Source organism: Cryptotermes secundus, unplaced genomic scaffold (assembly GCF_002891405.2).
Source record: "Cryptotermes secundus unplaced genomic scaffold, Csec_1.0 scaffold1734, whole genome shotgun sequence".
In the NCBI taxonomy this organism is placed as follows: domain Eukaryota; kingdom Metazoa; phylum Arthropoda; class Insecta; order Blattodea; family Kalotermitidae; genus Cryptotermes; species Cryptotermes secundus.
Window position 1 is genome coordinate 14,769 of NW_019727433.1, and position 124,519 is coordinate 139,287.

Sequence of the window (124,519 nt, forward strand, 5' to 3'; positions counted from 1 at the left end):
TGGCCCACTTTGTTTTTTGTTGTTCGTCGTCATGTGTCTTTGATTTTTGTTTTTGTTTTGTCTGATTTGATCTTTTGATTACGTTTGTGGCGTATCCATTACGTACATTATTAGTAATACTAATATTTGTATATTACAGATAACACCTATACAATACTAGAAACAAGAAGAAGCCGCTGCAGCACTATAGACATAGGGCGAGTAACCCTGACATTTTTAAATTTTAAAATTTAGAGAAAAAAATTTTAAAGGCTTTAAAATTAGAACCGAAGATTTTATAAGTGCTAATCAGGAAGACATATGTTTTTAAATTTTAAATGTTATAAATAAGTGCAGTGTAACAGATACGTGAGTGTATATACCTGATAATGGCCGTTTGGGACCAAAACATGTAGTGTATAAAGAAAAAGACCTATAAATATAGTTTGCACTTAGGATGGAGTTATATCATATATCGTATAAAGTGCAACAGGATGCTTAAATATAATATTCTAAAAGGAGCTTCATAATTAGTACTCTGGACTAGATATTGTTAGGGTGATCAAGTTGAGGAGGAAGACATGGGGATGGCTTAGAGTATGCATGGGAGAGAAATATCGGCTAGAGACTGGCTATCCTGAGAGGTTTCTGTGATTTTTCTCAATCCTTAAAAGCAAGTTCCAGAATAGTACTTCAATATTCATGACTACTTCCTTACATATTCTTTGCACTTCATTATTGACTGCTAATCATACCATTTAACAATATGTAACATCACACTCGGGATGAATGGGTTTTTGGACTTTGTCTGGTATTCAGAAAAACATTAAAGAACACAAAGTTTCAAAAACTGGACCTGTTTCCTTCCTCAGATGGGGGGATGGGAGACACCTACTCTTTTGGATATGTTAGAAAAAGCTAATGTCAATCACATGTCACTATAACTACACACACACGCGCGCACACAAATACCTGAGCTCAGGCTTTGTCAACAGGATATAGCAGGAAACTGTACAATAAAATGTGTGGTAATGCATGTATAGACCATATACCATTATCAAAATCTACCAATGTGTAATTTGGGCTACAAAGCAAACAGAAAAAAACTCCATGGCCTGTAGTCTGCAAGCGAACTATACCGACCGAGCGACTGCCGCTTGTTGGCAAAGTTAGTGCCAAATTAGACCATGCCATAGGTGAAGCAGTTAGTTGCTGGCTTCCCACCGTGGTGGCCCGGGTTTGATCCTGGGTCTGGTCAAGTGGGATTTGTGGTGGACAAAGTGGCGCTGCGGTGGGTTTTCTCCGAGTACTTCGGTTTCCCCTGCCAATCTTCATTCCACCAAATTCTCCATCATCATAATCACCTGGGGCAGGCTACAATAGGCCAATCAGTGGCCGCCGTGCCGAGTGGACCCAGTTGGACTCCACCCCTCCCCCCCCCACTAAGCAAATTTAAAAAAAAATTTTAGTGCCAACTTTTCCAGATAGAAGGTGTTGTGTGGTCAGTGCAATGCACACAGATTTCTAGACCGGAGCAGCTACATTTCCATTCAAGTAGTTCCTCAGTTATCCTCATGAGGCTGAGTGGACCCTGTTCCAGACCCACTACTTCTCAGAAAATCTGGTAGTGCCAGGAATCGAACCCAGACCTCTTGATCTGTAGGCAGGAACTCTGACCACTAGACCACAGAAGCTACTGACAGCATAATTAAATGTATGCTCTGGCCACTGCAACTCCTCAGGAGGCCAACTTATTGTGTACAAGACTGTGTGCAGCAGTTCTGGCAAATGTGTCTCAGAAGTTTGTTGTGCTTTCAGATGGTATTCTTACCAGAGGCATGTGATTTTATTGGTGAAAAAAGGTCACAATTTGTGGACAATGCTGAGCCTGTAAATGGAGAGACTGTCCATTCCTTTTGCCAGATGGCAGAACAAAATAAGGTCTGGTTGTCTTTGGGAGGAATACTTGAAAAGGTAGGCCTGTAATAGAACTACTGTTCTGTATATTCTTCTGCAACTTCTGAGCAGCCTTTCTTTAAACCCTTAAATTTATTTGTATTTTAAAACCCTTGAAGAATTCTTTAAATGACATCCTGCCTGGCCTTAAACTGCACTTAAAAGGCAGCAAATCCCTCCTGTTGCAGTGTTATCCTAGTTTTACATCTTCTGTTCTGTATATCAATAAATAAAATTCTGTGGTTTAAGAGAGACATAGAAGTACATAAGGTTGTCATCTGTTGATAACAAGGGAAACTGTTAGTGGACTTTATAAGCATTTTTCAAAATGTCTCAGACATCTAAGGTTGTTTGGACAGGTGGACAACCATGTCTAGTGTTAGTGGACAGTGGGTTAACATAAGGTACTGATAGCTAGAGGACAAGTGACTGAGTATGTGAACGAATGTAGCACTTGGGAAATGCAAAGACTCACAATTCTTGTGTTGTTTGGTCCCCAACATGTGGAGGACTTTCATGTTTGTAGCAGTCATGGATGGGACAGACAAGCAACAGTGGGAGAAGTAAATACCTGTGCTTTACCCAGCATTGCAGTCTCAGCCCTTGCCAAAAATAAATTTATGTTTAGGTAGCATGCACATGCTTGTGTGTGTTCATACGTGCACGTGTGCCTGCACAGGCACGCAACAGAAGACAAAACACACACAGCAAAACTGCAATTTAATGTGTAGGAAATTGGATTAATGGAAGGTTATATGTAGAACTTGTAGCTAGACCTGAAAATTGCTTATTTTGAAGGTTCTGACCATGTGCTGCATTTGAGAGCATTCATATGACTGTGTTAATTCAGTGGAAGATTAAAAAGTATACATGGGAAGCAATGGAGTGTTTGGAGCTACTGTGGACATAATATGTGTCAATCAAATGTATGAAATGCCCATCAATCTTTACTCTGTGTCTGAGGGTTGACTCACTCATCCATTGACTGTTGTATCTGGCCAGGTTGTGACTCAGTGAAATGTCTCTCTTTTCTTTAATGATGAACTAGAAAGCAGCCATTGTAATGGTTTCTTGCCAGTTGAAGAAAGCAAGATATTAGGTATTTCTGACAAAGATTGTATTTATACAAAACCTTTGTAAAAAATATTTCCCATAAATGATGGCACCAGTTAGTGCATGCTGTTATTTTGGTACTCTAGTGTAAATGTGGCTGCCCTTTCCAAACTTTCAGGTTACTCTAGTTAGGTATATTTGATGAAGATTGTTTCTGAGAGTTTTGTGTTATAATATCAGCAGACATTATGCTAGCCTGTACATAGAGCATCATGGAACCACTGGATTTAGAACACTATCATTGTCACAGAGCTTTGTTCCAGGCGGACAGTGAGAAAGTTAGAAACTCCCATATTGTCATCAACAGTGAAGGAGACATTGTTTCTGTGTATCACAAGATTCACATGTTTGATGTTGACATACCAGAGAAAAACACTAGGATCATGGAATCAGATTATGTTCTTCCTGGTGAGAGAATTGTTGCACCAGCGGAGACACCTGTTGGGAAAGTGGGTCTTGCAATTGTATCCTTTAGTTGCAGGGTCATCACATTTGTAGAATTGTCATGTGTGTTTTATGCAAACCTCCATTTTTTAAAGTTGTGTTTATGTTTATAAGATTTAAATACTTACTGAGTTTGGCGTTTGTGGTGGTCCAGTGTTCATCTTGAGTGTGCTCTTGGGTCTTTGGACCATGCAGATTGGCAGTGTTGCCAACATTTTAGCAGTACATGCTTCCTCTTTCTGCAGGGTGGAATATGTCGATTTGGTCCAGCAGACCCATGGAGGAAAGGTGGGAGCTGGTGACCGAAACCTATATATATACACAATCACTGACTCAGCTGCTCACTTTGACCTAAATAAGGAGGCAGCGTATACCTCCAAAACATCACAATGCTGCCCACATTTGCACGATACAAAGACCCAACAGTAGAATCAGTATCAATATATAAGTACCATAGGTTATTTCAAAAGTCATGGCAATTAATTTTTTTGGGGGGAAACACATTGCAGTGAAGAAAGTTCAGAATATACTTATGAAAGGGCACGATATACCCCTCCGATTGGCTTAGTCAGATCAGGTAGATGTGAAGGGGTGTAGGTATAGTAGGCAAGAAAAATTGTACATTATGGAATGACTGTTTTTTTCTTCATTATTTAATTCTCGAAGAATTCAGTTGTGATTAAGAAATAAAAAATTCAATGTTTCATGTTTCATTGATGGAAATTATCCGATTCAAGAACTTGTCTCCTTCAATTTCATATCGTGTCAGGTTCACACAACTTTCTTCATAACATGTCCACTTTTGAACCTCGTTTAATTCGTGTGGCACCCACTTCGCTTCAATCTTGCGCATGTGTAGGTCTTTTCATAAAATTCGATGCACAGTTGCCTGGTCAATCCCTGTATGTATAAGTCCTTCAGAGACCAGTGCCTATCTTCCTCCATGCACTGGGTGACCACGGCATGAGAAACCTAGGTACGAACAAACACAGGGCGTCCACTACATTGCAAGTTGGCACTTGCTTCCCTTACACGTTGGAATTCTTCTGTCCACTTGCAACAGTTCTGTATGGTAGAGCACAATCACCCAGAGCTTCCACAAGCTCTGAGTGACATTCAGTCGCATTTCTGCCATGAAACACTGCTATTATCACGTAACAACGCTGTTGCAGCCAGCTAATGTTCATTCTCAACAAAGGTTATGATCACACTGACTTCGCGCTGGACTTGCTTCATTATCCTTGGACTTCCGCATCAACTAGCGGCATCATTAGAAATCAGACATTGCTGTCTCTCAGTGGCAAATTTGGAAATTCTGGTTGGAGCTTTCAAAATTTTGGAAAAATTATGTTGCCATGTCTTTGAAGTAACCCATGTATATACACAATCACTGACTCAGCTGCTCACTTTGACCCTAAATAAGGAGGCAGCATATACTTCCAAAACATCACAATGCTGCCCACATTTGCACAGTAGAATCAGTATCAAGATCTAAGTACCGTACTTGCCTGTCCCTTGTCCTGCTCTGCATGAACGTTTTCTTGTGCTAAACCACTGAACGTGGGTGGATGATGCAGTCTGCATATCTGAGGCTCAGAACATCTCATAAACCTTCGTGTTAATGTATTCCAGATACAGTTCCCTTAGATTCAGTCATGAATTCACAATATTGAATTGAGATTTGATGTTCTGGCAGTGGAGAATACTAAGACTTTGGTCTCTGGAATGTGGTGCCATGTTGTCTGGTTCATGGTTACAAATGATCTGAAGGAATATGCCTGCCCATTTTTAACCCTGAAGATGGGGGCAGTATTTTCCTCCAGAATATTGGTATCCATATGCCATTATTATTATTATTATTATTATTATTATTATTATTGGAGGGGGTGGGTTTCCCCATGCACCACGACCAGTGGTCTATTGTACGTCCCCCTGTGATATTCTACCCGTCTCTATACCCTACTGATACTGGTGCATGCCATCAGTCCCGACTCAGCCAGCGAGTTCGGCCTCTACTGGCTCAGCGGTATCTAGATGCTTCCCCCATCTACCAGAGGCGTTAGAGACTATTGTTGGGTGGGAAATGTCCTTAATAATTTGGCTCAGAGGCCTCCTTGAGGCATGAGGTTCTTTTACGTGCTGTAAAGCTACGACACGGGACCCACGGCTTAAAGTCCCTCCCAGAGGACTTGTTCCCTGAAATTTTCCGCCCTTAAAATTCCACGACCCCCGCTGGGTTTGAACCTGCGTACCTTGAGTCATGAGATGGGAACGTTACCCCTATACTACGGAGGCCGCTATCCATATGCCATACTACATGACATCATGAAAGACAGATGGTTAAGCAGTAATGCCTTAAGACTCATTCTGGAGGTCTTAAGTTCAAATCCAAGCTGGAACACTGACTTTTCTGACTGAGGATTTCATGGTTTTCCTGAGTCTTTGCAGGTAAATGCTGTAGCACCTCAGATAGGCCATAGCTGCTTCCTTCCAATTCGTTTCCAATTTGTCAATATTCATCAATCATTCTAGCATTCCATGCTTAAGTTCTATGTCTGTGAGGGTGTATCAATATCAAATAATGACACAGATCGTTATATCATTAGTGAATTACTTCATTACATTTTCAAACCAGAACACCAGAGATCTTGTTGAATACATATGACATTTCTTCTATAATGTAGCCAACTCAAGTTATGATGGACCCTCAAATATGTTTTAAAGAAAGTTTAGTCCAGATGTTGAGACTATTGTAAAATAAACCAGGCAAATAACTTATATAGTAAGGGTTATATTGGACTGATGTGCACCATAGAATTTACTTCAGAACTTGTAATCTGGACCCTCTGTTACCAAATTCCACACTTTGTTAACAGTTTGAGGACCGGTCGCATGATACCACGATTTTAGGACACGTTAGGTTGTAACACACTATACCTTGCTCTGGCGCCACCCAAGTTGCACGCAGCTGCGTAATAAAACTCTGGAATGTTTGCTTACTTGTCAGTAACTTGACCTCGCTGTTTTCTTAACCCACTATAAAGGAAAATGCTTTGCCTTTGTATGTATCAGCCAGTAGTTAGTGGTGGCATATGAATCAAGGACAAATTCTTATCCGATGAGCTAGCTGACTTGCCTTGTGAGACGTGTAGTCATGGTGATTCAGAGCATGCCAGTAACAGGGGAGAACAAAGAATTGTGGCCACAGATGGTAAAAATGACAGTGGCGCCGACAATAATGCGGGTAATAACATTGTGGGGACAGTAAAAAATCTATAAAAATCACAAAAATCTAAACCCTGATTCAAAATTGAAATACAAAGCATTTCTGGTGAATGTGGCAAAGGCCTGGGCTACAGACCAGATGATGGTGGCAGAACCAGAGTCAGACACAGACTTAGTGCAAACAGGCCTATCAACTCCTGCCCCACACAGGCCTCATGTGGATCCCCCAGGGTGACTCTTGGGTGATATGCGGAAATATACCCTTGTGAAAATTGTGAAGAGTGAACATTCCAAGGGGAAGCATCCTTCTAGGTAATGCCATGTTTGCACAGTTCACAAAAAAGGAGTATGTCTACATTTGCAAGTTCTGTGTAATGCCACTTCACAAAGGGGAATATTTCCAGAAATATCACACCCTCAAGCACAACTATGAGCATTGGTAAGTGTTCTCCAAAAATTTTAGTTCATAAAATTAATTAGGAGATTTTATATTAATTTTTAAAGTGAACAGTGCACAAGTTAGGATAGTATGTTTAATAATGGCGGCCCCAGGGTGATTTAAATATTTAAATCCCTGGTCTGCAATGAGTTAAGTAGTCTTGGTAAGTATGCATGTGGATGAGTAAACAAATATAAAATTGTTCTTGCTCGTGTCATGTGTGACTTATTCTTTAACCCTGAAGATGAAGGTGACATTTTCCTCTGAAATATCAGTTGACTTTCAACAGACTACATATAATTGTACCTCAGAAGATAGAACCCTTCATAACCATCACTGTGAGAACCTCAAATCCTAAATGTGAAATCCTTGTGCATTCTTGTTTTGCAAAGAATGGGTGTGATTCACACATATTTTGACAAGCTGTATGTGGTTGGTTATTTAAAGATGCTATCACTATTGAGAGTATGTAGATTCTCAAATAAAATGTTTCATGAATGTTGAATATTTGGTGCCATGAGAATTGAGAGAGGAAACTGAATGACTTAGAGAAAACCTGCTCTAGTCCCACTTTATCCACCAGAAATCCCACATGACCTAACTTCAGATATTTGAGTGTGTATATTTTCCCACTGGCTTTGTGAATAAAATTATTTCTGCATTTTCTTTGACTCACTAATTAGTGCTATGATATGCGATTCCCAGAGTTGAGCCTCACTCTAGCCAAGATGGGTGCTGACATATTGACGTTCCCATCAGCTTTCACATTCGCAACTGGAGCAGTGCACTGGGAAACACTGCTCCGAGCTCGTGCCATAGAGAGCCAGTGTTATGTCATTGCAGCAGCTCAGACTGGTACCCACAACAGTAAGCGGTCTTCATGGGGACATGCAATGGTTGGTAATGGTCAGTCTGAACTTACAGAAAATTTTTAATGGTGATGGCAGAATATCTGTTATGGGTTTTAAACAGTCTACCATATGTGTGTGTATTTAAGCATCTGAAGTTCTAATTTGGACTCAGTGTCGCTTTGAAATTTTCTGTTGCTGTCCTAACAAGGACTCTGATCACCTTTTGAATTTCCTTTTTCAGTCCTAATCTTAAGGAGATAAGGTCTTGGTGTTTCCCATTCTGATCCTAATGTAGACACAATCCAGAAATACATAGGCAGTTGTTTCTTGATTAATTAAAAATACAGTGGTGCCATAACCTTTTTGCAAAAATAATGATCTGAAGGAACCACTTGGGACAAAATACTGGACATGGTTAATAAGAATGGAAAATAACTAAATAAGCAAATTAATTTTCTGGACATAGAATCATATAAAGTTCATGACCACTGGTACAAAATCATGCCTCTACTATGGCTGATTAGGCGCAAGTTAAGTCCTATTTACAACATCACAATCTGTTTCACAAATATAAATTTTATTATCATCATTCCATCTTCTTATGCTCCCAAATGGTCACTTTCCAAGAAGTATCAGGCAGGTTGTAATGTAACACTTTATGTATATCTGTGGGGTATTGTATTTTAATCTCAAGTAGGTTAGTTGCAGTCCTGATATTTTCATGGTTTTCCTCATTCTCACCAGCCAAAGGCCAGGGCAATGCCTTGAAAGAGGTATGACTCTTCTTTGTTACTAATGAGCTCATATTTTTTGACACTGCATTACAATGGCAGTTGATACAGAAAAGTTAAATATATAAAGAATTGAAAATCCAACAGGTATATTTCTTTTATCCTTGGTAATGTCCATATCACTGTATCTTCAGTTGAATGAATTACTGTAGCAATCCTAGAATCATAAATATCACAACATTTTTTATTTTCTCTCATCTCCAAAAAATTAATTTTTATAATAAACTTGTGATTGTTACATAATATTGAGTGCTGTCTAAGGTGTTATAAATTGAAAATTTGAAGATGTAAACATGGATGTGAGGATAATATTAAAATGGCTCTTAAAAGTAATTGAATAGAAAGTTGTGGACTGGATTCACCTGACTGAGGACAGAGTCCAGTGGCTCCTGTGAATGCGGTGATGAACCTTAGGGTGCCCTGGAAAACAGGAAATTTCTTTAGTAACTGAGAGAAAGAGTACTTTGCTTCTTGAAGTCAGTTATTTAGGGACTTTTAAAGCAAATTCTCATAACATTGTGTATTGTTTGTGGAATTCAGGTTGTGGATCCATGGGGAACTGTCATAGCTCAATGTTCTGAAGGCACCAATGTTGCCATAGCCGAAATAGACTTATCATATGTGCAGAAAGTGCGATCATCAATGCCAGTGTGGCAACACCGACGAAGTGATTTGTATGCAGATATGTCACCGTTGAAAACAGCTGTGAAGTCAGATGAAATTGATGACAGTGCTGTATACAGATTTGGTTCAACAACAGTGCATGGAAGCACTGTATTCTATAAAACAAACAAAACTCTGGCTTTCACAAACAAGAGGTGTGCAGTTCCTGGGCGTATCCTTTCTTTAGCATGATGATTCTTTTTTAGACTATTAGTAAACAGATTTTATATTCAGTTCAGTTGACATGCTAATTGCGAAGGGCTGGTCTTCTTATTTCTCTTTTTTTTTAACATTTCATTTTATACTTGTTGATGGAGAGAAAGTTTCCAATGTCTTCTGTCTTCCTCTTCCATTTCTTGCCGTCTCTTTTCTCTCCTCTTAATGTCGTCCAGTTTCTGCCACAGTTGTACTTTTTTGTGGTTTATTTTATGGCACTGTAGGTATCTCAGACTATGGCCCTGAATGGTATGATTAATAAATTAGAAAGGATGTGGAAGGAGATGGTCATCGCCTAATTGAGGTGTTTTCCTGGCATTTGCCTCAGTCACAGTAAGCAGTGTCCTAACCAAGATTTGAACTGTGTGCCTCCAGATACAAGTTTAGGGCATTACCGCTAGATTGATCTTGGTCAAAACCGTTTTGTTCTGCATGCCATCCTACCTCTAACTAGGCCATGACTGCTTCCTTACATTTCCTTTTCAACTTGCTATTCATTTATCAAAGAACAATTTGACACTATGGCCCAAGCTACTGCGTGAGTTGTTGAGTATACCATAAATTACTAATAAAGGAAGAGATGCTGGCTCTTAGGCAGACTGTACAGTTGTTTTCCTACTACCAGTAATTTGTTAGTTGTCCAGTCTGTACCCATAATCAATTGATAAAGCATGTGTTCTGGTATTTGAATTTCTTTTAACAGATGCATTTCCTTCATTTTTCTGAATAAAACCATAGAACATATAGTATATTCCATAACACAAATTCCAGATGTGCTGGTGATGCCAATCCGCTGTGTACAAACACTGAAAGATTTGGAAAATGATGAAAAGGAGGACCTTTTCATGGTTCTGAAGAAAGTGAACGAAGTGGTCCGAACTGTTAGTAAGTCATCAGGTGTTACCACTGGTATTCAAACTGGAACATCTGCTGGCCAGACTGTTAAGGTAAGGGAATGCATGGAGTCTATGTTTTTATCAAGGAAATGGACAGAAAGAATTTGTAAGACATCTCAAATCTTAATCCCATAAGTATGAAATCTTACCCAGCAATATGAAGTTTTAAAATGTTATGCTGATTTATTCTCTTATCAGACTTGCTTCTTGTAATTAGCTAGCTACACAGAGAAGGTCAATTATAAGAAGTAACATTGATAATATGCACCACAGACATGAGTCCAGTCAATATCTGTTCCCTTACAATTAGTGAATGTCCTGACAAAAGAATTCATAAACAAGAAAGAAGTACATAAAAGAAACAAGGCACAAACAATAACTCGTAATAACTATTATATACTGATGTCATTTATTTAAAATTAATATTTTATCTTCTACCAGAAAGCTGCTTGAAGTTTCAATGAAAACATGTCAAAAACAAGCTTAATTAGCAATGCTTAATCTCAGTGACTTGAAGTGTCCTGTAAAGACAGCTGTTGTTACACGAATATACTAGATGAAATAACAGTATGCATTAAGATGTTCTGCTGTCTGTAAATGTTTCAACGAAGGTTGCCAATGGAAAACAAATTTCCTAAATAAATACCACCCATTCTTCTGCAACCTGTAATACAGCATGATAATTTCCGTCCATGACACAACAGAGTCATGGTTCTTTTGGTTATAACTTGATGAGTTACGACAGCCAGTGTTTGAGTGATTTGGCCCTTAGATACAAACTGAATACTAACAGACACTTTACAATTGCATTTGCTTCCATATTACCATCATACCCCATTTTCTTATCATGTACATTTTGCAACTCATTATGTGACCACACTTTATTCTGGATGATCTCAAATGCAACAAATTCATGGAACATTGAAAACAGAAAAAGAAAAAAAATTAGGGGAGAAACAGACACACAGATAGCAAGGTGATAAAACCACCTAACCAAAGTTAAGGGAGATACACAGACAGGAAGGTGATGTGATAAACCTAAAAAGTTAGGGGGGCACACACCAACAGATGGACAAACACAGATGGTTAGACATACAGCAAGGTGATCTCATAAGTGTCCTTTTATTTTTTTCAAAATAAGGAAAGCAGACTAAAAAAAACAAATCCCATCTCTAGCTATGGTATCCACAGAAAACCCTTTCACTGGATACACTCATGTATATTAATCCATGCTGCCACTGGAATGCATAAAAAGCAACAAAAAACAAACTCCATGGCTTGTAGTTTGCAAGCGAACTATACCAACTGAGCGACTGCCGCTTGTTGGCGAAGTTAGTGCCAACTTTAATCAGCAATGGAAATATGTTTTTAGCAATGCCAACCAAAATGTAGGCACTCACTCCCTTACAGAAACAACTGAAGGGCAAGCCTGAGTCTTTTATTATACAGTGAAACCTCACTGATCCAGGATTATTATTAGGATAACGTTTTCTTTTGCACATTATGAACTTGATAACATTGCCTAGATCACCAAGTGTAATAAAATAACAATGCAGAAGGGGAACACAAACCGAAATAATTAAATTTTTTTAAACATGATAACAATAATAATAAGTATGTAGTCTACATAAAATGTTTTTAAGACTGATTTCAAAACTTTTTACATTTTATGGCAAGTAAACTTATTCTATGATATGCAATCTAAGTTTAAAAATAAAGGTGTATTCCTGGAAACAGCTTCTTACAGTGGAGATTCTTCAGTTTCATGCTCTCATGCATGAACTATCAACTCCCAAGTTCAAGTCCAAGTCACATTGCGACTGACGGTCAGTCAGTCAGTCAGTAAGGGCTCATGACGAGATATTTATTACCTTTAACAGTTACAATCTTGTTTTTGTGGGGCGCCCTCTCTGACAAGATGACGGGTCTGCCTTTTGTACGTGCTGCTGGCCCTTGCCAGTGCAGTCTTTCTAGGGCCTGAGTCCCTTGGGACTCGAGACCATATTTTACTGTCTCAGATTTGAGACTTCCCTTTTCATCGCCTCTTACGACTCGCAGGGTCATGGTGGAGGTGCACCCTCCAGGGGGTGTATCCTACGCCAGCTAGCTGGGAGACGGGTGTTCTCTCTTGTCTATAGTTTGAACTCCCTACTAAGTTACAAGGAATTCCACAGGAAGTAACAGAAACTGATTGAACATTTATTAAATAAGAAACAACTCAGAAAAAAAAGCAAACAATGAATGAGCACAGGAGACTAGAATATTTCAGATTACCAAGAAACGGCTTGTCAAACTCAATCTAGAAAATCAGCACAGATAATTACCTTTACATTGCAACGGGACAGCCATGTTACGGCACAACTTAAAAACGCTGCTCAGAAAATCCATATGAACAATTACTTCTACAGTTGCATAAAGAATAAACAATAAACCACACACGTGGCTTGGATATCTCTGATTACACATGAACAGCCATATCATGGAACATACTCGTAATTCAACTAGGAAAATCAGTTCAGACAATTACATTACATTTCCAGAAGGGAACACGTAAGGTTCAACTCAAACAAAAATCAGTCACGCTAATACCAATACTTCTCCACACTGGGAACAGGCAGCAATGCAATACCATGATAATTCCACCTTCAGTATTTCAAGAAACTTACAATGCTTACACTGGCTTACCTGGAGAAGGCCCTCCCTGCCTGGAGTCTACCGGCCAAACCATCCCAAATAATTTATTACAGTGCTGACCGAAAGGGAATTTAGTTGCGGAAGAACACGTCCACACTCAGCGACGTCCAGGCAGGAAGAGAGCGACTTCAGTCGAACGGGCAAGGACATAGGGTGCAGGGATGACGTAGGCACGCCACGGATTACCGAGCAAAAAAAAAATGAAGAAGAGTGGGCGGAGAACAGTGCAAGCCGCTGCTGCCATCATTCGAAGAGGGCACCTCTTGCAGTGAGCCGAAGAGATCGGCTCAGAGGTATTTGGCCCCGCCTCCACATGGGGTTCGAATTGTCAACTGACCTTATCCCTTGCTTATAACATCTCAGCATGGACCACATAGTAAACACCTGTTCTATTGTTGCGTGTATATTGCAGGCATTACCTAGCAACGGCCACTATTGAGTCACCACTTAGCAATGGGAATGTGTTTACTGAGCTGTTGTCTGGAAATGGGTATGGTATATCTGCCTGTCTTGCAGTCATTGCATAGCAATGGCCCTACATGCCACAATATATTTGTATCCATGAACAGTTTTTGAAATCTAACAAAATTTAATACAGGTGCTTTAAGAAAATGTAGCTGTGGCTAGCGAAATATTTTGTGAAATTTTTGTTGACTATAGAGGAACATTGTATAGCTTATTGTAGATGCAGAGAGATTGTAAAGCTATTTAGGTTCCTGCTATCACTGTACACTCTGGTAGGGACTTGCATCAACCTGCAACACTCCACTTTTCATGACTGCTGTGAACATCTTATAGTGGACTGTAGGTGCAGAGAGGCTGTAAAACTGTCTTGTTCTTCTAAAGAGTTGTGACAATGGTGTATAACACTCAGAATCACTGGGTTTTCTTGTTTTCTAGTTTCTAGAATATCAGACAATGGATGAAGTCCAAAAATCCAGTGATTCTGAGTGTATTGTTCTTGTGAACACAGTATTGAACCCTTGGGTTTCATTAGAGGCAAGGAATTTCTTAACCAGCTGAGTGACTTAACTTCTCATAAAGTACTCTGTTCCATAAGCCAAGTACAGGGTGTTCAATCATCGAGGAAGCTGGGGGATCAGCGTGAGTCGGATACAGCATTTCTCAAAGATTGCTGTTGTAACTGCCGATAGTGAGTGAGTCATTAGCACTGATAAATGCGCTCTCTCTCTAGCGTAGAGTGGATGTATTGTTTCTCTGCAACTACTGTGCCCTTCCCCGCTAGCGAGAGTGCAGTCATGTCGCTGATTCCCTCACATCAGTTTCTGTACATGCACACATTCAAAGGAATACTGTAAAAAGATAACATACTGTGCTTTATAACAGGTGTTGGAAGTGACCCCCTTCTGCTTGCAAACATGCCTCGCATCACATAAATAAATTATGCTAGACTTTCTGAAGTTTGTCCATGGCAGTTAAACTAATTACGCGTGTAAAATCCTCACGCTATACAGCAAGTGCCATTACATAGTGAAAAGGTGGGGGTGTGGTGTGCTGTAAGTCTGCGGTGAATCATTGGCCCCATTATTTTTTCCACAAAACCATGAACTCTGACTGCTACATTAATGATATACTGAATCTGTTCTTGAAGCAGCTGAATGCTGAAGAAAGACAGTATGGGTATTTTCAGCAAGATAATGCTACAGCACATATGGCTAATGCAACCATGGTTGCAATATGGGAAGTGTTTGAGGACAGAATAATCAGCAGGGGACTGTGGCCTCCCAGATCTCAGTTTTTGCGATTTTTATCTTTGGGGAAACCTAAAGGGAAAAGTCTACAAGAATAATCCTTGCACCACTGAAGCTCTGCAGAATGAAATAACATGCATAATTACATCAATTGCTGTGGGCCAACTTCAGAAAGTGTCACAGAATTTATTTATGCGATGTGAGGCATGTTTGTAAGCAGAAGGGGTCACTTTCAGCACCTGATATAAAGCATGGTACATTTATGTTATCTTTTTACAGTATTCTTATAAATGTGTGCATGTACAAAAACTGATGTGAGGGAATCAGCGACATGACTGCACTCTTGCCAGCGGGGAAGGGCACAGTAGTCACGGAGAAACGATCCATCTGCTCTACACTAGTGAGAGTGCATTTATCAGTGCTGAGGACTCATTCTGCCATCGGCAGTTACAGAAGCAATCTGTGAGAAATGTTGTATCTGACCCACGCTGCTCCCCCAGTTTCCTTGATGGTCAAATGCACTGTATTATGTTTGTTGCAGCTGATCCATCACTTCTTTTGTTTTTGCAGCACCTCCATGTCCATGTGTTGCCTAGAAAGTCAGAAGTTGTGGGTGATGATAATGTCATGCTTGATGCTCTTCATGATAGGCAAGAGAGGTCACTAGCTGAAATGTCTGAAGAAGCTTCTATGTTGAGACCATTCTTTTAAGTGAGGTGAGTCAGATCTTGTTGAATGATACAAATGATTATCCCTTCACATTGAACACCACTGTGCTTAGTGAAGCATTCTTATCATTAAAAAAATTTGAGTCAAGTGACACTTATTTTAACATTGTAGGCAATGTTTTATGAATAGATTAGAAGTCAGTCAGTTAGTTGTGGGAGTGGGGTGAGACTGAGTCCCTTGAGGTACTGTGGCCTCAAATGGGACTACTGTAGCAGTCTCTGTTGAGTTAGTTGCAGGAATGGGGTGAGACAGTCCGTTGGTACTGTGGCCTCAAATGTAACTACTGTACTAGCCCCTGATGAGTTAGATGTAGGAGTGGGGGGAGACTGAGTCCCTTGAGGTACTGTGGCCTCAAATGGGACTACTGTAGCAGTCCCTGATGAGTTAGTTGCAGGAATGAGGTGAGACAGTCCATTGATACTGTGGCCTCAAATGGGACTATTGTATGAACTCCATATGATAGTGAGTAAGGAGCAATGATGGAATGATTACTGGCAGGGGAAAATCAGAGTGCTAAGACAGAAACTGCCACACTGCCACTTTGTCCATCATCACAAATTCCACATGAACTGCCCTCAGACTGAGTCCATGCCTTTATGGCGAGAAGCTTGCAACCAAGCACTGGAACTATGGCATGGCCAATAGATAAGTAAACAAATGTCTATGTGTAAAACATTTTAATTCAGATGTATGTCAACCATTGCAAGTACATCTCTGTTATGTGTTAAAAGACTCCAGAACTTTTTAGCATGCAGATTCACCAAGAGTACTGCATCACAATCCATTACACTCTAAAATGCGTTAAGAAAATACAGTGGAACCTCGCTTAATGAGCACCTCTCATAACGAGTAATTCGCATAACGAGCAAAACAAACTGTAAAAAAATGACTCGCTTAACGAGCGATGTTTCGCATAACGAGTGACGAGAGGGGAAGTCCCGGATTGTGCACTTGTTACATCAGTCTGTGTTTAGCACTTGTTCTGCTAGCATCTTAGTGTTGCTTGTGATCACACATTTTTCCAAACTTGTGTTCAGACATATTATTTGTGATTTTTTTTTGTGCAAAGTTTAATAACCCTTGCAAAAATGTCCCTGAAGAAAAAGCCGCAAAAAGACAGCCGTAAGAGAATAAAAATAACCGTAGAAATGAAAAGTAAAATCATTGAAAAGCGAGAACGAGGTGTGAGCGTGGCTGATCTAGCACGCACATACAATTGGTCTACATCAACGATTTGCAGGATTTGGAGTTGCATTGTGTTTCACAGCAAGAAGTTGTGGAGGATAGTTTGTCAGAGGAGGAGGAGGTAACAGCAAAGCAACAATCTTCTGGCGCAATAAGAGAAATGCTGAAAGCATGGGAAACTGTTGCATTGTACATTGAGAAGCATCACCCTAATAAGGCAGTGGCTATGTGCGCTACAAATTTATTTAATGATAATGCTGTGTCGCATTTTCACCAAATTTTGAAGCATCGGCAAAAACAAATGTCTCTAGACAGCTTTCTAGTAAAAAAGAATTAGATATGTATCATAAATAATAAATTAATTATTTCGATTTTTTTTTTTCGTTTTCTGCAAATCAAATTCGCATTCCAGGTTGGTTCATTCCGCATAGAAGAAAAGATGATTATGATTCACGCTCCTTAACAATGTATATATAATTTTCTTTGAATAAACGTTATACAAGGTGGTTCAAATATGACCGGGACTGATTTTTTTTTTGAAACCATAATTGCCAAACACTTACTTGAACATGTCAGTCTTCAACATACTCCTCTCCAGAGTCAACACATTTTTCCCAACGTTCTGGAAGCCTGGTTGTGGTTGGCGGCGTATCCACTCCCGAACAGTCTGGATGACGGTGGCATCGTCCACAAACCGCATGCCTTGCATTTCTGATTTGAGCCTTCCGAACAGGTAGAGATCACTTGGGGTCAAATTGGGACTGTATGGTGGATGTGTCAGAAGGTTCCATTTCAATTTCCTGAGGGTTTCCATTGTTGTTTTGGCTGTATGGGGATGTGCATTGTCTTGAAGGAAGGCTACCCGCTTTCCACCTGTCTTCCGCTTGGATCGGACCTTTTCCTTCACGTCTGTTGCCAGGGAGTGTGCCATCACTTTTCCTACCAACGGCTCCTCCGCACTCCTTGGGTTTGGGAGAACTGGTATGCCGCCACTCGCATGATGACTGCTGCAACTCAGGAATGAAGTAGTGCACCCATGTTTCATCGGTGGTCACTATAGACTTCAAAAATGCATCACCTTCATCTTCAAACTACTGTAGGAGACGACTGGCAGCTTGCATGCGCAACATTTTGTTCACGTCCATCAAAGTGCGTGGTACCCACCATTCATTCACCTTGCGATAGTGCAGGTGGTATTTCACGATGTCTTCTACACTACCAACACTGATGAGCAGCATTGCTCCAAGTTCCTTGATAGTGATGCACCTATTCTCATGAATAAGTGCGTCTGCATGATCAATGTTTGGCTTGGTGATGGATGTTCACAGCTGACGATAATGTGGTTCATTCTCCACGCGCTCTCAGCCGTCTCTGAAGCACTTACACCACTCAAACACATGGGTCCGTGAGAGACACTCTTCCCCATACTGTTGTTGGAGTGTGGTGAATTTCAGCGGATGGGACGTTTTCTCCAACGAGGAATTTCATCACAATGCATTGTTCCATGCTCCGCGGTACCTTCTGTTCACTCATCACTCTAGAAACTCCCAGACAGGACTGAACAGGTTCTAACCTGAACAGGAGGGAGGGTGGAGGTTGTGGCTTCACTCTCTCAAGGTCGCACAGCTGCTGTGCAGTGCGACTTGTTTACACACAGATCAGTCCCGGTCATATTTGAACCACCTTGTACATAAAATTTTTTGAGTATTTTTTCAGCATGGAACGCATTATCGTATTTTACATTAATTTATATGGGAAAAATTGTTTCGCTTAACGAGTGTTTCGCATTACAAGTAAGATTCTGGAACGAATTATGCTTGTTAAGCGAGGTTCCACTGTAAATTATTATATACTGAAATTTTGGTTACTTAGTGTTTTATGTAACAATGGATTAATACCTACTTACATTAACGATGTTATTTTGGCTTTGGAAGTTATATAGGTGTCCATAAAAACCTTTCTGTTTTGTTAGGAGATCCAGGCATGTGAACTTTTCTTTCAAACTCTTCTTTAATTTGTCACAGAATTTGATGTGATACAACTATCACACATTCTTGTACACTCATTACTAGTGGTGTCCTTAAAAGAATAAACGTTACTCCTGTGTAAATAAATTAGATAGGAACTTATGGACAATCTGTATAACACTGTGAGATATCTATGTCACGAGCCTCCAATAACAGTTTTTATACACAGAATATAGAATACTCTAATTTGTCCGTGGGAACAGAACAAAATCACATAAACCAACGACTGATTTGATGATGTAAAACATCAATCGAAGAATTTTATTCTTGAAGAAAGCAGTCTTCTGGGATGTGGCACCATGTAGATGTGGTGTTAACCGACATTTTGGAGGAACATATCGCCTCCATCTTCAGGGTAGAAGGAAAAATAAGAAATCTGCAAGCGAAGAGACTGTGAGAACCTCCCAGAAGACTGCTTTCTTCATAGTCACCGCTGTGAAAGCTTCAAATCTTACAATTTTATTCTTGTTTTATACTATAACTTTTGTTTTACATAATCCAATTTATTGTATTTTCATGTCAAGTATTCTAATATAATTAATATTATTGTATCCAATTTTATTAATACTGCAGTTCAGTGGTGTATATATGTTAGCCAACTATTTGCCTGATGATGGCTATTAATAGCTGAAACATGTAGCAGAGCCAAAACCAGGCAATGAACTTGATATAGTTGTGTTGTGACAGTCTTAGTAAAGGTAAGGGAATGTTTATGTCCAAGAATACGTTTTTTATTAAGTTTGATTTTGCTGAGGTGATGAAAAATAGACATTAGATGTGAGAAAACATTGTAAGAAGTTATGATATAATGAGGTTCTTGCTGTTGTGGGTAAGAAAAATGTTCTGCAAATTTATTCAGAGTTTCATGAATTTCTTTTGTTCTATCTGCACCCAGTTTCTGGTCGTGATGGAAAATCTGGAGCAGCAGCAGCAAAAGAAGAACAGAAGACTCTTTTGCTGTAGATATCTTGAAACAGTTGTGCTGTGAGATAACCTGCCTGTGGTAGTCAGATGTAAATTCTGATACAGTATGCTGTTCACAGGTCAGAAATGGTTCCTAGGTCATAAGAAGGGAGTGAAGATTAGCAGTTTAGTTACCATACCAGCTCATGAACAACATATGTGGGTCAGTAAAAAGAGTTAAAAAAAGAGACAAAACATGCATAGAATTTTATAAAGCTGGCCATCCCAATATTATTGCATAGCATGAAGTGTGGAGGTACCAGAGGAACAGCCACAAACAGCAAAGCCAAATTTTGTGATGCAGTGTTCATTAGAGGGTTGAATTATGAATACAAGGAACTGAACATATTTAGTTTAAATAATAAAATTGGGGAACAACAAGACGTTCTGGGAAGAACTAATTGCCTACTTTCCTTTGATACGACATGGACTGCATAGAAAATGACACTTCTAACAGTTCTTCATAGCCACGGGAATGTCTTTACTGAGTTGCCACCAAGCAATGGTAGGGGGATATACACACACACACACACTCCTCTGATAAAAGCATGTACTCCATAGGAAGTGACACATCAAACAATTCTTCTGTTGTGTGTATTCATTTCCATGGGAACTTGTTTACTGATCAATTGCCTAGGACTAAAAGGAGAGATACCAAGCTGTTGCCTTGCGACAATAGGGGGGAAACATATACAGACACACAGACTGATGGGAGGGATTTATAAAGTATTCCATTGAGGTGGGCTCAGGTAGCATGATGATATTGTGCCGCACACCTTGCAACCAAATTATTACTATAAATTCGGGGATGAGGCACCCAAATTTCTTATTCTTATCCCAATGCTGTCATCAGTTTTGTCATGGCACACAATTGTGACACCCAAATTCTTATTATATCCCATGCAGCCACCATCAAAGTTTAGAATATCCCACCTAATTGCTACCAGTTAAAACATCTGTGGATAGCTCCTACTCTGCCCAATGACGTAACTATTACGAATAGCCCAATAAACACTGAATATGGGAAAACAAGAACAAATATAATAAAATCAACAAGTACATATATACAACCATAAAATTTACACAACACACTATTACATTCTTGGTTATTACCTCTTAAATCCATTAACCAAATTGTTTTAAATGTACATAGTACAAACCAAATTTTCTATTCCAACATTCAGACAGTAAATCAACTTATATCTCATAACATTTACTTGCCAAACAAATTCTGTATCCTAATGACCAATTTAGAAGTAAAACCTTATATATTGTAACAAACATTTAATAAATCAAGTATTACATCCTAACAGTCAATCAGTGGATCAAATTTCATACTCTGCAACTAAAGTTCATATCCTGACAATTAATCATGTAACCAACTTTTATATTTCAACAAGTCATTAGCAAACCAAATGTTACATCCTAACACTTAATTACTGAACCAAATGTTTATATCTTAGCCATCAGTCCATAAATAAAAATTTATGTAATCCAATAATTAATCAGAATTTACATTTCAACAATTTATATGCTAAATTCTTTTGACAAATTTTACCCTAACAGTTAATTAAGAAACCAGAACTATATATTAACAAATAATCAGTGGACTGAACACAGGCAAGTACTCACGTTTACGAAAGAGGGTGAAAATGAAGACGTCTGACTCCATTGCATCTCCTTCCTACCACACGACTGTTCTGAGCGACTCCTAAAGTCAAAGTGCTAGCAGCTTCTCCTGTCTGAGCCCCTAAAATTCAACATCATGAAGATTCTGCTCACTCAAAATCCTAAAAGCGGCAGAGTCCTCCTGGCCTATAATCTGTTACATGAAGGCGAGAGTTGCCTCTGTGTCGTTCACCTGATTTGTCAGCAACTTCTGTAAACTATACAACTGAAGCCGGATGCTTAAGGAATGTGCTACGTCTAAAGGTGATCTCAACTCTGGTTTCTGGCTGGCCAACCTGTGGTTCACCTAACGTATTTCAATTTTTAAATTTTTAATAAATTTCTAGCAAACTAAACACAATATTACCCCTTCGTTAAATAAAATCATACCCATTAATAACCTGGGGCACAATGATATACATACCAAGTTTCATAAAGATTGTTTCAGGCATTCAAAAGTTGACAGGGGAGGATTGACAGACACAGACAGGATGGAGATCACATAAGCCTACTTTAGGAAAGTATGCAAATAAAAGTAACTGGACACTCCATGTGCCAATAATGGAACCTAACCACATAACCCAGAAAAATAATGAATTATTTACATAGAGGAACTACGAAGGGGTACCCAAAAGAAACCGAACTTATTTTTTTTTAAACTTATTTATTCAAATTTTAAGCACAAACCTTCAATCCTCTTCAAAGTACTCTCCACTTACACTAATACACTTGTCTAGTCTTTTATTCCATTTTTCAAAACATTGTCTAAATTCATCTTTTGAGATGCTTGACAGCACCTCCGTCGTTTTTTCTTTCACCCCAGCAACATCAGCAAAACACTTTCCTTTCATGTCTCTTTTCATTCGAGGAAACAAAAAAAAAGTTTTGATCATTTCGGGACTCTTCTTTCAAAGCACAGCATGCTTCCACGCAGCAGTCAGCAGTCGTGGCACGAATTTCGCAGCCACCCTTTTCATTCCCAAATCTCCTGTCAAAATTCACTGAACTGAGCTCCAAGTCACTCCCGACAGCTCCACAATTTCTTCAATGGTCCGTCGTCGATCTTCCTTGATGATTTCACGAATTTTTTCAACATTTTCATGTGTTCGGGCCATGGAAGGACGACCAGAACGAAGTTTGTCATCAATTGACATTTCACCATTTTTGAAACGGGAAAGCCACTCAAACACTTGAGTTTTCCCCATAGCATCATCCTTGTATGCCGTTTTTAACATTTCAAGAGTTTCTGTTCCACTTTTTCCGAGCAAAAAGCAGAATTTCACCGCCGCACGCTGTTCACGAAAATCAGTCATTGCAAAAACGACGATCACACAAAACAGTTGTCACTATAAACTCTTCCAAAACTAGTCCTTACCTTCTGAAGCAACAGTAGTCGGCTTATCGACTCAGGAATGTTAGCTCTATGCGCTCATAGCGGCAAAACATGGTACTACAAAAGCTCTGCCCACAAAAAAATTAGTTCGGTTTCTTTTGGGTACCCCATTGTATTCATTCACACATTACACTTCTGTCCATTATGCAATCCATTTATTATCGCCCTCTCTTTCCACTACCTGTTTCAGCCATATATGGCCATCATCAGGTGTTCCTATTTGCTGAAACTGTTTCACTGTGTAGTATTTGCAACTTCACCTGTCACATGTAAATGTTATATCTCCCACTTAAAATAAACATAATCTATTAAAAATCATTAACAATCAAATCAAGCCTAATAAAATCTCAGTATTTCTATTTGGGGCTGTCGTCCTTTGTCCAATTGTGTTTGGATTCATCTTGCAGCGGCATGGATGTGGTATATATGTAGTTTCCAGTCGTGTTGGTGCAGTTATCATCTGCAATATGTAAAGAATATATTATTATTGTTCATTTGTTATATTTTGTTTTTCCTTTTTTTCCTATGCTAGTTTATTTCTTTATACTCATGTATGCCCGTTTGACTGTGTTGTTCACCCTGTCTGTTAGTAGAGTTGTTTTTGTTTCATGTACACCTGTATAGGCCTTATGAATATTCAGTGTGTATTACGACACCTGAAGATGGCCATTTATGGCCAAAACATGTTGTGTTAAGCGTTAAATGGTGAATAAACAATTGTTGCATTATTGACGGACTCTGGATACATAGACGTTTAATTAAAGATTTGCAACAGGATGCTGAAATACAGAATGCCTAATCCTACTTTTATAACATGACTGGGGGTGTGTGCGCTGCTATCTTGTGTAAAGCTTGTGCTATATTTTGAATATGAGGTTATGTGTAATTCATATGTAGGTTGTCTTTACTGATTCTATAAATGGGATACCTTTCCAAGGTATTCAAATGTTTTCCCATCCTTCCCATTGTTATAACATCCATAGTCACACATGGTTCCATATATATGTCCAGTGGTCAGTATGTGATTCAAATATCAGAGTTACTGTTGTTGTTTCTGATATCATGGATATGTTCCTTAAGGAAATAACATGTTTAATTTAAATGATCATACTAGGAACAACAGAAATAAGTAGATGGATTCTTATTACATATGTAGGTAAATAATAAATTGTACACCTAAAGGATGAAAATTTATTGCACAGATGGAGGGATCAGTCTACAGGGTAGGAGGGCAGAGCAGACCTGAAGGTGCAAACCTTGGCAGAATTGGTGATCACACCTTAAAATTATGGTTTTCTGGGACAATACCGTATAGTCCAGTATAGTCTGTTAGAATTGTCTTGGCACTCTCAGTGTAACTCTATTCCTGCCCATTGCATCAAGACACCATAGTAGACTTCCCCACTTTCTCAGCCACTGCATCATGGCAGTGCCAGCAGACTGTAGATTGGTACCAGCATTTTGGATGAACTAGCTACCTCCATCTTCAGGATAGAAGAATTAAGATGAATGCTAAAAACATTACATGCAGAAGGGGGGAATTACATAAAATAGGGATAAGCAATGGAAAGGTGGGGAACAAAGGATATTCACTGCCATGAAGACGTATAGGGAGTGGAGATACAGCTTGACTGTTCTTGGCCTTGGCACTAGCTGGAGTGGAGTGGATAGCTTCACACCCTGGCTGCTTTACCAACAGGTACCCATTTGATAGGAAGCTGGATTCACTGTCATCAGGACCTCAAATCCTGTATGATCATGTCTCCTTTTACTAGGGGTAACACTAAATGTTTTTTCTTCACAGTAACCATTTATTGGAACAAAATACATACAGATTATATTAAAGGTATTCCCTGCCAACGGCTATACACCTTTGCCATCGTTCCAGCAGTTTCCGTATTTGCACAGCAAACCATTCTTTGGGGGTATGCTGGCGTCACTGCTGGACAACTGCCTGAAGCTCGTCATTGGAGGTGAACATCTTACCCTGCATGACGTCTTTCATTGCATCGAATAGAGTGTAGTTGCTAGGGGAAAGATCGGGGTACCCTAGAGCATCCAGGGTGGCAATAGTCTGCTGATTGCCATGTAGGAGAAGAACGCTGTACCTCCATTTTCCATGGCAGCACAGTGAATTGCAGTACTGATCATTGTCGATGGTCATATTGGGGGCCAGCCAATCCAACAGAAGGATTCCCTCCTGATCCCAGAACACAATCGCCATTTGATTCTGGACAAATAGTCCGGTCGTGACTTCCTGGGAGGAGGGCTCCCAGCGTGCTTCCACTCCATGGACTGGTGTTTCTTTTCTGGAGTCTTGTGCCAGAACCATGACTTGTCGACGGTGACTAGATGCTCAAAGAACTCCACTGGATCCGTGCTTTACAGCTGCAGCAACTGTTGGCATGTCTGCACATCCTGCTTCTGCACAATGGTGAGAGAATGGGGCACCCATTGAGCACAGACCTTTTTCATCTTCAAGTCCTGATGGGTGATGGTGTGCAGTGTTCTGTGTGACAACCCTGTTACGTTCTCTAGTTGATCGAAAGTGATGAGCCTGTTCTCCAGTATCAAGTCGGACACATGCTGGGTACTGTCTGGTGTGAATGCTGTTGCTGGACACCCACTGCTTTTGCCTTTTTCTGCACAGTCCTTGCCATCTTTGAACTCTGCTATCCAGCGAAACACGGTTCTGCAACTTGGTGATGCTTCCCCACATATGGCTGCTAACCTTATGTGAATATGTGAAGCAGCCACTCCTTCCCTCCAGAGAAACCACACAGTCCACTGTTGCCCATGATTGTCTGCTTCCATGTTGTCTGAGCATTGTCCACAACTGCACCTGCACACCGCCATGAATGACGCAGCACTGTTCGACCTGTGCACAGTAGCAACTTCATCTCAGGCCATAGGCGGCACTATAGTATGTCTTCCCACATACACCGGCTCGCATTTGACACTGCTACTTTTCCAAGTTACAGAGGGAGTGTCAATCATTTTTGAACGACCTAAATATTATGCACTTCTGATTGCATGCAGATTAGTAATATACTGTCATGTGATTGACTATAGACAGGCTTTGGATTGATAATTGGATTTTTTTTGATCATAATTATAAGTAACTATAGTGCTATCACTAATTCACATACACTTTACAGTTCACTACAGCATGCATTAAGTCTTGTCAGTCTGCTATTTTCACTGGTTTGTCTGGTAACGGCTTCCAACACCATAGCTTCCTTAGCTTCTGTTTTCACGTTCTTACTGGCCGGTGACTGTCTCAGAACTGTGTTCCTATATGAAGGGGGACCCAAAAATAACCGGAACCGACCTGTTGCGCGTGCATGCTTTGTAGTTATGAGTTGTGCTGCTAGGTGGTGTTAGCTGGGGGTCTCCCGCGACTGTTAGTGAGCTGGCATCAGTCTGAGTTAAGTGGTTTGTCTGTGGTGCTCTGTTGTGTGTGTTCCTGTTTCAACCCTTTGGCGATTAGTGAGATGGCCGACCAGAAGGAACAAAGAGTGCGTGAAATTTTGCTTTCTGTTAGGGGAAGCTGCAGCCGAGACTGTTGGGATGCTTCGGCAAGCCTTTAATGATGATGCTTTGGGGAAATCACAGGTCTACAAGTGGTTTTCCCGTTTCAAATCTGGCAACATATCAACAGAAGACATGCCACACCCCGGGCTTCCTTCGACAGGAAGAAATGACGAAAACATTGCCAAAATCAAACGTGCAATTGATGAAGATCGTCGAAAGACCATTGACCAACTTTCTGAGGAAACGAACATCTCATGGAGCACGGTCCAGCGAATTTTAACCGAAGGTTTGCACATGAGACGGGTGTCTGCAAAATTTGTTCCTCGCTTGCTCGGAGATGACCAAAGAGAAAACCGCATGAATGTTTGCCGCGACTTGAAGAGTGAAGTGCAGAACGATCCAGAATTTCTTAAAAGAATTGTGACTGGCGATGAGTCTTGGTGCTACGGGTACGATCCAGAATCAAAGCAATCATCAAGCCAGTGGAAAACTCCAACTTCACCACGACCGAAGAAAGCGCGTCAAGTGCGATCCAATGTGAAAACAATGTTGATTTGTTTTTTTGATGTGAATGGCATTGTCCACAAAGAGTTCGTTCCGCCAGGACAAACAGTGAACCAACATTTTTACCTGGATGTGTTACGAAGATTACGAGAGAGTGTGCGACGAAAACGGTCCGAAATGTGGAGAAATGGGAACTGGTTGCTTCACCACGACAATGCTCCAGCCCACACAGCTTTGACGGTCCAACAGTTTTTGACAAGCAACAACATGGTGATTGTGCTTCATCCACCTTACTCACCCAACCTGGCTCTGTCGGACTTTTTTTTTTGTTTCCATGGATGAAGAGAAGTCTGAAATGAAAGCGATTCCATGATGTGGATGAAGTCAAAGAAAACACGCTAATTGCCAATCACTAATCTCACTAATCGCCAAAGGGTTGAAACAGGAACGCACACAACAGAGCACCACAGACAAACCACTTAACTCAGACTGACGCCAGCTCACTAAAAGTTGCGGGAGACCCCCAGCTAACACCACCTAGCAGCACAACTCGTAACTACAAAGCATGCGCATGCAACAGGTCGGTTCCGGTTATTTTTGGGTCCCCCCTCGTACAGTGGCTTACAACAATGGGGACTCCTCTGCCACCCGTGCCTCCACCAGGGGAGACTGTATGACAACCTTAAACAGGTCTGTCTCCAACTGCTAACTGCAGACTCACCATTCTTGACTGACTGACTTGTCCCATTGGTAGTCATGATATAGCCTCTGGACAGACCCAACAGAAAACACTGCTTCCCACAATTCCTCTATTACTGCATGATGTAGCTATTGGCGTGGACCCACATAGAACAATGTTCCCAGCAGTACTTCATTGGCTACATGGTGTAGCATGACATATTCCATCACTGTGTTACTGTTTAGTGACATAACCTAGTAACAAACATCTGACTAAACTATTCTGGCTTTAGCGGACATGCCACAATACCTATATGACTAGCAGATGTTATCCACAGCAACACTGTGCAGTGTTTGAAGCCACATTCAGGTTGCGTTACAGAAACATGCTAGTGGTACTTCATTGGTTACGTGGTGTAGCATGACATATTCAATTGCTGTGTTACTGTTTACTATGCTATAACGTAGTAATGATCATCTGATTAAACCGTTCTGGCTTTAGCTGCCATGCCACAATACATATATGACAAGCAAATGTTATCCACAGCAACACCGTGCATTCTTTAGAGCCGTTTCATACCACATTCATCTTTCATTACCAAAATATCCTTCACTCTCTCTGATGTAGGCAACACTGTACCATGCAAATATCTGACTTCAATACTTGTTGCAGTTAATATCGGTCCTAACCAAGAATTTTTCTTAGCTCACTGTGTGAGACCCTGATAAGTAATGGTGATTTGTACTTGACAATATTATGTCTTGTCTGTAACAGTTCACAGTTAGTCCCTCAGATTTTATGTTCACATATCATTCACAGACAGTAGGGACATAGCCTTTCTGTACCCATCTAGCTAGCTTGTAGCAGGAAGGATATATATTCATATCAGAGTTCTTGAGCTGTCTCTGAGGTTTTTTTTAGGGAAAGTGGCTGCTGTGCACGTATACTGCTCTATGGTCTGAAAGAAAGCATGCCTTGGTAATGTCTGTAGAGAGAATACAGAGGTCAGAGTAAATATTTTCTAGTAGGTATGCCATGCTATACTGAGTTACTTGACAGATTGTGCCAAGTTTCTTCTGACAGCAGAGCCAGAGCTGTAGGGCTTGGGAGTGGAGAGAAGTTTCTCCTTTTGTTTCTGTCCTTTGATTGCTAAAAGAATGGCAGGTCAAAAGAGCCAAAGTGCAAGATTTAGCCCACTCTATGGGCAGCATCAGGTCATATAAATGCCCACACAAGTAGTTAAGGTTAGGTAACAAGCTTAAATGAAGAAATCTTGGGATTAATTTCTGGGAAGAAATAATCACCCACTTTCTATTGATATGGCATGGACAACATAGAAAACGAAAAAATTAGGGTGAACACACAAGCAGCAGGGTATCTCATAAGCCTGCTTGAAAGGACACATACCCCACAGAAAACAAACTAGAGGTAGACACAAAGACAGGCAGCAAGGTGATTTAATAATGTTACACAAATTCTGAGAAGAACTGTAGAATTTAGCTGCTCAGAATCATCATCCTCCTCTTGTCATAACATGAATCTCTTTGTTAGTGAGATGCTACCTCACTGCATAATCTCTTGGGAGGCACAGGTGGATTCTTTCTCTGTTGAGTTTTTAATTTGGAGTGAAGCCATAATAAGGGGCATAAATATGAGAAAGTATCTCAGGTTAGATTAGTGGGTTGGTACGAAGAAGATCACATTTATCTTTAGCAGCAAAAACAATCACTCTTAGTACAGTACAGGTATCTCCCAGTGTATGAAGTTAATTCATTCCATTGAAACTATTCTTAAGGTAAATATTTGTAACTCAAAAGCGATATTCCAATTGCTTTATGTGTAAAAGTTGCCAGCTCATTCACAAGTCCCAGAAAGAGGTCCCCCAATATTTTTGAACCTGTTTTAATAAGTAAATAGGCATTAAAATAAGGACAGTATGACTTGTTTATGATATTGTTGCAAATAAAACTATATTATTTTATTCACATTTATTTTCTCATAGCTGATGCAGTGCAACAATGCAGCTTTGTTATCACATGAACAAAGCCTTCCATTCGCACATCTTTGTGGCTATAAAAGAAATATACACTTCATGCTGGTGGCATGGTAGTGGCAGTACATGATATTAATTTACTGGTGGTTCTACCAGTTCTGCCTTTGCAAAAAAAAAAAAAACTTTTACAAATTTAAGTTGTTCCTTGTAGTGAAAACACATACAAATTATGCTTCTTTGTAGTGGAAAATGCATAAAATGAGGGCACATGTCCTGTCGTGATTCAGTGGTAGACCCACGTTTCAGGGTAATGTCAGTGAAGTTCTACTGATGGCATGGCACCACATTCTAGTATTCTTCATGGTCAGTGTTGTAGGAACTTCAGATTCAATAGTCATTCACCATAACCATGCATAAACTCAAATGGCAAATGGGCAACTGGAATATGTACCTCGTTTAAATGGGGTTTGGATTCATTACAGTAATATAGCAGTGCATTCCAACTAGCTACGAGAAGTTATTTAAATAATTCAAATGTCATAATTGTCATTTCACACTGTAAACTGAGGTCACAAGCAGATATAATAGGTTCCTCCAAAAACTTGGTACTTACCTATCAAAGTACGTCACATTCCGAAAACAGTGATTTTCATAGTCACCACTGTGAGCTCAAATCTCACACATTATATGCTGTTTCCACTTTAACTGGACTAGATAAAACTCTTTTGTGTTCTTAATTTATAGGCTCTTGTATTATGAATTGCCTTTATGAAATATGGTGAAAAGGAAAATACATAATTCACTTCTGTTAAGAAACCATTTCCATATAATTTGAACACAGAAATCTGACATACATGGACACATTACCAGTATCTACATGAAGTAATCTTTACAGTGTGTTAAAACTGGAAAAAAAAAAACACCCGAACAAAAATATTTAAAACAACAAAACCCACACAGAAATTCATGAAACAATGAGCCTTATACTCCCTGCAATATCCTATTGTCTTCAAAGCTCCCAAATAACATGACTATTAATAGTCTTCATTGCAAAACACAGGCATGGAAATTAAATAACATTTTATTTTTAACTGCTTCAAAAATGCACACACCCTAGAACATTATAAAGGTTGCTCAGTTTATGCAGTGAAAATGGCGCTGACACCAAACAAAAAGGCTTCCCCACATGCAGAATGTACCACAGCAGCGTACTTAAGATCACAAAAAATTCGGACTTTCATCTCAAGAGATTGTACTGTGATTCCAGTATATATCTTTTGAAGGACAGAGTGCAACAGAGTTTCTTGCCCCCAGGGACAGGTTTACTTCTTGGTCCCAGGGGGCGGAGCCGGTCTGCCCCGCTCCTTGCCACGTAGTTTTATTCCTGTGGAACAGAAATAGCAAACTACATTTCTTCAAATTATATTTATATGAAAACAGGTGATATTCCTGGACACTTACAAAGACAAAATGAAAAATCCAAGCAATAGGTTGAAGGTTTAGAGAAGTGAAAAGGTAAGGTAAAGCTATCCCTGTTAACAGGCTATGGAGCCCATAGGGTTATGAGATACCAAGGCTCCCACATTTTCTAGACAATCAGCTCACAGACGGTGGTGAGGTTGTCAGCATTATGTGCTGGCTGCCATTTACTCCCAGGCAGGTTCCTGGTATTTGTTTCTATGAGAGGCTGAGTCAACCCCAGTGCCATAGTGTGGCTGGCTGGATTAGTTAGGCCAATTGAAGTATCCAGTGACCTCATTAGGAATCGAACCTCCAACCTTCCAGTTTATAGTATAGTGCATCAACCATTTGAGGAAAACAAGAGATGGAATTAACAAACAAAATTTTTAGAGGTCTTCAGAATTCAAAATCTGTTAAGAAAGACAGAATAAAAAGATAAAGGCTTGGGCATATCAAGAGACAGACAAGGATACTCAGAAGGGCCACTTACCAATAACTTTTTCTATCTTCCCAATAACAACCTGATTGGGAATTCCCCGTCCAGCCTCATAATCATTGATGACCTGTGGTTTTTCGTTTACTTTCTGTGAATACATAAACACACTCTTGTTATTATGGAGATACTTCTTTTAAAACACTCCTAGAGACAGTTTTAACTTATAACACAAGTTTTCTACAAATCAAAATCATGCCCTACAGTTGCAAGCTCCTTCTGACTCCATCCTTTTGCTTGACGTCCCTGCTGAATCAACCTTCCAAGATCCAATGGAATTTTATCATGTTTCAGTTCTTCGGTCTCACGATCCAACTTGGCTGTGTTCTTTGTTGTCACATGCTGTTTGTTTGTGGCAGCTCCCCCTGGAAAATAATCTCATGTATTCCCTACTGTCAACATACTGCCATATACCTTGTTACTGACATACCTCCTTCATTTCAACTGCTATCCTGTGTCCAATATTTTGAAATAATACATGACCAGACTGCTCAAACCAGGTCATGTCAACTACCATAGTTCTAATTTTGGTGCTGTGCCCACTGTGGTTGGTGTATCTGTTCATTTGCCGGGCCTAAAATTGTTGCAAACCTATCAACATACATATTGGAAAGTTGTCTTCCTGGCCATAACACTGTGCAGTTCAGAGACACCCAACATTTCAGACAAACACACCACCTCCAAAGCGTAAGCCAAACAAGAAACCACAAAAAGCAGCAGCAAGACCAGCTTGCTGCTTTTTTGTGTGGCTTACTCTTTGACCCTGATGATGGGGGTGGGGAGGAAATGTCCTTCCGAACCTTTGGGATCTCTCTGAACTCATCATTACAACCCAGAGAACTATATTTTTCATAGTCAATACCATGAGAACATCAAACATATTTTGAAAGATGAATTATACATAAACTATGTTGTTGCTCTCTTGACTATGAGACCTCTTCTGACAAAAAAACATATTCACATTATGAGAACTATTACAGGTGTTTATCATTCTGTGTAGCTGTATCATAATACATAAACAATTAGCTTCTAATGCAAAACTGTCAACAGATTTAGATGTCAGATTGTAAACAAGCATTACTATAGACCTACAGCAATCTTGTAGTACATATTATAGTAAGACCTTACTAATTTGGACTCCCTGGGAGTGAACCCATGTCCAAATTATTAAACATCTGAATTAGAGAAGTGGTACCAAAAATATGTTCAGGGAAGTTACAAAATGGACTTCACATATCTTTTTAGGCAATATATCTTTATTTTGAAACTTAGATTGCACCTCATAAAATAAATTTACTTGTCATAAAATGTAAGTTTCGCCATCAGTCTTAAAAACGTTTTAGGTAGCAGCAATGTGATCATCAAGGTCTTAATGCACAAAAAAAAAAGTATGAATTATTTTAAATTTGAAATTAATGTGAGGTTTTGCTGTATTTGGATTACAACCTAATCAGTTGTAAAAGGACTGAACAAAAATAATTAAACTCAATGTGATCAAGTTCAAAGTTAAGTGGCATGCATATTGGGAAATGTCAACATGCTCAATGAAATGCTCAGATATTACAATGCAATTATATTTTTCATGAGATTACCTCTATAAAAAAACTGGCACTACCTGATTAAATATGATACATTGCCATTATTACATCACCCTCAGATGGTGACAAATGTTTGCAAAGTGTTACACAATGGCTGTGCAACAACAATTAAACATTGTGACACACAACTGAAGATTGCATTCAACTGCCATTGGTCTTAAGATGAATCCGCTTACATTTTGACTGAGTGTCCACCGCAACACCCTGCCGACGTGCTGCATTGATAGCCTGAAGTAAAATATGCAAAATGAGGTGAATGCACTGGCAATATTACAAATATATACACTTTCAAACTGTACTTTAAATAATTTAGGAGCTGGGACAGCTCAGTCAGTATAGCAACTGGCTAAAGGCTGGAGGAGTTGGAGTTGGAGTCCCAGTGAGGCAAGAATTTTCACTTCTCCATGTTGTCCAGTCCCACCCTGAGGTCCACCCAACCTCCTATACAATGGGTACCTGGGGCGTGAAACTGACCACTCTCCTCCAACTAGTGCCGGGGTCTATAAAATGTGGATCTATACATCCATTCCACATACAACTTCATAGCGTAATGCTTAATAAGTTAAGCACAGGGACAACTTTAACTTACCTCTTACTTTATATTTGTACAACTACTGCCAGATAACATATTTCGTTAACCACAAAATTCGGATTAACTCATGAAAAAATACTTTTCGGTGAATACTAAAATCGTGCCGAATCAGTAAAACCATGAACCATTCGCTCATAAATGTACTTCAATCACTGAACAACATTTCTAGGATGCTTTTGTATTTGTATGACTTGTTCCACATCCTACAGTCATTCTGACTTACTTTGAATCTACGGAATGTAATGTATGTATGTATGCAGCACATTACAGGTTAAGCCAGGCAACATACCTGTTCAGACTTCATCGCTGACGCCTTTGGAGCTTTCTTTCTAAGAATTGTTACAGTTTCCCAATCAGCCATTTCCAGCTTATTGATATGCTACGTAATAATTATTTATGCCTTAAATATTCAGTTTTCGCCAACACACCCATCCAAAATAAAGCACGACTACTTGCTTCTACGCGATGCGTTCAAAAAGCTCTATTGAGCGTCAATGGTCAATAGGGCATGAATACTCGGGTTCGCTCGGGTTCGCACAGGTTCTTCATCTACGCTACGAGAACGCAACTTGAGGTTTACAATCCCTGTCGTTTAGCCGCCTGGGTAAATATTGTTGTAGATTGTGTAGAACGTGTAGAACACAGTTTATCACATGACCGCAGATGGCGATATGACGATGTTCGTTCAAAGCGTACGCAGGGCGAACAGTACGGATTTGGAGAGACTTTTTGGCGTGTTACGAAAATAATGAAATCGTGAAGAACGTGAATGCAGAATGTTCCACTTGATTATTGCATCTCATTTGCCACGGTTCAGTCTGAAATTAGTCTTGCCGTTTGTAGAAAATTGAGCATGTATTGTGATCTACCAAAAGTTGAAGTGTGGCTGTATTTTGTGCTTTGGATTTCTGGAGTATTGTATTCAATGTATAATGTTTACTTGTCAGGTATTTGTAAGTAATGTTACCTTTAGATGGAGTGTGTATTTGCAATATATTAGTTAGATTTCTGGTACATAATAAAGGTGTACGATGTAGAGAATCTGCAAACAGTTGATGCGTTACTAACTAGTGTCGAGAACGCCGAGATTTCAGGTTCTAAATGAACGAATCATTCATTTTGCATTTCTCATATAAGTAGGCCTAAAGAGTAATGAACATATCTGAGAGACAAGGGGGTCATAGCACTACATGTCTTGCAAGTGACGTAAATCTCCCACAGAGCGGAATGGTGTGACAGTAATTCCTTAGACATAAACTCGAAAGTTCCCAGGCTGAAATCTCAAGCAGGTTACAGTCGTGACTTAACGGTTTTCATGGTTTCCCCCCTCCAAGTCTTGCCAGGAGAATGCCTGGAAATGATCATGATTACCCCTAAGTCTTTCCAGGAGAATGCCCAGAAATTATTGAGTTTCTTCCAGAACCTTACCTACCAATCCTTAATGACCATTACATTTTGTTTAACAGTTCTGCTTCTTGTATCTAGTATCTTCATTTTCATTTCCATAGATCCTTACTGGCTACCAGAGCCATATATAGAACATGTCACAATTTACATATATTAGTTCTGAGAACAGAAACTGTCCTCTTACAGCTATATTCATAAAAGGAACCATAATTATACAATTCAATAATTTAACCAAAATGTGCAGTTCATCAACTAGACATTAATACCGTATTAAGCTCATTTCTTAAAAATATATATACAAATATCAATTGAAGGTCTTTTATACAATATACCATATAAATGGCATTGTAAAAAATTTAGTTCAGCTTGTATTTAATATAGTTGTCCAATGTATAAAATGAATGGGAATACAATAAATTTTCCAAGTCCAATTTAAATTGTTTTGTATTACGGGACAGATCTTCTATTGGAACAGGTTAGCTGTTAAACACCTTAATCCCAGAATAATAAGTTCCCTTCTGAAAGACTGACAGATGAGATGATGGATAATGCAGATCAGATTTGGTCACAGTATTAATATTGTGTACCCCAGAATTTACTTTAAAATGGTGTCTGTTATTAATCACAAACAGCTAAAATGAATATATGTACTGAGATTTTAGTGGTAGTATTTTTTGTTCTCTAAAATATTTTCTGCATGAGTCTCTATACCTAATCCCCGTAATAATTCTAACTGAATTCTAATTTCATTGAATAACCAAATAATCATTAGTTGTTTGTGTGGACATACCCAGCATTTCAGTAAAACTTGAATTTCGTACTTCATAATGGTTTAATTAAAGTTAATGTTTCTTGTTAATTTAAAATGAAAGTTCCTACAAAAGTGTTTGAAACGTTAAGAAATCTTGCTCAATGTCTGTGACTCCGAATCATGAAAAAGCAATATGAATGACAAAATCTTCTCACTGGAAAGAGGTAGGTCACAGCTATTAGAGAAAAGTCAAGAGATTTTGGAAGGAAGTAGATTTTATTTCTGTGATTGCCTATTAAAGACATGAATTCCTGTAAGTAAGCTATTTTTGTCTTCTGCTGGGCTCAGAATGATGGTTCATGAATTAAATGCAGTCATATGTAAGACATAATTTGCAGTCAGAATTACTGGTTTTTTTTTTAGCATTTTTTCCATCTTCCAGTATTCTAGAGACTAGAAAACACTACATTTTTGAAACTGGATCTGTTTCCATCCTCAGGTGAGGGGTCCAGTGATCAAGGTTAGCTCTTTCTAAGGGACCCAACTGAGTAGGTGTCTTCCCCCTCACCTGAGGATGGAAACAGATCCACTTTCTGAAACGTGTTTTGTAGTCTCTAGAATACTGGGCGATGGAAAAAGTCCAAAAAACCTGTTAATTCTGAGTGTTATACACTGTTGTCAGAATCCTTTAAAATCTACAAGTTGCAGTGTCTTGCTAGTCCAGTTCATTGTTTATGTTGTCCCAAATGGGCTCCTCTCCCTCTCTGACTCCACATGTTGAGTAACTGCCTTCCTTGTCATCCTGCATATGTAGCATGGCAACATTCTTATCGTGATTGCTTTGAAGATGATGGACACGTGTGTCTGTGAAACAAAACTACAAGGTGCCAACACAGTCTTGGCATATATGAGATGTGTTATTCAGTTTCTGTTTCCAAAATATAGAAAATGATGAAATATGACCAAAAAAGAGAGGTCATCAGATTTTGGTCAGGGATTTCAGCGAAAATGGGATCAGTGGAGAGTGAACGGAAAATATAGGAAAACATGTCTTGATTGAAGCTGATACAGATGTTGCATATTTGATACTCTTTTTTTTGTCAATAAAAATTTAAGGCAATCATACATCTCATATTTAAATCTGTTCCATGTGTAATATGTTCATATGATATAAATTACTGACAAGTGACATATATTACTTTATTTAATACAATTTTGTACAAGACATCAGTTGATCCATAATTAGTTGTCCATATGTAATATGAGAGATGTATGGTTTGCTTCAAAATTACTAATAGCAGTACGTTCCAGAATGTCAGTTGAGTATGCTTCTCCAGTGCTTATATTGTTTATATCCCCACACTCCAATCAGCAACATGGTTTTATTAAGATTTGAGTCTTTCATGGCCGTGGCTATGAAGAATGCTGTCTTCTGGGCTGTGGCTCCATATAGCTCTTGTGTCAACTGACATTTTGGAGGAACGTAACGCCTCCCTCTTCAGGGTAGAAAAATCCACGAGCAAGGAACCAGCATGAGCAGGTGGCTGTGGTCTGCAGCCTCACTCGCTGATTTGTATTTAATAAATTTACATACCTCACATGTCAGTCATTTGTATTGTATTGCATTATTTCTCTGTCCGCCACATCGTTATTATTTCCAACTGTAGGAAACTGAAAATGATGAATTTTAGGTGGCTTCAGACGACATAATTTTCATTTCAAGTTTCATAAGTCCTGCCCAGCAGTTCTTGAACTGTAACATGTGGCTGGATGGTCAGGCAGATGTGATCGACCTGATATGGATTCTTGTAGACCGGATGACAATAAATGTTTCTCTTTTAACCCTATAAACACAAACACAGTGCTTGTTGGCTTTGCAGTGATATATATTTCTAGGTTATTCTATGACTGTATGCAGTGCAAATGCCATGTAGCATTGATTGCTGTGTAATCTTGTGTTGTTCTCCAGATTTTGATGGCAGCATTCATGGTGTCTTCACATCTGGATGGTCATTCATCAACCGCAAGAAGGATGTGTCAGACTTTGAATGGGCAATGTGGGTTCCATTTCTGTATGCATCAGCTCCATGGGTGTGTGCCCATCTTGTGGTTGCTGAGATTGTTCGGTATGCTTTCAAGGAGGTATGCTGTGAGAAAGATGGTCATACGTGAGGCACATCTTATCTGTCTCTGGATGTCACCCATTGGGATGTGTGACAGAAAAGTTGCTTCAAGGATTTGTGCAGGATTTTCCTGTTAGTGTGTTGTTTGTACCACAGTGTCTCACTGTATCATGTAATAGGTACTTTGGGATGTGTCCTAGTGAAAGGGCATAATATGATCATCAGGTTATTTATGGGCTGAGAGTTAATGTGCAGTAGAAAGTTAATATTAAACACTGTGCCATGAAGAGATGTGGGAAAGTGGAGGTGTAGCTCCACTCTTGCTGTAATTTTGCATCAGATGGAGGTGAGTGGTCAGCTCACCCTGGAGAAATGAAGAATCTTTGCACCTTCTGGGGATGCACCTCAGTTTTCTTCATTGTCTGCCTTGTAGCCTAGGACTGTTATACAGGGTGCCTCTCCTGGCTCCTGCTAATTCTGATTTCACGTTTGGGCCAGGGGATCTTAAGATTCACAGAACACTCACTGTTTAAGTTTTTTTAAAATTTACTTATATTCAGGGGTACCAAAAAGTAACACCACAGTTTATTAAACTTCAACTTTCCATTTTTCAAGGGCTCATTTAATGCTGTCAGTATCTTTATAGTGCCAAGTATGTGCATGTGTGACTATAGATGGAGTTTAGATTGGTGAATGGATATATTGACCACTTATACGCATGATGTAGAACTGCCAGTTCTTACAGCATCACTGCTGATCTCCACAGTTCACAAATCACGACAGCACAGTTAAGACTTTTCAGCCTTCTGTGTCTTCACTGGCAGTTCCTTGGCAACAGCTTCTAACAATGGAGATTCTTCAGCTTCATGCTTATGTTGTTGTTACTGTCTGGAACTTGATGATCTAGAGATGGGTTGGACATCGAGTGCTGTATAAATATGAGTGCAATGTGATTTTGACTTAGGAGTGAGTGTTGTCTGTTAGACCAGCGAAAGAGCGTGTAAGTATGTGGGATGTTCCCACACATGCATAACCATTGCCATGGGAATGTGTTCACTGAACCATTGGCTAGAAACTGGTCATGCTGCAGTGGTGTTGAATGGTAGGATGACGGATAATGATAAATTAGAAAAAATATGGATGGAAGAAGTTGTGACGTAATTAGGAAGCTACCCTGGAATTTGGCGAAGAGACTGAGCAAAACCTTGAAAAATCTCAGTCAAGATAGTTGATGTCCCAGCTGAGATTCAAATAATTCACCTCCATAGTACAAGCCTAGAGTGTTAGCACCACACTGATTTGCTTGGTAGATAGTGGGGTAAAATATAAAGTTGTCTCTTTGCTTAGCTAATTAAGCACTACATCATGAACGCATGTGGGAGTGGATGTATAGATCTACATATTCTTGACCTTGGCATTAGGTGGAGGTGAGTGGTCAGCTTCACACTCCAAATGCTTCATTCCCAGAGAGGGGGCCCACAGTACCCATTGGATATGAGGCTGGGTGGGCCCCAGAACCAATCTGAAAGACATGGAGGTGAGAAAAATTGTGCCTGTACTGGGACTGAAGCTCCAACTTCTCAGCCATCTTGCTCATGGCCATTGCTTGCACTCAACCTTTCATATGTATGGATTAATGGACAAGTGTATTGGCGGGTAAATACTGTCATGTGAGTGTCTTTACAGTTGCTGTGTCTGTGGTACCTGATGATATCAACGCTGTACCTCCTGCTACATGTTGGTTCAGTGGCGACTCTCTTCATGTTGATGGAGCCATGCCTTATGTACCTTCTGCTGCAGTTTCGAAGCCGCATCCTGATATACGCAGCAGGCGTGTTCCTCCTGGCCTTTCACAACATTGATTCCAGAATGGTGTGTGGCAGCATGTCATGTTAATCCATTCACTGCCAGTCTCACCAACATGTGCCAGTTCATTCCTGTCAAGTGATGGCTGTTACCGATGTGTATGTAGATGTCATTTTTCCCTACAGATGTCTGTCATATGCAGAGAAAGTTCACATATATCTTGTTGGAGGTTAAAGAAGTCAAAACATACAGCACTCATTGATTGTTACCACTTTACTGATTTTAGGGGTTTGTAGTGTTTCATTGTGGGGCACGTGGTAATGTGGTTGGTTGAGGCATTATGCTAAAGCTGGAAGGTCGTGGGTTCGATTACTGATGAGGTGATTGGATTTTTCAATTAAACTAATCCTTCCAGCCACACTATGGCCCTGAGGTCAACTCAGCCTCTAACAGAAATGAGTACCAAAATTCTTGGGGGTACAGGGTTGTCAGTGAGTAAAGCTTGACAATGCGACCACCAACTATGAGCCGATTGTCTAGAAAATGTGGGAGCCTCCTCGTCTCACAACCCTATGGGCCTCTTCAAACCCCCCCCCATTGCTGGTGTTGATTCTCCTCGTGGGTCTTTGCACTGTATGTATGTGAACAGTGCTGCCAACGTTTCGGAAGTGTAGATTGCCATCTTCAGGGTGGAAGTGAGTCAGTTGAATGAATATTAATGTGTATATAAGATTGTGGTCAAACAGAAATGTTTCTTTGTTCACTGTCCATAGGGACCTGGACTGGGCACCAACCCCCACCCTTCTCCCCATGGTTGTGTTGAACCAGTACCCTGTATATGCAGGAGCACTCACCTTCCTGAGTTCAACCTTGAAGATGCAGGTAGCATGTGCCTTCAAAATAGCACTGACACTGCACATATCCACTCAGTGAAAAGACCCATGAACAGACTCAAGATGTTTTTCATTTGTTGTCTTCCATTTCCATGTCAGAGGTAGCGAATTCAAAACCTGTTTCTTATAGAAAAATGGCTGGTCAAGGAGATATAATCGCAGTACAGGGGCATGGTAGTAAATGTGGTGAACATGTTGAGACAAGTGTGGTAACATCCATTATGCACTCTGTCACAGCAACAGAATCATGCCTCTAAGTGAGACAGTATTTAAGATGGAATAAAAATCAAGAGCATTCTTGTTGAGCTGTGCCAGTTTCATTAGTCTGTTCAAAAGGACCAATATCTGCACCCTATCCTGAGTCCCATGAATCCAGTCCACATAATCAAAACCCATTTCTTCAAGGTTAATTTTAATATTATCCTCCCTTTTATGTGATGACTCTCAAGTGCTTTAATCTCTTATGGCTTTTGTAGGAAAACTTTGTAAGCTTTTCTGTTTTCTTCCATGTATGTTACATGTCCAGATCCCTCATTACCTCCTTGATTTGATCATGTAAACATTTGGTGAAGAGTACAAATTATGGACTTCCTCATTATGCAAGTTTCATCAGTTCTCCTGTTACTTCCTCATACGTCATAGTACTCTTGTCAGCCTCTGCTCTCAAGTATGCTCACGATATGTTTTCCTCTTTAGATGAGAGACAGACATACCTTAACTACATGCAGTGAAGCATCATTTAGTGTTCCTCTTTTTAAGGCTTCCCTTCATTTAACGCCGAATTTCAGTGATCCCAAGTCAGTAATTTCAACTTAAGTGACCTCCGTTTAAGAATTTCATCAGTTTAGTGTTCACATACACAACTTTAAGAAGAAACCTTAACTGGTGGGGGGGGATTTCACCATGTCATGAAGCTGTTGCCTTTGTTGTAGGGAAGGTAGAGGTGTAGCAGTTGAAGCAGGAGGAAAGAAGCTACAAATGGAAGGAGAAAAAGATATAAAGTGATGAGTGAAAGAGTCTGATGAGTTACTTTATGATGCTGTATCATGGACTATACATGATAGTTGTCAAGTTTCAGCTGGACTTAATTTTTTTTGCTGAAGATGGGTCACCAGAAGAATAAAGTTCTTTTATGTACAGTTGGGGGCAACACTGCACACACACTGCCTGGCAGGTGGCCATTTGTCCCACTTCTATGCATGATGACGTCAGACCTTGTCACTTCTAGTGTAGAACAGCATTGTATCATAAAATTTCTAGTGAGAGGGGTGAGGGAGCAAGAAGGGGAGAGTGAGTGAGTGAGTGAGAGGGAGAGTAAAGTAAAGCTATCCCTGTATCAGGCCATGAAGGCCCATAGAGTTGTGAGATGTTGAGGGTCCCACATTATCTAGACAATCGGCACAGAGATGGCGGGAAGGTTGTCAACTGCGTTTTACTCCCCAGGAAAATTATTTAATTAATTCCTGGTCCTCATTTCTGTTAGAGGGTGAGTCAACCCCAGGGCCATAGTGCGGCTGGAAGGATTAGGTCAATTGAAAAAAAATCCAATGACCTCATCGGGACTTTTACCCATGACCTTCCAGCTTGTACCATAGCCCCTCAACCAACTACACTACTGTGAGTGAGAGGGAGAGACCAACAGAAATTCTGTGTTAGCCATGTGTATTATGGGGAGGAGACCCTGTCCTGCGAAAGTATCTGTGATTGGTACAGTAAGTTTTCTAGCTGTAAAGAAGTCTCAAATCTACTGCATGCTCACATTCAGCCAATAGATGTATGTGATAATTGTTTCAACACTTTTAACAGCCACTTTGCCATTCACTTGTTTCCCAAGATTGACTCTTTGACATGGCATATGTTCACATTGCGTAGCTCAGTACCCCTTGAATACAGATCTGCTGCCCTACTGCCACACCGTCCAACTTGATTATTGTTTCATATTTCTGAATAGCAAACTGGGTGGCGAGGGTAGATTTGCAGCAGTGGATTATCAACTGTTTTGAATTATTCATGGTGGTTCTCTCCATTATGGCAGAAAATTGGCAGGCTACTGTATTTCTAATGATGGTATGTATGTGGTGTTTACAGAACTTCTTGTCCATCCCTTATGAATACCAGTACATGCTGATGATATCCGCAGCATGGATCTACATGCGCGGACAGAGCTACTGTCTGGATAAGCTGGCAACTGTCAATACAGGCCCTAGTGTGTCAGACTTCGTAATGATGCTGGGGTACTGTTTTTACTTCCCGATGCTGTTCCTCGGCCCTTTGGTTCTTTACCAAGAGTTTGAAGCAGGGGTGCTGAAACCATATGCCCCATGGACGCTGAAACGTGTCAAGACATTTCTGCTGAATGTGGTGCGTTACTCTTGGTGGATGCTGTTCCTAGAACTGTTCTTACACTTCATTTATGTTGGTGCATTGCAGATGGATGTGTGGGTAAGTTTGAATAATACAGCTGATTCCAAACAGTTTGAAACGTTCTGAAATTTAAAATTATTGTATGCACTGTCACCTTGTGTTCTTTTAGGTTATATCACTGTTGGTAAGTGGGTACCAGTATTTTGGAGGCACATACTGCTTCCATCTTCAGGGCAGAATAAGAAGGCATTATGTTCCTCCAGTGTACTGATACTCACCTGCCTCAGTACAACATAGTGTATTGACTGGGTTAGCTTAGAGGTAAAACTCTGAGCTTGTATTCAGGAGGCGATGAGTTTGAATCTTGGCTGAGTTTTTTTTTCTTTGTCTTCCTCATTTCCTTCAGGCAAGTGCTGGGACAATACTACAATTAGGCTATGGCCTCTTCCTTCCAAATCAATTTGCTTTCCAATTCATCAAATCATTCAACACTGTACAGTCTAAACAGTATCACAATGCAGAAGACTAGACTCTGAACAATTACCACTGTGAAAATGTCAAATCTTATATATTGAAATAAAGTATTGCCATGTATTTGGGGGTGTGACTATACATGGTGTATGGATTGATGAATGTATTTATTGACCACTTGTACACACTACTCGGAACCACAAGTAATTATAGTGCCATTGCTAATCTCCACACTTTACAGTTCACTACAGTATCTACTAAGTCTTTCCCAGCCTGCTATCTTAACCAGCTGTTCCCTAGAAATGGCTTTTAACAGTGGAGATTGTTCATCTTCCTTGTCAGTTCGTTCTATCCCAGCTGACAACTGCCAGCTGTCCACTAACTATAGCATCATCCATTCTTTTGCTTTCTTGCCGAGCTTAGCTGAACTGCCAACCCTCAACTAATAACTCCAAAACTCAATTGACCTTACTTTTAACGTTTCGGCACAAACACATAGAAAACACCGTTTCCATTGTTGTAGTCCATCAATACCTCGACCGTTGCATGCATATCCATTGCCATGGGAAGCTGCTTTACCGAGCGAGAGGTTGCCTAGCAATAACTCAGATATTGTTGATGTGTTTACTGACCATTGTGAAGCAACTGCTGCTTTTCACAGAGTCACCCTCAGCAACAGGTCTATATGCTGCAGTATTTATTTGTTTTGATGGTTGTTTGTTTATCGTTTGATGATGTTGGCATTAGTAGAGACTAAATAGTGTTGAATGGTAGAAGGTATAGCTTCCTGGTCATGCACACACACCACAAACATCTTTTAGGGTATATCATCATCAGATAGTGATGTAGATCATTATGTTATCATTAGAAAGTCACTAGGTGCTATTTTAAACCTCCAGTGGGAAACAAAATCATGATACTGGAGACCTTGTTGAACACATATGTCTTCTTCTCCTGTAAGGTTGCCTGTTGATGGCGAGTGTGTGAAACAGAATTGACGAGGTGAGATTTTAAGTTGTCATAGTAGTAAAAATTAGGTTTACTGTGTTCAGAGATATGACAGTATACGGTCTGTTACATAGCACCAGTGCTGTAAATGGAATGTTATGCGTCAATCTTCAGAGAAGAAAATTTCTCCCTTGATGATGGAGGCAGCAGGTTCCTTCTGAAATGCTGATACCTCTCTACCGGACTACAGTGTCGCATCCCAGAAGATAATAATCTTAAATTGACTGATCTATGAACGTACATAGGAGCCATGAACTCATACAAGGTGTGTTTAACCTGAGGTGCTCACAATGATAACTATGAAGGTTACTGTCTTCTGCAACTGAATTCATCTTCTTTATAAGATTTTTATTTAATGACACCGTCAATATTGAGACTATATAGCATTGATGATAGAATAATTAATGAATGCAGAGTGGTTGATGGAATGAGAATTGACAGGGGAACTGAAGAACTTGGGGTGGGAGGGAAACCCACCCTTATGCCATTTTGACCACCACAAATCCCACCTTATCCGATCTGGTATTAAACCAAGTTACTGTGGTGGGAATCAAGTGACTTACTTCCTGATATGTGGTGCAGCCTACATGAATCATGTCTGATAGAAGCTCACAAATGCTTCTGAGGGCGCGTACTCTATCTTCAGGTTTGAACAGTAAGACAAGCAAGTGACCAGCAAGAAGCAGGTGGGAAACAGCAAATAGTTAACTTCATGCAAGAGGAAGTGTAACATGGTTCTTAACTGAAGGTGATAAATGTTTCAGCTTAATATTGTAGCGTGTAGACCTGTTGCTCGGTAGTGATCGCAAAACAGTGCCCATTGCTGGGGCAGCAGATTCACCTGCTGCTAGGTGATGTGAACAAATTCCTGCAGAAATAGAATATGAGAATGAGCATTGTGTTGTCTATGCAGAAAGACAATTTGGGCAACCAAGTCAGTTCTGTACAGGAGTCTGAAGAAAAGTCAGAGATAGTCAAAGGAAAGTTGGAAGGGAGTTGCCTTTTAGAGACGACTTGAGGGCAGAAGCTGAAGATTCTCCATTATCAGAAGCTGTTACTAGGAAATGGCTGGTGAAGACACAGCAGGGTGTGAAAGTTAAGCGGATACTGTGGTGATTTGTGAAGTGTGGATATTAGCGATGGCACTGTAATAGCTTGCAATTGTGAGTTGTGTTGTAATGTGGTCAATAAGTCCAATATCTAATCCAGAACCCCGTCTGTAGTCATTCCATACTATGTGACTATGTTAATGATACTAGGCATCGGTATTGGTAAACTGATAGAATATCTATAAGTGTATATGAACTCTGTGGTGTGTTTCAGTATGTGACAAGGCTTGGAGCATGGGCACATTATGGAATGGGATACAGCATGGGTGTCATGTTCCAAATGAAGTATGTCATCACATATGGACTGAGTTGTACAGTAGCACGGGCTGAGCAGATACAGACTCCGAACCATCCAAAATGCATTGGTCGTATCCACCTATACTCCGACATGTGGAGACACTTTGACCAGGGACTGTACTTCTTTCTGCGAAAGTTGGTTGACAGTCATTTGCCTTTCTTAATATCGTTATCAAATTCTATCAAAGCATGATGAAATGCTGCAAGTCTTTATCTGTAACACCATGGAGCTGACTCCTCCTTATGTATTATTTATTTAACAAGTTGCTAGGTCTGAAGTCAGAACAAAAATATGGCCATGGTTCCCAGCGGGGCCCGATGCCAAGAGTGACTATGCCAGCTGATTGTCGGCAGTAAGCTTCTGCTCTGCTCTTCTATATGGCATGGGATGATAGGATGATTGGTGAATTATGAATTGGGAAGGATGTGGAGGGAGGAGGTCATGGCCTAATTTGAGGTACTACAGACACTTGCAACAAGTGCCTGGAGGGATTCAGGAAACCCATGAGAAACTTCTCTCAGGATAGCTGATCTGTGGGCTGAGATTTGAGCTCAGGACATCTTGTATACGAAACAGGACTGTTATTGAATCATGGTGTTTAATAAGTCCTTCAGAAGCTGATAGTCATCTAGTTGATCAAGAAATTCTCCACCTTTTGAGGAGCCTGGACCTTCATAATGGTGCTTTTAACACATATTTCTTGAATTAATTTTTTGTGGCATTTATGGGTTTAGGGTCAGAATTTGGAACAGTTTCTAGAATTATCTGTACTAGACCATGGGCACACAGTAGCATGGTTGAGATACTGTGCTACCAACCGGAAGGTCATGGTTTTGATTTCCAGTGTCATTGGATTTTTCAGTTGACCTGATCCTTCCAGCCACCCTATGGCCCAGGGGTCGACTCAGCCTGTAACAGAAATGAGTACCAGGATCCTTCCTGCAGTTAAAGTATGGCCAGCACGTAAGGCCGACAGTCACTGCCATCTGAGGGAAAATTGTCTAGAGAATGTGGGAGCCTTGACATTTCACAACCCTATGGGCCTCAACAGCCTCTTACAGGGATAGCTTTACATTTTTATCTTTACGTATCACTGCTAGACCAATTTTTGTACTCTATTCACAATTTATAGCACTAGTAACAACCCGCTAAAGTGCAAAGCTTGTCTTTTTGGATATGAGATACTTTTCAGTGAAAATTTTCATTCTTAAATCAATGTATTTTGAAAAGGAATTCAGTTATAGGGGCATGACCCTGCTTCAGCATGGGCAGAAAGGGGTGGAGAGAGATGTGTTGACGAGTTGATTCAGATGGATGGAGAAATTTGCTCACTTCTATGCAAAGTGAAAGCAGCTGTAGAAGAATTCTTGATTTGAGAGCGAAAGTCATTGTTTGGATTGATATCAAGATTCTGAAAATTTTGAGGCTTTCACCTACATTAACATACTAAAACTGTACATTCTGCTCACTGACTATTCGTGTATTTTATATGGGGTGTGACACCAAACACAGATTTAAAAGTTAGTGACAATGGTACATTAATACAAATATTATGTTTCTGGACACTATCCATCATCTTGTTCTTATCTAGAACACCATCCTGTGTTTATTTAAAGATACAACGTTTTTTACATTTTATCATGTCTCTATATTCACGTAAGACCTGCTCAGTTTAGCCCAAATGATAGAGGTAGTCCCTATCTGTGGACCCCTGTACAAGCACTAGATAGGGTATACAAACCGAGCACAACACAAACCATCTGCAAGAGTTAAGACAAAACATTAAAATATTAAAAAATCCACATGTATGAGGCCTTGTACCAGAGACCTATTGGAATAAAAGTCATCACTGCAGAGACAAATTCTCCATATTCTACCAACACAAACATTTTACCACTCAGTCTACACTGGACAGAGTTGTAGTTTTTTACTTCTGCCAAACAGAGGTTTTACCTGAAGAAGGAGACAGAATCCAGTGTCTCAGAAATGGCGTTTTTTTTTTAAATAAAAACAGGATGATGGATAATATCTAGAATCATAGTATTTGTAAACTCAGATTATTTCCCTAAATAATATTAACCACTTGGTCATTGTAGCACAGACATAATGTGTTTCCTGCGAGGTACAGTGTTTTTGTTTCAGTTGCGTAAAGTGAAGATGGATGGATGTAAACAAGATTGTGAACAGTGGGTGGGTGAGTCATAGCCTGTTTGAAAGAGGGACTAACGAAAACAGAAACATGTCCGTTTCCTTGCTGAGGTTCAAACTGGGTACATTCTGAATGCAGACCAAATGCAATATAACTTTTCAGATTTTCTCTGCTCATGTTTGAGAACATGTTTGGACATGAGAGAAATAACAGGATAGTGGAAACTGCACAAGGAGCTTTATGGTTTGTGCAGGTTTTTACCAACATGGTAACAAACATATGAGGTCGAGAAGGGCTTAAAATTTCTGGCTAGCTTAGCCATTATTAGCTTCTCAGGAAGGTCTCTGCTCCATGGAGTTTCATTAGAGTTTGTCTTCTCAGAGTAACTGCTGTAGCACTTGTATTGTGCAGCATATATATAGGAAGCCATGAATACATAGAGTGTTTTGTTGGGAACCAGTTAGTCTGAAAACTAAACTGATGAAAATGTGAAATGGAGGAAATGTAGCATTGATATTTTGGACTTGGAATCATTGAAATTGGATGTTGAATGGAGGGGAGATCTTATTAAATGGAGGTTTCGATGTACGTAATTTTAGCTGGAGTAAAAACATGGGAACTGACTAATCTGATGGTTGAATTGTAGGTGAGATGATATTAAAATTAATTCTGGGGAAAGAGATTATGAGAATATGATCTTGTTTGAGCTATCATTGGGTACACTTTGTTGTCATCAGTTTCAGTTCTTGAGCAACATGCAATTTCTGAAATGCTTGTGCCTTCAGCTGTGTTCAGTGTTAACCCTTCTTGCCTGTACCAGCCTACAAAGGGACAGAGAACCCTTTTCTAAGGTGTCACCCATAGGGCAGATTCTATTATTCCCACTGATTCGATAATCATGAGAATGATCGTTGATTGAGGGGACCGACAACTTAGCGTAGGCTCCAAACCAGGGGAGGGGGAAGGGAATGTTGTGTTCCCCACATTTCTGAAGTTTCTTTCTTTGGTAGAAGGTGTCAATGTGTGGACAGGAAAATCTGCAAACAGATCTGTTTGGGGATCAGACTACACATAGAACCTTCTGAGCAAGAGTCCGTGACCTTACCACAAAACCATTACACTATATCGAGAAGTTATTTGTATGTATTCAGTGCTGGGCCTATCCTCTCCTTACATAAGCACCATATCAGTTCATCAGCTTGTGCTTCCTTTATATCGGTTCCAGGCAGGCGCAGCTATTGTAGCAAGTAGTGCACAATCTGCATAGCTGTTGAATCGGTTTCATTCCTGATGGAGTAGATATTTTTCTCTTTTCCACTGTTCCCAGAGTGGCTCTGAGATCATCGTATCTCTTGTCAGCAGCTGCTTCCAAGGTGGTAAAGCAGCCAGGGCATGAAGCTGACCACTCACATCCTAATGCCAAAGCTTGCATGGAGATATACCTCCACTGTCTCATGCATCTTCATGGTATGGTGTTTAAGCACTGGGACATCTCTATGCATCATATCACATTGTTCAGTGGGTCTTGTGCAATGTCTCTGTATGACTAATGACTCTCATCTTCTGTGTAGTGTGGCAGGTGGGTGCCAACAATGTAGCGGGATCTGTTGCCTCCATATTCAGTGTAGCTGCCCAGAACATGCAGCCAGGAAATTCATCTGAAACAGTATCAAATTCCAGAAGATTGCAGTTTGATTTTCTCTGCTGTGAGAACCTCGAGACTTCTAATTCTGCTGTTGATGTTTCAGGTACATCTACATTCCCATGCTTGGCGAGAGACCCAGTTTCGCAGTCAGATTGCTGGCTTCATTTACTTGCTTTACCTTTGTGTATGCATGGCACAGAATACACATGTTTGTGTTAGTATGGTCAGTACTGAACTACCTTGGTGTCACCATTGAAGCTTTTTCAAAAGCCATAGCTTCAACGACGCATTATCATAAGTATGAGGTAATTAAATGGTACAGTGTTCCATCACGTTACATGGTTTTACATAGAGATATAAATTTTTCTACCAGACAACATGTATTCCTGTTGCATAGTTTCTGACACTGTAAATGGAATGTACATTGTGTAATCGAAAAAAACTATCTCTAATGAGATAATTTAGTTCAGAAGGATCGCTTCAATAACTGTGAGTTCCATATTTCACATTATGCTCTTATGTGGCCTTTATGGCAGATACTGACATTTTTGAAGGAACATACTGCATCCTCCTGAATTAAGGTGTGTAGAGTTAGGAACAGGTTTAGTTATATAGGTGAATTGCAAGGAAGGTGTCCCTGAGACCCATGGAATGGGGTAAGGAAATGGAACAGTTTGAGTCACTGGGAGCACTGGATAGGGATATGTTGTTTTTTTTTCAGGGCCACAGTATTGTGACATGCTGCCTGAAAGCTGGAATAGTGAAATCAGAGATGTCCATTGCAAGGCAACTGCTCAGTAAACATTCCTGTAGCAATGAATACGCAAGCAACAGTAGAGGGATATCTAGGAAATGGTGTTTTCTGTGGGTCCACCCCAAGGCTATATAATGAGGATCTCACACAGCTAGAAGTAGAATTGAATTGAGTTCTGGAGTTTGCAGTTGGCAGAATAATGGCAAGAAATGAGTTAATCTGTGCAAAGAAGACTCGATGTGCGATTTGAAGTGACTAGTGAAGACCTAGGACACTAGTGTTTTTCAGCAGTGCAGAGATTAGCGGTAGCACGGTATTGTAGTTTAGACTTATGAACATAAGGTGGTAGTAAATCAGTCATCTGCCTGCCTCTGCAGATGGGAGGTGGAAAATGAGGAATAAACCACTTTATGAAGGGCTATATAGAGGATTATTGTCTCAGGAGAAAGGAACTGTCTTGTCCTTGGAGAAAACTTTTCCCTTCCTTCAGGGAATGGATAAGGGACTTCCATGATCAGGTCAGACAGAATATGTTTCGTGTTTGGGGTGGAGATTGATCATTGTCTCTTCCCTTGTGAGCTGGTTCTTGTACCAGGATGCTGGTGGTTGAGCAGAATACAGTGACCCAGTTTGATGCTGTGTTCTTTTACTGCAATTTTCGCTGGTTTCCACAATTAAAATGGTGGTGATGTTCTTTACAAGACTGCGTGATGCTATAGTCCAGAAGACTACACTCTGAACAAACTTAGCTGTGACTTGAATCTGTGGTAAAATTTATAAGTGACAGCTTGGTTAAAAGTTAAAAAAGGGAATCAGAAAAGCTGTTGATTCCAGGAAGTAATCTTTTACAATGTCATGATAAAATTGCATGTTCACACAGCAGTGCATATATTTAATTTTACATACTTCATTATCCTAGGGTGGTTATTTTATGTGCATAGCGCTCTGATGCCTCGGTAATTTTGACTGTTTTTAGAAAGATTCTTCCCCGTGTTTGCAAAATTTTGGAAATGCAGGCAAATATTCTGTTGTCATCTATCCATCAAGTTGGCTCAAGTGATAACCCTTCATACTATTTTGGAAGTGTCTGGTTCAAAACTTGGCCAGCACACCAACTGTCCTGTTCCCCTCTTCACCCTGGTTTTCTTGGTCTTTCCAAGGAAGTGTTAGGGTAATACCTTAGATTGCTTGATTGCTTCCTTCTAAATCCTTTTTAGGCCATTATTCGCTAACCATCCTAGTATTCAACACTGTGTAGTCTGAGCTACTGACAAAGTTTTAATAGACCATAAATAGTACACACATTTAGGCCATGTTACAATAAAAGGTTAATATATTATCCCCTCCCACAGACACTTCTGAGAAATGTGAAGGTGACAGATGAATTCCTTGTGATAATAAAATTCCACACCATATGGTAATGCTGGAGGTGATTGGTCACCTTTACCCATGACTGTTTTACTCCCAGAGAAAGACCCTGTAGTACCAATTGGATGAGAGGCTTGGTGGACTCTGTAGTTGGTCTGGATGCTGTGGAGTGGAGAAAAACCTCTGACTCTGCTGGCAGTTAAATCCTGATCCAGTTTAACCTCATCCACTATACTGGCTCTCCTGTCTTGGCATGTGCTTACTGTAGCGGTCAAATGTTGCACACAGTGAAAAGGAAATAACACATATTTCAAGATTTGGATGTTGTCTGCCATGGTGGTCAAATGGTAATGTGTTCATCATTGGACCCACACTCAATACAGTAATCTATAGCACAACTTCCTTCAGCAGAGAAGTAATGTCAGGGGTCCCATATTTGTTTACATCATATAGAAGAACTTTTGACACGTGACAGGATAAGGCGAAATTTAAAATTCTGTTTCTGGTCATCCACAGAGCTCCCTACCCTGCTCCTTGATACCACTGTGGAGACATCTAGCAGACAGAGGAGTTTGAGCAACTTGAAATAACCCAACCCAACTGAAGGCTGGGCAGATGGATAATGTAACTTGCCCTCGTCGTGTCTGAATAGAAAACAATTTATAAAAATGTCAACCAGTTGAGGTTAAAAGCACAAATCATTTTATTGTCAAAGTGCTTGGCCTGGAAACCAGTTTCTTCATCGAAGAAATGCAACATGTGGGAACTCCAGGAACAGTATCTCCCTATTTACAAACTGTTCATTCCCTTCCCATACATAGAGCTCAGTGCATAATAAATATGAAGTGTTATGACATGGGATGGTGTGTCCACTTGCTAAAAGAGTTGCAGAGTTCATCTGTGCTGTTATACTGATATATAAATTAATGGAGCAGTATGTGATGATGTCAGGTACCTGGGACCACAGTAGGGGGACCCAAGAGTGCTAAGTATGTTATTGTCTCTCTGTACAATTTTTGCATAAAATGAATACATAATCATTAGGTGTCACCCATTCATCCACACGTTCCGTCACAAAACCTACCAAACAGATGGATTTAGTGGTAATGCTCTTGACTTGTGTGGGCAGCCTTTGATTCATGGCCAGGACACCTGCTGTCCTCAATGAGATTCTTTTTTTTTGTGATTTTCTTCAGTCTGTCCAGGAAAGTACCTCAGTTAGGTTGTGACCACTTGCTTCCAAATTCTCTCCAGGTCATCATTAATTCCCATCCTACCATTCCATGCTATATAATCTGTAGAACTGCAAGTACCATAAAGTAACCTACAAAAGACCTGCAAAAGTACTTCACCACAAAGAGTATGTGTTGCCTGTATGTTGCAGAAGTATTTGTTTTCGACACCACAGAATATCAGGAGATTCCATGCTCTGATTGCTACACCTCTGTTCATGATGTCTGCACTCTCAAACTTTTATTTCTTTGCTGGGATGTCAGTTGGAAATCAGTTCGTGAGGAGACTCTTTGAAGGTAGGTCCCTTGTATTGTGTTGGTCTTAGCCTTTGAATTAAGGTCCACTAAAATGACAGCGCCATAGCTCAAGCGGTTAGTTGCTGGCTTCCCACTGTGGCAGCCTGGGTTCGTTCCCAGGTCTGGTCAAGTGGGATTTGTGGTGGAGAAAGTGGCACTAGGGCGGGTTTTCTCTGAGTACTTCAGTTTCCCCTGCCAATCTTCATTCCACCGAATTCTCCATCATAATCACCCGGGGCAGGTACAATAGGCCAATCAGTGGCCGCCATGCGAAGTGGACCCAGTTGGACTCCACTCTCCACTAAGCAAAAAGGTCCACTGAACATGGACATAAATTTAAAGGCATTTGGTCTTGTGGCCCATACTGAGATGTGTAACTTTGGCTTTTAGTATTTAGCCGTGTCATGTACTTCTGGGATGTGATGCTGTAGTTAGGTAGATGAGTACCAGTGTTTCAGAAGAAAATTCTGCGAGTACAGTGGTGATGCTGGCAGTAGTTTCCCCTGAAATGTTTGTTGCCATCTACTGAATTACAGGGGTCATTCCAGGAGACCCTTGATATTTACTGCCATTAGAATCTCAGATCTCTTACATTTTCCCACAGTCCTCACTTCTGTGCTGTACAATGGAGCACTTTTCATCTCCTTGATATGTACTTTGAGTCATTGTTTACTTTTCATACAGTACAGACAGTTCTCCCTAAGCTGAGGCACCAACTATACAGTTAATTAATTTGCAACATCAAGGGCCTCCTATGCATTCGTATATAAAAGAAATATCAAATTTCCAATTTGTCCATGGAAACGTATGAAAAGTAAAATATCAACGACTGATTCGATGTTATATAACATCAATTTTATCTTGTTTTATACAATAACTTTTAGTTTTTATATAATCTGACTTATTGTATTTTTATGCAAAGTATTTTAAATAATTAATAACAATGTATCCAATCTAATGTACTGCAGTTCAATGGTATATGTTTGTTAATATGTGTTTGCCTGATGATGGCCGTTAGTGGCTGAAACATGTAGTGAAACATAGCTGGGCGCTGACCTTGATTTTTTCTGTTTGTTGTGTTGTGACGGTCAATAAAGAGTTGTATTACTTTAGTCTTGTTCCTCATTGTGTCTCTTACGTCCCCTTTACTTCATTCTGAAGCACCATCTATATGTGTATTTTATCTAAGTAAAAGGCCTTCATTTCATTTCATTTTTATTTGGCATTCATAATTGCTACAACAGTAACACTTGAACAAGTCACATTAAATACATCATTGTTGAAATCTTTTAGCCTGAATGCCTAAAGAATTCAAATTTGTTAAATTTACACTCTTATTTACAGGTACTGCTCAATTTATGAGGCAGTTATGTTTAAAAATAAATTGCAGAGGGTGAAACCTTTGTAAATCAAATCTGCTGGGCCAAATTTTCCCTTCTCCCTTTAATGACAGTCCTCTCCTGCCTCCCACACAATATTTTATTTCCCCTCCTCTCCACATCTTCCAATTGGCCGGCACGCAGTTCACATTAGCACGAGCACTATTAATTGAAATCTAAGTTAATTGAACACCTTGAGGTTAAATGGCACTTATCAAACTCTCATATAATGTGTCCCATAATTTTTAAATTATGCATGAGTAATACCTTAAATTTTATTGCCATATGTCATACTATTGTAACATTGCATGTTCATGGCCCAGGGCTGGCCAGTGGAATTTTCAGTATTAGTACCATTTTTCCACAGTTAAATTCTGGCTACTGGTCTTGTTGCAGCAAGGAATTTTATATCCAGTATTCATGGACAATAAAGGTAGTCCAGTAATTCTTCTTTTGAAGACTAGATGGCATAATAATTGTACCAAAATATTGATTATTAAAGATCTACTCACAGCAAGAAAGATTTTTTGAATCTGTTGAATGAATGTAGTTTAACTCAAGTTTGAACTTGTAAATTGTAAAGTGCAACACGAATAAGATGCTTCACACACCACCAATGGAAGCAAAAGTCTTAAAAGGATTTATGTTTTATTCTATTTATCATGTTGAACAAATATATGTAAGTATAAGAAATGCATATCCAACTGTGGGGGGTATTTTCTGTATGCATAAGTTACTGATTCTGAAATTTCACTCTCTGAAGGTGATTACAGGCCCATGAAGGAAGTACATACCTTTGTTTCTCTGATGATTTTACTTANGATCTACTCACAGCAAGAAAGATTTTTTGAATCTGTTGAATGAATGTAGTTTAACTCAAGTTTGAACTTGTAAATTGTAAAGTGCAACACGAATAAGATGCTTCACACACCACCAATGGAAGCAAANTGTATAAGAATGTATCACCAACTGTGGGGGGTATTTTCTGTATGCATAAATTACTGATTCAGAAATTTCACTCTCTGAAGGTGATTACGGACCCATGAAGGAAGTACATACCTTTGTTTCTCTGATGATTTTACTTACTGAGTGACAGGTAATTTGATTTTATCAGCTGTTTAGTATTCTTAATTTTAACCCTTTAACTGTTAAGGTTTCAAGTGCTTTGCTGGCTCCCATTGCTGTCATTTTTGTACACATGTGTTTGTTATGACAAAATTCTTTGTAGCCCTTTATGATTCTAAAAGCTACTTCATTTCTTCCATGGATGGTATTACATGCTTCGTACCATCTTCTCAACTCCAAAGTCACTACTGTAGTAACAATAAAATGCCCTGGTGTATTCCTTTCCAGGGTCTTTGCAAGAGAACAGCACTCTGTTCCTCTTTTGTTACTGCTGCTCTCAAGTGTCCATCGAGGTCAAGAACTGGGAACAGAGAAAAGAGAAGAAACAAATGTGAATTTGTTTGTTAAGAGTTGTGCGTCATATTGTGCAATGAGAGCCAGGTGTGAGTGATATTTACTGCAAATAAGTGCTACAGCACTTAGTTATGCTTTGCAATGGTATTTGACAGATCTCAAGCATGAATGTTTGTGCCTTGAAGTTTTTATATGCATTTATATGTTGTTTATTTAGATATTAGATGAATAAGAAGGAATTAATATGTTTAATATATGAAATTATACATTTTTTATCAGTTTCCTGCCCATTTTCCTCTTGCAGTTCCAGCACAACATACCCACACATATCGTGACACTTACCTGTACTGCTAGCATGTGGTGTAGAGATGCACAACTGTGGGACTCTGGTTTGAATCCTCATTTCTAAACTAATGGCTACTAGTGTGTGAGAAAAGTAACCATATAGATGTAACTTATTCTCTTCATGGTGATAACAGTTTTTGAATGTGATTCAAATCATTCCCAATTTTCTTTTTATTTACTAGGGTGTACTTAATTTTTTTCTGGTCTCCATGCTTTATTATTTAAGCATGAAAGAAGATGCTGGTAACAAAATATAACCCACTGATATTGTTCATCAAATTATGTAACTGTTGTCACCATGAAGAGAATAAGTTACATAATATGATGAAAAATATCAGTGGGTTATATTTTGTCACTATCATCTTCTTTCATACAGAAAATAGTTCATATATGTGGTATTGTTTCCAGAGTATTTGAATGTTCTGTTTCTGCTTTTGGGCAGAAATGAGATAATACACTTTCTGGTTCTCCATATGGTGTTACAGTGTTTCTGCACATTTCTGTGTGTGTGTGTGTTTGTACATTACTTGCAGATGTAAGATTTCAGAGTGTGTTTTCTTCCAAGTCACACTTAAACTGAAATTGATTCCCTAACTTCAAATCCAGTTTCCCAAAAACTGGTGGACATGGTACACTCCAGTACTTATATTGTGTGATATTCTTCCAGGAAATGTATTGCATACTCCTTAAATATTTCCCTGTTAATAAATTTCAGTTCTGTAGATTGACAGTGTGGTATATGGGGTTTCTGTAAAAAGTGGTATGGTTGTGAGTAATTCATTCATTCATGAATGGATCTACAGCCCTTTGTTGGGCCCTGGCCTCTGCTTCAGTTTTGCAATCTTTTGTTACACAGAGTAGGACTCCTTGGATGAGTGATCAGCCCATTGCAAGGCCACCACATACACATAGGACAGTGCAAACACAGAAAAATTGCACACACACACATCCATGCCTTGAGTGGGATTTGAACCCATGATCGCAGCGTTCAAGTGAGTGAAGACAGTTCATGCCTTAGACTGTTAAGCCACTGTGATTGGCGATTATGAGTAATAGTAATGTGAAAAATTATATAACATATAGCTGTAAATGTGACAACACTCTATTCTACCACTCATATAGTTTTTCCAACCGCAATGTGTTTTCTCACACCTCAGTAACTTGAACAAGGTGCCTTAAATGCAAAATTTCTGAAGAAATGGATTGGCAGATACGGACCAATTGCGTGGCTGCTTAGAATGCATGATCTAATTATTTTGTTTCTTTTTTTCCTGGAATGTGAATGACACTGTCCACTCTGAAAAATTCCAAGATCTGGATTATTTAAGAGATAGAATCTATGCCAGTACTGAAACTGTTATGCTTGGAATGCATATAAGCACAGAAGTGAAGCTGGGCATTGATTTGATACTTACAGAACAACACATGGGGCACGTTGAAATTTATCAAACTGTTATGAACTGTTGTTTTTTGAATATGATAAAACCTTTTTTGATAAATTATCTTCACTATATTTTACTTAATCAGTGTACCATAACATATGTGGGATTGTTGATGTTCTAAAAGACAACCACATAAATCTGTAACAGTTGTATATAGTAATTGTATAAATTGAATGTACAGAATAGCTGCGAAGCTATGTGGAATGTCAAAAGTTGGCTGGCCTTGAAAATGGCAGTTTGTTCTGCCATGAGTGTGCTGGTAGAATTTGCTCCTTTATAGTAGACCAAGTCTTTATGGCTGCTCAGCTGGTTTGTCCGGCCAGTAATGTGGTGCTGTATGCGCCTGTAGGAACATCTGCCTATGGAGTGGTTGCTGGAGAGTTACGGCAGCTACATTAGCTGCCTGGTTGCAGAGCGAGGTTGCTGGAGAGTTGCAGCAACTACATTAGCTGCCTGGTCGCAGAGCAAGGTTGCTGAAGAGTTGTGGCAACTATGTTAGCTGCCTGGTCGCAGACTGTGGTTGCTGGAGAGTTGTGGCAGCTATGTTAGCTGTCTAGTAGGAGAGCTGCGGCAGTTACGTTAGCTGTCTGGTAGCAGAGCACGGCTCCTGGAGAGTTGCGGCAGCTGTCTTTGGCACAGTGAACAGCTGATGACTCTAATGACTGATCACTCTGAACTGCATGTGATCACTGATGATTGTGAGCTTTGGGTTCCGTCTTTTATACCATGCTTGATGGGCGGAGTGAAACTTGCAGTTGCGATTGTGAGCGCTGATTGGCTAGCGCATGTGATGATCTAAATGTGGGCTGGACAGAGAGTACTGTGTAAATACGAGCGTCGGCAGCATTGTGATTGGTTAGCTCATATGATGATCTACAGGTTGGTTGGACATCGAGTGCTGTATAAATATGAGCGTTGGCAGCAATTTGCAGCAATGAGATATTGACCTAGGAGTGAGTGTTGTCTGTTAGACCGGTGAAACAGCGTGTTAGTATGTGGGATGTTCCCACACATACCATATCATTCTTTTTATGGAAATCCTATACAGTGAATCCTCTGTTTAACATATTTTGGTACTTCACGTTATTCTCAGGTTTATATGTCAGTACTTCCCAGTAATAGTCTGGTTTGTATGATATATGTGTACTTTGTCAGTCATGGCTGTGAATGTAATGTGTATTTAGTATATAGATCATTCTGCTACAAATTAAATTTGTGTTGTACAGCGTTTGGTTTGTTCTGTATCACAAATATGTTTTTAAATTAATACACCATAGACAAATTGAGAATAAATGACAAATTTGAGTGTAAAACAGAATTTAGAATTCATTGAAAAATTAGAATCTGGAGTGTCCATCACATGTGTTTCTGACGAATACATACTTCAGGATTTAACAGACATTATGCAATATTGGACACCACCTCCCTACCATTTGTTCAGGAAATCAAGGATATACTGTATTTATTTGGGAAGCTTTGTTTCTTATGTCTGCATGCATAAGTACGTATCAACCATATGTCAGCAAGTAACAGGTACTTCTGCTAGTTATCAGTAAAACAATAGAACATTCTCCCTTCGTGTGTTCAATGCAAAGTGCCTCATATATTCTCCAAGTGTTTTCCCTGTGATTCTGCATCCACCATTGGTCATGATATTTCTCTTTTGCAGGTATGAATCCATTAATGCCAGAGCTATACAACAATCCAGATAAGACATTTTTTCTTGTTGACATGTTAAATTTCAGAGGTATAACCTTTGTTTCCTGTTGTTTTGTTACATATGCTACTTACTTAGTTTCATTTGATATTTCCTCTGTATGGGTCATATAGCAACCAAGCTTCTTAATCAATATCTTCCTTTTTGGGCCCACTCCCACCATTATTCTTATTATTTTCTTTCAGAATGGGTGTTAAAAGACGAATTCATTGTGAAATGGAATATTTGTACTGAAGAGGGAAAGAACTGGAGATGTCATAGCAAGAAACTTCATGCCACGTACTTTTTATGAAGTTGGTTGTTTAATTACTCTTCCAGTATTAAGAATTGTAAGTTAGGATCATTATTGCATGTCGAGCAGTTGATGGATTGAGAATTGGCAGGGAAAACCATAGTACTCGGAGAAAACACGCCCCAGTGCTGTGGTTACAACTCCACACACACTGTTTAATACTTCGTGGGGGGGGGGAACAATGGATTAAGTGTTCATTGAGGAAAACAATGTGGAGGGCATGTGGAAGACAACAGACAAATACTCAAATGGGCGGCAGTGTTGAAGATTGTGATAGTGGTTTGAACCGTTTGAACAGCGCAAGGACTTTGTTTATTCAGCGACCTCCGACTCATAATCAGAAATATAAACTCAATTATCCTCTAACGTCGACTAACATTTCCTACATACATGTAACCGCATGTTAATATGTAGAGGTCAGACATAGATGGCAGCACACGTATGCAAGCTCATCAACCAGAATTATTTATTCTGAATATTTAATAACTTTAGGAAATCAAAAAATAATTTAAAATAATTTTTCAGTAAAAATATTCATAATTATTAGAGTTTCAATTTTATATTTATAACGCACATAGCTTCGTTGTTAACCAATTAGGAAGCTCACTTGAGCTGATTGGAGGAATCTTGTGTTCGGCTGTGGTCGACAGTCTCTTGTTCACATTTGGAAACGGTTTTAATTCTAGTTGGAGCTTTCGCATATGAGGTTGTGTATTATTCAAGGCAGTTTTGATCAATATGGCTCTTCGATTTGGAAGCAATATAAACGTAAGTTTTATTATATTTTGACCTGAAACATATTCGACTAATGCTGTAATGGGGGCTCGAATTTCTTTTCCACATGCTTCACGTAATTTGGAGGGGGAAGTTCTACTTTTAAAAAATACATAGTTTTGTGTCCTGGCAGTGCGTATGAATTATTTTTTGGTAGTTTAGATCTGTCTGGGAGCATACGTGGAAGGGTTGTATAAATTTGCATGGATTATAAGGTAAACAGAATTTTCACTCAGGTGATTCAAGTATTCGGAAATATTCATGGTGAAGGGTCGGCTTGCTTTATAAGGCCGCGTGAACATATATTTCTAAGTTTTGGAGCATGAATTTCCGTTGAACTTTTAATGCATGGCCTACGTTGAAAGTTAAAGGTAAGCGCACTATGTATTGGTTTCTTTTATTTTCAGGATTTTGATGATTCTCAAAATTCAATTTTTATCCGTGAACAGTAAACAGTCTAAAGTAGCCTTGATTATTACTTTCGACTCAAACATACTGTGTTTATGATTTTATACTGGTACAAAGTGATTAATAAGCAGATTGTGTCTAAGCTTTCTATGTAGTTTAACGTTCCTTAGCCAGTTGAATCTGGTCCAGAGTCTCATACCACGTTTCTTTAAATAGTCATAAGAAATCAACTTTAATTTAAATTGTGATGTAGCATATTTATGTATGAAGTTCAGGGTAATTCATGAGACCCTCTGGGATTTTTGAACTCTGCGGTACAGTAGCTAGTGGGTGGGAATGTCAACAGAGTGGTAGACACTTCAAGTTTTTGTGCTACCTTGCCTATTGATACGCTCCTTCCTGCTGTGTCTCTCTTGGTTGTTACACTGCCGAGTTCAGAAGTATTTTGGCTTGCAGCTGACAGCATCTCTAAGAGTATGTCACACCTTGAATAGGCTAGCTTATGGAAGAATAGTCCTTCATGTTCAACAAGATTTCCAATATGACAGTTTTGATTTCTGTGGTGTGTTGTAAACAAGTTTCCAATGACGGTACTATGCAATAAACAGGTCCCAGATTTTGATGACCTGAAACTAGTTTAAAAATGATGCAGAAAATCCAGAAAAGTGACCTAAAGTTGCAATAGATGACAGTTAACATGTGGAAACTCTCGAAGGTGAGCGAGTGCCAATTGTCCGACAGCACGTTCTTGTACTTGTACTTGGAGAAACTCCTTTCCACATGTGTAAACACTGGTAGTATACTTGAAGTGTACCAAATCACTAGCAGTAAGTTCCTCTTCAATACTGAAAGTGCTGAAGGACTCTCCTCTCAGAATTTGAGAAATGCTGCATAATGTTTCATAACCTGAGTTTTTGTGTAGAATATTTTCATTTTTCTTGACACCGTTTTACCAGTGTCCCCTGACACCTCCAAAGCACTGGCTATTTTTTTCCACCAGAGCGAGCGAATCTTGTAGTGTTGCTCCTTTCTCCAGACAGACATCGACCTGTCAAAGAGGTTACAAATTGTTATTTGCATGAACTTGGAAGGGGCCACATTGTGAGTGACCGCCGTAGTGCCCTGCTGCCAGCTTAAAATGTTTTCTGATATGTATTGTCAGCACTTTCCATAAAATGAACAGAAAGGATGGGATAGGATTGCAACTTATTATTGGCGGTAGCAGGTATTTGTGGTGCAGTTGGGGATAGGATTGCAACTTATTATTGGCGGTAGCAGGTATTTGTGGTGCAGTTGCAGCCTGCCTTGGTAGAGGCAGGAGAAAGAGAAAGACAAAGAACACTTTACTTGCATATTATTCACATTTCTGAAAACCTATGAAGAAAAATTCCCTAAAATGGCTAAAATGACAAAAAATACTCTTAAAAGTCCAAACATTTACTGAAAAATTACCCCCAAACCGCAAAAATGACCTAAAACTTAAAAATTATGAAAAATGACCAAATATGAAATATAAAAGTTACATTTCTGTAACCAGCAGCTCGTCTCCAGGATTTACGAGCATCACATAGGATACAAGGAAAAGAAGATGACATGTCATCAAAATCTGGGCCCTGGTAATGAAGATCTGTGGCATTCTGATTGTCACCACAACAGTGAAAAATAAACCAATCTAATTGTTTACATTGGTTTTATTTAATAAGTGCTACATATTTCAGTCCATATTTAGGACCATCTTCAGGCAGTTTCATTAAATAACATCTCACATTATTGAAATATATTATTATGGATCCATATTAGTATTAATCATTATAATTATAGTGTGTGTAATTATTACTAAAATCATAAAAATTCTCTCATCGTTACAGTGTAAAATTCTGTGTTATCTGTTGTGTATTGTAGGTGGTTTATCATTTGAGATTTGCTGTTGTGTTTATATGTTTTGGTGCTATTCATACATAATATTATTATTAGTTTTCAGTTTGTATATATGTTTCTTCTTATCTCTTGAATATGGCATTGTGAGTGAGTGTTTTTTTCTTTAGACTGTGTTGTATGCTCCTTGTCCTGTGGATGTTTGTTTTTATGTTGTTCCTGTTTCTGGTTTCAATGTGGACACATTAAAGATAATCCTTAAAGGTGTTGCATTATTTCATGACCTATTTTGCATCTAGATTTCTGTGAGGCCCAGATATCTTTGAAATAGCCAAGGACAGAAGAGGATTAAGAAACAGCACTGTGCATGCTAGTTTCTTAAGTGCAGTACTTAGGTTTTTCTAACATGCCCCAAGTTTCAGTGCACTCGCTTCCAGACATAATTCTGTTTCATATTTGGGAAGTTACGTGCCCTGATCTTGACCTGGAGACCAGCTGTGTGGACTGATTTTTTTTTTTGTGGTTTTCCTCAGTGTGACTTCTACTTCCCAGTTCATTCAGTTGACCTGTCAGTCAGCACTGTACATGGAATAGAACAGTTAAATACGTTAACAACCCTACTGCACTTCTACCTAATCATGAAAATGACCCCTGTTAAGTTATTGTTTGTACCTATTTCTTAGGATAGCTCAGTGCATATAGCGACAGGCTATGGGCTGGATGGCCAGGGTCTGATTCCTGGCAGTGCAAGATTTTGTTCTCTCCACAGAGTCCAGACTGGCTCTTGGGTGCACTCAGTGGGTACTGGGGACCCTTTCTCCTGAGGTAAAGCACTAGGAGTGTAAAGATGACCACTCACCTTCATCTAGTTCTGAAGTCAAGAATGGTGGAGCTATACCTCCACTCCCCCGTATATCTTCATGGCATGGTGCTTAACTAATTAAGTTCAGGATCAACTTTACCATTTTTGTCTTTACCTGTTTCTTGGCAGTTGAAGATTCTCATGCTGAGTGTATGCATATTGTGTAGTAAGTGATATGTGGAGAATGTTTATTTTACAGCAAACTAGGGATCAAGAAAATATCCGTATTGGAGTGAAGGGTTTGGCGGTGGATGCACCAGCAGCAGCAGCTACCAAACGATCAGCTCTTGGAGAGATTGGAAATGGTCCTGCTGTATGCAAAGGGTTAGCGGCCAGGAAGGTGGGGGGAAATAAACTGAATGCCCCTCTACAGAAGTAAGTTTGACTAATGTTTATTCCATTTGTAGCCAGTTCTGATTAAAACTCATTTATAATTTATTTGCGGTGTTGATATAGTGTGTGTGATACAGGCACCAACTTGGTTTTTTGTGGACCATATATACTGGCATATTAGATGATCCTCTGAATTTTCAATTACATATTTAAGTTTCAGGACCTATTCACCAGTTCAGACACCTGTAAATTACTGTCATATGTATGAGTGACTGTAGATGGAATTTGGAATGATTATTGGATTTATTGAAGTCCCACAGCTTGTAACCACAAGTAACCATAGTGCTATTGCTAATTAGCATGCTTGACAGCACACTACAGCACATATTAAATCTTATCAGTCTGCTGTGTCTTCGCCAGTCATTGGTAATGGCTTCCAATGACAGACGTTCCCCTTACTCAGGGTTCCCGAATTATCCCCGTGCATCATCTACCAGCTTCTAACATCAGCAGCTCACAACAGCAGTCTTCTCACTCACTCACTCAATCTCACACCAACATGCTCCACTGCGCTGCACTGCACTAACTGAACTGAACTCATTTAGTTGAATGATAAGCCTCAGAATGGACCACATAGAAAAGACTGCTTCCAACAGTACTTCTGTTGTTGCATGCAGGCTTCTGCCAAGCAATGACTACAGTACTGTTGCATAGCAATAACTGTTGTCTTGTTTATTTCGTGATTGTTACCTGGCAGCAGGTCTGTGTGCCACAATATATTTTATATCTCACTGAGCATTCTTTGAAATTTATGGATGGTATAGATTAGAACCCCCTCGTTGGTGTCTCCACCTTATCGTGGTGAGGGGGTTTGAGCATGCCAAGGACCCTGAGAGCTATACCAGCGGTAGCGTAGCTACTGGCAGGGCCTCCCTTGCTGGACAGGTCAATAGGCATCAGACAAAGAGAGACACCAAAAGCAGACTGGTGCCGGAAGCAGCGTCATCAGCAGCGACTTGAAGCACAGAGCAAATGATGCTCAAGATGGTTCAAGTTCGTATAGCAACAGGCGTGACCAGAGCAGTTTGAACGGCTGCTGTACTGCAATGTGGAAAGAAAATGGAAAAACTACCACATTATCACTTTTCCTGGATAGTCTCTTTCCAAAAACAGAGACACCATGCATGCGAACCAGAAGACAAGGAAGAAGACGTAAGAAGATGCTGGATGACCTTGGGGACAGAAGAGGATATTTTCATTTGAAGGAGAAAGCTCTGGTTCACGTTGGAACTGTTTTGGAAGAGACTGTGGGCCTGTCGTCTGACAGATTACTGATGAATGAATGAGATTAGAAATCTTTACCTCAAGCCACCTGCTTCAAGTCTAAGAGAGTGAATCAGCATAACCAAACACATGGTTCTTCACTGTTTACAATATTGTGGTGGGTAGACCCGATGCTAGGCAATGACCGTGAAACAAATGGAGCATTGGTAATTGCTAGGCAACAGCTTGTGGAATCGGTCATGCGATAGTGTAGTTGGTTGAGACACTATACTACACGCCGGGAGGTTGGTTCGATTTCCAATGATTTCATTGGATTTTTTTCAATTTACCTAATCCTGTGGTCGACTCAGCCTCTAACAGAAATGAATACCAGGAATCATCCTGGAAACAAAGGGCAGCTGGCATGCAAGGCTGACAGCCTCTGCCATTGGTAGTACCTGCCGTCAGAACTTCTGGCCTGCTCATCTTGCTGTCTGCTTCTGCTGGTTTCTTGCTTGACTTACTTTTTGATCCTGAAGATGGTAGCAGTATGTTTATCTGAATTGTCAGTCTCTGTCTGAACTACACTGTGTTACAACAACGCTTTGTAGTCACTTCTGTGAGATCCTCAAATCCAACAAAGACCATAGCAGTTCTCATGTTTACCAGTAAATGAATGAGAAAATGGTCAAATAAAGACAGAGTTGAGATGAATCCTTGTCTATTTTGTTCAGTCTTACTGTACTGATATTACCCCTCTCCTCTTACTATGCATAATCTTATTCCTGTCCCAGTGGTCTTCAGTCTTGTGTCCACTGGCAGGGCCCATCATTCATATCAGGGCTCCAGAAATAACATTGGCATTCAAAATGGACAAGTTAACAAACATAGCTGCTGAATACTTTTTAGTTTTTTCTTAATGTATGTGCTAGTGGATCTGGCTTAGTGGCTGTTAGGTCTGTGTCATGTATGTACTGGAGTTGTTGGTAGATCATTTGCCTTTGACCATTTTTCCTCTAATTTTTTTATGGGTACATTTCTTACATTAAACACCACTTGCTTTACCAAGTCTATGTCATGTAACTATTTTCTGCTGCCAGTAGTAATGAAGGAGACAGTGAATAATGTATAAGAGAGAAAACATGTGAAGTTGTGAAGATGCTGTGAAGTGGATCTCATAGTCCCTGAAATGTACGTAACGAAAAGGAAGAATGGGAGGTGAATATTGTCCAACTTTTTTTAATGCTAGTGGGGTGGGACTAAGTCCCTTGTACTGCGGCCACTTCTGGCCTATTGTACCAACCCCAGATGATAGGTGAGGGTGATTATGGAGCAATTGGTGGAATGAAGATTGGCAGGGGAAACCAAAATACTCAGAAGAAACCTGCCCCAGTGCCACTTTGTCCACCACACATCCCACTTGACCAGACCCAGGATCAAACCCAGGCCACTGTGGTGGGAAGCCAGCGACTAACCGCTTGAGCTATGGCGCGGCATTGTCCAACTTGCAAATGTAACAAGTTACTTACAGTGGTAATCTACAGTTAAAGTTGCTCCTTTGTTTAATTAAGCTTTACCTGCAGCAAAAGAGTTTCTGGCAGCCATTGGTTAGGAGGCTGGGTTGGCCACTTTGGAGAAGAGAATCTCCACCTCCTGCTGGGGATCACTCAGCCTGTAGCCTAGTATTTTATACATTGTGGGAAATTGTTTCTTTGCAGTTGGTAGTGTTCTGAATCATGGCATTACGCAATATGAAAGTTAAGCAGAAAGTACTTTTACTGAATAAAATTTTTCTCTTGTGTTTTGTGAAAAAGAAATATTAACATGTTTAGTGTTGTTACAACACTGCCCAGAGACAGTATACAGTATGGTGTTCAGTGCATCTGTGTGAAACAAGAGGCACCATGCAAGAAATAGCTTTTGCCATCTGACTGTTTGTGGGAAGTTAAGGGAAGGGTGGCCATGCCATAGCTCAAGCGGTTAGTTACTGGCTTCCCACCGCGGTGGCCCTGGTTCGATTCTGGCTCTGGTCAAGTGAGATTTATGGTGGACAAAGTGGTGCTGGGGCAGGTTTTCTCCGAGTACTTCTGTTTCCCCTGCCAATCTTCATTCCACCAAATTCTCCATCATAATAATCACCCAGGGCAGGCTGCAATAGGCTACAATAGTGGCCGCCATGCCGAGTGGACCCAGTTGGACTCCACCCCCCCACTAAACGAATTTAAAAAAAAATAAGGGAAGGGTATTCAGTGCCTGTTCTAGTATTTGGGGATCTGAGAGAATATAATTTTTTTTTGTGGAGTGGGGTGAGACTGAACCCCTTCTTAGTGGGCCCTCAAATGAGCCCCTTTTACCGGCTCCTGATGATAGTTATGTATGCAGAATTATTGGAATTCTCATTGGCAGGCAAAAACCAAAGTCCTCCACACAGAGAAGCCAGTGACTAGTCACTCATGCTGTGGCACTGCCTTTCAAAGTACATAATACGGGAACTGAGTCTTGTCACTATTGACTTGTGGATTTAGGACCCAGTTCTGTGTGTACTAGAGCTTTGGAGGGACATGTTCAGGATAGAGAGTCTGCTTTATATGGATGTGCAACATTGTTTTTCTGTCACAGAGGAGCTGAAGAGGCGGTTCTTGCAATTAAGTCTTCGAAAAGTCAGACGCCATTAAAGAAAGCTTTCAGTACATCTTCCATACCAAATGAAGTCACAAGTTCCAGTTTGATTCCTGTTGAAGATATTGATAAAGATGATAAAGGAGATCCATTCCTTCTTCCTGAATATGTCAATGATATTTATGCATACTTACGAGAGGTGGAGGTAAGAACATAATTCTGAATACAGAAAGAGAAAATTGTTTTAAGTGACCAGTTTGTAATGCAGTTTGTAACAAAAGTGTGTTCTTAGGAAGCTAAGAGTTGATCAGGTAGTTGAAAAATTCCTGGAAATGTATGGAACCCAAATGTTTGTTGTATTTGAAAGAGCCTGCCATGCCCTTTGATTTGAGCATCTTAATAATGTTCACTGTGAAGTAAAAATTATGTAGTCATGCAGCTATCAGCTTCCTGTTACTTCCTCCTTAGGTCCAAATGTTCTCTCAGCATCCTGTTCTCTAATACCCTTAATATATATCCTTCCCTTAATGTGAAGAACCAAGTTCTACACCCATACCTGTATGGTAAAATTGTAGTTTTGATATTTTAATCTTCACGTTCTTAGATGGCAGGAAGACCTCCATAATGTAGTGTAGTCTATTGAAAGTAAATTGACTGCTTGCTATCTGCTTCATGCTGGTTACTTGCATGGTTTGTTCTTCGACCTTGAAGATGGAAGCAGCCCTGGAAAATGTCAGTTGACTTTCAATGGACTACACAGTATTCTATCCCAGAAAATGACTTTCTTCTTAACCACTGTTGTGAGCAACTGAAATCATACACGTTTGATTTGTAACTGATTTGGTAGCGTGATTCTCAGATATATTGTTATATTTTCAAAGGATTTTCCAGCTATCTTTATATCATGATTTTGCCCTGTATTCTGGTTATGAGACAGCAACATATACTTAGTTTTGTCTGTTTACTCCTAGACCAGCCTCCTTACTAGCGTCTGATGGAACTTATTTATTTTTCATTATAAATTTCACCCAATGATGGTGTTGCTTTGAACAGCCTAGTTACAGTGATCATCTTGATGTACATTTTCAGGTGATGCATTGTTAAATGGTGTACATACAACCACAAATTCAGCAAGTATGGTTATGCTATGTAAATACTGTACTTTAACTAATTGTCAATAGATTTTCCGTCAAGTGCAACAATGTATATTTTGATCACTTAATTATCTCATCTGCCTTACATGTTTCGGTTCCAAGGAACCATCTTCAGAGGCACTTATAACAAACCATGAAAACACTGGCACAGCTCAACATTCGCAATATGTAATTATTCATGGAAACTATTACATATAACGGAGTGTAAAGCACAACACTTCCCAGTATCTTGAATGCAGGTATAGCACTTGCATCTAAAGGACCACCCTCAAAACCGAGTCGTCAACGTTAAAATTTAAAGTTAAAAAATTAAAAAACGTTCTAGTAAAATATTATTCAGGCTCCTTCTTGGTGAATCGTCCCAATGGGGGGAGGCGTCAGCACAGAGTTGTGTAGGCTTGTGGTCGGGTGTATCTTACGCGGTGTGTGTTTCACAGTCATCCTTAGTTCCTCAAGACAAAATGCTTCCTTCCATGTCCTTTCCTATTCATTTCCATTGTCATCCAGGTATGTAGAAAATAATACTTTTATTAGTGATAATTGCATTAATGAATTCTAGGAGCTCCTGATATAGAAAACACTTTGGAAATTCTTAGAATTTGTTATGGAGAATGCTTTAGAAATTGCAGTTCTCAGGCTCTGACTAAGAAGATTACTGTCTTTTGCAGGTAGATATTTGCTGATGTTTTGGGGTAGAAGAGGGTTCTCTTCTATTCTGAAGATGGAAGCAATATATTTCTCCAGAATCTCTCTTAACATCAGACCTCTGTGGTCTAGTGGTCAGAGTTACTGTCTACAGAACCAGAGGTCCCGGGTTCAATTCCCGGCGCTACGAGATTTTCTGAGAAGTAGTGGGTCAGGAACGGGGTCCACTCAGCCTCGTGAGGATAATTGAGGAGCTGCTTGAATGGAAAAGTAGCGGCTCTGGTCTAAAAAACCGAAATTAACAGCCATGGGAACATGTTGCACTGACCACGTGGCGCACTCTGTCCACAAAAGATGGCACTAACTTTGCTGACAAGCGGCGGTCGCTCAGTTGGTATAGTTCTCTTGCGAACCAAAAGTCATGGAGTTTGTTTCTTTTTTGTTTGTATATCTCTTAACATATATCAGACTGCATGACATCACATCCCAGGAAGGTGGTGATCTTCATGGACAATAATTGTCTCATTTTAATATAGAGTAAATTCTTTGTTTCTGGCATGTATGGGGAATGGGGTCTGCCTTTAAAATGATACTGCCAGTTGCTTGAGAAGAATTCATTGGGGACCCAAATTTTTTTTGTTTGATTTTTGTGTGGGAGTCTGTAGATGATACAGCAGATTGATGAATAAAATATTTTGGATATGTGCCATAATGTGATCACAAATTCTGCTGTAATGGCTTCTGTGTTAGGGAGTGTGACAAGTAGTGCTGCCAGTGGCAGCTGGGAGAACTACCACATGGTGGTTAAAAATATACACATCACAGATTTGTTTTTTAATAACTTTGTAATAATACATTATCTTCAAAATGTTTACCTCTTGGTTGAGGATTATAGATGCTTGGACACCAGACGACATGGAATTCACTGTATTCATTGTCTGATGGAGCTGCAGCTTATGATTTGCCTTCATAGAAATAAATTTAAATTACTAGTAATTAGTAGTGTCAACAGTAAGTTATAGGAAATTGAAATTTTGATGTAATAGATGAGCATACACTATCTCTCTCCGTGTTTCTCCCACTTTGGAGCATGGGGCATCTGTGAAATGCTTTGTTTCACTTCAGGTTCTTAATCCTAAAAGAATTGGTAGGTCTCCTTGGATGAGAGATCAGCCTGTCACAAGGCCTGTACTTGCACAAACACAGAATAAGTGCAGACTAACATCCATGCCTTGAGTGGGATTCAAGCCCACATTCTTGGCATTCGAGCAAGCGAAGACATTTCATGCTTTAGACACTGCAGCCACTGTGATTGATGCTGTACACTATAGGCATAATAATTCAGGTGGCATGCTAGAGTGCAGGACCAGGGAGTCAAACTCAGGCACCTCAAAGTGTGAACTGTAATGGACCTAATAGAATACTAGTTCATCATTCATTCAATTAGTCCTCATACTCGTATAATACTCCTTAATGTACAGAGTGGTATTCTGTTGAAGGGCTACTGGTTTAAATGATTTTATTCCAAATTTGTAATTGGTTGTTAGATATTAAATGTGTAAAAGACACTATTGTCTGGGAATAGGTGATTTTTAAATGTCCCGGTAGATACAGGGCTGGTGGTCATATTCTAACTTGGAGATAATTTTAATAGCTGACTGCTTATTTTGGAAAAATGAAAAGAAGCTTATGAAATCACCTTCTGTCTTTGAATGTGCTTATATCTTTGCATCTATGAGTGTATCCATTTGTGTCTGTCCACCTATCTGAATATCACCCTCTAATTTTTGTTATGAGGATTATGAAATCACCTTGTTAATTATATGTGTGTGTGTGTGTGTGTGTGTATGCGCACGTATTACCTACTAATTTTTGTCAGGAATGTTATGAGATCAGCTTGGTGCCTGTGTCCCCCCGCACCCTCTTGCTAGGCAACAGGCTGTTGCTAGGTATTATTATATAATATTTTTCTGTGTGTCTCTGTGTTCCCTTATCCTCTCATTTTCTGTGTGGTCCTTGTCATATGAAAGGAAAGTAGGCAACTAGTTCTTCCCAGAATTTTTTGCTATTGTTGAAAAAATGTGACAGTTGGCCAGCTGGACTGCATGTGTTCATTGTTGCAGTAATGCATTTTATGCCCAGTAAAGCTCTTAGTTGTTATACCTGTAGGCAGTAGCTGTAACCAGATTTACAAAGTTACACATTTTATATTTAACTTCAAGGTCACTGGTGATGTGCTTTTCTTTTGTCATGCTTCAGTATGTAGCATTCCTGTTCCATACTCGAGAAGTCCTGAGTTCGAATCTGGTCCCATGCACCAGCACCAGCACCATTCTGCCAGAGATTTTCTGTGATGTTCTGATCCCGAGAGACATATTCCTGGGCAGTACCTAGAATTAGACCTTGACCACTTCGTTCCACATCCTTCCCAGTTCATTACTCACTGATCATTCTACCATTTGACACTATGTAGTCTGAGCTACTGACAGTGTTGTTAAATAAACCATAAATATTTGAAACTTGGGTTGATTTGTTGTCGAATTCCAGGCAAAATATCCCATTAAAAAGAACCATCTAGAGAGCCAAGAGGTGACTGGTAAGATGCGGAGTATGTTGGTCGATTGGCTTGTGGAAGTGCACCAGGAGTTCCACTTGTTGGCCGAAACCCTGTATCTGACTGTGGCCATCATTGACAGATACCTTCAGGTAGATCTGAAAATGTTTAAGGGCATTTTCTGTTTAGTATATGAGATTTTATTTTATTCTGGGGTTATAGCGTTCATATCTGACAAAAATCTTTCACTCTGCACAGTAATTAAAGATCGTTCCTTGTTGCGAGACATATATTTTGGGATCCCTTTGATAAAAACAATAGAAGAGGAAAGTTTACTATTTTATAAGAGTCCCCCCCCCCCAAGACGCACAGAAGGTAAGTTTCTTAATACACAGTACTTGTTTGGAATTCAATTTTTTGTGCTTTTGCAGTAAAGTTGTAAAAATGTGCCTGTTGGCTTTGCCGTAATAGAAAGTTCAATGATTAAAAATTGTGGGAGTCTTGATAGCTTAGTCAATATAGTGTTGAGCTACTGGCTGGAGAGCGGGGTTTGATTCCCAGCGGTGCAAGATTTTCTCTGCTCCACAGTATCCAGACCGGCCCTGGGGCCCACCCAACCTCCTATCCAGTGCGTACTGGGAGCTCCTTCCCCAGAGGTAAAGGAGCAGGGGTGTGAAGCTGACCACTCTCCCCTACCTAGTGCTGAGGTCATTACTTTCTTTTTACACTGTGATAAACTTGTAGTTACTCAAATGCCTATGTAATCCTTTCATCTGCATCTTGAAAATGGTGATGTGCATTGAAACCCATATTTTAGTTTTCCTTGTGGACTGGTGGATGTGAACACTGAACTTAATCATAAATGCAGCTAATTCAGCACTCAGATTATTGAGTTGGGATCATTGAAATTGAATGTCAAATGAATGAAGACCTTAGCATAAATATGGGGCTTCCATTGTATACACAATACAACAAGGTGTTTCGGGTGGGGTGTGGAGAGGTTGAAGTTAAGAATGTTGGTTAACTCGTTGAATCTGATGATGGTGACTGTGTAGAATGTGATCTCTTGGTTTGTAGTGCTGTGTAGTTTGTAGAGAGATCCCATTCTCAAAGGAACATATTGCTTCCACATTCAGGGTTGAAGATTAAACCAGCAAATGCAGATGATGAGCTCAGGTGCCATTCTTCTGAAATGTCTGGCTCTGTCCAAACTACAAAGCATTAGAACACTGTGCACTTCATTTGGTGATTTATGTAGTACTAGGTTGAACAGTTTATATAAGATAAGTAAATTAGCTGACTTCATTTGTTGTTGGAAGCAGATCACCAGAAACTTCACAAATTTACCTCCACATTTTTGCAAGCTGAGTCTTTACGTTCTTACTTCTTTTTGTAGTAGTTTATGTAGGAGAACAACTGTTGCAGGAGTTTTATATTTTCATGTACCAAAGTGTTATTTTTTTTATTTACTCAAATTTATAGCTGGTAGCAATGATATTAGAAATAAAGAGTATAGGAAAGTGTTGACGTTACAGCAAGGACAAAAAAAGTGGTGCAGTTCTGTGCATTCTTGGCATGCTGAAACATGTTTAAGCGGCAGCATAAGTGTGGTTTTTGAGCAAACAGTGGATGTTTATGTTTCTGTACTCTTCAGAATGCAGCTCAGGCAGTAAGATACATACATGGACTTGAGATTAATTGCAAAAGGAAGAATGTTTATCAGGAGTGGCCTGTTGTTGGGAGGATCATGTTAGAAGCCGGTTTTACTATATTGTTAACTTCCTGTGGAATATGTTCTTTTTGACACATGTTTCAGGAAGTTCATACCACCACTCGCAAGAAGTTGCAGCTGGTAGGTGTGGGTGCCATGTTTTTAGCAGCTAAATATGAAGAGATGTTTGCTCCTGAGGTGGGGGACTTCGTGTACATTTGTGCTAATACTTATGTGAAAGCAGAAATACTGCAAATGGAAAAGGTCATTGTACGAGCACTGAACTTCAATTTCTCGCGACCACTCCCATTGCATTTCTTGCGACGATACAGTAAAGCTGCACATGTGAGTAACAAAGCAGTTCATAATATTTTTTGCCTCTTCTCTTTATTTAGCAAGGAAGATGTGGACATGGAATGAGTGTATGCCCCTTAAAATTTTTTAAGCTCTTGAAGCTTTGCTATGTTGACCTCAGATCTCATGCATCAGTACTCTGTTTACAGGTTCAAAGTTTGCTTTTGTTGCAGGCACTGCCAGTCCACCATGCTATGGCTAAATATTTACTGGAGCTGAGTCTGGTAGACTATGACATGTGCCACTATGCGCCTTCATTGATATCTGCTGCTGCTATATATCTGGCTCTGTGGTAAGGTTATCAGGAAATGCTGTCTCTCTTGCATCCTTACCCCCCTTGCTGGCTTGTGTTACTTTAATGTAGCAAGGCAGTTATTCCACAGTATGATGGCTAAACTTGTTTGGCCATAATAGACTTCATCTTATCACATATTTTTGTATGCTCTGATACTGTGACATGTAGATACATTGCCAAGTAACAGCTTTGTAAACAAGCCTAGGCTAGGAAACGGTACTGTGGACACATTGTTTCCCAGCAATAATAGACTTTTTCTGTGCAGTCCCTGTTGGGACAAGCCAGACTGTTGGAGGTTGAAGTTGGCAGTTAGGAGTCTTGAGTTGCATTGTTAGCAGCTGCTGCCTAGTAATGACTAGTGAACAAACAGAAGACTTTTTGTCAGTGGTAGTAGTTGTGATATATGTGGTGCAATCAAAAAGTTCCCGAAATTTGAATTTTGTGCGTGAATGGTTATGAGTACATCAAAATACCGCTAAGTGTCTCCCCACACACCCTTCTTGAATCAGTGTTGCAAGCAGCGTCAAGTTGAGTGGTTGGGTTTATTGTTGGTGAACATATTTCCATTGTGTTTCCATGAGTTTGCGGTTTTACGATGGCTGACATGAGAGAGCAGCATGTTGGTATTAAGTTTTGTTTTAAACTTGGGAAAACCATTGCAGAAATGCATCAAATGTTGAAGCAAGCTTTTGGTGACAACAGTTTAGGCCAGACACAAACTTACGACTGGTATAAGGGTTTCATAAATGGCTGAACATCAATAGGGATGGCCGTCAACTGGCACCACACCAGAAAATGTCATGAAAGTTAGGGATCTGATTCTGCAAGATCGTAGACTGTCCATCCAAGACCTCTGTAACACCTTGGAACTAAGTTATGGTACATGTCAACGAATTTTGTCAGAGGAACTGAACATGAGGGGGATTGCGGTGAAGTTTGTGCCACGACTGCTGCAAAACGAACAGAAGCATCATCGCTTGGAAGTCTGCAGGGAACTTCAACAACAGCTTCAAGAGGATCCAAACTTTCTTTCGAAGGTTGTCACTGGTGACGAAAGTTGGGTTTATGGCTACAACCCAGAAAGTAAGCAGCAATCGTCACAATGGAAGAGCCCTTCTTCTCCTCGGCCAAAAATAGCTCGTCAAGTCAAGAGCAACATTAAGTCCATGTTGATCTGTTTTTTCGTATTGACGGGATTGTTCATAAGGAGTTCATCCCTCCTGGTCAGACAGTCAATAAAGAGTTCTATCGTGATGTTCTAAGGCGTTTGAGGGAGGACATGAGAAAACGTCCAGAGAAGTGGCGCACGAACGACTGGGTACTCCACCATGACAATGCACGACTGCATGCGGCTTACATTGTGCAGGAATTTTTGGCTAAAAACAAGATGGCAGTTGTTCCCCACCCACTGTACTTGCCAGACTTAGCTCCATGTGACTTCTTTCTCTTCCCCAAGATGAAAATCAAGTTAAAGGGGCGGAGATTTGATACAGTTGAGGAAATTCAAGGGGAAACGCAGACGGTACTAAACACCCTAACAAAGAAAGACTTTCAGGATGCATTTGAAAAGTGGCAGAAACGCTGGGATCGGTGTATGCGCTCCCAAGGGGACTACTTTGAAGGTGATGGTGTAGAATAAGATCTAGGTAAGACGTAATAGTTTTTATTAATATATTTCGGGAACTTTTGGATTGCACCATATATATATATATAGTGTGTAAATCAGTGAGACTGTTATAGTTATTTGTAGTTGCATGCTGTAAGTGTCCAATAAATCAAATTATCAATCTAAATGCCATGTCTAGTCTCTGACACATGACAGTGTGTTGACTGGAGAAGTATGTTAGCATTTTGAAGTATGATGTTCATCTAAATATTTCATAATTCATTTTCTACCTCACAGAAAGTTTTGTCATGTCATAGCTCAGGTGGTTTATTGTGGGCTTCCCATGGCCACCCGGGTTCAGTCCTAGGTCAGGCCATGGATTTATGGTGAGTAAAGTGAATTGGGGTCAGTTTTCTCTGAGTACCTAGGTTTCCCAAGCTAATTCTTACCCTCATCGACTACTCCACCTTCTTGAATCATCCTGTCATCTTTTGCTATATAGTCTTGATACTGACAATAAGCGTAGAAAACTAGTTGATGGTAAGATTTTATCTTTGGGTAGGGTAATGGTATTGGTGTTGGTATTGAAAAAACCCAACTCTCAGCCAGCTGAACAGCATGTATATGGCTGGTAGAGGTTAAGATCCATATATCCTTGTATTTATGTTTTTATTGGTTGCCCCTTTTGTATTTTTACAGGTTATTTCAATCTGAGAAAAAGGGTGTGTGGACAAAAACACTTGTCTACTACACCTCATATTCCTATAGAGACATAGAAGCAATTGTAAAGAAACTAGCTGGCCTTGTGGTGAAAGCAGGTACATCGAAGTATCAGGTTAGTTTTGTTCTACTGTCAGAAGCCATGAGTTGTACTTTGAAACTTTGGCAAATGATATAACAGTATCCACTATTTCTTACTGCAGCGTTAGTCAGCTGTACACTGCTTTTGTTTTGTATATTATTATTATTATTATTATTATTGGAGGGGTGGATTTCCTCATGCACTGCGACTAGTAGTCTGTTGTACGTCCCCCTTTGATATTCTACCAGTCGCCATACCCTACCGGTACTGGTGCGTGCTATCAGCCCCGTTCAGCCAACGAGGTCGGCCCTCGGTACCTGATGCTTCCCCCCCCTCTACCAGAGGCATTGGAAACTACTTGGGCGGGAAACATGCCTAATTTTGCTCAGAGGTCTCCTAGAGACATGAGGGTCTTTTACGTGCCATAAATCTACGACACAGGACCCACTGTTTAAAGTCCCTCCCGGAGGACTTGTTCCCTGAATTTTTCCGCCCTTAAAAATTCCACAACCTCCGCCGGGTTTGAACCCGCATACCTCGAGTCATGAGGTTGGAATGTTACCCCTAGACTACGGAGGCCGCTTAGAGAGGTTTAAGTACTTTTACATTAGCAGGGTTGCTGTAGACCCTAAAAAATTTCGTTTTTTCCTCTTTTTTAGATTGAAACTAGGACTGTATGTATGTTGAGGGGTGGATGTGTGTCTTTCACATGCTTTGATATGGAGCATCATCCTGCGGAATGGACTGGAGTGTTAACCCCATTAGCACTGTAGTAACAGATATTGGACTGTAAAGTAATATTATATTGTAGCATCCTGTTGTACTTTTTCACTTAGTGTTTTAAATTAGTTCTACAGTTGGAAAAAAAGAAGAGGAACATGATACAATGGGGAACATAACACATCAAGGAGGAATACACACACATGTGCACCAGGGGAACCATATGTTAACAAATAAGCATCAATGCAGAAAGACAGCAGTTTCCTCATCCACAATTTTTAACCCTGGATGATGACCACTTTGGTCAAAACACTTTTATAGTGACTAGCTTTTTTCAAGTTTTATTAAATTGTTGCACATAAGACTGTAGAACTAATTAAAAACACTAAGGAATATAAAGCCTGTCCCTTGAGCACTATATATGTAAATGAAATAACTGGAAATATTTAATGTTTTTATGCATATTTTTCAATTGAAGAGAGAATTTTATTTCAAAAGGAAAATGGAGGTGGAGAGCATGAATGTTTGCCGAAAATCAAAATGAAAGATTGTCATACCAAAGAGGCTGGGATCAGAAGTTTGCAAGATAAGATGGATTCACCTTACTGTGCTGATGCCATGGGAGATATCCCACGGATTGGAGCCCTTTCACATTTCCCTTATGATGTGCTTTCCCTTCCAGTGTACTTTGCTATATTCCTCTCCAGTCAGCCAGGCCTTCAGTTTTGCATAGTGTTGGTAGCAGAACTCCTGTGTGCTAATGACAGGAAGTTTAGGGTTCTTGACATAGACCAAAAGAGGGCTGGAGGAGAATGCAGGAGGCAGGAAGGCCACAAGCATTCTCATTCCCAACATGTACGAGTATGTTACCCCTTTATGCTGCTTCAGTGTAGCAGTTTGTTGTTGTGGCCAACTCTTTTTATCTGCTTCTTAGCTGAAATAAACACCTCAACCCTGTCAAGCCTGAAATTCATCTAACATTTAAAAATTCAGTTTTTACCTCACAAGAGACACACCATATTTTAACCATAAAGAACTATCAGTGAAAGCTGTCCGAAAAATAATTGATATTTATTCTGACAGTCATACAAAAAACACAAATACACTCTATGGGAATTTTTTTTTATCTTGCCACAGGTTGTATGTATTGTGACCACTGCATTTTAAAGGATTAAGTATAAGGTCTATAGCCTTTTGACAGTTGTACCCTTACTGTCAATTCCCAGAATACTGCATGATACTGGAACTTGACAACCTCAAACATTTTATTTTATGCACAAAATATTTTCATTATTTGAGGTTTTCACAGTGGTGAAAATGTAGATGTTTCCTCTGGAGCTATGATGCTGTGAAGACTGGTTGGTGGGTACCGATCCTTTGCCTCCATCTTCAGGTTAGAAGACTCTTTCTTCTGCTCAGCAGATGGAAGCAGTATTTTTCTCCAAAACAATGGCTATGATCTACCACAGTACATGGTGTCTCATCCCAGAAGATAATTATCTTCATTATTCATGTCCATTTTTTTATGCTAACCATCTTACAGTGCACACAAATTTCACCTTTCTCTTCACTTTTACACTACATGTTTCAGCACTAATGTGCCATCTTCAGGTATGTCTCTATGTGCGTCAAACTACTGCACTGCATGCCGTGACGTCGTCATTCTAAAATGACTAAAATGTGTATTCGTCATGTATAACAATAAATTCTAAATATTAAAACCTTTCAGGATTCGTCATCCATACATCATATCTCAAATACGCGAATCATGCCAATCCTCCTCTATGGGAGCACTCTTCCTACATTCATGTGTGTATTGTGCTCTGTGTTGTGTCTTACTCCTATGACTGGACATGATTCAGTGCAACAGGATGCTAAAATATAACATTATCTTCATTTTTGTTACTGTGCTATGAATGATTGTATGCCTTCAAGTGTGTCTTTTGTTATAGATTAGGCCAATTAATGAATATATAAATTTATATAATATTACTCTAGATTATAGTGAAATTCTGGCCTAGTGTATCCATATTTCTTGAATTCCCAATTTAGCAAATATCTTTTCAGATACAAGCCAAGGCCTGATGTATAAACAGTGTGTTGTTTTCTCAGTAAATTTCACTTTATCGAATAACCCACATTTGGTGTAAGAAATTTTTGATGCTCCAGAACATCAAATTTGGCTTGACTGTGGCTGAAACAACAATTGATGTTCACATTTTCTCTCTGCTGAAAATTTCTACCATACAACCATTATGTTTATTTCATTCTGTCTTTAATCATTTTAGAAATTAACTTGATATTGTCAATAATTACATGAGTGCGCAGGTGTGTGTGTAAAAGCAGTTCCTTTAACTATTTATGTAAAGAAATAATTCTGTCATAATTGTACGCATTCAGTTTTATAAGAAGATTAACAGATTTTTCATGTAATTTTGCATAACTCCCAAATTAGTGAAAATCTTGATCTAGAATAAGAAAAGCTGTTCCATGAGATGTTCAGTAAGTGTGAATTTCGCTGTAATGACATGCAACATAGTCCTTGATAAGCTAATAGTCCCTCATTGGCTTCAGAAATTGGAGGCTGAAAATTCATTGCTGAAATCACAAGGGCCTATGACTTGTGCCTTTTGTGTTCAGATGAATCCAGTCAACATTCTTCAACTGTATCCTTTTAACGTTCAGTTTCATATTATCCTTTGGATCCAAGATAACACAGTATAGTGACTGGCTACAGGCTGGATGACGGAGTCAAAATTTGAGTCCCAGCAGGGTCAAGCGTTTTCTCTTCTCCATCTAGTGCAGACTAGCTCTGGGGCCCCCAACTCCCTGTCCAATGGGTACTGGGGGCTCTTTCCATAGGGGTAAAGCACCCAGGGTATGAAGCTGACCACTCACCTCCAATTAGTGCTGAGGTCAAGGAAACTTGGATCTATACATCCACTCCTCCATACAGCTTCATGGCGTAGTGCTTAATTAGTTAAGCACAGGGACAACTTTACCTTTTCTTACCTTGTCATATTATTCTCCCGTATGTGCATTCTTCTCCAGAGTGTTTTCTTCCCTTCATAATTTCTCCCATGTGTGCTGTGTGTCCTGCTAATGTGAAGCTCTTGAGTATGGTATTTTCTCCAGCCCCCTTCATTTCCTGTCACTTAGGTCAAAGTATTTTCCATGGCACCATGTGCTATAGTTTTTGTGTTTTTGAAAGTTGCCCCATTCTCTGGCAGATGGTGTGGAAGTGTTTGTTTTGCAGGCTGTGAACAAGAAATATGCACAGAGCAAGTTTTTAAAGATCAGCTGCAGACCAGAGCTGAAATCTGCTGCTTTCAAGAGACTGGCAGCTTCATGAAATTGGCGCATGCTACAAGATATTTGCAACCAGTGATGGGACTGATCATGTTCTCTGAGCCAAAATTGCAGGTTTAAAAACCTTTTCTATCTCTGAACATCAATAATTGAAATTCCAAAGTTGCATATCACTTGATGACATGCTCTTGGATGAGTATAAAAAGTTTTAGTCATAAATTTGATTTTGGGTTTTGTACTTTATGCCCTTTTACATAATTGCCAAAGTTTTTGTACTTTCTTATTATTTCCTGAAATAACCAAAGTGAGAAATGCAACTAACCAACTGCAGTACATCACCCCACATGATGATTTATAGAAGCTGGTGGAAAATCTTAATGTGCACATATTAATTTCTGAATATCAAAATTGTTCAGTGTTGTGTGATTAAAACTTGAAAGAATTTTAACCATTGCTGATATCTAATATGGTTTCTACTGTTGAATAGAAACTGTTATAATGTTGCTGACAGTTTTCACCAATTTGCATGATGCTGTGAGAGAGAACAATTGTTTTGTAGTCAGCACAATACGTTGAAGTCTGAAGGCATTAAAAATTACCACAAAAACATCGACATCAATAAGTATGTCGATGTTTTTGTGGTAATTTTTAATGCCTTCAGACTTCAACGTATTGTGCTGACTACAAAACAATTGTTCTCTCTCACAGCATCATGCAAATTGGTGAAAACTGTCAGCAACATTATAACAGTTTCTATTCAACAGTAGAAACCATATTAGATATCAGCAATGGTTAAAATTCTTTCAAGTTTTAATCACACAACACTGAACAATTTTGATATTCAGAAATTAATATGTGCACATTAAGATTTTCCACCAGCTTCTATAAATCATCATGTGGGGTGATGTACTGCAGTTGGTTAGTTGATATTATCACCTCCCAAGTGGAAGCATAAAATGCTCAAGTTTAGACTTGATGATACAGAAGCACTTAATCTGAAGTCCATCTATGCACTTGTGAGTAATACAGTGCAGGATAAAAGAATAAGCAAGGCAATTCAATTTTTTATGTTTTATGGTAATTTGTAAAGCATGTTGTGCTGACTATAAACCCTTGCATTTGAATGCTGCCTAATGGGAACCTACAGATAATTTTTGGAGTTAACTCAGATTTTCCCATACCACAAGTTACTTTTAAGTGATGGAAAAATTAAACTATTTGTTTTTTTTAGAAGGTATGTGCCTCTTTTCTTGGAGGCCATCCTGTAGACATTCTGACACAGCTTGTGGGGTGAGGACCATGTCCTTTAATTTGTGTTACTCAAGGATTCTTATACAATTTTTAGTCGCATGACAGGGTCCAAAATTTGTATTTACATTTATGAAGACATTCTCATTGGAGATGTTTGTATATTCATGAGATGTGCAGATTTGTTTGTATGCAGTTATAATTGTAACTGCTGCATGCTGATCAGTCACACAATTGAATTTATTTTCAGACAAATTCCAGTGCTAATGGTATTGAATATTAAAATGTACTAATGCCGCAATAAATGTATTATGTGAAAGTAACAAAGTTATTAAATAGTTTGAGTGTTTTTTAGCGTTGTATTAACAATATTTGGAACATTTCTTAGTATTAATTCAATATCAATTCTAAGTTTGTGCATTGGAAATTGGTCTGTGAGCATTTCATTTGCAAATGAAGTTGTGGTTATTTTTAACCCTTTCCGGTCATCGCATTTAGAAAAATTTCCGCAGCCGGGTTGTCAGGGGTTTTTAAATGGCTGCCGAGCCATTAAGTAAACTTTTGGCCGACAAGTTGGTGCAACAAAAGCATAAATTTAAAAGGCCAACTGTGTACTTACATTTTTTATTGTCCAGTTCTTTGGCTGACCCAACACTGCTATAATATTTGTCATGAAATGGTGATATTCTTCAATACCAGACACACTGAGTCATAGTCTGTCCATTAAGGAATGAACTATTCTTGAAATGAACTGTTTTTCAGAGTATGGTAAGTTACACACGTCACCTATAAGTTTCCTGTAATTTGGAATTATACTGTGAACATAACCAGTGTCACTTTCAGCTAATGAAAATAACCTGATGCCTCACTTTTTTTTTATTATAATTTAAAAAAAATATTTTGCACTTGAACACAACTGTTGGTTCATCTGTTACATTGTTTTTAACTGGCACACAATTTTTCTGATGGCCCAATTGCTTTAATTGGTGGCATCATTTCTTCACATGCATCATCGCCCATTGTCACGTCTTCCCATCCACCAACACGCAACAACACTTGTTTCGCTCTCACCCTCACTTGCCGACATTTCTTTGCTTGATTCTTCACTTGCAGTTTCTCCTTAAATTTCCAAATTAATCTCATCATCATAGTCAATATCAAGTTCTTCGCTTAACATATCACTACTAGATACTTCATCCGAATCACACAAGGGATTATATCTAGTTTCTTCAATCTAGAGGGCCATGGTTCGGCTGAATGTAAAATGTGTGCCACTAACGTGACATGCCGTAATATATAAATGGCATTCGTTCCTCAAGAAGTTCAACTTAAGATGGCAGAAGGAGGCAGACAAAACATTAATGCAGGTGTTGGTATAGTGTACAGTGCCAACTAGTGACATGTGATCAAAATATGACTGCAGAAATAAGAAACAAACTTTGTCAATAATATATCGACGTTTGTCCATGGGAGTACAGTCACCATGTTGATTATATACTGAATGTTTGACTGAAAGGGTTAAAATTTGCATTCTGTTTTATGTATACAAGCAACATTCTGCCGTCAATGTAACAGTTGTTTATTAACACACATAGCACTGCATGTTTCTCATTTTGGTTAAAGAAATGCAGCATTTAGGAATCTGGCTCTGCTTCCATCAGGTAAAACTATGAGACCTGCTCCTTTGGATCTGTTAGATTTGTCACAAGGGGATAGCGATTACCTGCACCTGATGGACCTAAGAGAATGGGCTTCATAAATTTACGTGATGGTGGAAGCAAAGTCAGCTTCTGAAACGTTACTTTTTTAATTGAAATGTGACAACAGAAAGTGTCTGAAATATACATTGAACCAATATAGCATGAAGTGCATAATGTCAGTGCAAGATACAAGGAAGTAAAATTTCATCTGAGTGTGTGGGAAGGTTGTGCTGCTTTTAGGACTGGAAATTTTTAATGTCTCATTTTATAGATTTTTATGAATTGACTGAATGCTTTCAGATGTGTCTCAGTTTTATATATATATGTATACTTTTATTGACTGATGGTTTTGCATGTGAACATTTAGTAGTCATGTACATAATTTTTTGAAGTCTTAAGTTATAAATGCAAATACGATTTTGTGATAACTTGAATTTGGAGGATTTAGAAGGCTCTGTGTTCATTCATGTCAATGAACAATATGTTTGATATTTTGAGGTGGGTTTTACAATGTGTGTACCTTAGAAACAGGGGGTGATACCAGCAACTGTACCATACCTACTTGTGTACTTTTTATAAACAATAAAATTTTGTTTCGCATTCTGAAGTGACTAGTGTAACTCTTAAATTGAAGTGATATAAGAGATGCAAACAAAAGTTAATTTTTTTGAGTCATCCAAACGGCATTCTCTTATGTGATTGCCATCTTAGTAAATATGATTGAATTTTATATTTAATTCTATGAATAAAAGAATAAACTTGCTATCAAATAGTGTAATTAAAGTGTAGATTTGTTTGTGAAGTGTAGTTCTTGTGTTATGTGCTGTGAATATGAACTGGCTCTTCATTTTAGCTAAGGAGGTCAAGTGGTTTCTTTCCAGTTAACTGATTTTTAAACTGCTGAAATAAGTTGAGGGAAAAATATAGCACATGCACTTCATGGCGATGGAACTACATGTGACAGTAGGAGAGCTGAAAGTAATAGTAGTACAGTATTTTTTTTTTTCAAAAATAAATTTTAATGTCACAATATTGCATATATGTTGAGGTGTGGCTAAATAAATCTGTTTATTCACTTTGATTTGAGTAGAACCTGGCACAGTGTATGCTGAAATGTGGTTGCTAGTATGTGGAGGTACAAGAATAATAATTCTGTTAGGTACACATCACTACTTGAGGATCTTGTGCTACAAAAGTTAATATTTTTTTACATCAGACTATGAATGAACATCATGCCTTAATGTTAGAAATTTCACCAGTAAGTAGGAGTTATATCTCCTGGTATGAAGATTCTTTGTATGTTTATTTAAGTTTTCAGTATTGTATATCTAGACTAATAAAATGTAACCTGTTCCATTAAGTCAGTCTCTTTTAAATTTACTGTTTTCAGTTTCAGGACGGGCTGTGTGCGAAATAATGTCAGTTAACTCTAAGTTCAAGATTTTATTCTTTTTGGATGTGGTACCCTCTAGCCTGTTTTATGGATACTCTGAGGGTGGAGGCAACAAGTTCCTTTGAAATGCCAGTACTTACTGACCAAACTAAATGGTGTTGCATCTCGGAAGATTTTGATCTTGAGACTAATCATTATGAGAACCTGAAGTCTCTCTTAACTGCATCTTAATCTGCTATAGAAGATGTATCACGTTAAAAATTAACCTTGATCTTGAGATTCTGGTCTTCTAGGACGTGATGATGTGTTTTGGAGGAATATACTGCTCCCATATTCAGAGTTTAAGTGTGAAGAAAACCACACAGTGTCACAACCTGGAAGACAATCACCATGGTGGGAATCTCAACACTTAAAACTTTTATGTTCTGTGGATCATGTTAACCTTTAAACGCTGGGCTTTTGAAATGGTGGTAAGCTTGAGCTGGCCGGAGTTTATTTGAATGCCCGCTGCTGGTGCGCGTTTAAATGCATCTTGCTACGCTGTGTTTAAATATCCATTCCTGTTAGGGCACTTAAACAATTTTAAGCATTGTGTTTAAAAATACTGTGTCTAACACAATTTTTATGATAAATGAATGGAATTAACTTTGTTTGTATCAGAAAAGAACACAGTGTTGCGTATTACAACGGAAGATTTGAAAAAAATTATACAAAATGTTATACTCTATTTTCAATTTTTTCTTCTAATTTTGATGCGTACTGCAAAATTGGTTTCCAAGTTCTTCACAGAGTTATTCTGCATTATAAATTCGTCTCTGTAACGCTTGACAAATTTTAGCAGTCCCTGGTGCCATAAAACAGATGGAAGTAATATAAAATCATTTGGTTCTCTGTTGGAAAACCTTACATCTTACATCTTTCTTCAGATTTTCGAATCTTTTGACTAAATGACAGAAGACTGGAAGCATGGCTATTCAAGAAATAGCTAGACGGGTCCCTTCTTCAGTGCTAAGACCTTCCATTATAGCTGCAAAAGGTTATTGCCCTTTCTATGGGCATGAACTGACAGCTGCATCTTGGCTGAGATACAGATTGCGATCTGTTTTCTGTGTGTTCGTAGTGAAATTGAATACTGTAGTTTCATTACAGCCTATACAGGGTGTTTCACGACTTTAGGGCATAACTGCAAGAGGTGATTTCCTAGGTCTTTGTGATCAAAAAGGTTCATATAAACATGTGTCCGATTTTGGATGGTTACGGAGTTATGACCGTTTTAAACTCAGAATAGAAGGTAATGATTACTGACAATAAACCAGCATAATACATGATACATTTAAAGTATGAATGTAAAGTTAACTTCGTGAAATTAACCTTAATTTGAATTTATTGGTGCTTAAAGCTGATTTTCGAAAGTGCCACCACCGGCCGTAACACAGGCTGCCGCGCCGGACATACCAACCCACCCCACCATACGTAACTCTCAAGTGTCGAGATAATGAGAACGCTCTGTCTGTAGCTGGCTAAAGATAGCGACCTGCCAGCTGACAGATGCGGTTCACACGAGGGCGTGTACGGGAATGAAAAAATGGTCATAACTCCGTAACTGTCCAAAATCAGACACATGTTTATATGAACTTTTTTGATCACAAAGACCTAGGAAATCACCTCCTGCAGTTATGCCCTAAAGTCGTGAAACACCTGTATATACATCAAGCAGATAACACCAAAAACATATGTACATCGAATTTTACCATATATTTTTAACACAGTAATCTGCAGAATCTGCAGTAAAAGTACTGGTTCGTGGATGAGTTTGGGCTTAACTCATACGTATACTTTTTGTTGCTGTTCACTTAGGTATCATTTTAATTCCTTTATTAGGGTTTTACTCAAGTCGGTCTGGTAATTACTACATTTAAAAATAAATATTTAGGACTGTGCATGCGCTTCTACTAGCGATGTGTGGGCGCACTTCCAGTAGCGGAGTTTAAATGCCCAACTGGCCAAAACGGGGTACTTTGGCATGATGACCTTACTCATCACTGGCCTGAATGGGCACTTTGGCACTTAAAGGTTAAGGGGACTGTCAGTGAATAGGTCACAGGTAGATATAAAACATAAAGCATAAAACGAATCGGCTGCATACATCTTGTGTGATTGTGAGGCCGTAGCTTATTTAAGATTTCATCACTTGGGTATTTTTTATGGAACCAAGTGACTTTTATGATGCCCCCATAAGCAGGGTCCTACACTTTATTAAAAGTGTAGGATTAATAAAGGGCTAATCCAAGGGGAAGCACAATAGATCATTGAAGGTTGCAGTGCACGGGCCAGTTTTTTTGGCTCATCCCTTACATACATACATCTGTGACTTTTGAATGTCATTGAGAAAATTTCTCAACCCAGTTGTGACCCACTTTATGTGACAAACACTTCCCACCATAAACAGGAAACATTCATTATGAATATGCTTTGCCCACAGAAAAAACGCACAACAAAACTCTGTTCTTTGGTAGTATATTCCTCAAGCTCTCGCCATTTTGGCTACTGAAACCAGCCTCTGAACATGTGCATGTGCATCTGCTACCTACAGTGTCATGAAGCTGGACTGTGCTGCTACCTAGTGATACACATAGAAAACCTGTTATGTCCATTACAGCTGTTTTACTTCTATTTGTGACCTATTTAATGCTGCAGTATCACAATGCTAAATACTCCTTTATTTTCAGCCAGCTGATAATGGTAATGATAGAATTTTGTTCTTCTCTGTACAGACTTGTTACACTTCGCTACTGTGAGTTTTATATAAACTTCAACCCTAAGAGGGTCATTATTAAGTTGAACAGGTTACATTGTAGTGACATGATCAAGCCATTCACACCCATCCAAGGTTTGGTCATCTCTAAGATGGTGTCAGAATGAGTCAGAAGAAAGGCCAAAACACACAGAAGATTACTGATTTCTTTGTAGTAGGCTACAGAAAATGTGGAAGGCAGATCACCCTCATAAGGTCTGATTAGAGACACTGACATTTTGATTTGTTGCTTGCAGACATGTGAGAGCACGTGCAGTATTACTCATACCCGAATATAAGGTTTTCCTTGTCAAGATGGCACAGATTTTGAGGGGTGAAGGATATTGAACATGAGCTCATTTTGTGAAGACCAATGATGCAGTCTTATCTGGCAGTAAAACTAAGCTTGTTGCAGACACAGCAACAGCAGATTATAAATAGTAATGCAGGTAGAAGCTGAGATAAAATTGATCTAGTTGGAACCAATATTAGACACATTTGTGACAAAATAATGACACATTCACAGTCTCCTGATGTTACTGCCAGTGATGCATTTCGTTTTGGCTGCTCATGATGTAACATGACCAGTTTATATTGTGACCTGATGCCTGAAAGCTGGAATATTGAAGTCAGGGTAGATGTTTATTGCTAGGCAACAACTTGGTAAACATTCTCATGACAACGAATATGCAAGCAACAATCAAAGAACTAAACATTCTTGTGACAATGAATATTCAAGCAACAATCAAAGAACTGCTGTTTCCATTCAATGGCAAGGTGAACACCTCTATAACAATAGAGGAATTGTTGGAAAACTGTTTTCTGTTGGTGCCAACCCAAGGCGATAGAACAAGGATTACAGGCCAGGTAGAATTAGAACTGAGAGAGGTGGCAGTGGGAGGTGATTGAGAAGAAACAACAGTAAAGAAATAAGGCTTTGTAAAGAAGATTTCATGTGTGATTTGAAGTTACAGCGAGACTGGGTTGTTATTGTGTTGAAATCCAATGCCAGGATGTCATTGGTGAAGATTGAGAACCCTAGTGTGTGTATAATGGTGAACTGTAAAGTGTGTAGATCAGCAATATTGCTGTAATTAATTGTAGTTCTGAGTGGTGTGTATAGGATGTCAATAAATCCAATCACTCAAACTGAAACCAGTTTGTAGTCACAACCCCTAGGTCATGACAGTATATTGAAATTATATATTTTTGTAGTATAGTAAACCCTCTTGAACTCAGGTAATGCTTGCTACCATTCAGTCCAGAACCTTTTGTCTCCCCATCTGTTGTCCAAAAACATAAAAATTAGAATATACAAAACTATAATTTTGCCTGTGGTTCTGTATGGGTGTGAAACTTGGTCTCTAACATTAAGGGAGGAACACAGACTCAGGGTGTTGAGGAGAATATTTGGACTGAAGAGAGATGAAGTGACAGGAGGTTGGAGATAACTGCATAATGAGGAGCTTCATAACTTGTACTCTTCTCCAAGTATAATTAGGATAACCAAGTCAAGGAGGATGAGATGGGTAAGGCATGTAGCATGAATGGGGAAGAAGAGGAATGCATATAGGATATTGGTGGGAAAGGCAGTAAGAAAGAGAGTACTAGAAGACAAAGCTGTAGGTGGGTGGACAGTATTAAAACGGATCGTAGATAGGATGGGATAGAATGGACTGGATTGATCTGGTTCAGGATAGGGACCAGTGGAGTGCTCTTGTGAACATGGTAATGAACCTTCAGGTTCCATAAAATGCTGGGAAATTCTTGAGTAGCTGCAGAATTGGCGGCTCCTCCAGAAGGGCTCAGCTCCATGAGTAAGTAAGTAGGTAAACCTTCACCAATCTGGTTACAGTTAATCCGTACATCGCATAATCCAGATCAAAATATGCAAAATTTTGTGCACAGTTGAATACATGCTTTAAAAGATACATAGGGTTTCTGTGTTGAAGGTGGGTGGAGAGACTGAAACCGCGCAAGAAAATATCTAAGATTGGCTTGAGCAGGATGGAGACTCTGTATTTCATATTGTCTTTTTATAGTCTTAAATAATGCTTCTACAGTGATTTTTTTTATTTATTTTCATCAGCATTTCCTATATTATTTCATTTTCCATTAAAGTGTTTTCTAAGGATTTATTTTGTCTTTTAGGGCTGTCCTTTGTCTCATTAATCCATATCCCCCCAATTAATTGGGATTAGTAAGGGTTTACTGTAATATGAATCAGCTAGGGAAGACTGACATGAAGTAGGAGAGGCTCTTTGTGAGATTTGGAGTTCAGACTGGTCTCTCTCTCTCTGAGCATCGTAAGCCTTTGTTACCTATTGGTCCACGGTCCCAAAGCCTGGTCATAGGTTTATCATTCATGTGTTGCAAAGTATAGTTGTCAGAAGTTTTTGGCACATTAAATTGATGTGAACTTGAGGAAATAATTTTTTTCTAAAGAAACGTAAACTAAGTGCACATACAGTTTTTTAAACGGTTAGGCCTACAGGTCTTAAGGGGGTATAGTACTCACTTGAATGAGCAAAGAAAGTCCCAGTCAACATATGTCCAGAAATCAGTGCCTGCTGAGATATGGGTGTTGGTGTTGTGTGATTGTTCCTGTTGAGAATCTAGTATTGTAAAAATATTCAAGTTGGTAATAGTGATCTATATTCATTCGTTTTTGTTTTGTATTATAATAAAAAGTTTCTTCTCATCCAATATGGCTGTTAAGTGATATATAAGCAGGACACAAAGAAAATAAACAGGTTATGGGCCCAGATTTGCTCAAAAACTAAAAAAAGGGAGAAGACAGAAGAAGAATAATGAAAAAATGGCAACCACAGAGACAGAAGAGGTAACTGATCTGCCAAAACTGAAGGATGCTGACTCATTTCCACTGTGGGATTTTGAGATCAAGATTCTGATGCATGCAAAAGAACTGATAAACATCATTGATGGCAGCGACCTGTCGAGTGACCAAAGAAGAGATGAAGAAAATATAAGGAAATGGAAGATGCTTGATGCAAAGTGCCAATAATACAGTATAGTGAGAACGATAGAGAAACACGTGAAGACCCACATTGTGACATGCACAACTGCAAAAGAAATGTATGACACCTTGAGGCAAATTTATCAGCGAGACACCTCTCAACAAAAGTGCCTTCTGCTACAAGACTTCTACAACTTCAAGTATGACAAAACTAAGGATATGATGATGAATATAAGTTATGTGCAGAACATTGCCTTCAAGCTTCATCAACTGAACCAAAACGTTGATGAAAACATGATCATGACAAAAATAACACCGATTCTACCAGAAGACTACAAACACTTCAGCACCCCCTGGGACTCAACAGCGACTGTGGACAGAACTCTTGACAACCTGGTGGCCAGATTGATGTTGGAAGAAGTGAAGTGCAAGATGACGACTAATGATGAGGAAAGCATGGCTTTTAAGACAGTAACTAAAACCAAAAGTTAAACCCCTTTCAAGTGTTTCAATTGTAATCAAATAGGTCATGCCCAGATGAACTGCCCCAACAAAGGTAAGAGAAATTGCTCTATCTGTGAAAGGAATAATCACTCTGAAAAGGACTGTTACTTTAGAAATAAGGACGATGATACGAGAAAACAATGTACAGTATGTAAGAAAACGAACCACGCTGAAAAGGACTATTATTTTAAAGATAGGAATAAAAGAAGCAAGGTCAATTTTCTAGCTGAAGCAGCAGAAACCCACGTGAGTGATGCAAGTAAAAACGACAAAATGTATGTAGTGGACAGTGGTAGCACATGTCATATGACAAATGCGAAAACTGATTTGATACATACTAAGCAGTATACTCGATGTATAAAGGTAGCAAAGAAAAATCAAAGTATGACTGCAAAAGAAATATACAATTTTGAATTTAAAGAGTGTAGTTTGAAAAACGTTTCATATGTTCCAGAACTCAGCAAAAACCTGCTGTCAGTGCACTATATTACAGAAAATCAAGGAGAAGTGTTGTTTACAAAAGAGAACGTCCAGATACTCGAGGACAAAAATGTTGTAATCGAAGGAAAAAAGGATGAAAATGGATTGTTTGCAATTAGCTTTAGCGCGAGGAATGAAGCTATGATGACTCAGCAAGATGTAAGTGTAGAGTGGCATAGAAAGCTAGGTCACATAAGTTATGCGAATCTTAGGAAACTACAAGAGATATGCCAAGGGATACCAGAAAGTGTGAGCAAGTGTAAAAATTTTGATATATGTTCAGTCTGTATGCAGGCCAAACAAGTGAGACTCCCTTTGATACAGAAAGAAGTAGGGCTGGAAAGCCATTAGAGATAATTCATAGTAACGTGTGCGGACCAATTGATCCCACCACCTATGACAATAAGAAATATTTCCTTGTGTGTGTGGATGATTATATGCATTTTTGTAATATATACCTGTTAGAAAATAAGAGTGAAGTGTATACCTTTTTGAAGGAATATGTAAATGAAGCTGAGTGTCACTTCAATACAGGAGTAAGAAGAAGATGCGACAGTGGAGGGGAGTATAAGAACAATGCCTTGAGAGAATGTGTAAGAACAAGGGGATTGTAATGGAATTTACTACACCATATTCACCACAGCTAAACGGCACTGCTGAAAGGATGAACCATACCATTGTGGAAAAGGCAAGAGCGTTGATTTTTGACTCAGGTTTAAGTAAGAGGATGTGGGGTGAAGCTGTACTCACTTCTGCACACCTGCTAAGCAGAAGTCCAACAGTGACAGTGAATGGAACCCCAGCAGAAAATTGGTATGGTAAAAGACCAGATCTGGCTGGATTGAAGATTTTTGGTTCAGAAGTGTACGCTAAAATTCTCGGACCATTGAAAAAGTTGGACACTCGTAGCAAGAAAGAAATATTTGTTGGATACAACACAAATGGCTACAGAATATGGGATCCAAATACTGAAAGGACCTATGTCTCCAGAGATGTGACATTCACAAGTAAACCTATGACAACAAATAAACAAAAGGAAATGAAAAGAGTGACGGATCCAGAAGACAAGCCAGATACTCCAGATCAGGAAGACAGCAAAATGCAGCAAGAACCCGAAGCTGACAACAATGAAGAAGAACCAACAGATACTGAAGAGGATGAAGAAAATGAAAATTCCGACCACAAGGATAATGGAAGGAAAAACAATGGACAAAACGAACATGGATATGCATTGAGACCAAGCAGAAACATTCAAATGCACCCAAAGTACCGAGACTATCACACAGAGAGTCAAAAGAAGGGTATGCTCACCTATACATATGATGAGTGCATGGAGAGCGAAGACAGTGAGAAGTGGAAGAAAGCCATTAAAGAGGAAAAGGATTCGCTCTACCAAAACGAAAATTGGATATACTTGTATATAAACACAGAGAAAGCAATGGGCAAGAAAATTCTGACCAGTAAATGGGTTTTCAAAATAAAGGATGATGGAAGATGACACAAAGCCAGACTGATTGTGAGAGGATGCCAACAAAAGGAAGGGGAAATAGATTTCAAGGATACCTTTAGCCCAGTTGTTGACATGAATTCTCTTAGAGTACTGTTTGCCATAGCAGCACGTAAGAATATGAACATGCAAACCTTTGATGTGAAGACTGCCTTCCTGTATGGAGACCTTGAGGAGGAAAATTACATGGAGGTACCAGAAGGATACAAGAACACTGGCAAGATATGTCTCCTGAAAAAGGCATTATATGGCCTAAGACAAGCACCATCGCAATGGAACAAGAAGTTGACAACCTTTCTAAAAGAAGAAGGTCTAAACCAACAACAGTCTGACCAATGCATTTTTAAGAATGATGCCAATAGTTTCTTCATGGCCATTCATGTGGATGACGGGATAATCACGGGAGAGGATGAAAGACAAATAGAGGAAATTTTGCTGAAACTGGAGAATCAATTCCAAATAACAAAAATCACAAATCCAAAAGTTTATTTAGGAATACAAATTGAGAGGCAACCAGATGGGATACATATCTCTCAAATCAACTATGCAAGCCAAATGTTGGGAAAATACAACATGCAAGAAAGTCGAGAAATGAAAACACCCATGGCCACAACCCCACCAACAAATGACGAAGGAGAAAATGACATAAGATTTCCTTACAGAGAAGCTGTAGGAAGCCTGCTATATATGGAATTCGCTGTAAATGTGGAAAGTCAAACCTTGGAGAATGCTGACAAAATAGCTGTTCAGAATGTGAAAAGGACCCCTAGGTACGTGAAAGGTACACGAGATTGAGGAATAAAATATACCTCATCTGACTCCGAAACTGTGAAACTGGAAGCATTTAGTGATGCTGATTGTGCAGGGGATGTAAAGGATAGGAAGAGCGTAACGGAATATGTAATTATGATGTCAGGGGTCCCAATATCATGGTGCTCTAGGAAACAGAGTATTGTTGCATTATCAACCACTGAGGCCGAATATATTGCAGCAGCTGAGTGCTGTAAAGAATTGAAATATCTAAAGACGTTGATAGAGGAGTTGACAGGAAAAAGGGTGGAAGCTGAACTGTGTGTCGACAATCAATCTAGTAATGTAAAAATGTTCAAGTTGGTAATAGTGATCTATATTCATTTGTTCTTGTTTTGTATTATAATAAAAGTTTCTTCTCATCCAATATGGCTGTTAAGTGATATGTAAGCATGACACAAAGAAAATCAACAGTTTCCATTCATTCCAAAGCAACTTTCAGCTCCTCATTGCACAGAGGTGCAAGCTCTGTTAAAGATTCCTGGTTTCACTCGAATCTCCTGACAGGCTTTCTCAACTTGTTGCTGTAATACATCTAAGTCATCAGTCAGCACTGAATATACCAAAGGTTTCAAGTGTCCTCACAGCCAAAAATCCAGAGGATTAAGTTCAGGGGATATGTGGGACAGTTGACTGGGCTTTTGTGTCCTATCCACAGCTCACCGAAAGTCTGGTTCAGGTGTGGTCTGACAGTGAGGAGAAAATGAGGTGGTGTAGCATCATGCTGTTAATGAAAACACACATGTTCCAAGAGTATTGGTAAATCATTCGCCAAAAATGAAATAAAAAGGTGGTACATAGCATATGTTAGTCTGTTAGATATGACAACTGGTTCAGAAAAGTTGATCAGTTAAGATACCCAGACACTGACTCATTCATGTCTCAGCAGGTATTGATTTCTGGACATATGTTGGCTGAGACTTCTTTGTTCATTTATGTGAGTCATATACCCCCTTAAGGCCTGCAGTCTTCTTTGACACCGTATATAGAGACTGTCTCTTTCAAAACTCAGAATAAAAATAAACAGATTAATTCTTGATGATCCAGTTTCTGTTGTGAGGTTATAAATTTAAAAGTGAGATGAATACAATTTATTTTCCAAATCAGTGCAATTTCGATTCTGAAGGCCTCTGAAATCTCAGGCCAGCAGCTAGTCTCCTGGGGGCATAAGTGTCGTCAGGTAAAAGGTAAAGCTATCCCAGTAAATGGACGCCGAGGCTCCCACATTTTCTCTAGCCAATCGGCTCACAGATGCCGTTGAGGTTGTCAGCCTTACTCGCCGGCCGCCCTTTACCCCTAGGAAGATTCCTGGTACTCATCTCTGATAGAGTTTGGGTCGAACCCANGGTCATACTACTGCTGGAAGAATTAGGTACATTGAAAAAATCAACCTCATCGCTACTCGAACGCCGTGACCTTCCGGCTTGTAGCGTACTGCTTCAACTAACTACGCTACCGCGTGCCCCCATAAATGTTGTCTCTCTAGTCTAATATGAGGAATCAAATTAGCATATTTTTCTGTATTCTAATAAAAGTTTTTGGGGTTTGTTGGATGATGCGACCTTAATGGGTTTCCACACCGTATAGATTTGTGACGTATACAGACGTTTCGGAGGAACATACTGCCTCCATATTCAGCGTTGTACTCAATTATATCCTTTTTCACACCAATCCACTATCCTCCTGAAAAGAGCAGTGGGTATTTAGAAAGTATTGCTATGAAACTGAGATTCCATCTTGGGGGCCGGTGCCTTTCGTAGGAGCCCTCCATTCTGACAGGTTGGCAGGATGTAGGGCTGTTTCGAGAGAAGCAGCAGTCATTATCGATAAAACACGATATCTCGCAGTCTCGGTTTTGGTGCACTGATTTCCAAGAGAGGAGCTATCCTCGCCTCGGGGATACAGCACAGATTCTAGAGTTTCTAGAGAAAGTTGTGCCGTCAACTTCCGTTGAAAACTTTCACTTCCTACCGAGACAGATGTGTAGTTACAGAACTCAGATAGCTGTCTTTGAAATTTATACAAAATTATGGTCAGGAAATCTAAAGGGAAGCGGTCGCTTGAGAGACCTGGGTGTAGATTTCGGGATAATATTAAAAAACGATATTAGAGAAAGAGTGCAATAAAATGGGCTGTACTAAACTGGCTGAGGACAGACACAATTGTTGGTGTTGGCTCTTGTGAACACGGAGTGAACCTTTGGGTTCCATAACGGACGGGAAATTCTTGACCTCTTAAACGACTATCAGCTTCTCAAGAACTGTGCTCGAAATTTAATGTAATGCGAAATGTAATTAAAGTTAGGTATAACCTCAGTAACGTGTATATGGGAAATAAGAGATGGTTCTTAATGTTGGTTGAGAAACGTCAATGAAAAGATTGACCTTGAAGACCAAAATTTGATAAGATAATTGTAAACCATTCAGTTTTATTTAACAAACGTGACTTCTTTTGTTTGTAAAACTGTTCGTGACACTTTCCATATATCACCAAATTAAGAACACCAATTAACAATTCAACAGTGAAAATATATGATGTCCCTCTGATGCTGTAATGTTAGACATAAAAGTTAGGGCGGAGCACACCAAAGAGACGGGCAAATGCAACGCGACCGCAACTCCGAGAATCGTTACCGATTTCAAGCAGGCAACTGGTTTCCAAATTAGCAGGCGCACACTGAGAAAATTTATGTTTGATCAGCTACTCACTTCATCTCAAGTGAGTGTGTTTGTCCGACGTAATGAGTGATTGTAATTTTTAATTTCGTGCATTTATCTTCTGAAATGTTAGATAATTATACGATCTTGTCATAATGTGGTGGTTGAGACGGCATGAGAAGAGAGGACGACGACCATAAGGAAAACCTTGGGATGATAATTTTAATTAAGGTCAATTTATTTTAATCAGAAAGTATCGCATTCACACGCGATACGAAATTTTCATTTTGACATACAGTGCAACAACTTCAGATAGAAGACACCTGATGATGGCCGTATACAGCCGAAACATGTAGTGTGGAAGGATGACTATATAATAAGTTGCATTTAAGACGGAAACATATGTGAAATAAATGATATATTAATGCAACAGGATGCTGAAATACAATATTAGGGAAGACAACATTGAGTGCATCCATTCTTCCGTGACAATTTAAACTCAGGTGCTTATATTGTTTTGATATAACTCACACAGGATCTATACTCCTTCATCTCGTGTGAAATTCATTTCCAAGCCAAATATATATTGTCCTGCCTAGTATAGTCTGCGTTGCGTTTGTCTTGTATACCAGGCCCTTGCTCAATTAACCGCACAAAAACAAAACTAGCCGCTTCGTCAACCTTTCGTTCCTTCTGAACAAGCGAGCCAGTCACAGAAGTACGTTAGGACGGCTGACAGCAGGAAACTTCGCTGCAACGCAACTGTGAGAAGACTGACTTGCTCAGACCCATTTCTCACAGAGTTATAGAATATTCCGTTAGGAAGATGAGGTGAGGTATCTCAGTCAGTATAGTGACAAGACCACGATCTGAACAGAGGAGGCCTCGGAGTTTGTTTCCTGACAGGGGCACAATTTTCTTTTATCCATATCGTCAAGACTGCCTTTCGGTTGCAACCAACGTCCTATTTCTCTGGGGCAAAGGGGCCGAGGCGTGAAACTGGCCATTTACAGCCATCTAGTGCCAAACTTTTGCATATGCGGAGCTATACCTCCACGTTTACATATGTCCACATGGCATGGAGTTTTATTAACCACAGGAATAATTTTGCCTTTAAATTCTTCTCTGTAAAGTAACAGATTTCAAGGAAAGCTGGTGTCATGAAGTTGAGAACTTTTCTTTATGAAGGCCGTGCACTACAATGTACGTGACAGTGATTTTGAGCCACTTTTCCATGCAACGACTCAGTACTAGGAATTTGCATATGCGAACAGCAAGTTCTGTACGTACAAGCAAGGAGAGGCTTTGAGAACCCCAATTAGGCGGCACATTTTGATTGTGTGAGGCATTCGTGCGCCCCACAACACCAGGAGGCCCAGAATGCCAATGAAGCAGGCTACCGTATTCTGCATGCGAGAAACACTGCCACAAGAAAACTCTGGCATTGCCAACACGTACTTACTCGTACCTGTGTACATGCCACGTTGCGAACTTTATCACAGTCCAGTTTTTAACGAACTCTTTTGCATTTCCGTGAAAGTAGGTATTTTATTTGTTCAGTGATCTTATGTCCCACCGGTAAACTTTTAGCAGCTGACAGAAAAGCATCACTGTGTGACTTTTGACATCTTTTGTTCACCTAACTGTTTTCTCTTTTGCTGAATGTTCCAAAGAGTTAGTTGAAAATAACAGAATGGCAGCACAGGTTTCATTTCGCTAATAATATCAATGCACTGAACATACATATATGGAGCATATTTTTGGTTTGTAACATGGAAACTTTCCTGGCTACAGAAACAGAGGTCCGGGTTCGATTCCCGGCGCTACCAGATTTTCCGAGATGTAGCGGGTCTGGAAAGGGGTCCACTCAGCCTCGTGAGTATAATTGAGGAGCTATTTCAAGGAAATAGCGGCTCCGGTCCAGAAAACCTAAATAAACGGCCATGGGAATCCGTTGCGCTGATCACGCAACACACTCTATCCGCTAAAGTTGGCACTAACTTCGCCGACAAGCGGCGGTCGCCCGGCCGGTATAGTTCGCTTGCGGGCTACAGGCCACGGAATTCTTCTTCTTCTCATTATTATTGTAACATGGAAACTGCTGGAAGTTTGTCTCTGTCTTCAAGAAAATACATATTCTCCGTTATTAGGATGAATTAATGTGGCCAGAAACAATTCTGGACGCAATTGTAGCTTTCGGATTGCTAAGTTATGGCTCTGTAAACAGCGGCAATTGCTTCGTAAAGGCCGCAAACAGTAACACAAGAATGGTATTCTCTGCGTTGTCTCGAGAGAGAGCCTGATGTAACAATAGGAGAACTGTTAGGAGAAAGTGTTTTCTATGGGATCCGTGCCGGGGCTATGTAACGAGGAGCAGCTGATTATATAAAAAATTAGAAATCTCCCCCCTTGTGGAATAGGGCATAATCTGCTGTCCTGAGCCTGGACTGACAGAGGCCCCCTGTATATTTTATATACATTTATTAACATGTTTAACATATAAAATGTAAATATCCTTTACATTATGACAAATGACTTAATACTGCAGTCAATGACTCTAACAAAAGACAGACCCGTCCTCTCATCAGAGAGGACGCCCCATAATAACAAAATCGTTAACTGTCGAACGGTAATAAATATCTAGTCATGAGCCCCAGATGGGTCTCGACACCAAGACTGGGTGACTGACTGACTGATGGTCAGTCGCAATGTGACTTTGACAAGCAGAAGTCATACAAAATTATGAAAATGCAAATGTTCGCAACACTGGACAAGGCGAACCCCGACACAGGAAATAAGAGGCTGAAACTTGGCGGCTGTCAAGTATACGACCGTTCAAGTGACTAGACAGCTGTTGTAGCAGGAACACGATCTGCTGTACTGAGCCTGGACTGACAGAGATCTTGTATATATTGTATATACTGACAGCAGGCTTAGTACTGCTGACTGTGACTCTGGCAAACGACAGTCTCGTCCTCTCGTCAGAGAGAGCGTCTTCCGTCAACAAACCTGCAACTGTCAGACAGCAATAAAGATCTGGTCTTAAACCACCTTACAGGCGCTTTATTGCAAGACAGACTGCTCGACTGACCGTCTGTCGTAACATAACTTTGACTTTGACTTTGACTTTGATTTCATGAAGTTGGTATACACCAGCTAGGCTAGACATCTACCCAGAAGATGGGGGAAGTTTTTTCTTCGAAATATTGGAACTCACCCATAAGACTACATTTCTGCCTTGAAAATGGAGGCGGGTTCTTTTTTCAAAAAAAATATATCGATCAAATAAGTGTATAGAGGTCGATATATCTACCCTGGAAGTGGAAACAATGTGTTCCTCCGAAAAAGTAATACACTCATCCACTAGACTATGCTTCTGCCATGAAGATTCAGACAGAATATTACTCCGAAGCTTCTGATCCAAGCACCAGGTTATATACGTGTATTATTTCCTGAAGATGGATACGGATTCTTCCTCTTCACATCAGACCCTGATGTGACGCACATGGCCACTGCTAGGCACCTGGTAGGTAAACATAATCCCAAAGTTAAGCTCTCAAAAGTGGAAGGACATCCATTGCTGGGTAACGAGTCGCTAAAAACGTCCCCGTAGCAACGAATAAGCACACAATAAGAGAGGAACTGCTGGAGGTGGGGTGGCACGCAGTAACGTAGTTGATTGAGGCACTATGCTACTAGCCGGAAGGTCGTGGGATCGAATCCAGATGAGGTCATTGGATATCTCAATTGACCTAACCCTTCCAGCCGCACTATGTCCAAGGGGTCGAATCAGCCTCTAAGAGAAAGGAGTACCAGAAACTTTCCTGGAGGGTAAAAGGGCGGCCGGCCCGTAAGGTTGACAACCTTACCGCCATCTGTGAGCCGACTGTTTAGAATATATGGAAGCCTCGACCTCTCACACCCCTATGAGCCTTCACGGCCTGTTACAGGGACAACTTTACATTTTATTTTTTACTGTTGGAAGTGGTGAACTATATTCGGTCCTCCTGTTCGGAGGTGGGTTCGAATACCTCCACCCTAGCCCTGGGAGTCGTAGGAGGCGATGAAAAGGGAACCCAGTGCCCGGGGGTATAACCGAGCCACGTTTTTCCTGGGGGTTACAAATGTGGGGATCTAGCCCTCCAGGTTTGCGGAGTCTCGAATCTGAGAGAGTAAAATGTCTTGAATCCCGTTGGACTCTGACCTAAGAATGACTGCGTTAAGGACCAGAAACAATTGTAAACGACAGACCCATCCTCTCGTTAGAGAGAATATTACATGAAGACTATAACCGCAAAGGTTCAGTAAGAAAATTATATTACTGTTCATGAGTCTTAAGGGGCTTGAGGCCAAGACGACCTGATTGGCGGTAAGCCGTCCGTCGTAAAGTAACTTTGCCTTTGACTCATTCGTAAGTGAGTCGTCATTCGGCATCCGTCATTCTTAAACTAGAAGTGAGTGATTCGTAAATCAGAACCAAGTCAGTCACAGTGGAAGAGAAGACATTCGTAGTCCAGTAAGGAATGGAAAGAGTCTTCAGCAGTCATGATTGTGAGCTGTTGTAATTGTTGTGAATACAAATGATTTTAAGAGAAGTGTCAATAAATCCAATCATCAAATCCATAACCCGTGACAATATTTCTACTCTGAAGATGACGGCAGTGTGTTCCCTCCTCGTCATGCACTGCAACAGATAGAACGACGCGTGTCGTCCGCGGCTTTGTCGTAACGAGAGTCCAATCAACAGCGGTTACACGCAGCTCTCGGGACAAACGCCGCCCGCGCGGATGCGTGGTTCCACAAAATGGACGAAGGGGTGCAAAATATTCCAGTAGAGGCAGAGCGGTGTAAACTTAGTGAGGTTATGGCTATGCTGGCTCTAATTAAATTGCAAATGAATGTTATTTTGATTATATTGCTACACTTTGAATACAATTAGATTATTACACTTCAACCAACCAACCATTCAACTAACAAACTAACTGACTGACCAACCAACTAACCAACCAAAAAACGGACAAACTAATCATCTGGATAACTAACTAAATAACTAAGTAGCCAATCAATCAAAAACCAAAGAACCGGCCATTCAGTTAACAAACTACCAAACAACTAACCAACCAACAAACAAACTAAAGAAGTAACTGGCTGACTAAATAACTAACTAACCAACCAGTCAATCAGGCTGTGCCATAGCTCAGGCGGTTAGTCACCGGCTTCCCACAGCGGCGGTCCGTGTTCGAGCCCAGGTCTGGTAATGTGGGATTTGTGGTTGACAAATTGATGCAAGGACAAGTTTTCTCCGAATACTTTGGTTTTCCCTGCCAATCTTCATTCCACCAATTGCTCCACAATCACTATCATCTATCATCTGGGGCTGGTACAATATGCCAGTAGTGGCCGCAGTACCAAGTGGACTCAGTCTTACCCCAGTCGCTCACTCACTCATGGAGCTGAGCCCTTTAGAGAAGACGCCAATTGTGCAACTAGTCAAGAACTTCCCAGCATTTTATGGAACCCGAAGGTTCATTACCGTGTTCACAAGAGTCCTCCACTGGTTCCTATCCTGAGCCAGATCTTTCCAATCCATACCGTCTATCCTATCTCTCTAAGATCAATTTAAAATTCCAAGTACTAAATCTCATATCCTTTTTCTTTCTCTTAGGTCGTTTATCCACAGAATCCTTCCAGGTCCGAGGCTTCTTGAATATTTTCGTAATAAGCTTCTTTTTACGGCGAGGAGTTATTAGCCTGACGCCCAACCCCCAAGCCGGAGGAACATCCTTTTTCGGCTGTCCGCGACTGCTTATTCAATATATTCGCAGCTTCCCTAATGTGTCACCCCAATAAGAATAATAAAGAAATAATAAAAATAATAACCAATCAATCATCAAACCAACTACTTAGAAATTTAACCAACAAATTAAGCAATTAACCAACAAACCATGTAGCTAGAAAACTAAACCTCAAACCATCTTACTAACTAGTCAACAGAACAACCAACCAACCAACCAACCAACCTACCAATTATGACCTAACTAACTACTAAGATAATGTAACGGTAAATTTGTCCTTTTGCTTAGCTATTTAAGCACTACGTCAAGAAGGCGCATGGGGGCGTGAATGTGGAGTCACATTTTTTTAACTCGGCACTATTTGAAGGTGAGTGGTCAGTTTCGCGCCACGGCCGCTTTACGCCCGAGGAAAGAGATCCCGGTACACGTTGGATAGGAGGTTGGGTGGACCCCAGAGTCGGTCTGGGCGACGTTGAGAAGAGAAAATTCTTGACCCTACCGGGACTCGAACTACGCATCATCGATCGTCCAGCCCGTTGCTAGTCGCTATACCGACTACGCTACCCAGGCTCATAACTAACTGCTAGGAGCAGATTAAATTCGGGGAGTACTTGCTACCGTTCATTTCAGAAACTGTTTCCCCTTCCTACCCGCCGTCTAAAGACGTAAAGTTAACTTAGCCGCAGTTTTACACGAGCCTGTACCTTAGCCCCTCCCACGAAGAGGAGAACACACTGGGAAGGGGTGGTGGTGTTTGAGGGGAAGGAAGTGACAGGGACGGGAGCTTCATAATTTGTAGCCTTCACCCAAATCTTATTTTGGTCATGAAGTGAATGAGAACGAGTTAGGAAAGGCATGTAGCACGTGTTTTGCTCGAAAACATGAAGGGAAGAAGTCCGTTTGAATACCTGGATGTACAGTTCGGAACCCTGTTTTGGGCCCCAGAACCTGGGGAAATTTGGGGAAGTGGGTGTAAGTGGAATGGGCAAGTTTTTTGGTTGCTGCAGTATACGACGCAAATGTTATGGCATAAAAGGTGAATGTAAAGTTGTTTCCGTACTTAAGTAATTAAGCACTACTCTTTGAAGACGTATGGGTGAGTGGAGGTATAGCTAGGGCATTCTTTACCTCGACATTAGATGGGAGCTGAGTGGCCAGATTCACACCCCTGGCCACTTTAACCCGGGGCAATCGGCCCCCGTACGCACTGGATAGGAGGCTGGGTGGGTTCCAAGCCGGTCTGGATGCTAAAGAACAGAGACAAATCTTGCATTGCTGAAAATCGAACCTCGAATATCGAAACCGTAGACTGTCGCTAATACCGACTGAGCTATCGTGGCTCTTCCACTTGTTGTGGCTTTGGTTTGGAAAACATTTGCTGCAAAAGCAAGTGCGAGAACACAATATTTTATTTTCGTATGGTTTATAGTAATCAGAGTGACATGTCATGTGCAGGAGATACGCGTGTCGAAAACAACGGGTTCTTGTTCGGATAATTGGATTTATTGGCACCTTGGTTAAGATTTATCTCAGTCACATTTAAATACAGCGCTCTCTCTGAGGTGCACACTTTCCAATTACCGTTGCACGCGCACTAGGATTCCCAGCCTTCACTAGTCGTCTCCTGGCAACGGATCTCAACATAGAAGTTAGCACTTCAGATCACTATGAAGACTTCTTGCATTTTCGCCTTCAATCACTTTGGAACCTCGGAACTAAACTTTCTTCTCAACCCACGTCTCCAGCTTATGACTGACTCGTAACTGTCCTTGAACTAACTCTGCCACTGCATTCACTTCTCTTAGGGCCCCCATACACACACAGTTTGGCCTTCCGTTCGGCCTGCACAGTTGAAGACTGAAAGGCAGAACTGATGAGCACTCTGCACAGACCCCACGGAATACACCGTCTCTGTTTTTGCTGACGTCACCGCTTACGCGGAAATGCATTTACCGAGCCGTTACTTAGAAGAGTGTTTCATAACACTGTTGTTCCACCGCTGCTCGGCGCCGACGAGATAGAAATTGCAGCCTCATCAATTGTTGCGTGTTGGACCATGCTTACAGAGCTGTTGCCTGGAAAAGCGTTGATCACAACACTGCAGTATAGTGTAGTTGGTGAGTTGCTGTGAACATTACATTCATACAACAATATTCACTGGCGAATAAATATTTTTTCCGTTCGTGGTCTAGTGGTCAGAATTCCTGACTGTAGATCCAGAGGTTCCAGGTTCAATTCCCGGCGCTACCAGATTTTCTGTGAAGTTGTGGATCTGGAACGGGGTCAACTTAGCCTCGTGAGAATAATTGAGGAGCTGCTTGAATTGAAAAGTAGCGGCTCCTGTCTATAAAACCGAGATTAACGGCAGTGGGAATATTTTTTATTGTGGGAAAATTGTTATAAATACAAAAAATGTCTAGGCAATGTCCATCCGGCCTTCTGTAGCACATTCTTATAAACATCTTATTCTATCACAGCGGTAACCCCGCGATTCTTAATGTAGATCTTAACTTAAAATCTAAGAGTATACTGTTAATAATCAGTACAATTACTTCTTTTACTTTTCTGACATATCTACTATTTTATATATCTATAGGAATGCTATTTATGAAGGACCGTAGGAATCCTTCGCGTTGACCACGCGGCACCATCTATCCGCAAAAGTTGGCACTAACTTCGCAGACAAGCGGCGGTCGCTCTGTCGGTATAGTTTTGCAGACTAAAGACCACGGAGTTTGTTTGTTTGTTTGTTTGTCCCTAAAGCATGTACTTCCTATTTCGTGTTTTCAGTACCCACCGTGCTTGACTCGCAAAGCTGAGTCTTGAAGAGTAGATGAGAACAATATTAAAATGGATGATAAAGAAACAATATGTCAGAGTGTGGACTGGACTCACAAGGGATCCGACATGTCGAAACCTGCCCTGATTTTTTTTTTCACTGCAAGAGTACACACAATAAAATCCATTGTCAAAATTTTAGCTGCTAATACGCAATGTAAGTATTTTTTAAACATTGCTGAATTTACTCATTTTTTTCTGTACGCGGAACCGCTTGTACCAGAGGTTTGTACAACCCCAGCCTAGGCTGTGATTCAGCCGTGTCGCGTGTTGCGTACTTCTCTGCTAGGGGTGGACATTTCTCCAAGGGTCTGGCAGCCTACAGTATTGGCAATGTTCAGCAATTTTTAAAAAATACTTGCAGTGCATATTAGCAGCTAAAATTTTTACAGGGGATTTTGTTGTTTGTACTCTTGCAGTGAGAAAGAAAAAATTCAGGGCAGGTTTCGACATGTCGGATCAGACTGTTCCCTTGTAAGTAACTCGCGATAGAGACCTCTTATGCATGCGATAATGAACCTTCTGGTCCCATAAATGGCGTTAGACGTCTTGAGCCGTACAGAGACTTCCAACTTCTCCGTAAGGACTTTTCTGCATGGAATTATTATTGGTTCTGAGGTTCGAATCTCTTTGACTTGACCTCGGACCGAAGAGCCCTGGGGCCACCTCAGTACCAGCATTATATTTACGTAAGATAAAAAGTAAAGTAAATGTATCCATGTAACAGGCCGTGGAGGCCCAAAAGGTTTTGAGATGCTGAGGTTCCCACATTTTCTAGAAAATCGGCTGATAGATGGCGGCAAGTTTGTCAGCCCTACGCGCCATGTAATCGTCCCCGGCATATATCCACACTTAGTAATTATCATTAATAAGTATTTCCATTACTTCGAATAACTACAGCGAAAGGAAAGGTACTTGTATGTACCATCATTGCAAAGACCCCACACCTGCACGCGTTCAAACACTTCAACCGTTCGAATAAGATTAGGGGATTAGTAGTAGCATCAAGTCCACAGGTGCGACGCTCACCTGTTTACAGGAAGCCGGAACTAGGAAAAACAGAGCCATAAAAGGGGTAGAACATCGCGCCTCTCCAGTTCTCACGCTGCCAGCGTGTATTGGGATTTTAAGCCAGAACACCGGTGCTGAGATTTCCTACAAATAAATCTTAAATAAGCAGGTCAAATTGTCATCTGCCTCTCAGCCAACCACGTATGACCATTGGACCTAATTGGTTACTCTTGGAAGTTTTACCACCCTCTCCAAAAGCGACGCCAATGGGATTCAAAGAAAGAACCCCCGCCGGGGAGGAGCTATCAGTTAAATTACAGTACAAATCACATTGTTCTTAATCATAGAGAGTAGTTACTAAACGCGGGCTCTCAGGGCAGTCTCTCAACGCAGTCTCCTGAGTTTTTCTCAAGTCATTTCTCTCTGGTTAGAAGTTCACACATACCGAACTCTGTACTGTCGGAATAAGAGCAGCCCAGAAGGTGTTGTGTAATCGATAGTTAATACATTCAGTGTTTACCCTTACTTTACAAATACATTAAGTGTTGTGTATCTTTGTGATCACTAAGTGCCTTCCCAACCCCTATACAGTGTGTCTAAGTCCAGAATCCCAACGGCCTTCCCCTTCGACCTGAGGTCCGTAAGCCCTGAGAAAGAATCTAGCTCTACCCATTTTTACCCACTAATCCCACTGTCCAGGAGACTAGCGATTCACCCTCACCCTTCATCCATCCTAAAGCCCTGAGAAACTGCCTAGGAATCGGACCCGTGATCGCAGCCGGACTTCCGTATCATCAGTGACTGACATCAATAGTGGTGCAGGTCAAGTGATTAGTGAAAGGTAAGACAACTAACCTTGAACAGACCCCAAGAAACAATTACAAAGTGGAGCCCGAAGTAAGGGCGAGTAGAAAGAACAGTTACAGCCAGCCGCCCTTTACCCCCAAGAATATTCCTGGTACTCATTCCTGTTAGAGGCTGAGTCGACCCCAGGGCCACTGTGAGGCCGGAAGGGTTAGGTCAATTGAAAAATTCCAATGAACTCATCGGGACTTGAACCCTCGTCCTTCCGGCTTCTAGCATAGTGCCTCAACGAACTACGATATATTTGAATATTATTCTGCAATTCTGTCCCGTTCAGATTTCCAGACTTAAATTCTGTTAAGTATTTTTCCCAAGATTCATGTTTTACAAGCATTTTAAAACATACTGGTAACTATATGTACCTCCTCTGAACAGGATGGTTTAACGGCAGTGCTCCAGAAATGTATTCCGGAAGTGCGAAATTCGCATCTCAGCCTCGACACTCGACATCCGGACTGAGGCTTATCGTTATTTTCCTTAGGCTCTCAAGACAAATTCCAGAGATTTATTTCAATTAGATCACGACCGCTTCCTTTTAAATCCTTTCCAATTCATCATTCATCTCTCATCCTATCATTTGGTGCTAAGTAGGTATCTGGGATGTTGATTCTGTCGCATAATAAACCCTCAAACAAAACAGAGTCAGTGGTTTTAGTCCGCAAGCGAACTATACCGACCGAGCGACCGCAGCTTGTCGACGAATTTTGTGCCAATTTTTAGGATAGAGGGTGTAGCGTGGTCAGCGCAACGGATCATCACTGTCGTCAATTTCGGTTTTCTAGACCGGAACCGCTATTTCCTTGAAATAGCTCCTCAGTTATCCTCACGAGGCTGAGTGGACCCCGTTCCAGACCCACTACGTCTCAGAAAGTCTGGTAGCGCCGGGAATCGAACCCGGACCTCTGGATCTGTAAGCAGGAATTCTAACCACTAGACCACAGAAGCGATCAGAAAATTAATTTACATAGAGGGTATTCCAGGATGAAAGGTCAATATTCTGTGAGGTCATAGTATTGGCCATTCTAAGCAAAAAAATATATATGTACACGTGTCCTAATCCGAACGGTTTCCATGATAGAGCTATTTCACTGTACAGTTCCAAAATTCTTGATAAGAAAGAGATATTACGTACTATTTCTAATACCGGTATTTATTGTTCAAGTGACCAAGTTGGTACAGTTTACCTAGTGTAATACAATTTCGAAAATTCCACCGTCAGCATCAATGCGCTTTGCAACTCGTGTGAGGACATGGCGTGTTGCTCGTCTGTACAGTGTACAGTACAGTACTGTACAGTGAAATAGCCCACCCAGTCTCCTATTCAACGGGCACCGGTGCCCTTTCTTCTTTGGTAAATCCTTCGGAGCATAAAGTTAACCACTCACGTCCAGCTAGTGCCGAGGTCAAGAATACATGGATCTGTACATTCACTCCCCCATACGCCTTCATGGTGTAGTGCTTAATTAGTTAAGCACAGGGACAACTTTACCATACAAAACATACAAATGCACTCTGTGCGTAGATTGCAGAGTTTCATTGCGTTAAATCAGATGATATATATATATATATGTAACCACTGGGCTTTAGAAGCTTAACATAGTAAAATTCTGCATTCTGCCCCACAGAGTGTATCTGTATGTTTCGCATGATTCTCTAATGAAGAGGGATTATTTCCCTAAACAGCATTAAAAGGTCAGTCTTTGTGATGGAGACGCAGTGAGTTTTCTTTGAGAAAGATATTATATTTTTAAATTATTACTGACATGAACTTCGGGCTTCAAATTTTTTTTATTCTTTATGATTTTAGTTACGAAACTAACGGTATACGGTCTATACAGTTGTAACAGCGTCATTAAATACCAGAAGAATCAAGCCCTTAAAGAGAGGAAGATCGCGGACAGTATCTGGTGTAAAAGAATATCGCCGCCAGTCAGCGCGACAGATAAAAGTCACTGCAAACTGCTGACTGCCGACAGAACGCGATCTGCCGTCAACTCCTCACATTAATTGGTTTGCTTAAACACAAACACGTTCCTGCGACCTCCGTAATTGCAAGAAGCACCACGACGGATCCCCTCTTGAGCGTCCCTGCCCATCTCTGCCAGCCTCTGTCTCTTTCTCTCTCTCTCTGTTTGAACTATCCTCCCATGTAGGGAATAGCCACGCGTCTGTCCGTCTGTTCAGTCCACTCCGTTTCTCCCAAACTGAACGCAAAAAAAAAGGTAAAGTTAAAAGAAGTTCCTGTTGGAGAGAGAGAACCAAGAGATAATAATTATGCTGCTACGTGCATCGCTTCGATTCCAAGTGAATATCTGTCTCCATTATTCCCTTCACAAGACAGTAACAGTAATACATAACCATTATAAAAGGTTAATTAATTCCGTCTAGTGTGACTGATGAAGTTTTTTTTCTCCTTTTTAATATTTTATCCTTTACATGTTTCTCTCTTATAGGCCATCTTCAGAAGGATATCAATACAATTAGAAACCACTATTACAATATAATTTTTTGAGTATTAATACGTGTATATACATACAATGTTATCATGATACAAAGAGTACAAAATCTATTGTTTTTAAAAACAACAGCGTTAGATTGAGTTAAAATTTTTAAACCAGATTGGTTCGTGTCCTTTCTATTTCTTCTCTTTCAAGGAAGCCAAGCGTTTACCGCCTTGTGGTTCTGTTGTTTGGAGAATATGATTCTGCAAATATATTATGGGTGTGATGTAGTAATGTATTTCCGTAATGCCTGTTTTGTTTTTATGCGAGCTTTGTTATTTTGTCCTACAAGGGAGAGTGATACCCAGTACAATATGTTCAAAATCGTAATAAACATCAGTACACGCCCACACAATCGTCGCAAGACACAAGGGGTATAAATTCGCGATTCAACACACTTTAGAACAGTATACCAACACAGCGCGCCTTGAACATCAACAGGATGACACAAAAGGTAGGACAAAATAACAAAGTTCGCATAAGAACAAAACAGGGGTTAGGGAAATACTACATTATACCCATAATTTAATGGTAAATTCTCCAGACAACAGAACCACAAGGCGGTAGACGCTTGGCTTCCTTAAAAGAGAAGAAATAAAAAGTATACGAACCAATTTGGTTTAAAAATTTTAACAAAATCTTCTTAAACATACTAATTGTAATTTATAAATATTTTAACGTGTTAGTACAAGCCGCTGTGGTTTTTAAAAACATTAGATTTTGCACTCAGTGTACGAGTATTATGATAACATTGTATGTACTCGTATATACTCGTATTAATACTCGCAAAATATATTGTAATAGTGTTACTAATTGTACTGATATCATTCTGAAAATAACCTATAAGACGGAAACATGTTAAGGATAAAATATTAAAAAGGAGAAAAATCTTCATCAGTCACACTGGACGGAAGTAATTAACTTTTTATAATATTGTTAGTGTGAAGGACCAGGATGAAACAGATCAAACTGATTCATAACCACTTTATTACTCATATTCTGTTGCATCTCAGAACTATTTCCAAAGGGTGGAGTTTCCTGTCTGGGACGACATGTTTCTGCGCATGTGTGCCATCTTTAGGTCTGCTTTTAGTTGTAATTATTCTGTCATGTACTTAGCGTAAATTGACATGTGTAAAATATACCGGTGGATCCACATCTGTTATTTGGAAATTTACTTGAAGTACGTGGTAGAATAACCGGAACTGAAGATGGTACATGTGTGTCTAAATACTACCATAGTAAATAAGTTCGTGGACTGGCCGCAAAGCGTCGCTGCAGTGCACTCCAGCGGATAGGTTGAGGCACGATATGATGCCTTGTCAGTTCATCTCTCGTCACAGCAAGAGGCAGTTGTGTACAAACGGTGTAAGGAGAACTACGGCCTCTATTGTGAACTGTAGTTAAATGGAAGTGTCGGAAATCGAAAATGTGGCAGTTTTAACAACGGACAAGCATGAAGTTCTGCTAGAAACTAGGCAAATCCCCTAGCGAAACATTTGACATAGGAAGAATTGGCTGTTGCTACACGACAACGCCCCTGCACATCGCTCTGTTCTTGTCCAAGAGGAACTGATAAGGCAACAGGTCACCGTTTTGCCACATCCTCCATACTCACCTGATCTCGTACCGTGCGATTTCTTTCTCTTTCGCCGCTTGAAAGCAAAGCTACGTGGTCGTAGATTTAAGTTGTTCGAGGAGGTGGTCATTGCCACAAGAGACGCCGTACGGGAATTTCCTGCCAATATGTTTCAGCAATGTTTTCGGCAACTATATCAATGTTGGCAGACTTGCATAGCGGCCAACGGCAATTATTTTGAGGGTCGATGTGGATCTGTGTAAGTGTATGTGAATACCTTGTAATATGATGGGATAAGACCGCAGTCCACGAAATGAATGACTGTACCACGTATGTCATGTACTGCGAGATAAAAATGAACCGCCGTGCCTTCATATCAGTAAACCGTATGAGAGCAGGCCACACCAGTCTTAAAGCTTAAGTAGATTTAACATTGTGTCCACTGCTGAATGCGAATGCGGTAACGGGCTGCAGACGGAGGAACATATTTTCTTGGATTGTAAACTGTAGCAGGGCAGCACTGATGGACATTCTGTCTGAGAATGGTAAAAAGAATACCCAAAGTCAGTTACAGAGCTCTTAAGACTATAAGGAAAAAATGTGCAAGGAGTCTGTTACTTCATAAACAAAATTCCTAAATTTATTAAAAAAAGAGAAATATTACAAAATATTAATACGAGTAGTATATTCTTAGAGTTAAGTTGAGAGATAACTAAAAATCGCTGGGTGACCGCTATGATAGACTAAGATATTTATAAGAACGTGCTACAGAGGGTCGGATGGGCATTGCCTAGGCAATTTTTGTATATATATTTTTTTCAAAATAAAAGATTCTGGGCGGCAAACACCACTTACTGGAAATGGTGTTGTGTTGACAGAAATATAATAAATATTATGCATAATAATCATCGTATGTTTTATTGTAACCTCTGTTATGAGACATGTTTCGACTAGGTTCTGACCTGATATTTTTTGTTTTGTTTTAAGATAAGTTAGTTTCGTCTTGGAGTGGATACAAACAGTGAAGAGCAAGCTGTACATCTCTGCGAACTTTCAAAGAAAGTTGGGCCGTTTTTCTGCGGGAATACGGGTTTGTTTATACACAAGAATTGTGTTCTGAAGGCGATGTCTGTTTGAGTCTAATGGTTTAGAGACATTCAACATAAGAAACCATACATAAATACAGAATTTTCTCAAACTTTATAGGCTGCATCCTGTTGTGTATGTAATATTTATTTGCTTTTATTACGACCGTCGACACAAGTAATATGGGAATATCTTCAATATAGACAATAGGTGTTGGTATGTATCTTACCTGTCTTACGTTTATATTAAACATATAAGACATACACGAACACCTACTGTCTTTATTGAAGATATTCCCATATTACTTGTGTCGACGGTCGTAATATAAGCAAATAAACAGAATCTTATCAAATTACAATATATATTTTCCTTCACGGGCACGCTACTGTAATGATAATTTCTGAGAATAATGTGTAATTCTTACGCAGAAACACACAGTTTAAAATGAGTTATCCATTATGCTTTCTACTTACTTTGTCCCACTCTCACACAATGTATCACTGTATCTCGTATCTACATGTAAACAATTACGAATGAGATGCAATTTTGGTCCAGAGCCGGTACAAATGAACCATTGCTGCGCAAGAATTCTTAAATAGCGTAGAAATTCACCTACGTTTCGGAGGACAATACTGGCTTCATCTTCAGAATCGAAAAGTAAGACAAAGAAGTACAGCTCTGCTTACGTCTGGTGACTGCTCGTTTGGCTTATTATTTGACCCTGAAGAAGGTGGCAATATTTTCCTCTCGAATAATGTGATGAATTTATACCGGACTATACGGCTTCACATTACAGAAGGTAGTTCTCTCGATGTTTTTCGGTGCGGTCTTTCCGTTCTGACGAGACGGCAGCTATTACGAAAAGTGGATGCGAGAGAGGCTATGACCTCAGCGGAAGAGCAGATCAATTTAAAACGAAATCTATTTCTTTGTGTATGGCGAGTAATTTTATGGAGAGTCGAGTTTCTGCGGTTTGTTTTCGCATTAATTCTGCCATTTTTAGCCTTCCGTAATGTGCGCAACCAACAGTTCACATCTCAGGTCTCTTTGTGTTACTATCTTGCAGATGATTTAATTTTGACATGTAGCTCAGTGCAGTCTGGTAAATATTTCGTGACGTTATTATCACTCAGGGTTTCTGCCCTCCCTGTCACTAGAACGATATATTCACGGAGTTTGGCTAGCTCAGTCGGTATAAAGACGAGTTACGTGGCTGGAAGGCCGGGTTTCGATTTCCGGCAAGAGCAAGACATTTTTCTCTTCTCCATATCGTCCACATCGGCTCTGGGGTCTACACAGCCTCCTGTCCAGTGGGTACGGAGGTATCTTTTCCCGGCGGGTAACGCGGTTTTGTGGAGAACTTGGATGGCGCAGTGAGGTCAGTAACCCATTTATCGAGCGGATGGGTTAATGAACACTACATAATCACATTATTGTGGTAATAGCTGTGCCCGGCACCAAACCCAGTCCTGAAATTTACATGAGTATGTACATTTTAAATATGCAAGTAGATACCAATTTTTAGCAATTTCACTTCACTGCATCTGTGCCACTTCATCTATATATTACAATTCACATTTCGAGTCTCATGTTTCGGCCTAACTGGCTATCATCATCAGGTGTATAAATTGTAGATGAAAACTGCTGCTTTGCTGTTACGCTGTTAAGTAATATAAAATGCTTATAAAATATTTTTAGGTTATCTTTTTAGATTATCATGCTGTGGTTACTTTAGCTGTGCACATGTGTTGTGAGTTTGGTGTATCTGAAATAAGTAATAATGGGATATATTAGCGTTTTATTAAAGAGATGGATATGTTGTAATGTTACGTAAGTTTTTCGGCGTGTTGATTTCCTTCCTTCCTGCTGTGTGTGGCTGTTCTGGTTGTTTCGTGTAGTGGTTCTCTTTTTATATATGGGGTGGGGTGTGTGTGCTGCTAACTGGCGTTCATTTCCCGCAGTGTTCTGAATGTTGAGTTATGTGTACCAATGTTTGTGTTATTCATGTGTAATTTATATTTACCGATCTTGTATATGTGGTATTCTTCCAATGTATTTAAGTATTTTTTTCTATGTGTTCTTATAAGTGAGCACGCGGTAGCGTAGTTGGTTGAGGCACTATGCTACAAGCTGGAAGGTCATGAGTTAGGTTCCCGATGAGGTCATTGGATTGACATAATAACCCTTCCAGCCGCACTATGACCCTGGGTTCAATTCAGAGTACGACGGAAATGAGAACCTGGAATCTTCCTGGAGAAGAAGTGCGGCCGGCGTGTAAGGCTGACCTCATAGCGATCTCTGAGCCGAATGTTTAGATAATGTGGGAACCTCGACGTCTCACAAACTTATGGGCCTTGACAGCCTGTTACAGGGACAGCTTTACATTTTGTGTTCTTATAATATTCATTGTATCTGTTACGGTTCCATATATATGTCCTGTGTTTAATATGTGGCTTGAATATCCCGAATTACTATTATTTTCCCTAACTTATTGTACATGTTCTTTGAATCTGGGTATTATGTCTGTATGTCTTATATATTTTAGTGAGCAGTCTAAACATTTCATTTGGTAGGTGCCACTTATGTTGTATTTGTCTCTTTGTGAATGTTGTTTTATGGTGTCTTGTATTGCTTTCCTCGTTATAAATACTATAACTATTTGTATGTCCTTGAATAAGTTTGTATTTTTCCTTGTTTCTTTTCCGCTTTATGTGAAAGCGGTTCACTTTGTTTCCCGGTGTTCTGGGTCGATGTCTGTGTTCTGTTTTTTTTTTGTGAGGCTGGATGTTTTTTTATTGTGTTCTTGTTATATTTACTTTTATGTGACATGTTTTATTATGTTTAGTTTCTTCCTTTCGCTTCTTTACATACTGGGCATATGTTTAATCTGTTCACTACGTAGTTGATACATAACATTATATGTTCGTGTTGACGGCGGGAGTAGCTGGGTTGTGTGCCATCTATATAAGTGAGTTTCCTCTATATTGGAAATTCTCTTTTCCCTACGGTCGAGAAATAGCTGGACGGCAGGGGTTTGATTTCCAGCACGGGGAGGATTTTTCTTCATTCTAAAGCTCAGACCGGCACTGGGGCCCACCCAGCCTCCTATCCAATGGGTACTTCAACATAGTGCAGAGGTCAAAAATAGTGGACCTATACCTCCGCTCCCCCATACAGTTTCATGCTGTAGGAATTAATTTATTAAACATATTAATGAAGAAGCCTGAATCTCTCCATTGGTTATTTTCTTAGCGAACCATAATCTTAATCATGCATGAAGTCAAGTTATCACAGTGCTCAGAAGCCTGTACATTCTAATCATGAAGACAGATAATTGCAGAAAGGGCGCAAGAATTTATTCACTTAAAAAAACGAGCCCGGACGAATTATCAAAATATACATGAGCACGAATATTTTTAATACGAAAGCAACTTATTTCTCGTAGTGTACAGAAGGGTGCTTATTAAAATTGTCAAGTTCATTTTGGAGCGTGTAGATGAGCCAGGGCATATTAAACAAGCGGCCAACTTATTGCTCAATGTGTGTAGGAGCCGCGCGTGTTTTGAACATATAAGAAGCCCATATCTCGTAATGTACGCGCCTCTGCATGATAAACATGTGACCACACCATTTGTGTCTATATACTTACTATCCTATGTGTGTCCCTATATATACATGCATCTTTCCCGTTCTGTGAGGTGACACGCGTGTCCTTCTGTACGTGTCTCTTGTATTTCTCCACCTCGTTAGCAACTTTCGTCGATACACTCTCTGTAACCCCATAACAGTCGTTATTTTGCTTGTGGGTTTTTTGTGTGGGTTGTATTTGCATCTATTTTTCCGATATACCGTTTAATTGCCCCTTAATGCACCATACATATTTCCAATTCCGTTTGCCTGGCCCCGTGTTAACTGCGCTTGGAACTATTTACTTTGACACGGAACTCTATTGTACTGTAATTAATATATCATTTGCAATATGTTTTACTTGTATATACCTGTATATCTGTGTTATTCTGTTAGTACGCTATGCTTTTACCGATTATGCATTTATATTTATCCCTCTTTTTATCTTCAGCTATGCACTTTTTGAATGTGGCCTTTTCCGTGGACACCGCTAGAAATTCTGGAAAGGGGGTGTTGGGTGCAGATAGAATATATTATTCTAAACGTACATTGAAGCCGCTTAAATCGGACCCCGTTTACTGAACTCCCTGTGATATTCAGGGCTGATCAGTAAGTTTGTATCATTAATAAGTGTTTCTGTGCAGAGGAATCTCTATACGGCATTAAAAATATTTCTTGGCTAACTCTTAGAGTACCCGTCGAATTTTATGGGCAATAATAATTTCCCTTCTTTTCCGGTATTTATTTTCTGTCTTTCCTTCCTTATTCTTTCCATATCCAACTTACCACTCGTCCTCTCCCTTACCTAGCAGCAGTAGCAGAAGACGGTTTCGGTTCTCCTCCCCCCCCCCGTAACGGCAGAAGGCAGTTGGATTTTTCTTTACATCCTAACAACAATGGAAGAGAATCTGGAGGTTAGCAAAGAATACTACATTGTTGCCACGGTCCCAGTGCTTAGGCAATGTGGAAATAAGAAGGCTTGCACTCGAACCCATGCAAGATGCAGCAAAATTTACTATATTCTCGGCGCTGTCTCTTCAAGAATAACATATTTAGACTTATCAAAATTTGCTCTGGCACTTTTTGTATGATAAGGAGGGTGGGAGTGAGAGAAGAATTTTGGCTGTTTTGTATACAGGCGTCTCATTGTTACGCGCCATGCTTTACCTCATGGCTTCTGGACATCAAAGTAAGTAACAATATTCATGTGAATATGTACCTTGAGGGTCTTCCTTAAAAATTACAACCATTACAAAGCGTGAGGTCCTGCCAACACATTCTAGAAAAAAAGGAGACGTTTCGGGAACAAATTTTTCTGTAGCGTCGTGATCGATTGTTCCATTCGACGCCGAACTGTGTACTGACGTTTGCAGTACCTGACAGTCCTACTGCGAATGCGCAGTGCCAAACTTGCCGATCCAGGGCGGAAAGTGTCTGCACACGCATCCTGTGCTGGCAAAGTGTAACGGAAGTGCTTCAGATGCTACTGCTGGAGCACACAGAGGGAAGTGCGCAAATCTTTCTGCTCTCCTTCCCGTTGGCCGCCAACTCTAAGGAATGCAATGGGATGCAGGCCTGGTCTACGTAAGATACGGATGGAAGAGCATATCCTTGAGGTCGATGTAGACAGCCTGCCGTCAGCACCGAACGTCCTGCAGCCCGTACAGGCGTCTCCCATGATTCTGTGCACCGGACATTGCAAGAAGAGCAGTAGCGTTTCTTGGCGCGTTCAGACTCTGCAAGAATCCGTACCACATGATGCGGCTGCAAGAAGTGGATGCTGCAACACTCGACTTAACAACCTACGTTTACAGCAAAAGTTTTAGTAATCGTGCTTCGGTACGGTTGGGATCACCAACATTCACAGCGAGCCTCTGCGGCCAGACGAAGATCCTTATGCCGTTCGATATCACTGTTAGTAACAGCAGTTTTCAGTCAACATGTGGACTGAACTGCCTCATATGTTCTCTTATTTTACTGGTACGAGTTAGTGGCCTTAACTTCGGTGGATTACTAGAGGATGTGTCCTTCACTAAGCGTTTTCACGTCTGATTTCAACACGACGCTACTCCAGCAAATTGCAATCACGAAGAGCATCAGTGGGCGTCCGAAAATTATCCCAGACGTTGGATTGGTCGCGGAGGTTAAGCTCTATTTTTCTGGCCTGCATGATAACTTGACTTTCTTGCTTGTGCCAGAAGATTTGGCGCGGGAGAGAAAGTGTCGTGTCGAATTAGACTTTTTCAAGTGAAATAAAGAATAAACCAGGATTCTATGAATGGTTGTGAGTTTGTTTTCTACACAGAGCTGAGCTGTGTGACCGTGAACATGGATGCCATATTCGAGTGCCTCTTATAAGAACGTCCCCCTCCCCAACAAACTTTTGTTTGAAAACCTTTGAATCGTAACCTGTTGAACTTAGAAAATTTTGAAGATGTGAACATGGAAGCTGAAACTGAAAACAAGCTGTAAGATTTTAGGAAGACCCTTCCCATGTTACATATTGTTAAGTATTTTTTACTGATTTTGTTGTCCTGGAAGTATTCTGTGAAATATAATATTGTAGTGGAACATTGTGCATTTATATTTTAATTTTTGCATTAGTGTCTATATTTCCACGTGTATGAGTGAATATAGACGGGTTTTGGATTTGGATTTTTTGAAAACTTACAGATCGTAACTACAAGTAACTACAGCGCTATCGCTAATTCACACACTTTGCAGTTTACTACAGCGAACTAACATCTCTGTCTGCTGTGTTCTCGCCAGTCGTTGCCTGGTAAAGGCTTTCAACACCGTAGCTTCGTCAGCTTCCGTGTTCAGGCTCTTACTGGCCGGCAACTGTCTCCCCACTAGCTAAACTCTAGACTTCTCATGATTACACCACCTCGACACTAGACATGGACCGCATAGAAAATATCGCTTCCAATATTTATTCTATTGTTTTGGCACGCAGCTGTCGCACGGACCGCTTAGAGAACAACTATTCCCAGTTAGTACATTGGTGCATGAGAGGAAACTGTTACCTAGAAACGGACGTTGTTTACAGTCATTACTTGGCAGCGGGTTTACATGCTACAACATATATAAATGCCAAAGTCTGTAATGTCCACACAGACGCATCAGAGACGCAACCATGCATACCTCCACGCATATACTGGCACGCACCATCAACAGACAAATACACTACATAAAGAGAGGCGCTCACCACAAGGTCCTTTAATTTTTAACTTCCAAATTTTTCAAATTATGAGCACAATAAAAATAGAATGTGATTCTGAATTATTCCGCAGCCTATAAACGGAAACCCCGACAATAATTTAGAATCACATTGTAATTAATTTTGTACAAGTAGCAAAAAATAATTTAATATGTACCACATGGTTAGTGTGTAACAGTTTTCGTGTAACAACACCTGATAATGGTGCTTGTGAGGCCGAAACACGTCGTCGTGTAGTAGTGAAGACAGGACAAGTAGTAGTTGTTAAATCAGGAACAGCATGGAGGGCTAGACTGAAGATTGTGTGTGTGAGGTGGGCAGGGCATGTAGCACGAATGAGGAAGAAGAGGAATGCATGTAGGATTTTGGTGGGAAAGCCAGAAGGAAAGAGACCACTGAGAATACCAAGGCGTAGGTGGGTGGACAATATTCAAATGGATCTTAGAGACATACACGTAGGATGGGATGGGATGAATTGGATTGATCTGGCTCAGGATAGGGACCAGTGGAGGGCTCTTGTGAACACGTTAATGAACCTTCGGGTTCAATAAAATGCTGAGAAATTCTTGAGTAGCTATAGATTTGGCTTCTCTTCAAGAAGGGCTCAGCTCCATAAGTACCAAAGTTCATTTCCTCATTCGTTCCACCCTGCTTCTCCGCAACGGCGCTTCTTAAGAAACATGTCCCTCTTTGAGAGGAAACTTGGGAAAAATTGTTAATTTTGTTACTAATGCATGGATTTGACCAAAATGAAACATATTTCACCATTAATTCTTCCGTGAGAAAAGGAAAATATTCTTTGAAAATTTTTCATTTCTAAATTTCCCCCCCCCCCAAAAAAATGCAGTGACAAAGGGCAGATGAGTGGCTGACGCCATTTCGGACCTCATGGCAGCTCCTCTCTCCATTACATCTGCATTTACTTGCCAACATCTCGTTTCGCGTACCCTTCAGATCTTTCCATGACCTCTGTCTTTGTCTATTTGTTTCTTTGTTCGTCTTTATGCCTCGACACTTCTCCATCTGCCATTTTCCTGTCTTTTATCCCTCTTTTCCTTCTTGTTCCGTTCGGTCTTTATCTCCATTTTCCTACATGTTACGTTGTCCCATTTGCTTTCCTTTTGCACGTGGTTCTGTTTCTGCAATGATGTATTTCAACATCAAAGAACTCCACATTCTGCCTACAGAGTGTACTTATATGTTTTATATGATTCTCACAATAAAGGGCGATTATTTCTCTAAATAATATTAACCGGTTGTTACTCGTGCCTTGAGAGAGACGGACAGTGAATTATATTTCGAGGAACTCCGCACATTACAGAATGCGCCTGCGTATTTCTTTTTATGGTTTCCTCCATATGTTAGTGTGAAGCTGCTTGTTGTATACTTGTCTTCTCTCGATATTTTCCTCTCTTTCTGTATCGATGTCTCTCTTAGCCTACCTGAATGTTAGTACTTGTATAATCTTCTATTCCTTGACGTTTGTATTTGCTTCCATCTTAGAAGTTCTAGCGAGCGAAGATAGTTTAGGGCCTAGACCGCGCGACCACTGTGATCCGCCCAATTTACTCTGCGCATGTCTAATTGTTTGTGGATTTGAGTATTGCATTTTCTCGTGAATTGTGTGACTATTAAAACAGTTCACGCATATATGTGTGGAACAAAAGAGAAAGAGATACAGAGTTTTGAGTGGGAATCTTCCTGAAAATCGATTAGTAGGACAAGATGGGAGAATACTGAAAAGGATTTTAGAAAGTTAGGTCTTGGGAACGTCGGCTGGAATTCGGTGTAAAACAGGGTTTAATGATTTTCATTTATTGATGATAGCGATGAAATTTTGGAATCCATAAACGCTTCTTCTTGAACGATCCAGTGGCAGAACTGCTGAGCTGCTCTGTAAATGTAAAAGGGCGTGCTGCAAGGTAATGCCTCCATTTTTCTTTCTAAGAAAGAAATCTACGTGTCGGTATTAACTAAGCTGCACTCGGTCCCTTGCATTTCCTCGCATTTCTGTATGGAGATTCAGAGTTCTGCCACTAGAGGTCTCTCAAGTACAGAAATGAAAATGTCGCGGTGTACGGACACCATTCAGTACGCAACTGAGAGCGAAATGTGATGAGTTTTTGACGACAGGATTCAATGACTGACATTCATTAGCTTGCATGAGCATCACCACGATCATTATCACGATCATCATGGTCACCAAAACCACGATCATCACCAATATCAACAGGAATACCATCAATCACCATCACCAGGATTATAATGTGACATGTAGACCCACTTCTAGGCAATCCCCACGCGCAAGCAACAACAGAAAGGGATTGCAAGAAGTGTTTTCTATGTGGTCCGCGCCATGCCCATTGCTAGGCAACGGGTTGCTAAACATATTCCCGCGACAACGAATACTTCTATTGCTAGACAACGGCTCGGTAAACATGCCTTCGCATCAACAGAGGAAGCGGTGTTTTCTATGTATCCACCTCGAGATTATAAGTGTAAGTAATCTGGTCTTAATTCGGATGTCGGATTCCGTATGAAGGCGTCGTCGAATACCTCCACCGTAGCCCTGCCAGTCGTATGAGACGACGAAAATGGAAATCTCGAATCTGAGACAGCAAAATATGATCACAAGTCCCACGAGACTCGGTCCCGAGAATGACTGCGCTGGCGAGGCCCAGCGGCAATTGTAAACGATGGACCCGTCCTCTCGTCTGAGAGAATGCCCCACATCAACAAACCTGCAAATGTCTGACTAATAAAAATCTGATCGTAAGCCCCAATGGGTGTTTTATTCCAAGACAGACTGGCCGACTGACCGTCGGTCCTGACATACGAGTAAGACTCATACTCAGGCTTGGAAGTCAGTCGCAGAATGAGAATGAGAACCGGGTTTTTCACCCGGTGGCAGTGGCACTACAATAAGACAACAGACAAATAACACACAAAAACACGTTCAAACAAAACACAGCACACAAACCTGAACTGAAAGAGTACAACGGAGTTAACCTGATAAAAGAAGACTTTGTGTGTGCTGTACTTAAAGTGAGACTGTTATAAATCTGTTGCCAGGATACGACTAGTGAAGACTGAGAAAACTTATCATGTCTTAGGGATTTGTATAGTGGGTAGATTAGCGCTATAATTGATCGTGATTAAGAGAGATTGTAAACGAAGGTGTTAATAAATCGAATCATCCAATCCAGAACCAATTATTATTTGTCACGGAGCCACAAACACATGACAATCACGACCATCATGAGAATCACCATGATCACTATCGCAAGCCATTAACAACACAACGATCATCATCAATATCAAAAGATCACCATCACCAGGGTAACCACCATTACATGATTATCATCATAACTATGATCATCACAACGAAAATCATCATAGTGTGACACAGATTGGTGGTCTATAGCCAGTAGGACAATCAGAGTTCTGTCTTGGTCTGCGCAGGGAAAGCAGGGCTGACAACACTGAGGAGCAATTGTATAAAATGTCGGAATATGTTCAGGGGCATCTCCCGGCTTTGTTTAAACTTCATCTTATGTTACATCTCGATATATTAATCCATAAAAATCTCATTACAAAAATACTTGTGTTTTCGAACCACGGACCTTATATTTACAACGCCGGTGCCTTACCACTAGACCACCAGAACGTGCATGACGTAGATGTCTGCGATCGTCCTTATATTATAGGACTTGGTTTACAGCTGCAGAAAAATCGTATTTATTTATTCACTTTTCAATTTCTATTGACAAAAGAAACCGTGGTCTCGAACCCCGTACCTTCCCAACACTTCGCCAATGTCTTACCCACGTACCACCAGATCTATACAAATTTGTTACCTTCACCTTCCTCATGTAGTACCACTTGCTTCCTACATGCACAAATTCCTTACATTCTTTTTTCACAAAAATAGTCATGTCCTCGAATCACATAACTTCTAAACAATACACCTTAACTCTAGACCACCGGCCACCCTTGATATTAATCAGCAATTAACCTTCAAACGCCGAACTTCTGAAATGGTGGTAAGCTTGAGCTGGCCGGAGTTTATTTAAATGACCGCTGCTGAAGCGCGTTTAAATGTCCGTTCCTGTTAGGGCGCTTAAACAATTTTTATGCATTGTGTTTAAAAATGCTGTGTCGAACACAATTTTTATGATAAATTGATGGAATTAACTTTGTTTGTATCAGCAAAAACATAGGGTCGCATATTACAACGAGAGATTTGAAAAATCTGTCGTCATTTTAAATTTAGTTAATGTAGGATATGTAGAGATGGCAGCAGCACTGCACAGTGGTGTCATGGCGGACATGTTGCCCACCAATAACATGGGAGTTTCACGGGGCTGCCCAGTACTTCCTGCCCTATCCTATAACATGAATTCTTCAGAGGAGCGGTTTGCATAGACCAATAAGTTGTAGTTGCTTTTGTTAGCTAGGTTTGTAGCAAAAATTTCTATCTCCTTTTCTATCATAGTTCCACTCATGTGCGTGTTCTATCACATTTTTAGTTTCATATTTTCCTGTTAACTCGCGCTGAATTAGTTTGGCCTCAAGTA

General features: G+C 40.0%; 5 protein-coding genes across 11 annotated transcripts in view; 3 read left to right on the forward strand and 2 right to left on the reverse strand.

Annotated features, from left to right (window-relative positions):
- The window catches only part of LOC111864821 (deaminated glutathione amidase), a 35,621-nt gene extending 14,726 nt beyond the window's left edge, over positions 1-20,895 (forward strand). For 2 of the 3 annotated variants that reach the window (XM_033751595.1, XM_023852355.2), the window contains 7 exons: positions 1,798-1,953; positions 3,312-3,512; positions 7,840-8,052; positions 9,339-9,633; positions 10,449-10,624; positions 15,550-15,695; positions 19,816-20,895. In XM_033751595.1, coding sequence (XP_033607486.1) covers positions 1,798-1,953; positions 3,312-3,512; positions 7,840-8,052; positions 9,339-9,633; positions 10,449-10,624; positions 15,550-15,690 — 1,182 coding nt within the window. In that variant the 3' untranslated portion in view covers positions 15,691-15,695; positions 19,816-20,895. Of the gene's footprint in view, positions 1-1,797; positions 1,954-3,311; positions 3,513-7,839; positions 8,053-9,338; positions 9,634-10,448; positions 10,625-15,549; positions 15,696-19,815 lie in introns of those variants that run through there. The other variant, XM_023852356.2, reaches the window with a different exon arrangement.
- A 4,431-nt stretch (positions 20,896-25,326) lies between these two features.
- LOC111864818 lies at positions 25,327-25,758 on the reverse strand. The gene has a single exon (XM_023852349.1). It carries the CDS (start codon positions 25,756-25,758, stop codon positions 25,327-25,329), a length of 432 nt encoding a protein of 143 aa, XP_023708117.1.
- A 4,699-nt stretch (positions 25,759-30,457) lies between these two features.
- LOC111864822 (endothelial differentiation-related factor 1 homolog) lies at positions 30,458-34,285 on the reverse strand. The gene is made up of 5 exons (XM_023852357.2): positions 34,088-34,285; positions 33,383-33,434; positions 31,813-31,973; positions 31,606-31,699; positions 30,458-31,038 (listed from the first exon to the last, which is right to left on the reverse strand). The coding sequence occupies exons 1-5, from the start codon at positions 34,157-34,159 to the stop codon at positions 30,977-30,979; spliced, it is 441 nt and encodes a 146-aa protein (XP_023708125.1). The 5' UTR covers positions 34,160-34,285; the 3' UTR covers positions 30,458-30,976.
- Positions 34,286-34,429: 144 nt separating this feature from the next.
- Positions 34,430-56,544, forward strand: LOC111864819 (protein-cysteine N-palmitoyltransferase Rasp). Of its 3 annotated transcripts, none has more exons than XM_023852350.2 (8): positions 34,430-34,751; positions 37,926-38,098; positions 39,766-39,951; positions 42,867-43,220; positions 45,945-46,162; positions 49,926-50,127; positions 53,329-53,473; positions 56,206-56,544. In XM_023852350.2, the coding sequence occupies exons 1-8, from the start codon at positions 34,568-34,570 to the stop codon at positions 56,310-56,312; spliced, it is 1,569 nt and encodes a 522-aa protein (XP_023708118.1). In that variant the 5' UTR covers positions 34,430-34,567; the 3' UTR covers positions 56,313-56,544. The 3 variants fall into 3 exon arrangements, with proteins under 3 accessions (XP_023708118.1, XP_023708119.1, XP_023708120.1); XM_023852351.2 differs by having other exon boundaries at positions 34,430-34,745; XM_023852352.2 differs by lacking the exon at positions 39,766-39,951.
- Positions 56,545-60,675: 4,131 nt separating this feature from the next.
- LOC111864820 (G2/mitotic-specific cyclin-B) lies at positions 60,676-89,580 on the forward strand. 3 transcript variants are annotated; one of them, XR_002842859.2, is made up of 9 exons: positions 60,676-60,835; positions 64,186-64,361; positions 68,202-68,406; positions 72,548-72,706; positions 74,371-74,610; positions 74,793-74,911; positions 77,220-77,355; positions 81,299-81,465; positions 88,744-89,580. XR_002842859.2 is itself a non-coding variant. In XM_023852353.2 (8 exons), exons 1-8 carry the CDS (start codon positions 60,806-60,808, stop codon positions 81,392-81,394), a joined length of 1,161 nt encoding a protein of 386 aa, XP_023708121.1. In that variant the 5' UTR covers positions 60,676-60,805; the 3' UTR covers positions 81,395-85,659. The 3 variants fall into 3 exon arrangements, 1 of the variants encoding a protein (XP_023708121.1); XR_002842858.2 differs by lacking the exon at positions 88,744-89,580 and adding an exon at positions 85,690-86,272; XM_023852353.2 differs by lacking the exon at positions 88,744-89,580 and having other exon boundaries at positions 81,299-85,659.
- Positions 89,581-124,519: the final 34,939 nt, after the last annotated feature.

Coding starts and splice junctions, on each gene's coding strand:
- LOC111864818 (XM_023852349.1), bottom strand. CDS start 25,758: ATGGAAGCAGACAATCATGGGCAACAGTGGACTGTGTGGTTTCTCTGG.
- LOC111864822 (XM_023852357.2), bottom strand. CDS start 34,159: ATGGCTGATTGGGAAACTGTAACAATTCTTAGAAAGAAAGCTCCAAAG. Junction 33,435..34,087: donor CAGCGATGAAGTCTGAACAG/GTATGTTGCCTG, acceptor ATTTTACTTCAG/GCTATCAATGCAGCACGTCG. Junction 31,039..31,605: donor GAAGATAGAAAAAGTTATTG/GTAAGTGGCCCT, acceptor TCTGTTCCACAG/GAATAAAACTACGTGGCAAG.
- LOC111864819 (XM_023852350.2), top strand. CDS start 34,568: ATGCAGAATGTTCCACTTGATTATTGCATCTCATTTGCCACGGTTCAG. Junction 39,952..42,866: donor ACAACATTGATTCCAGAATG/GTGTGTGGCAGC, acceptor TGGTGTTTACAG/AACTTCTTGTCCATCCCTTA. Junction 50,128..53,328: donor CGCATTATCATAAGTATGAG/GTAATTAAATGG, acceptor TGTATGTTGCAG/AAGTATTTGTTTTCGACACC.
- LOC111864820 (XM_023852353.2), top strand. CDS start 60,806: ATGGCTCTTCGATTTGGAAGCAATATAAAC. Junction 68,407..72,547: donor CATACTTACGAGAGGTGGAG/GTAAGAACATAA, acceptor GTCGAATTCCAG/GCAAAATATCCCATTAAAAA. Junction 74,611..74,792: donor GATACAGTAAAGCTGCACAT/GTGAGTAACAAA, acceptor CTTTTGTTGCAG/GCACTGCCAGTCCACCATGC.